The sequence below is a fragment of the Callorhinus ursinus genome, unplaced genomic scaffold (assembly GCF_003265705.2).
Source record: "Callorhinus ursinus isolate GAN/ISIS: 27379988/994484 unplaced genomic scaffold, GSC_fseal_2.0 scaffold20, whole genome shotgun sequence".
NCBI classification, from domain to species: Eukaryota; Metazoa; Chordata; class Mammalia; order Carnivora; family Otariidae; genus Callorhinus; species Callorhinus ursinus.
In genome coordinates, this window is record NW_027397082.1 from 23,194,991 (window position 1) to 23,339,169 (window position 144,179).

At 41.2% G+C, this 144,179-nt stretch overlaps 2 protein-coding genes and 1 pseudogene across 11 annotated transcripts; 1 reads left to right on the forward strand and 2 right to left on the reverse strand.

Annotated features, from left to right (window-relative positions):
- Positions 1 to 11,729: 11,729 nt before the first annotated feature.
- BLNK (B cell linker) lies at positions 11,730 to 90,537 on the forward strand. Of its 2 annotated transcripts, XM_025880798.2 has the most exons (18): positions 11,730 to 11,975; positions 37,888 to 37,953; positions 41,310 to 41,359; positions 43,474 to 43,557; positions 49,245 to 49,285; positions 53,550 to 53,706; positions 55,904 to 56,070; positions 60,854 to 60,935; positions 62,117 to 62,188; positions 69,477 to 69,546; positions 71,700 to 71,727; positions 72,549 to 72,591; positions 74,846 to 74,930; positions 75,469 to 75,500; positions 77,285 to 77,352; positions 78,221 to 78,304; positions 80,318 to 80,473; positions 85,212 to 90,537. In XM_025880798.2, the coding sequence occupies exons 1-18, from the start codon at positions 11,929 to 11,931 to the stop codon at positions 85,329 to 85,331; spliced, it is 1,452 nt and encodes a 483-aa protein (XP_025736583.1). In that variant the 5' UTR covers positions 11,730 to 11,928; the 3' UTR covers positions 85,332 to 90,537. The 2 variants fall into 2 exon arrangements, with proteins under 2 accessions (XP_025736583.1, XP_073760493.1); XM_073904392.1 differs by lacking the exons at positions 43,474 to 43,557; positions 62,117 to 62,188; positions 80,318 to 80,473 and having other exon boundaries at positions 11,733 to 11,975.
- A 13,143-nt stretch (positions 90,538 to 103,680) lies between these two features.
- ZNF518A (zinc finger protein 518A) lies at positions 103,681 to 131,786 on the reverse strand. 9 transcript variants are annotated; one of them, XM_073904395.1, is made up of 7 exons: positions 131,471 to 131,786; positions 128,775 to 128,860; positions 127,555 to 127,662; positions 113,825 to 113,975; positions 111,077 to 111,126; positions 110,404 to 110,527; positions 103,681 to 110,263 (listed from the first exon to the last, which is right to left on the reverse strand). In XM_073904395.1, the coding sequence occupies exon 7, from the start codon at positions 110,137 to 110,139 to the stop codon at positions 105,661 to 105,663; it is 4,479 nt and encodes a 1,492-aa protein (XP_073760496.1). In that variant the 5' UTR covers positions 110,140 to 110,263; positions 110,404 to 110,527; positions 111,077 to 111,126; positions 113,825 to 113,975; positions 127,555 to 127,662; positions 128,775 to 128,860; positions 131,471 to 131,786; the 3' UTR covers positions 103,681 to 105,660. The 9 variants fall into 9 exon arrangements, with proteins under 9 accessions (XP_073760496.1, XP_025736440.1, XP_073760497.1 ...); XM_025880655.2 differs by lacking the exon at positions 131,471 to 131,786 and adding an exon at positions 131,342 to 131,470; XM_073904396.1 differs by lacking the exon at positions 131,471 to 131,786 and adding an exon at positions 130,869 to 131,155.
- LOC112830998 (U6 spliceosomal RNA) lies at positions 111,996 to 112,096 on the reverse strand (annotated as a pseudogene).
- Positions 131,787 to 144,179: the final 12,393 nt, after the last annotated feature.

Consider the following 144,179-nt stretch of genomic DNA (forward strand, 5'->3'; position numbering starts at 1 on the left):
CGGTACGAACATAGTGATTCAAAGGGGCACATGCACCCCAATGTTTATAGCAACAATGTCCACAATAGCCAAAACATGGAAAAAGCCCAGATGACCATCAACAGATGAATGGATAAAGAAGATGTGGTGTGTTTATATACAAGGGAGTATTACTCAGCCATCTAAAAGAATGAAATCTTGCCATTTGCAATGATGTGGACGGAACAAGAGGGTATCGTGCTAAGCAAAATAAGTTGGTCAGAGAAAGATACCATATGATTTCACTCATATGTGGAATTTAAGAAACAAAGCAGATGAACGTAGGGGAAGGGAAGGAAGAATAAAATAAGACAAAAACAGAGAGGGAGGCAAATCATGAGACTCTTAACTCTAGGGCACAAACTGAGGGTTGCTGGAGGGGAGGGGAGTGGAGGGTGGGGGAACTGGGTGATGGGCATTAAGGAGGGCACTTGATGGAATGAGCACTGGGTGTTATACGCAACTGATGAATCACTAAATTCTACCTCTGAAACTAATAATACAGCATATGTTAATTTAAAACATGCCTACCATTCAAGGATGCAGAAATTTATGTGGGGATGTTTATAGGGGAAAAATTCTTCATCATGCCCCTGTATAGACAAAGGTATGAATCTTGAATAAACAGCAGTAAATAAATGGTTGTGAAAAACATAGTTGAAATAATGTCTTTGGTTCAGGAGCATTAATTCCAACCACGTCATCCCCTCTACCTAGAGGAAGTGAGAGAAAAATAAAGAGACTGAACAGAGAAGGTCAAGGGTGTAGCAAAGAGCGGAAGCGAGGGTGGGAGAGTGAAATGAATCAAGTGTTGAGACCAAGAGTCTTCTTTCGATGCAAAAAAGCAATTTGCATGGTCACCCCCTCTGACGCGTGCATTATCTGATTATACTGACTTCTCAGGGAGACAGATTGTGCTCTCTTCACTGTGTCGTTTAGAAATTTTGGTGAGTCTGGATTTGCTTTGCAGCGGACTAGCGACCTCATCTTGGTGATCTCTAGACTCAAAGTAAAACAGCTGTTCAGTGGCTTTGACACCTCACCCCCACCCCACCCCCCACTGTGCTTGCAGGTGCCTTACTGTTTTGCCTGAGCCTGTAATAATAAAGTTAAAAAATACATTAGCCTCTTTTCTTATACTCTGCAAATACATACCTCTCTCCCTAAATTCTCAGCATTGCTATATTATATTTTTGGTCCCAGCCATTTCTTTCACCAAGTTTTCCCTTAAACAGATATGTGTTCGCCCAAGAGATGATTCTGTTGCTTTAAGAGGGAAAAAATGTCACGGTTGGTCTGAAAATGTAACACCTGGCGCCCATATTTAGAAATGTTCAGACACACACACTTACCAGCCTTTCGCACCGAAGTGTGCAAAACATCACAGGAAACTCATTGAGTTCAATCATTTATTTGTAAGTTGGTTGTTTGGGAGTTGAAAGTACTTTTTCCCATAGAAGCAAAGCTATAGATTGGGCTTTGGTCCCCAGGCTTGAGAGACTGTTGCAGAAATGTCTGCTGTGGGGATAACAGTAATTGAGCCAAAGAGAAAAGCTAAAGAAGTAAAACTTGTTTCCTTTGAGTGCTTCCCTGGAAGAGGAACGGGTTTCCTGTAAGGAGGTGGTGGAAGCCGCTGGAGGCTTCCGAGGAGCCTGGGGGTCATGCCAGTGGCCCAGACCCTTTGTCGATCCACTTTAAAGCCCAGGTGCTCTTCCTCCCCCGCACAACAGTGTACCACACAGTGCTTTGGTGTCATTCCCATGTGTGAGTTCTATTTTTGGCTCAGAACGAAAGGAGAGCAAGAGAGGAGGGGAAATTTTCTTGAGGTATCTGGAGTTTGGGAAAAAGGGAGCAAATGAAGCTGGGTGACCTTGTGGTGCCAGAGCTCATGTCGTTCCCTTGGAAGAGAAAGTCCCTCTGTGTTCCTCTCCACAAGCTTCCTATTTGTATGGTAAGCTCCAGCCCACAGGTCCTTTTCTCTAGGGAGCTGTCCCCATTTTCCTAACTCCCCACTAGCTCTCAGTGCGACATATATATGTATATATATTTGTGAAAGCACACTTCACATCGTTCATAATTATTTGTCTGTATGCCTCCCCCACTTGATTAGGAACCTTTAGAGAAAAAATAATTTAAATTCATTTCTAAAAATCTCAGGAACCTACACAAGAATGTATGTCTCCTTTGTCTATGTTGGAAGCAAACCATGAACAGTAAAAAATGGGACGAGAGGAAGATAGTGGGGACATCATCCCACCACAGGGGAAGATTGGAGACTGTGGGGAAGAGGTCTCAGATCAGAACCTACCCATCTCTCCCCACGTACCAAGAGCTTCACTAGTCCAGAACCACTTGCCTCTTGTCCATGAAGAATGGAAGAAGGAGACCTTGAGGTGGGTTGGGGACGTAGATACTAAGTGTAAGCTACTGCTTTACAAGCCATGGGGGCTATATTTTGATCGTTCGCTGGTAGCCATTCTCCCTTCTTCCAATGACAGCCCCTGACTTTCAGGTGGGGATCATGGATGGGCCTCTGACCCAGCTCCAAGATGGAGGATGGGTATCACTTTCTCCCTGGCCTTGGTGTTGGCTCTAAGGATGGAGATGTGGCAAAAATATTCCACTCGGGGTGGATCGTGTACTTTTGAGGGTGCTGTCACCATCCCATTGTACTTGAACCTGAGGCTGACGCAGCCAGAGTGATGGTGTGTTGGTGAATGTTCAATAATTAGCTTTCAAACAAAAGCCCAAACAGCCCTGATTTGCAGTGTCTTCAGACTCCTGTGGTGTAAATACTTTGACCATGGCTGCTTTCAGGTTCCAACAGTGTCACTGAACATGGAGTTGGGAAGAGATGTACAGTGGCAAACTGCTATGTCATCATCCTACCTTAGAGATAGATACCATAGGGGTGAGTAATCTCGAGAGCATAGATATTAGCAAAATGTATTAAAATTACCAGAAAGAGATGAGTTTTAAATATCTATTACCTTTGTTTTAAATATAACTTATTTAATTATAGGCTTATTTAATTGATTTTTCAAGTAATGGCATATTAACAATAGCTTCACAACATTTCTGAAAATTTAATTGTCTTTCAAGAGCTGGTATGAGCTAGATCCTGCAACCCAGGGAGCCAGAGCCACCTGGCCACCTTGAATGTTACTACGTTATTGTTAGATGATTACATCTTTTCTAATTCTGCACTACTGTAAATAACTCTACACTCAGGAAAAAATTCTAAAATTCCATTTTATTCTTTGGAGCATATTAACATTTTAAGATCCAAATTGCCTTCTGGGATGTTTCTTTCAATTTGTAGCCCTGTCTGCCACAAGGGTACCCATTTAACAATGCCTTTGACAAACTTGAAGCTGATCACGTCTTAAAAGCTGAACCAATTTGATAGGTTAAAAAGATGGTCCTTATACTCGCTTTATTTTGTTTCTTTGCTTTAGTGAGATTGTGAGCTTCCTTATCAGCCATTTGCACCTCTTCTTTTGTGAGTTAACCTTTTGTGCTCTCTGCTCAATTTTCTGTTGGGCGATTAGCCATTTATTGATTGATTTGAAAGATCTCTTTAGATAGTAACGTTATAGAACATTCATAAGATTTCTTTATATAACGTAGCTTTCTATTAATAATTGTTTCATTTTACATGAGGGGTCCTCTGACTTACAGAAAATGTTGAAATCACAGGAGACAGGAAGTCACGCTCTGGGAGGATGATAGTGATGCGTTGAGTCTTCTCATTGTAACTCTAAGACTGGCACATGCGTGCTGGCACTCATTATAATGCCAGTCTGTCCGTCCTTCATAAACCATTTCTTAAAAGGGAATTTGAATTCTTCCATTCAGGTAACCTGAGGTTGGAGATGTGAAGATCCATTTAAGCCATTTCACTTTGGGAACAAAATTATTAGGTTAAATAATTGTAAATAGAATAAATAAAGAGAAAAGCATGTACATTTTTTTCATAAGCAATCTGATTCCTTGCTCTGATTCAACACGTCTTGACTACAGACATTGCTGTCTTTGCAGAACAGAACACTGTGCACCGCTTGGGAGTAAGGGGGGTCTTTGTTCTTTCTGCTATTGCTTTTTTTCTGGTTTGGGGTTTTTCTAAAACGGACTTCTGCAAGTCAGTTCACCCTCTGGGCCTTGATTTCCTCATCTTAGGGTTGCTAGATAAAATACAGGACGTGACATAGTATTCAGGACATGCTTTTACTAAAAAAGTATCTGTTGGTTATCTGCAATGATCTGGGCATCCTGCATTGTTGGTTTTTGTTTGTTTGTTTGTTTTTGTTTTTGTTTTTGTTTTTTGCTGAATCTGGTAACTCCTTCTTTCAGGCCTGTTCCAGACCTGACAAATTATGATTGAATGTAAGGCCATGAAATGTAACTCAATCTCAAGGCACTTTGCAGTCTCGGTAATCTGGGTCCTGCACTGCAGTGGGATACCGCTGTCTGGAGGAACCGTCCCAGGGCCAGCAGGAAAGGAATCGGTGAGGCACGAGGAGCCCAGGGCTCTGGGTGCAGTTAGGTAAGACATGCCACTGGGAGCAGAGCAATAATGTGCAAGAGACTGTAGGATTGGTGACCACTGATCTTTTTACTCTCTCCATCATTCTGCCTTTTCAAGAATGTCATCTGGTTGGAAGCATACAGGTTGTAGCCTTCTCAGACTGGCTTCTTTCCCTCAGGGATTTCAGGTGCACTTCAGGTCCCTCCATGTCTTTTCATAGCTTGACATCATTTCAAAAATCCTCATACATATGTTATTACTCAAAGTAAAAGGAGTGAGTGGAATTTCAGATTTCTTTGCAGTTATTTTCATTCTTAGAATATATTTTATTGAGGATGTACAGAGAACTGTGTGCAAGACTCAAGATAATCCTCTTCTCGGGAATATGTTACCACTTACATTCATTGTGTCCATTTATTTTCATAGGTAAGGTTTGCCTTTTTAAAATGTTTGCCGCGGGGCACCTGGGTGGCTCAGTCGTTAAGCGTCTGCCTTCGGCTCGGGTCATGATCCCAGGGTCCTGGGTTCAAGCCCCCGTATCGGGCTCCCTGCTCAGCGGGAAGCCTGCTTCTCCCTCTCCCACTCCCCCTGCTTGTGTTCCCTCTCCCGCTGTGTCTCTGTCTGTCAAATAGGTGGAATCTTTTAAAAAAATAAAAATAAAATGTTTGCCGTACTTTTGTTTTTAGGATATGTCAAACCTAGTTTAAATTTTGAAACTCCATAAAAAAATTCAGAGAATCTGTATCCATTCTTATCACTGCTGCTGTTTCCAGCTCCCCTTTGCCTCCTGTTGGTGACTATTTTCATTAGCCGCTGGTTTATCTTTCCCGTGTTTATGTTTATTTTTGCAGTGTGTGTCTATAAACTTCCTCTATCTTCTTGTTAAAAAAAAAAAAAAAAAGCAGCTGACACTGTCCAGACCTTGCGTATTCTACTACCAAATCTGGGAGCTCATACCTTTTGGTATGGCTACACTGAACTCTGCTACAAAGATGGACCAAAATTTATTCAACCAGACCGCACTGATAGCCGTTCAGGTTTCCCGATCTTTAGCTGGTGCAAGTAAAACTGTAATAACTGTGTGCAGATGTGGTGTGTGCGTGTGTGTGTGTGTGTGTGTGTGTGCGCGCGCGCATGTGTATCTGCAGGGGAAGGCCCTAAAGGTGAGATGGCTGAGTCAGAAGGTCAATTCATGCGGTTTTGTCAGGCACGGCCAGCGCCCCTCCATGAGGACTGTCACGTGCTGTCAGCAAAGGGTGCCTGTGTCCTCAGAGCACCCTGCCATCAGACTTTTAGATTTTTGCCAATCTAATACATGAGCCATCTCTTCATCATGGTGATCGCCTTTCTTTCCATAGAAGTGTGAGCGAGCATCTTTTCATCGGTTCAAAGACCTCTTGCTGTTCCTGGTCATGGTTTTTGGCTGCCTTTTGTCTTGGTTTTTCTTTTTTCCGTCTCAATATTTAGGAGCTTTTTATCTATTAGGGATACATAGCTCTATGATCTCTGTACATAGTATCAATATTAGAATTGTCTTTAGACATCTCTATATTCGTTATCTGTGACGCATAGTGCAGCACTTCACTCCCAATTTGTCCTTTGTCTTTTGATGCTGCTTATGATGTTTTCTATGCCATGAAAAATTCCTTTATGTTTCTCTGGTTAAATTTATCAGTCTTTTCTTTTATTGCCTCTGGATTTTAAGTCTGAGAGAAGGTTGTCAAATTTAACTGTTTTCTTCATTCTTACACTTAGCTGTCTGATCCATGGGAGTTGCTTTTGGCAAGTGGTTTGAGGTTTGAATCTAGTTTTATCTTTTGGCATCATATTGAATTTATATATTAATTGGAGATAATGGACACCTTCATGATATTGAGTCATTCCACCCAAGAACGTGAAATGTCTCCCCATCTGCTCAAGTCTGCTTTTGTTTTGTAGCCCTTTAAATCCAGGTGGACTGCCTGGGTTGGAAGATAGGAACTAGTCAAGGTTCACTCTATAAAAGATAACAGAAAATTATAATCAATCAGAGCATCTGTTACCAAGGACTTCTGGTCTCTGGGAGCTCAACCCCTGGAGGCTGTGAGCCTTACCTTGCTCTCCGCATCTTTGACACTCCCATTCCTTTGCACAGAGCACTCCGCATCCCCACCTTTGCCTGTTCTCTGGCTTCATCACAGTGCTGACTCATGGGAACAACCTGGCCTCCTAATTGCCTCAGACTCTTCCTATCTGCCTCCCACCCTGTTCCCGGCTGGTGGCTAGGCTGTGGGACTGATGAGGAGAAAAGAATGTTTGAAAACCCCCAAAGACGGGGCGGGGCGCCTGGGTGGCTCAGTCGGTTGAGCGTCTGCCTTCGGCTCAGGTCATGGTCCCAGGGTCCTGGGATCGAGCCCCGCATCGGGCTCCCTGCTCTGCGGGAAGCCTGCTTCTCCCTCTCCCGCTCCCCCTGCTTGTGTTCCCTCTCTCGCTGTGTCTCTCGCTATCAAATAAGTAAGTAAGTAAATAAATAAATAAATAAGAAAACCCCCAAAGGGATGCTTCCCTGCTGGGACGTAGTGAGGAATAAGATGGATCCTAAGGCGAGGCTCAGTCACAGAGAGACATGAATGACATTCGTACTTGGTTCTAGAAGAAAAGCCTCTGAAATCCTTAAGAAGAGTCATCAGCTGGGAATGTGAGCTGGGAATGAGAATGAGGGTTGGCTACCAAGAAGCAGTGGGAGGCTGAGCGGTGATCCTGGTGAGCACCCAGGCTGTCATGAGGGCAGGGTGACCGCACGCATACTACAAAGGAGAATCTGGTCAGCAGATTGGCTCTGAAGGCTGGAGGCAAGGGAGGGGGTGATGGCACGTGGCCCAGGAGTTGTCCATCCTGACAACAGGCTACTGCAATGTCCCTGCTAACCAGGGACTTAGGCTGATACAAGGGTAAAGGCTGTTATGGCCCAAGCTAGTCTGCTAGTGAAACAGATGTTGCCCTTCCAGGCCAATTTGACCTAAACCATCAAGTTTACTGAATGGGTAAAATAGGGAGCAGATTTGTCTCATAGAAAGTGGAGCCTTGAGCTGCAAATACCCTATGCCCATTTGCTCAAGTCACCGATGGGCTCTCTTCTTCCTTCTTTCTCCCTTCCTGATCCCCACTCCCCACAAAGGAGGAAAACAGACTGTCAGCATCTGCCACACTTCCTTTTCTCTCTCTGCCTTTTCTGGCTTCTTCTGCTATTTTTCCCCACTTGCTTTCTGTGCCAAGCTTCCTCCCTCCGCTTCCTCCCGAGCCTGCCTCCATCTGGGCCCATTTAACCAGGCATAAGCCTGCAGTGTCTCAAAGCTGCCAGGACCACTGCTCCTGTAGGACGCCCACCCCACTCCACCCCACGAAAGAGAGCCAGCACAAGAGACGAAGAAAGACTGAATGGTTTGGGCATTAGGGGGCCTGGCTTAAGGAGCAGCAAGATGAGGTGGTCTTGGGTAAGTTATGTCACCTTTCTGAGGCTCAGACTCCATGTCATGAATGGGAATGATAATAGTAGCCCCCCTCATAGATGCTGTGAGGCTAACTATCGTGGGAGTAGGTTTTGGTTAGAACCACAGAACTGGGGCACCTGGGTGGCTCAGCTGGTTCAGCCTCCAACTCTTGGTTTCGGCTCAGGTCATGATCTCAGGGTGGTGAGATCCAGCCCCGTGTCAGGCTCTGTGCTTAGTGGGGAGTCAGCTTGAGATTCTCTCTCTTTCTGCCTCGGCCCCTCCCCTTGCTTGCATGCATGTGCACTCTCTCTAAAATAAATTAAAAAAAAAAAAAAAAAGGAACCATACTACATAGCTCCAACATCACCACTTGCCCACTTTGGCAGTGTGTCTAAACCAGCCCTAGCAGGACAAAAGCAATCAGCAGGTGGGTGGCAGAGCAGAATGGCTGAACCACCCGTTCTGGTGAAGACTTGGACTACATCCAACCAAGGCTCTGTAAACTGCCACAACCACCTAGTCCCTCATTGGGAAGCAATCCAATAAAGACCATCACAGGATTCTCTTCTGGAAACCGTGAAGGTGTTTCCACTGGTGGAATCCGATTTCTGTGCACATGGGCCAGTGTCCAGATGCCAAGTCAAAAGGAGCCTGAGCTCTCCTTGAATCCATTTTCTGTTCTCTAAAGATGAGAGGTTGAGGTCAGGGAGACTAAGTGATTCACCCAAGGTCATGGATAAGTTGTTGCCTCTATGTCAGAGCAGGACCCTCTGTTGAATCACAGACCTCTCTTGTGATGGCAAAGCCCTGTGATTCTCAGCTTTGACTACAGAAACAGGCTTGGGTTTGAGTCCCAGCTCTTCCATGAATGAGTGGCGGAACTCAGAGCCAGTTACCTAACCTCCCTACGAATCAGTTTCTTCCCATGTGAAATGGGTGTCATCATATGGAAACATGGAAAGCATTCAGTGGCATGGTGTTGTTTGTTGTCATTCATAGATGCAAGGAAAGACCCAAGAGAAACCAGGGTTGGTGGGGTCTCATCCCCAAGCTCCAGTATATTGTCTTCTTGTTCTCAAGTCTCAAATCTCACAGAGCTAACTGAGACTTAGGCTGTCCTGGCTTTGCCCCATAATTCTAGACCATATCTTCTTTTATTTATTTTTGTTAAATATTTGATACTTACAGTAGGTACCTATATACCTGCCACTCAACGTAAGAAGCAGGACACCACCATTGCCTTTGAAGCCCTGTGTGCCCCTTCACTCCAACCCCCCCTCCCTGCTGACCATTCACCTGATTTTTACATTTATTATTCCTCCCTCTGTTTGACCATATAGGTGTGTGTGTCTTTTTTTTTTTTATGATCTTATTTATTTATTTGTCAGAGAGAGAGAAAGCACAAGCAGGGGGAGCGGCTGGCAGAAGGAGAAGCAGGCTCCCCGCGGAGCAGGGAGCCCGATGCGGAACTCGATCCCAGGACTCGGGGATCATGACCTGAGCCGAAGGCAGCTGCTTAACCAACCGAGCCACCCAGGCGCCCCAGGTGTGTGTCTTAAATAATATATTTATTAGTTTCACATGTCTTTAGCCTTAATATAACTGGAATCATGATGTGTAATCTTCTTTAACCTGCCTTTATTGCACAAATTATTTTTGTTATTTATCCATACTGATGCAATTGTGCTTCACTCATTGTCACTGTTGAATAGGACTCCATTACATTGATATGCCACAATTAATGTATTCTTTCTCCTATTGATGAGCAATTGGGTTATTTCCAGCGTTTTTAAATTTTCTATTAGAAATGGTGCTTCCAAAACAATTCTTGCACATGACCTTGGTGTATGTGCTATTTTCGTACTGCTTTGTCATGTCTATGGCCCAAATTACTTTGGTAATACCAAAGTGTTTCCAGAGTGATTGTACTTTCTTGAATTTTTATCAACAGTGTATAGAGTTCCAAATTTTCTCTAAGGTTGGGATTATCCATTTCTCATCTGTTCATCTAGAGATTAATTTTCATGTCCACTGTGCTGTGTAAATTGAGACTGTTTATTATGGTACGTTTTTCTCCATGTGTTGTGGAAACCGTCTCGTGTGGCCTCATTCTTTTTATGAGTCCTTAGCTAAGACCTGGTACCCTCAATCTCCAGGCTTGCCCCGATCTTCTTGGGAAGCTGGTTATAGCTACGGAGCAGGCATGGCAACCTGGAACATTATGGCAGTCACGCTACAAACCACATGGGGCAAAATGTCCAGTCTGGAAAAGCAGACTCTCATTTTTATTATGTCAGACTAAATACAGTAAAAAAGAAGAAAGAAGTGGCTGTAAAAAGAAAAAGCAGAAGTGTAACTCTTGCCCCTGCTTTTTTTTTCTCTGGGGAAATAAGAAGTTGCCAGTCCAGGTGTGAAGCAGATTTGCTGGTTGAGAGAAAAGTCAAGTGGCTTGATGGGGTGCACTTTATAGTAATTTAGAAGAAACAGGCTAGCTATCATCATCCCATTTAGTGAAGCTTGATTTTCTTGATCCTTGATGACATCGTAATAGCCTTCGCCCTTCCGGTTTACTAGTTTCTTCCAGTTAAGATCTATAGCGAGAGGGTGGGCAAGGCTCTAGAACTCTGTCGGGATGCACTGCAAGATATCCAGAGTAGAAAACTGAGCTTCTTGTTTGGGGAAAATAAACAATTGGAAGAGGCAAGTACTTGCATTTTTCTCATGGAAGATTGCTCCCTCGCTCGCCGGGCCAACTCAGTGGCTTGGCCAAGCAGAAGGGCCCCACCCTTTAATAGCTCTGAGGATTCTGCTCCTGAACATCTGGTCGAACTAGAAATTCAGAGGCAGTACATGAATGTGAATAACCCAGATTTACCTAGAGAAATACAGAACCTCTGTTTGTACAAAGAAGAGATACAGAGGGGAAGAAATCCATCTACCACTTCCACCTCTGCCAGAGCCACTGCTGCCTTCCCCCCACCTCCTTCCCTCTCCTCTTCAGTCCCCCCTCCCCCTCCTCCTCTTTCCCCTTCTCCTCTTCACCCCCCCACCCCACCTCCTTCAGGTCTCTCCTTTTGTCTCTGCCTCCCATTTCCCCCTCTATCTTCAGCCAGGCCTGGGGTAACAGGAGAAGTACTTGGAGTCTCTACTGTGTCCTTTCTCTGTATTCTTCAGACCCAGGAGAGGGCTGGTCACCTGAATAAATGTAGTAAGTGTGCACCTTCTTCACAAAGACGAGCAGGGCTTTCTCGCTGGCCACAGGGACGTGTGCCCAGACATAAAAGGACCTGTCCCTCTCATTTTCCTCCTCCCTGACCTTAAATTGCCTTCTGCTCTCTAAATGACAGTACAGAAATGCCATTTTCACATCACGGTTCTTTAAGTGGAAAAGTTTATCCATGGATTTATGCAAATGAGCAGAAAGTCCCAAAGAGACCTTCTGATGGAATTGATTATTCTGCTTTTCCTTGAGCCCAGGGAGCTACTGGGGACAGAATGACACCTGCTGGAAACAGGGACTCTATGTGTTTGAGACAACAGGAAGTAGTGACCAGCCAGAAGCCAGTCCTGGTCTGGTTACAAATCTGGTTATAAAAGAAAGCAGCTGCAAAGAAATTTGCATGTCCAATAGGTTTCACTATTAAAGTTTACACAACGTGGAGTAATCAGCCAAGCTGGCTGGCTACCCAGATCACATGATTATGTAGAAACATGAAACTTGACTATGTGCTCGAGCAAGTTTTACTTCTCCCTAGTGTAGGGTGTTTGCCAGAAGGCTGCACTCTCGGAAATCAGACTCAAGTGACTGGGACCCTTGAGATCAAAGGCTTACCATGCTTCTCCCTAGGAGGGCCAGGGACTGCTGACGTGACCACTGACTCTTATTCGTGGCTCTTATAATTAACAAAAAGAATGGACAAGCTTAATAAAATAACTGTCCCTGCCAGTCAGAAGTTGAGGTAAGATTTTCCCCAATCCAATACTTCTTCTGCTGCTGCTGCTTCTTCTCCTTTTTTTTTTAAATGCTCTTACTGCGTGTGAGAAATACTGAAATCCTGGAATACTTTGCTAGTTGTAAGGCAATGGGTGGCAATTGCTATAGGGAAGCAGACTGAGTTTTTAAAGAAATATGTAGGAACAAGTGGGCTTATTCTAGCTGCCTTTTACCTTTGAAAGATTAAGGTAGAAAATTCTGTAGAAACAGTAAAAAAAAAAAAAAGCCAACGGCTGAGATTCTACTAAAGGTCAGCTTTCAGAATCTGAATACAACAAACTAGCCTAAGAAAGGGTTTGTCTAATCTGAAACCTTAACCATTTCATTGTGGATTAATATTGAATGTTTAATGTTAAGGAATGTTGTAACCATGTATGTTCATTGTAGTTGCACTATCTCTTATTTATTTTGTGGGTGTATATCACAAGTGCTTGGGGACATGAGATCTGTTTTTCCAGTGTACTTACGTCAGTATAATAATGATCTATAAAAAGCCACTTAGAAAGAAAAACCCACAAGTGGCCCAAGGAGCAAGAATCAAAAAACTCCTCTGAGCTATGGAAAAGACAATGTCCCAAATTTTGATTTTGAAGATCTTTTTTTCTCATTGTAACAGTATCATAGTTTTTGAAGATTAGAACTTTTTTTAAAATGTTTTATTTATTTATTCATGAGAGTCAGAGAGAGAGAGAGAGAGAGAGAGAGAGAGAGAGGCAGAGGCAGAGGGAGAAGCAGGCTCCCCGCCTAGTAGGGACCCCGATGCGGGACTCAATCCCGGGACCCTGGGATCATGACCTGAGCCGAAGGCAGACGCTTAACCATCTGAGCCACCCAGGCGCCCCTTGAAGATTAGAACTTAAATGTTCAATGAGTGTTTTATATTCCAGCTACCATTTAAACTTGTTTTTCATGGGTGATGTGACACATGTAGCAAGTACGTTTTCGCAAACAATAAGGAGTCAGAGAATTAGAGATTTTGAGGCAAAATGTAAGAGAAATTAGTCTGGAACTGGCGGCGAGACTGCCCTTCACAGTGAGAATATGGATCTTACACCTGGTAGGTGCTTGGTAAATGGTGGTTTGAAATGAACTGCTGATCTGGCACGGGTAGGCTCTGTTGGCTTGGTCAGCCATTTCAAGGGCACGTTGGTGAGTGCTGTGGTATGACCTGCACTGACAGGGGACAAGAAGGTACCTCAGTCTTTCCCTTGGTCTGGAGTCACTACACCCTCATGGGAGGGGGGCAGGTGAATCAATGAAAGTAGTAAGTGACTGAATGAGTATAAGAAAAGAATTGGAGTAGCCAGGAAAGATTTCATGGAGAAGATACTTCAAGAGCTAGGTTTGAGAGGTGGGTGAGACAAAAGTAGTGTGAGAATTGGAGGAAAAGCAATGAGCCGGGAGGAAGGAAATAGAGAAACTGACACTTGGGGCTGGCCTTGAGCACAGTTCATTGGTGGGATGATGAAAGTGTTCTGTCCAGCAGGGACTATGGAGTAGAGTATATGGGACCAGAAGGTCCTGATAAGGTAGGATGTGTAGGGTGGGGCCAGCTCACAAAGGATGGTGAGGGCTCTACACATGGGGGGTTAGAGAATGGTTTACAGGGTTAGAGATGTCACGGGTGACAGGATGGACTAGAGGGGCAGGGAGCTGGGGGCAGGGATACTCTGTAATGGGGGCAGTCCAGGAACCCAAGCATCTGGCGTTATGGGCCTGGACTTGGGACACAACAGTGAGAAGGGAAAGGAAAGGAGCAGTAGGAAAGACATGCCAAAGCAACTAAGAAGGCATGGATATTACAGCTTCCCTCAAATGAGCAAGAGGGTTTCACAAAGTCCTTTCCAAACATTCCATAACCTGGAGCTATAGGAAGTCTTAGAACCCCTTTTAGGAAATCCATATGGGAATTTAAATAAAGAAAGGCAATAGAACCTGAATCACTTTATGATCCCCCCCACAACCCCCTCGGGATCAAGTCCAGCTTAATCACAGAGTGGTCAATAGGCAAGATGCAACCATAGATTATAGGGTAGGAAACCAAAATTATATTGTGGATAATCATACCCTACACTCATCTGCTTAGGCAGAAGTAACTTTTTTTTTTTCCACTTGGTTACTCAGTTGTCTTTACAGAATTGGCTTCTTTTGGTAAAATATGCACTGTTGATGTGGAACTTTTCAAAGAAATGAAATTGTAAACACAGGGACTTGAAGCACCATCTTAAATCTTTTCTGTAATTAGATGGGATGATGAGGAATAAGGAAATGAAGTCCTTGATCCCTGTGGTTTGCATCCTCTGTCCTGACTAGTTAGCACCAGTTCAGAAGGTTGCCTAACTGCAATTATTTGGCACCAGGTGACAGTAGAAGTGAAGAGCTGTGTTTATATTCTTAGGTTTATCAAAGTTTATATGAGGATTTGCATAAATTCTTAGCCACAAAAATAGAAAAATAGTGAGTGTCCATCAAGGGCACTTCATGATCTTGGCACATTAACAATTATTAGCTTAAAAATGGTAGTCATTAGGGCGCCTGGCTGGCTCAGTTGGTTAAGCGACTGCCTTCGGCTCAGGTCATGATCCTGGAGTCCCGGGATCGAGTCCCGCATCGGGCTCCCTGCTCAGCGGGGAGTCTGCTTCTCTCTCTGACCCTCTTCCCTCTTGTGCTCTCTCTCTCTCTCTCTCATTCTTGCTCTCTCAAATAAATAAATAAATAAAATCTTGAAAAAAAATCATTAAAAAAATGGTAGTCATTATTATCATTGTTATTCTTTCTTATAATTTCCATAGGTGCACAATTGATATCATAAACATTAATCCTTGATAAAGTTTATGTTCATTTCAGTTCTTCTTTTTAGTTCTTTTGGTTGTGTTTTTTGTGGATTGTGACACCTGTGGCATTTAGCTTTGCAAGGACTGTAGATATGATAAACACCCCTCCTCTGCCTTATTCTAAGTGGCTAATACAACTGTTGAGCAGAGCAGAGCCCTGTTTTGGGTGTCTGGGTCTCACCAATAGGACTCTCACTTGGAGATCTAATTTCACAGGTTCTGGGACATGACTTAACGTCTCAGGTCTTGGAATCCTCAATTGGAATTTCCAGTTACTTGATTTTTCAAGTTCAATTCTTCAGAGACAAATTCACTGGGGTGTCTGTCTGGCTCAAGTGGTAGAGCATGTGACTCTTGATCTCAGGGTACTGAGTTTGAGCCCCATGTTTGGGTGTAGAAATCACTTAAAAAAAAAAAAGAAACAAATTCACCTTCTTTTCACCTTCTGCCACTAGCTCCTTCTCTGATATTCCCTGTTTCCATCAGTGGTATCATCATCAGTCCTAACTTTGGTTCACCCCTGCCTGCACCTCCATTCACCTCCTATGCCCTGTAGTCTATCTTTTATGATGCTTCCATATATTCTATATATGGCTTTCCTATCACATCATCCTAGATAGGTCTTCCTCTCCCTTGTGTCCCCCATCCACAAAATGAGGAGTTTGGACCAGACAGTTTCCAAAGTCCTCTTAGCTCTGATGCTGTGTGATCCTTCAGGCATGGAGACCATTCTCTGACCCCACTGTTTAGAGATGGGCAGCTTTCAAAGATTTTTATCCCAAGGCCCTCAGGAAATATTTCCTGATTGAATCACCAGTCTTTGAAAGCTGTCCATGCCTGGACAGTGGGGTCAGAGAACACAGCTAGACAGCAGCCAAGGAGGTCACCTAGACGTCTGGTTGCTGTGATGTATTCAGAAGGACAATGCAGTTGGAGCCCAAAAGGGTTGAATTTTAATTTCCAGTTATTAGCTATGGGTCCTGAGGAAGTCACTCAACTTCTGTAAGCTTGTTTCCTCAACGGTCAAATAAAACTAGAGATGCCTTCCTCATAGGCTCATTATGAAGACCAAGTAAGACAACATGGGCTGAAGGGCCCAGAATGACATCTGCTTCATGGTCAGTGTAACAAGTAAATAAAAAGGAAACACAATAACCAGTAGTTCAACCCACACATCATGAATGACCATTTGGTGTCTCTCTTCCTACTCATGGTAATGGATCCAACCCCCTCTAACTGGAGGGGTAGGCAGAGCAGGAAGCTGCCCAGGGGCTCATGGTGGAGCAGCTCTTGAATATATATGTGTTTGGGAGCATTTCTCCTCTCATTCTTTATAAGCTTAGGGCAAAGGCCAGTGGTAAAGTGGGAGGGTGAAAAGAAAGCATAGCATCTACTGGTAGAGATAAGACAGACTTCCCAGGAAGTACTTCTCTTCACACTGCCCACCTGCATTATGTCAGCTGAGAATCTGCTCACCTGGGACATCCGTGTCACACCAATGGACGGAATCCTCAGACAAGACCTCTTTCTCCTTTGGGCAAGCTGACTGGAGCCACATTACTAGAATTTGCTTAGTGTTTGTAGCTTTCAGGACCATCAGCTAAGAAAACTCAAGGCACTTTTCCTCACCTACTCTGGGCATGGTTCTGCCAGGAAAACCCTAAACCAGAGTCCACATATCCAAGGCACCCTCTCTCCAGGATCCAGTGGTTGTTTGCATGCTATAGCTGAACAACCCCCTTCTTTTCATGCAACTGGCCTCCCAGTGGGCTGCGATACACTTAATTAGGTTTTCAAGAACCGAACCACAATTACATTGCAGCCAGGCCTCCTACATCAGTGGACTGGAGGAGTCTGGGCTGGTATCAGATGCTTCAGGGCACTCGTTTACAGATAGTCTCTTGATTTTCCCCCATAGGTGACTAACCTTGTCTGTTCAGTAGAGAATTTACTCTTTGGTTCATTTTCAAAGAGGATCTTACTATTGCCCTCATGCAGTAGCAACAAGGAATCTAGGCTTGTCAAAGAATATGAATAAGAAAACTTGAATGGGGGCACCTGGGTGGCTTAGTCGGTTAGTCGTCTGCCTTCAGCTCAGGTCATGATCCCAGGGTCCTGGGATCGAGTCCCGCATCGGGCTCCCTGCTCAGTGGGAAGCCTGCTTCTCCCTCTCCCTCTGTTTGCCGCTCCCCCTGCTTGTGTGCTCTCCCTCTCTCTGTCTGTCAAATCAATCAATAAATAATCTTTAAAAAAAGAAGAAAAATTGAATGACAGCTTGCTGCAGGGAAACTGAGAGCTCTCAGAGGCTTTTTAGTAACCCCTTAGAAGCATCCTTCTGCTGCCCTCCCCGAAGGCATGGCTGCATCATTTAGATCAGTGCTTCTCCACCAGGGGCACTTTTGCCCTCCAGGGGACAACTGATTGTCACCATTGGGGGGGTGCTACTGGCACTGAGGAGGTAGACTCCAGGGGTGCTGCTAAACATCCTGCATTTACAGAGCAGTGCTCACAGTGAAGAACTGCCTGCCCCAAAATGTCACTAGTGCAGCTGTTGAGAAACAGATTCAGACTAAGTAAATGCGTCCTGTCTGGCACTGGAAGTGCTTCCTCATTTCTCTGTTCTTACGGAGTTGGTATGCAGTCAACGTTTAGAATATGTCATAGATATCTTTGCAATTGATCGGCCTCTGCTCACTGGGCTGATTTTCCTCTGTCTAGGATGGTTTGGATGAGGGGTTGCCAAGGAGAAGGGCCAGAGGTGTTTGGGCCTATATTTCAATGAGTTGTTTTAAAAAAAGAAAAAATTAGTGTCAAACGAAACTTGATTCCACAACCTATGTGAACCATTGGGGTATATGTTGTTCTCTCCTAGGCAGAGAAATAAAAGCAGGAAAGATCTCCAGACATAAGGTCATCTTGGAATAGTCTCTGTTTCTACCTCTGTAAGCAAACTGGGTAAACCATGAGTGGAAATCCTTCGAGTTGGGATAAAAAGCAAATTAAGTGATAACATAGCTCTTAGGCAGTCCAAGGGCTTATGAAGCTGATCCTATAGCCAAACTCTGAACAGAGGTGGATATGCTGTGCTGGTCCTAGAGCAGAATGTGTTGTCCTGAGGTCCATGTGTAGAGCGTTATGGGATAAAATATCGAGGGGTGGAGGGGAGATGATCTGTACCTGTCTGCCCTTTAACCATCTTCTCAGTCGCATGTGAAGATCCTGCAGCAGAGTCTGTGTGGCTCGGATCGGAATAACTCTGCCATCCCCTGGGGTAGTTTGTGCTGTTGCTGCAGTAGTCACCCTTTCTTGCCTGGTCTCTCCCTGGGGCCATGGGTGTATATTTTGTGAAACTGATGGATGGGTGTTGAGGAGGAAACTTTTTCTTAAGAGTTTATGCCTGCTCTATTGTAAAGTAATCCTATATCCAGCTTCCCACGACTCTTTAAGTTCATGTCACTCTTATGCAGAGGTGAACAGTTTGCCTGATTCTCTTACGCTATTGGAAACGGTGAGAGGATATGTATTCGGAGGGCTGCTGTATGCGGTACTGTCAGATGCTCAAGCCTCCTGGGTGACCCTAGATCCTGCTTCCAAGCCAAAGGGGCGACAGTGCTCTTGCCCCCTGTAGATGTGACCTTGCCAAGGAAACCATCTGAGTCGGCTTACCCAGACTCTTTCTCTGTAGGATAGTGGTCAGAGGGGCTGCCACTGTTTCCCTGTCAGACACATTGTGTCGTTGGCTTTGTGATTCCCATCTGCCAGCCCCCTCTTAAATCTCACTGACCTAGGGTCATTCTGCTTCTTTCAGGTGATCTTGTGTCTATTAGCTCAGGGTTGTTGATGTCTAAGCCTCAGGGACATCTTTAGTTTTCTCATTGCACACACTTGCTGGACTTCCTGGGCCCCCAGGGACCAGCCCATGATCAGAGGTTCAGAGGATGGCACACCTGTTGCTCCAGAAATGGGCCCCACCTGCTGTGGGGTAGAATTCCAGCCCCCGTGTGAGTCTCGCCTCCAGATCAAGGAAGAGGTGAACCCTGAAGTGGGACCCTGGCTTGCAGGCTTCCGGGTCCTGGGGCCACAAGGCTCCCAGCACATTGTAGGGAAGTGGTTTTTGTGCCAAGCTCTGATGCTGGAGCATGCACAGCCAGTGCAAACCCTCTCTCGGGGAGTCATACCTCGGGTCCATCGCTTCTGCTGTGCGTGAACCTCCCAATTGGCTCGTGTGTTCTCATGCCCAGTTCTACACACATCCAGGAGCAGGTTAGTCTTCCTTCCCAACCTGTACCGTGTTCTCCAGCTGAGGACTGGCTGCTCCCATGGAGCTCCTCCTGTAAGTCCCTGCTCCTCTGGGGTGGACCCACATCCTCCTGCCGGTCCTGCCTCACCTCCCTTTTGAAAGGGCGTCCGCGGGCAGCTCCTCCTGCAGGCTTATTTTCGACTTGATGTGTTTACAATCCTTTAACAGCATTCTGGTCTCGACCCCCAAGCAGGCCATTTTCCCCAGTCCCGCATGGCTCTTTCGGTGCTCGCTTCAAAAGCCAGACAAGGAAGTGGCTTAAGGAGCATGTTGCTTCTCCTTGATGAGCCACACTTCTCTGGTGTGGCCACTTTCCTGAGAAAGGATCACATTACCCCAGGGGCGTCCTTATCTCCCAGCAAGCTAACTCCCGATTTTATCCCCGCCATGGAGGGAACGTGCAGCAGAGAGCCCTGAGCTCCTGAGATGGGTGGTCATGCAGCCACACAGGCCCCATGCTCCCAGAGCCCCCTGCCTGGTTTAACGCTTTGCTCTTGCAGTCCTACAAATCTTAATAATTTTGAACAAGGGGCCCTGCATTTTCAGTTTGCACTGGGCCCCAGAAATTATGTAGCTGGTGCTGGCCACAGGTTCCCTGAGCCTGCTCGCCCTGCTCTATGCAAGGACACAGACATCATCAGTGGGGAAGCTCCCACCAGGTCACAGAGGTTTCCTGGCAATGCTTTAGCTCCATTATTTTGGAGGCAAGAAAGCTGAGGCCCAGAGAGGGGAAGTTACTTAACCAAGCTCACACCAGCAGAGCCTGCTCCAGAACCACATCTCCCCATTTGCCTGTGAGGAGAAGGGAGAGCCGCCACCCACCCCCCTTTATTAACCCTGGCCAACAAAGTTTAGTCTAGCTTAGTTTGTATTCTGTATTTTCCCTGGGCATTTTTTTTTTAAACTAAAAGGCAACTAATTCGCTGGTGAGAGACCCCAGTGAAGCCCTGCAGAACCATGCCCGTCAGGATTTCAGGCTTTGACGTGTTTCCTGGTCCAGACTTGAATTCCATGCTGACCCAGGCACGTCTGGTATCTACAGATACATATTTTTCAAAGAACGCTCCCACAGTAGTTTATGTCAACTGAGAGCAAGCTGTAATTATAAAGAGAAGAGTTGGTTTTGCACATAGACTGAGCATAGAGGACCAGTGTGGCATAACTGAAGAAAGGTGTTTTTGCTGTACTGGAAAGAAGATGATCTTTGAAATCAGGCAGGCCTGGGTTTGAACGCTTCTCTGTACTTCCTAGCTCGTGGTCTTTGAGGTCACTTAATCCCTTTTTGCCTCAGCTTTTTCCATCTGGAAAGTAATATCCGTAATATCCTATATTATAATAATATACAACATAATAGGGGTGTATTGTAGCAGTGAATGTGTTAGAGAGGAAGAGCTCAATGGATACTTCCTTCCCCCAAATCCCCAGATTGTGTCATTGGAGAGGCAACCACGTGGGATAAGGCAGTGTGTCTCAGAGTCCTGGTTCAAAATTAAACCTCACAAAGGGGAATAGGTTAAGGCATAAAGGCACTATCCGTACCCAGTGCCCCTGCGGGCTGGAGGGCAGATGGCTGGGCTCTTGTCTCCCACACAGAAGTGGCTCAATCAACAGTTGTTGGGCTCAGAGAATGGAACACTGTCCAGGAAGAGCCTGGTGATAAGAAGGAGGGAAAGGTCAGAGGAGGGAAACCATACCTAAGCCAAGGGAGTTGGGGGTGGGGGGCTGTGGCTAAGGGTGCTCCCTGAAGGGTGGAGACCTGAGCTCAAAGGTGGAAAGAAGTGTCCTCCCCATCCAATTTGTTATTTTTGCAGTTGACTTTTTAACTTCACTGGGTTCAAAGTGTAAAAAGCCGCAGGTGGAAGAATAATCTCTTAAACAAGTGAAGCGTCGTAATGTCCACAGTTGATCCCCGGCAGGAAGGAAACAGTCATTTTATTCTAGTGCAAACCACTATGATAGAATAAAATACAAACATGAGAAATGTACCTTCACAAAGAAAATGTCAAATGTAATACCAAATCCTTGGAAAACTGGGGCCTCAATGTCTATGTGACTATTTTGCCTTTTAAACAGTCTTTACAGACTTTTCAGGGTCAAAGTTCTTTTTTTTTTTTTTTAAACAATAGAAGGTCTTTTCATTTCCTATCCTCTCCACATTCAAAAATGATCACATTTGCAAACCAGTTACAGATGACTGGGCCTAATATACCTGATGAATGCTGAAAACAACCTCTTGACACGATTAAAACAAAAGCAATTTCGGCAAATACCTCCAAATAAAATGGGGGGAAATCTGCTTTTTTTTTTAAGATTTTATTTATTTTTTCGACAGAGAGAGACACGGCGAGAGAGGGAACACAAGCAGGGGGAGTGGGAGAGGGAGAAGCGGGCTTCCGGCCAAGCAGGGAGCCTGATGTGGGGCTCGATCCCAGGACCCTGAGATCATGAGCTGAGCTGAAGGCAGACGCTTAACGACTGAGCCACCCAGGAGCCCTGGAAATCTGCTTTGAAACTGCTAATGAGGGGCGCCTGGGTGGCTCAGTCGGTTAAGCATCTGCCTTCAGCTCAGGTCATGATCCCGGGGTCCTGGGATCGAGTCCTGCTGAGAAAGGAACCCACTTCTCCCTCTGCCTGCCGCTCCCCCTGCTTGTGTGCTCTCTCTCTCTGACAAATAAATTAATAAAATCTTTAAAAAAATAAAAAAAGAAAGAAACTGCTAATGACCATTTTACGAGTACGAGGTTTCCTTTTGGGGTGATGCAAACCTTCTTCAACTAGACAGCGATGGTGGTTGCGAGCATTGTGAATTTCCTGAAGGCTGCGAATTTTACATTATGTGTATTTTACTGCAATAAAAAAATTGATAATGAAATTATTTTCCATGCTTACCATAAAATACTATATTTCGGGGACCCATGATCATATTTTTCTTTGACCAATTAGATATTGTTTCGAAGTGTTTTTTAATGTATTATTAATAAGCACTCTGGATGGTTTTTAAGAATGGCAATGCTTCTTTCCACTTCAATCCCTACACCTGATATTCCCCAATATCTCTTTTACTCAGATCTCAGTGAAATGAGCTTAATTGAGTCGAATTTCTTCAAGGTATTGGAAATACTGTCCCTCAAAATCATTCTTTATTCCCTGAAGATATCTTTGCTTTTAGCTATTGAAATGGATGCCCAGACAAGTGGATGACAATATATTATGCTACATAGACATAGGCAAGCCTCGTTTTTTTTTTCCCCCATCAAGGTTAATCTTTAAAGGAACAAGCTCCAATTCTTAAAAACACATTCCTTCTCTAGCATCATGTAGGCTTAGGTTTTCGGCCTTTTCCGAAACGTGATTAGAATTACGTGTCACATCGTCTTACAGATTTATTGTTTGGGAGTTACCACTCCCACATGGTAATTTTCATGCTGGTGGAGGAGAGACTGTGAACATAGCAAAATTTCTGCCGTGTGCACCATGTTAGAACCAAGAGCATACCAAAGCTGAGCACGGTGACAGGATTAAATAACATGACCTCTGGGGACTCTTCCAAATAGATAGTCTGTCATCTGTGGATACAGGAGCCTCCTGGAACTTTTTTTGAGTTTTGCAATCTTCTTGTGTATCATTTTGGGGAAGAGATTTCCCTTTACCCACGTGCCTCCCTGCTGCATGACTGGCTGAGTGCAGGAACCAGCAAGGCTGCCTCGGTGCTCCCTGAAAAGGGCTGCATCCCTGCAGGCCCCACAGACCAGGAGGAAGAGCTGTGACAGATTCTCCTGTCACACCAAGTGGCAAATCTTCTAAGAACTTTTTAGAACTAGTTTAGCATATTTTCCTTGCCATCTCATCAGGATGCCGTGTCCCACACCCAGCTGCCTCTGATAGGGTAAAGCGTGTCAGGATTTTTTTTTTTTAAAGGATTCAGGGTATTAGTAGGATCATCCCTACTCCTGCCTGTGCCAGGTCAGCCCAGTTTGTGTCTGCTTATAACCCAGATCAGCAGTTCAGACACGCCGAAGACGACCACAAAATATTTGCAGATCTCAGTGGGAAAAAGAAAGAAAGAAATGGTAGAGTGTTTGGAGAAACTTGCAAGTTACTTTCTCCGGTTAATGGCTGGTTAAGAACCCTGACAGTGAGATGCTTGCAGGTAGGGGCACGCGGTCCTCCACTCCAGGGCTCCTAGGTGGTTTTTCTGACTAGGGCGCTGAGAAGGGACTCATGGGGACATGGTGCTCTGGTGAGTCCAGCCACTCTGGCTCTCAACGTGGCCCAGACCCCAGAGGGCCCCCAACCACATTCCCGCCCTCCCCTCACCTGCCTGCACTACTCTCTCCCCCTTCTCCTACAATCTGTCCCTTCCTCTTTGTTCTCTGCCCCTCTCCAAAGACCGAAAAAGGCCCCTGGGAGCCCACACTCCCCTCTGGCTACAAGTCAGCTCTTGGGCACCAGCAGCGGGGCAGTAGTAGGGCACATGTGTCCCCAGTAAAAACTGCTTGGTTGGTAGAGGGATTGGTTGTGTTCTCTAGGGACAGAGAGACAGAAGTGCCCAAAGAGGCACGTGTTGAAGCCCGCCACATGCGTGCGTGAGGGGTCAGGCTGAAACAAGCCAGCACAGGTTATTCAGGGCTGGTTGGGAGCATGGGCTCTGGAGTCAAAAGCCCTGGTTTTGAATCCCAGCTGTCATTTACTAAGTGTAGGACCTGGGGCAAATTACTTTACTCCTCTGAGCAAATATTTTCTCATCTACAAAAACTGAGATCATCACAACCATGTGAATATACAATGTCTGTGTGAATACAGTACAGATCTAGACACTTAGAAGTAATTAAGATGATCCATCTTATGTCATGTGCTTATTTTTTCACCACAAGAAGCAATGAGGATAATAAAGGATCTACCTCACAGGGTTGTGAGGGCTAGCTGAGGTAATGCGTGCAAAGCACCAGGCCCATAATACATGCTCACTAAACGCTGGCTTCTCCTGCTGCTGCTGTTGATGATCCGAGTCTGACACCGGCCCTACTTCCTGGGCTTGCACTGTAACCAAGGCACAAAAATGTAGAACAGTCCCTGCCATGGAAAAGCTGAGCCTCTGGCAGGAGCCTCCAGCAGTGTGTGGAAAGGAAAAGAACAGGGTGTGATGGAAAGGACTGGGGGAATCTTTAGCTAATCAATCTTGGGGCAAAGGCAACATTTGTCTAGAACTTAGTTTCCTCACTTATAACAAGAGGGGATTGACCCAGGATATTCCTAAAGTCTCTCCCACTGCCAAATATCTGTGACTACCTTAATGACAGGCAAACCTAGGAGTCGGAGTTCCCAAGCCGTGTGGTCTGAGACAAGCATCATGATCTCTCTGGGCCTGGGGATCTGCATCTGGGACATGGGCGGGGGTGCTACCTCTGCCTTGGGAGGCTTCCTCCACCATGAAAGGGGCTGTCAAAACTTCCGTGCCATCTGCAGCGTGGACCCCTCGGCTGCTGCATTTGCAAATCTAAATATAGCAGCAATGATACCACAGGAAGGAGGGGCATGAGGACCCGGAGCCGGGACTAGAACCCGGAGCCGGGACTAGAAGAGGCTGTGGCGAGGCAGAGGAGGGGAGCCCCAATTTGACAGGCTCTGCCGCATGCAAATAGCAGAACAGTCACTAAAAAGAGGCATTCTGGTTCAAGATGATGGTTTGCAACCAGAGACTTCAGCTTTGAGACAGAAATTATCCAAAAGGAAGATATTTTGTGCGAATCAGAGAATCCCCCAGTCCTCTGAGTTCACATAAGTCAGGTTTTTGTCAAGTGATTTGGGAGCATAAGGGACCCCTTTCCTGCATTTCCAGAGGGAAGGATCTGTGTTCATTTTCATTAGCTCTGTCCTGCGCGTGCCTTTCTCAGTGTGTATTCACAGAGTACTTGTGGACTAAAGAAAACAAATACAGGTCCCCATCTGTAAATTAAGATAAATAGTATTTTAAGATAATATTTTAAAAATCAAATTGTAGGACCAAAAAAAAAAGTTCATGACGAACAAGATGTTGACATTTTACTTGAAGACAGGACCGGTACTGCCCATTTATTTTGCCTCGGGCCCCAGGACGGTCCACCTTGCAGTCACCAGTTCTTCCTTCTGCCCAGCTGAGGCCCTAAAGGGCATCTTGATGTCATCCCTCTGGTATCCCCCTACCTCAGGCTGGGCTTTCCTACTGGTCTCCCGGCCACCAGTGTCCCCACACTGAGGCCCTGCTCCGTTCTCCCCGCCTAATCAGGGTGGGTTTTCACGGGTTTCCTGCTGCCTGTAACCCGACCTAACAAGGCCCTTGACCCCCTGTGCCCAGCCTCTAGCCTCATCTTTGATCACACCCTTCTGCAACACCCCACATCCTGCTGCTCTCAGCGTCTCACCCCTACTCCTGCCTGTGCCAGGTCAGCCCAGTTTGTGTCTCACCAGTCCCCAAACATGGCAGAAGGTCTCGAGTCTCAGCCTTTGCCCTTGCAGTTCCTGCCCCCAGCTGCTCTTCCTCACTCTTCTGCTTGGTGGATTTCTATTTTCCCAGCAGGGTCCAGCTCCCAGGACACTGCAGCTTAAGACCTCAAGTCGGCCAGGTCCTCGGAGCCCTCTGACCCGCCTCGTGCCCAGCAAAGAATACTTTCTAGTTTTACATGTGTGTATCATATGCATTTCTAGACATCCACGTGGATTCCTTCCATAAACCGAAGCGACAAAACTATTTTGAGTTTAGGAAAGAAAGTTTAAGCTACAGCATAGGAAAGATGTCCCTTGAACCAAATCACAGTTCAAAAGTAGCTGTTAGCCCTGGAGATAAAACGACCAATCCGTAGTACTGTCGGAAGTACTAGAAATCCAGGGTAGACGGAAGTAAAATGCAGAGCTGCGGAAGACCTGAGCGTCCCTGGAATCCAGTCTTCTCAGTTTACCAGAGAAAATGAGGCACTGAGTGGCAACAAGAATTGCTCAGATGGGCACAGCCAGGAAGCAGCAGAGATTAGAGTAGAATCGACCTCTCTGGACTCCGGTCCTAAGTGGCCTCCTTCCCGTGCCCGAGAAATTATCTGGAAGGGGGAAGGAGCCACTTAAGCTGGGCCTTGGATGGAGGGGAGGGAATGAGAACAACTGTGGTTCATAGCAGTGGGTTAATTATGTCTAAAAATGTCTGTGGGGTCCAAATTGTGAAGGCCTTTGAATGCCAAGCAAATGAGTTTGCATTTCATCATGCGGGAAATGGGGAGACCTCGAAGACCCCTCATCCATGGGGTGGCACAATGACGAGGGGCAATGTAAGAAAATGCATTTGGCGGAGGGGAGAGATGGAAGGAGGGAGACCAGAGGGGCGGCCGCGGGCGTCGTCCATTGCCCGCAGGAGCACAGTGGCTGTGACCAGGAGCAGGCATGAGGAGACAGACAGGTAAGGTCATCTAGAGGTGAACTGACACAGCTGATGATGGGGCACAGAGAGTCAGACCGAAAGAAGGGGTCCAAGCAAAGCCCAGAGGTTTCAAGCCTAAGGATAAGGGTACCAGATTATAAATTCTATTGTCTTCTTAGTCTCTTCCTTTTCAGAAGTCTTCAACTTTCTGTAATATGCTTGTGTTGAAATTTCAACAGCAAAAATAAAATATACTACAGAAATGATGAGTAACATCTTAAAAAGAAATCCAGAGTCAATAATAGGAGATCATTTAAACACCTAAGAAAGGAGAAAGTCAGATAAAGGATCGGCAGACCTAGTGATGATCTTTATGTTTTTAAAAATCCCTTCATCGTGTAAAGTAGTTAAGACAATGGATGTCTTCTTCGCTTCTATATATGTGTCAAGGAAAATGTTAGAGAGATTGCTACTCCAGAATGATCTTAGGAACACATATGTTGGAGGTACCGGCCAGATGTGAGGGGAGCACAGATGTTCTAAGGTACGGAACCACGTAGATGTAGATAATTCACAGGAAAGAGCCGGCTGTCAGCAGGGTGCCAGGAGCTCTGAGTGAGTGAATAACTGTGAGCCAAAGGAAAAAGCAGGATTATTCGGGAGACACTGTGGAGCTGCTACAGGCTCTTGAGGAGGGTGTGGCCTGGTGCAAGCTGGGGTTTAGGAACAAGAGCTGAGAAGGGCCCTGACAAGCCCTCACACACAGAGGACCAGCCCCACGGATACTGAAAAGATAAAGCTCCAGCCCCAACCTTGGTTAAGATTTGGGGAGGAAGAAGAAGGAAGGATTTATCTGCTCTTTTTGTTTCCAAGAGTCTCTTTCGTCTAAGACCCTCTTTAATGCATTCCTAAATCCAGATTAAATAAGGATTTTCTCTGATTAACACTGCTTTGCATTCCACCTTTCCTGGAGAGATCTAAGTGCAAAAACCTTCTAAAACCTGCCTTTCAGGGTCCTCTATGAATGCATTAAGGAGCTAAAAGGAAAGCAAGATGTTTTCTGATCCTTTTACTTTTTTCTACTAAATTTCAAAAAAATATACTTCTTGCAGATAATACCATCTTTTATTTTATTTTTTTAAATAGGTTTCCTCATCTTTTTTTTTTAAGATTTTATTTATTTATTTGACAGAGAGAGAGCACAAGCAGGGGGAGTGGCAGGCAGAGGGAGAGGGAGAAGCAGGCTCCCCACAGAGCAGGGAGATCCCAATGTGGGGCTCAATCCCAGGACCCTAGGATCATGACCTGAGCCGAAGGCAGACTCTAAACCAATGGAGCCACCCAGGCGCCCTAATGCCATCTTTTAAATCACCTCCTGTATTTAATAAAAATTATTGGAAAGGTATTTTATAAAATAGGAATTTTCTGAGACTAGTTTTTGGTGATCTGGCCAAACTATCCATGTGCAGCCGCCTTCCCAGTGCTCCCTTGGTTCTGATGGAGCCCTGCGTCCACCAGTCTATCCTTCCTGCATCTGTTCTGTCCCTCTCCATCCCGGGGCTGCTCTCAACCTGCAGACACCTTTCTGGAGGGCAATCAGCATCTATGGATTCCTCTCCTCATGTTCTCTTAGCTGATGGGTCTTTGCTGGGGAATCTCCAAACGGTAATGCTGCCGGTGGTTCTCAGCCTTGGCCACACATCAGAATCACCTGAGAGCCAATGGTGTGGGGGGAGCCTTGGGCATGAGGACTATTAAAAGCACCCTAAGTGACTCTATTGTGTAGCCAAAATCAAGACCTCCTCTCCTCCAAGAAGAAGATGTATGGAGACTGCCCATTGATGTAATCTCTTACCTTCAATTCAAAAATACTCAGTGAACAAGTCTGGGCTGTTTGTGTTCAGCTCCTGGAGCTGGAGTCCCTGCTCTGGTGCCAGGTTGCCAGGGAACAGAGGCAGGCAGACGGAAAGTATCTCTGGGTCAGATTTGTATTGATCTGAGCATCCGTGAAGGTAAAAGCCTGGTCGTCGGCACCCACAGTTCATCCTTTCTGCTCGTTCTCCCTATTGAGAGCAGACATCACACCGTTGACTAAAACTCTTATTTGCCAGTATGTTAGTTTCCTGGCGCGAGAGAGTGTCTGTGTAAGCCTTCAGCATCCCATTTGGAGTAAAGACTTGCTGTTAAAGATATTTCAGCAATACAGGCAGGTGGGAAAATACTCTGGAGGTTGGGAGTGAGGGGGGCCTTCTCTTGTGCTCTTTGCGATTAAGGCTGGCCTAGAAGCAGATAAACCCACCTTGCTTCTTTTAATAAAGGTTCTCAGCCTCCTCTGTGCCTAAGAATCGCCAGTCCCAAGAAGGTTGTTAAAATGCAGGTTGCTGGGCCCCACCTGGGATTTTTATTCCATTGAGGTGGTTGAGGACCCAGCAATCTGAGTTCTTGTTTCTAATTTACTTTAATTTTTTGACAAGCACAGTATTTTTACTTGTACTAAACTTAGTGTTGATTAAAATGTTCTCTTCTTACACTTGAACATAGCTGACTATATGGAAGCATTTGTCAGTTAACTAAAGGCACCCTAAGAACTCAAAATAATTCATCTTTTGCAAAGGTATTTCTGTAGGTTAAAGATCAAAATGCCACTCATGTCAGGGCACATAAATACCCTGTTTTATGCAGAACTGTGGTTAGTGTGTGATTCCCACATGTTGGTAGCAATCAGCCACACCAGGCTGGGGGATGTTCTCAGCCAACCCTCCCTGCCACCACCCATCACCCTCCCCCCAAAAGACACTGACAAAACAACAATAACAGAGACACCCCATAACCAAACCCAATCCTGGAGCACCTTCTGGCCTGCAGGAGATCAACTCTGGTGGGAAGGCGTCCCCTTCCCGTCTCTAGCGCACGTCAAAGATAGGAGCTTTGTTCCTGGTCTAAACTGGTCTCCAAGGGTCTTCTGCAAGACAAGCCTCTACGATGAACTGAAAAGGCCTGCGTGGGCAGGCACTTTACATCCATTATTTATTCTCTTCACAGCAACACTGTGAGGTAGATATCTTCATTTTACAGTTGCTAGCATTAGGTAGTCTTCAGACCATCCTCTAGAAAGCACTGTTTCAGAGAGTGATCTGGGTTTGAAGGAACAGGAGGGAACCTGAGATGGACTCTCTCCTGCCCCTTGGGCCCAACCCTCCCCCCCACCCCCCGCCGCCACCCATCCAAGGCCCACAGAAACAAGACCTCCAGCAGATCTTCTCCATACCTCTTGATGCTGATCTGCTCGGGTTTGGTCTGGCCTTCTCTCTCCCCTCCCTCAAGTATAGGGGTCCTGACATTTCACTGCTCCCTGTCACACCCACCCAGATTGGAGTTTCAGCTCATTAAAAGCCCCTCTGTTTGCAGGGGGAGGAAAGATACAGGTAAAGCCTGGCTGGCTAAGCAGACAAAGCCTCAGGATCATGGTCACTTACGAAAATGTTTGAGATATAAGTGGAAAATGCAGGTTACGAAATGTCAAGTATGATCTTAATTATGTAAAATCTATACCTACTATATACATGCGTAGCAAAACATTAGAAGGCTGTTTAATTAAATGTTAATAGTGGAGGCTGGAATTAAGAGTGAAGTTTTAAGTATTATTTCCAAATTTTGATACATCTGTGACGTGTAGCCACCATGATAGTATCGTATAAAAATAGTTTCACTGCCCTAAAAATCCCCTGTTCCACCTATTCATCCTTCCCTTCCTCCTCCTGAACTCATGACAACCACTGATCTTTCTACTGTTTCCATAGTTTTGCCTTTTCCAGATTCCAGTTGGAATCATACTGTATGTAGCCCTTTTAGCCTTTCAGGATTATTCACTTGGCATATATTACTTTTTTTTTAAATCAGAAAGTCACAAAATTAAAAACTGTACAACCTATGTGACCAGCCATACTTATCTGGGACTCTGAAGAAAAAAAAGGTCACATTCCTTTTCGCCATTCGAAATACAGTACCCCTATAACCATTTTTACCAGATTTCCTGCCGTTGGCATTCTGGGAGTCCCAGGGCTGCTTACACAACCCACACTGCTCCATCCTGGCTCCTGCTTGTCTCCAGATCCATGAGCCCGTCTTCTTGGAGCCATTCCCCCCCTCCCAGATGGCATCCTGAGGCTCTTTCCACCTCTGGCCACAGGCCCTTTCCTCATTTCCACACAATCCAACAGACTTATTAACACATAGTAAGTCTCTGCTGAAATTTGGGGAATAACAGAAAGGAAGCACAACACAGAGAATGATTTATATTTACTACTAGACAAGGCTTCGCTCAGTGTCCTGGATCCTTCTTCAGGTCTTCCCAGCTTTGCTCCCAGCCATAGACCATTCTAAAGGCCAGCTCACTTCTGCACTGTAGAAATCCTTCTAGAGGTCAGCCTGTGAAGGGACCAACAACCAGGAGGCCCCAGGAAGACGGGAAACATCCAGGTAGCAAAGCCCAAGTCCTGTCCCCCACATGCTCATCTTCCTTGATTCCTGTTCTGGAGGAGAGTCTTTGCAGACTGAGTGACAGCCCGTTTCTCACAGACAGGGATATGGTCATGTCTTAGCCCCAAGGTCATCAAATGGTCCCTACCATGCGGCTCTGCGCCAAGCAGGTCCAGTCCCTTTTTCACTGTTGCAAATGGGAGGGGCACGTTCATCCTGCACGCCCCCCGCCCCCCGCACGCCCATCACCACTCTGCTGCTTCCGCAGACTATGGCTCGAGAAGAAAGCACATGACTCTCAAATAAATAAAAATATACAGGCAGAGGGTAGTTTAAATCCACACAGAGAAAAGCCCAGAGTCCCACAGAGGAGGGACAGCCCAGGAAAACCCACGCCCCAGTGAGGTTGTTGAACTGACCGCTCAGCTTCATTGTCTGAAACTTCGCACTGGGATTCAGGAGTTTTCCCCAAGCATCTATTTGCTTAACTTAGGCACAACTGAAAGGCCCACAGCACAAAAGGGTGTGGAGGGTGGTCTCCTAACCAGTAAAGTCAGCCCCAAGCAAAAGGTCAGAAATGCAAATTATCCGACCCACTCTGGACCTACCCAATCAGAAGCTCTGGGGGCGGGGCCCACCTTCCGCGTTTCAGTAGCCCTCCCGGGGATTCAGGTGCAGTTGAAGGTGGGAAGCTGCTTCTTTGAAGGCAAAAAACTGGGAATTTTCAAACAATGATTTGTCCAACTCAGAACTTGTGGGATCTAAATCTTTTGAGATCCAGGCTCAGCCTAGGGCACACGGCTTTAGGGTGTTGTTAAAAACTAAGTTTGTTGACATTAATTCAAAAGCTTGAAAAAAATTTTAGATCAGTGACAAAGGAGTGAATGTATAATTTGATTTGGTTTATATGAGTAATAATAATTATAATTATTTGTATAATCTGCTTACTATTTTAAAATGCTGAAATGCCATGCTGCTTAAAGATATGTATTAACATCTTTTATTTCTTTTTTTCCCCCAAGATTTTATTTAAATTCAAGTTAGTTCTAGTTTCAGGGGTAGAATTTAGTGATTCATCAGTTGCGTATAGCACCCAGTGCTCATTCCATCAAGTGCCCTCCTTAATGCCCATCACCCAGCTCTCCCATTCCCCCACCCACCTCCCCTCCAGCAACCCTCAGTTTGTTCCTTAGAGTTAAGAGTCTCTTATGATTTGCCTCCCTCTCTGTTTTTGTCTTATTTTATTCTTCCTTCCTTTCTCCTATGTTCATCTGCTTTGTTTCTTAAATTCCACATATGAGTGAAATCATATGGTGTCTTTCTCTGACCAACTTATTTCGCTTAGCATAATACTCTCTTGTTCCATCCACATCATTGCAAATGGCAAGATTTCATTCTTTTAGATGGCTAATATTCCATTGTATATATATACCACATCTTCTTTATCCATTTATCTGTTGATGGACATCTGGGCTCTTTCCATAGTTTGGCTATTGTGGACATTGCTGCTATAAACATTGGGGTGCATGTGTGTCCTTTTGAATCACTATGTTTATATCCTCTTTATAAATACCTAATAGTGTAATTGCTGGGTCATAGGGTCGTCCTATTTTTCACTTTTTGAGGAACCTCCATTCTGTCTTCCAGAGCGGCTGCACCAGCTTGCACTCCCACCAACAGTGTAGGAGGGTTTCCCCTTTCTCTGTATCCTCAACATCTGATGTTTCCTGACTTATTAATTTTAGCCATTCTGACTGGTGTGAGGTGATATCTCATTGTGGTTTTGATTTGTAGTTCCCTGATAATGAGTGATGCTGAGCATTTTTCATGTGTCTGTTGGCCATTTGGATGTCTTCTTTGGAAAAATGTCTGTTCATGTCTTCTGCCCATTTCTTGACTGGATTGTTTGTTTTGGGGGTGTTGAGTTTGATAAGTTCTTTATAGATTTTGGATACTAGTCCTTTATCTGATATGTCATTTGCAAATATCTTCTTCCATTCCGTGGGTTGCCTTTTTATCTTGATGAAGTCCCAATAGTTCATTTTTGCTTTTGTTTCTCTTGCCTTTGGAGACGTGTCTGGTAAGAAGTTGCTGCAGCCAAGGTCCAAGAGGTTGCTGCCTGTGTTCTCCTCTAGGATTTTGATGGATTCCTGTCTCACATTTAGGTCTTTCATCCATTTTTACTTTATCTTTGTGTATGGTGTATGAAAGTAGTCCAGTTTCATTCTTCTGCATGTGGCTGTCCAATTTTCCCAACACCATTTGTTGAAGACACAGTCTTTTCCCCACTGGATATTCTTTCCTGTTTCGTTAAAGATTAGTTGCCCGTATAGTTATGGGTCCATTTCTAGCTTCCCTGTTCTCTTCCATCGATCTATGTGTCTATTTTGTGCCAGTACCATACTATCTTGATGATTACAGCTTTGTCATACAAACTTGTCCAAAATTGTGATGCCTTCTGCTTTGCTTTTCTTTTTCAATTTTCCTTTGGCTATTCGGGGTCTTTTCTGGTTCCATACAAATTTTAGAATTGTTTGTTCTAGCTCTGTGAAAAATGCTGGTGTTATTTTGGTAGGGATTACCATATTAACATCTTTTTAAAACATATATTAGGTAAGTTCTGTTCTTAATTTTATTTTTGTTACGTGAACATGGCTGTGTCATCACAATTTTAAAAATTAAATTGTGATCCTATTATCCTCTGCCATCCACGGAAGGATATCTCTGAAAGGACTAATCAAAGAGAAGCTGTTTTATGCTTATTTTCACCTAACCATGACTTATCACAGTGAGACAGCTGGTATTTAAATCTGGGAACAGTCCAGCTGTACATTCCTTTTGCATATGCTTTAGCTGTAGTAGAGCAAAAAAGTGCTCCAAAGCGGATGCCAGAGAGGAGGAAAGGTGTGCATCACACAGAGTAGTTGATAAAATGAGCTGAGAGCATCATCACATCTTAGTTTGGGGGACACTGTGTTTTCCCAGGTAATAGAAGTTTGGTGACTGTAACTGACAGTCTGTGGGCATCAGGATTTGTGTGAATGAGTGGCAGAGGGAGAAGAAAAATTTTGCACACAAAATGTATAGCTTATGAAACAATTCGACAATGTGCCATAATTACATATTATAATTATAATTATTTTAATAATATATAGTGAAAAGAAATTAGGAAGGGCCAAAAAGCATCAGATACCAAGTTGAGCAAATGACAAAATCACATCAAACTTATGCAACAGTTTACATCTGTTTATCTACACCTGCAGCAAAGTTACTTATACAAATCAGCCCCTGGCTCCCCCTTACTCTGTGTCCCATTCTTGACAAACTTCAGAGAGCATCCTTTACACTGACTCATTTTGTCCTTGAACCTAGTTAAGGATTAATTCAGCCTGAAGGTGTTTTGTTCGATTACAGTCAGCTTACAGCCAGAGTTGCCTTCTGTTCTGCACTGGAAATTATTAAATTGCCTCCCGATCAAACCATGCCAACTTCTCTCTCCCTCAATCTCTCCTTCTCTCCAAGCCCAGACCTCTTATCTTTCATTTTCCCTCATTCCTCTGTCTCAGAGATTCCCTAGAGTTCTGCAGGAAAAGGAGATAGGGGTTTGGTGCAGGATATATGTGAACAAAACTCTAGAATCCTGTGGTGTTCTGAGGCAACTCAAGGGTCCAGCTCTAGGATCCCTCTGTGTGTCTCAGTTGGGCAGCCGTTCCCCCTTCTCCCTCATCCCTTCTTTCCTCTCTGCTGCTGAGCCTAGGGCTTTGCTGAGTTCTCATATGAGTGGAATTAGTGAGTGCAGCCTTCCTAACTGGGGATATAAAATATGGTCTCATTTCCTTTGTTATCCAAAATACCACTTGGCGCCGACCTCTCCCCACATCCCAACATGGGTCCCTCATTTGGTCCCCCAGTTTTGTAGACAATTTCCCAAGATGCAGCTTAAGGTTGTCCTGAAAGAAGTTTCTCTGCTCCTTCTACTCCACCCTCCAGCCTGTCTTTCCTCTGCGCTTCGCTCCTCCAAGCCCAGGGAACACGCCTTTCCCCACAGCCTGGCTGAGGCCAGGGTACAACAACCAACAGGATACCACTGAACATTCGGGGGCAATGGGGAGGAATTCTCTCATTGCAAATGGCTAGCGATGGTGCCAGGTAGGGCTCTTCTCAGAGATGGAGCCCAAACCCAGCCACTCTCATATCCCTCCCCACCTGCCCAGCAATGAATATCCTTCTGGTTGGTCTATGCTCTTCAGGATTAGCTCCTAACAGTCATTAGACCTGGAAGGGGAGAGAGCTCCCTAAAATCCCCAGTGCAAGTTCCCATTCCTTATTTGAGAGTCTTCCTTTTGCCAGAAGGGTTGAGGGGAGGAGGGTCTATCCCTACCCAGTAAATCTCACCCCACCCCTCAGTGCCCAACGGCTCTCAAGTCAACAACTACAGCAGAACATCAGCCTCGGTGGGTTAGTTAGCCTTAAATTAACACTCAGCAGCAGAGATGCCAACAGGCAGGCCAGGCAGCACTCCTCCAGCAAGCTGCCTCCCATGCTCTAACTGCACCACCCACGCTGAAGAGCTTTGCAACACGCCCGTCCTAAATCCATGCAGAGCCAGAGAATGTTCCTCCAGATTCCCCCTAGTCAACAGGGTTTCATAGACCTCTGCCAAACTTAATTGTGCACCACTATTCATATTACCCCATGCAAGGCCTATCTCCCAGAGTTAGAGAAATCTGCGATCAGGTTTATGGGAAATCACAATTTTCTCCGAGAACAATGGCTGTGTATGAGATTTACATTTTGTTAACTATAGGGCTCAAGCACATTGTTTCCTCAGAACAAAGGAAAGGCTTGCCTGAAAAGTGAATTCAACTATCTTACTCTTTGATGACAGAACCGTGTGAAATTGTAAATATATATATATATATATATAATTTATTATATATATAATTTAGTTGTATATAAATATAAATAAGAAATATATTTTATATATTTATATACATCATTATATACAACATAAAATTATGTATATTTCATACATAACACATGAATATATACTTACATGTAAATATATATAAATATAAGTACATTTTTTAAGTCAGAAAGTTATTATGAAGAGAAAAACCATGGCCCTGTACTCTGACCCTATTAACATTTTTCTCTATATATCTATATAAAACATAATAGAAATGATATATGCACAAGCTATGAACATTCAAATCATACAGAAAAATCTTCATTGTAAAGAGGAAGTCTCCTTTTTATAAAACGGAAGGCCCCATTCCCCCTGGAGCCGCCAGCTTTCACTCCACAGTCTATATACAAGGGCGCTCGGCTATGAGGACAAGTAGAGGCTGAGATTTATTCCTTCCTTGACTGTTTGCCAGGCTGTGTGCCCTGCTGCCATGAAGGTGCCCACCCAGAAGAAAGGGGTACCCTTTTCTAATTTGTATGAGGATACTCCATTGCCTTGGAAAACAATCTTTGAATAACTGCTTGCATATCCTTCTAAAAAGCTATGCATGTGCTGGCTCATAGGAATGTACGTGTCCTTTCGCATCCCACAGAAAAAAATATGTGATACACATTATTCTGAACTTCCTTTCCTTTCTTCCTTTTTTGCTTTTTTCTCCTTCACAGTTTTGTTTAACTTAATATGTGCTGGGGAATTTTTTTATGTGTCAGCAATACGGGTATGTGTTTCTTTTTTTTCTTTTTTTTAAGGTTCTGTGGTAGTCCACTGTATGGCTTTATCAAAGTCTACATAACTAGTTCCCTTTTAATGATTGATGGGCATTTAGGTTGTTTCCAGGTTTTTTTAGTGGGGAGTCAGGAAGGATTATGGTTATTATGCAAAATGTTTATATGTACATAATGGTATGGTTTTATGACCATGTTTATAATGGCAAATTACTAGCAGTAGAATTTCTGGGTCAAAAGGCATGCAGGTTTTAAAATTTAACAGGTATTGATTATAACAATGTGCATTCCCAAGAATATCTGTATTCTTGTACCCCCATCTACCCAGGGTATTATCACATGAAGTTCTGCTTCCAACTGCTACCAATCTGATAAGTAGAACATGTCTCATTGTTGCTTTGATCTAGATTTCTTTAAATGTAAGTAATGTTAAATATCTTTTCATTAGTCTGTTGGCCACTTGTCCTTTTCTGTTTGCTATGTGTTCACATCTTTTGCCTGTTTCCTATTGAATTATTAATAATTACTTTGCTGAGTCATAAGATTTCTCTGCCAATCAAAAGATGGAGTCCTTATTATTATTGTGTCACAAATATTTTTTCCAGCACATCATTTATCTTTTGGTCTTATGCATATTACTTTTTGTTCTACAGAGTTTCCAAATGTGTATGCAGTCAGATTCATTAATTATTTTCTTTATGGCTTCTATGTATGTACAACTTTTTGGTGACAGTTTTTCCAGATTCTACCTCGTAAAGTTCACCAAAAAAAAATCTTGGACCTGATTTCAGCTCATGTGTCCTTCAAGGTAGCTCCATCTTGCAATGTGAATGCTCTAAGGACAATCAGGGGTGAACAGTGAGGTTTATCAGAGGGCTTTTGCCACACGTGTGTCCTCAGAATGGACAGATCTAGAAACCACAGTTTGTCTTCAGGGCCTGAGCCTGGCCCAGATATCCAATGGGCAGGGACAGGGACATGGCCCAATGACCACGTTCCTTACAGAATCAGTCACACTTTCCCTTTACTCAAGTAGCAGATGGTCAACCTAATTAAATATAATACGATTCACACTGTTCGAGGGGTTTATTGTAGGTCTTTTCTCTTTTTGTATTCAAGGACAGAAGACTTTTTTTTTTAAATCAACCTTGTTATTAATATTTTATGTTTAATTTGTTTCTTGCAGGCAGCTTCAAAAGATGGTCCACGATATCAAGAACAATGAAGGTGGAATAATGAACAAAATCAAAAAGTAAGTTAAACTCCATAGCACTATATATGCACTCATTTATATAAATAACACATTATTCTAGCCTGTGCTAGGTGGAAGAGAACAAGGTTCTCTGTTACCCAAGTGAGGAGTTGCAGCCTCTTTAGCATGTAACCCTTTCTTACTCATCGCTAGAGTCCATGGTGGTAAGACCCATATTCAGGAAACATGGAAAATGAATGGGGTGACACTCGGGACATTTTGCTTTTCCCTCTCACTGCAGTAAAAGTGAGCCATACCACTCAAGGTGCCAGCAAATGTCAGCAAAGACGTTTATAGAAACAGGACAATCGGCTTCTATAACTATTTAGTTAAAGTCCACTAGGACACACTTCGAGAAATCCAAAAGAGAAGTTATAAGAATACAGTCTTAGCATTTTTAGGATGCCATACCTGTTTTCCATATTTCAATTTTTGCTTTTTCAATTATAGCCTTAAAATAGTGTTTTCAATGTGCTTGGAGAGGAAAAGCTAGAATTTCAAATCTTCCTGCACATCAAAAACTCTTAAGCTTTTTTAAAAAAAAAAGATAAAAATTGTACATACCTGCATTTGCCACTCAAAATCTAAGAGGAAAGAGGAAATGGTATTCCATTAAGTTTTTGTGTAAGTTCTTTTATTCAGAAAGTGAAAGTAGTAGAGATTCACCAGGAAAAAAAATCAGAGAGTTCAGAACTGCATGAAGTCAAAATCTCCCACTTCTCCATATTCACACCTCAACCAACTCCGGGGAAATAGACATTGTCATCAGTGAGTCTGGTATATATATGTGTATGTATGTGATATAGTACACAGCTATGCACACATACATTTTCATCATGAATGGCGTCATACTTCATAAACCATTCTACCAACTTGCTTTGCTTAGTGGTTTTACTTAATGCTATATCATGGACGTCTTTGTTTGATGGTATGTAAAAATAGGGCATATTCTTTTTTGAACAGCTTATTAATAGTCTGCTATAAATGTATTATCCTTCATTTAGCCAGCTATGGGAAAGAGATGTGGGGGTTTAAACTGACATATTCTTGGAGGTGAATTTGATAAGATCACTAAAAATTTTGTGGCCATTTCTTATAATGGCCATAATAAATAATTTTTACAGATTTTTACAGATTTTGAGTATACCAGAAAGCTAAATTCCTAAAATGAAATTTCTAGATGGAAGAATTTATGCCATTGAAATTTTTATTGATGTTATCAAATTGCTTTCCAAAAATTTTGTACCATTAATAGTGTATAGAAGTTCACTTCCCTACGCCTTCAGAACAAAATGTCTGCATTCTTTTTGGTCTTTGTTAAACTTGTAAGTAGGAAATCATGTTTTATGGTGTTTTTAGACTATAAAATGCAAATGAGTCTCAATGTGTATAAGTGATTAACATAAAATAGTTAAAATGGTCTTCTGCTTGTGGGGCATCTCCTAGAGGAAGAGAATTTGTCCTCGTGCTCTGTCCTGTGGTGGAGAGATTATTCTCATTTAGTATTTCTGACACACGCAGAATCACATTGAAATGAGATAACCTGCTAGTCATTGTTTTAATCGCTAGCAATTCTAGATTAATTATCCCACAGTTGTCAGTCTTACAATACACCAGTTTTCTCCATAATATGATGCCTTTGTGTAAAACGTCTCTCTATTCCATGGTCAGGCATACTTAGAGTAGCCACGGAGCTCAGAGTTTTTCAGACAGTTTCTATTTTATTATGCCCATTGTTCCCAAAATACACTTTTACTTGACAAGCCATGTTTCCTCTCAGCTTGGAAAATATGGCTGCCATAATCGTTACCCTAGGTGAAGACAGTGGCCCTTTGCTTCTGAATGACCTGCTGTTACCCTCTTACTCGTTGCCAGGCAACAGGTGCTACCTTGAAAGGAGGAAGCACGGTTGAACACACTGGTTTCCTAACACAAGACTGTGACAGAATTGTCACTGGTCCATGGCCAAATGAGAAAATAAGGACCTTGAAGCGTTGGGGGTTGGCATGCAGCTGCTGGCTGCTAAGTGAGGCCCAAACCACAGCTTTTATTCCTGGTCGGTGTTCAGTGACCACCAGTCCCTTCCTGAGTCTGTCCTTTATCCCAAGATGATAACCTTCAGACATTTTGGGTATTAAAATACCGTTTATTTTCTCTTATGAAATGATGGCAATAACGGGTAATGGTTGGTTTGTGTTTCTCGAAATTTTACTGGTTCAGGAACAGACCCGGCACCATTCCTTGTTTGTGTTTGTGCTTTCCCCCCCCATAACACCGTGGCTAATCTTTCTCTCTGGACCTCATCAGAAATCTAATGATAATATCTCCCCAGCCCACGCTGGCTTGCTATGAGAATTGAATGAAATAATCGATCTGAGAACCTTTGGGGAAACAAAAAGCAGAATTTCTATGCAAATACAAATATTGTTATTTTTGCAACATTAAAATTCTGGTTTATCAGGCTAATTTTTTTGTAATCAGACATGAATTTCTGAACTGCTTTCTTCCCACAAGAAATGAAATATGTTTTGCATGTAATGGTTAACCTATACCCTGTTTCTTAAAAAAGGATGTGATGTTTTAGTAAATAAAGGCTACTGGATGTAGGTTTTATTTATATATACTGTAAATTTCATTAAGCAAATCATTCTTAAATGAAATGAGCAACTATTATTAAGAATAATAATTTACTAGAAATCTTACCCATTTCAAATAATAGAATGGGAGGTGTTGGGAAATATTTTTAAAATGTAATTTTAACTTTCTTCTTTTAGTGAGGGGGAAGGATTGTGAATATTCAAACATTTTATACATGCGTAAAGATACTAAAGTAGTTTTGAGAGTGCTTGAAACAGTTCAACTTCTAAATAAGCTAAGTATCACAATCCCCAACTTGGAGACGCTCACTGCTCACTTATTTGGCACTTTTTTAATAGTGCCTACAACTAAGTGCTCTGTTATGTCTAATATTTTTCTTGATATTTAAAGCATTTATTATTTATTAAAATAGAGTTCATCTTCTCTTACCGTCCTATCAACCAATCAACATTTCTCTTCCTTGAACCTCTGAACTCTGTGCTTTCTAGTATTCTGACCTCTCAGAACCCTCCACCACTGAACTTGACCTTTGCCAAGTGACAGCCCCATTGCACACTGAGGAGATGAGGGAGGTGGGAGACCTCTGGTTAATGGCTTCACTCCATTTACGATACATTTAGCCTTTCAATGTGATGGGTCCAAAAGAAGCCATCATTCTATTAGTTATCTGTCTGTTATCTATATATCTGCTTCTGTTATGGGCCTTGACAACAGTCGTCCTACTCACTGACCATTTGTCTAATGGTTGTTCTCTATAGGCTGAAAGTCAAAGCACCTCCGAGTGTTCCTCAAAGGGATTATGCCTCAGGTAAGAGTATTTCTAAAATACTTGGACTCTTGACTAATTTCATGTTCATAGTTACTTCTAGAAAAGGGAACTATGTTCTACTCATTTGAAAATAAGAGTGCCCATCCCAATTTTAAGAATGCCAAAATCCATTAGGCATTTGACTACAGTGGAGATGTAGTATTCCATCCATCCATCCATCCATCCATCCATCCATCCATCCATCCACTCATCTATTAATCAGACATTTATTAAGTATCTTCCATGTACCAGGCACATACACGGTTTTAGGTAGAGATACAGGGCTAAACAAGACAGATATAGTCTCCATACTCACGGTGTTTATAGTGGAGAAAAGAAGATACAAGGATATAAAAGCAATTAGAGTTAGGGTGATGGGGAAGCACAAAGTTCTATGAAAGTCCATACAGCAGTGTCTAATCTAATCTGAAGTGGAGGGTGTGTAGGAATCAGGGAAGGGAAGGCTTCCTGGATAGAGAATTGTTAAAATGGATACTTGAGGGTCAGTGAGGGTGGGGAAGAGGGGGAAGATAAATTATTGTTGGTGCATGGTTACTCAGTCCTCTCTGACCTTAGCCCTGCTACCCATTCCAACTAGGATCAATTTTGTCAGCAGAGGGTAGTCTTGAGATTGACATTGTTTATGGTAGTGGTGAGCAAAATAAATTATCCAACATACTTCCCTTTTCTAGAAGAAAGGCCTTGGGAAGATAAGTCCAAAATCTCTTTCTACTGGCCGAAATATAAAGATTTCCTGGACACGGACAGACCTATATAGCCCTTAGTGAAAACCACAGGGCTACAGACATCAATGAAGTATCTTCCTCTACAGCACAACAACCCAAATCACAACCTTAAAGGATGCTTACTATTTTTTTTCTGTCGCTGATCAAGACAGCAATAAATCAGACAGTTGAGTTCCTCTTAGGCACTAATTAAATCTTATCACACTAAGAAAAGCTGACCAACATGTCAAGTCTGGTGACTGACCTGTTGGACCACTTTCCAGAACTCCCTAGGTTACACAGTACTTATTGACTTCACCTTGCCAATCAGTCAGCAAGTCTCAACAGTTGACCAGGAGATTCCTTTGCAGTGAAAAGATAAAAATAAATAAAAAAAACAAATAAAGACCCTGTCCTGACCTTTAAAATCTACCTGATCAAAAGCCAAGGGGGAAAAAAAAAACAAAACCCAAGCAAGCTGCTTAGTTAACAAATGAGAACAAATTCATCCTTCTCCCCCAAGTTCTAAAAAAGAAAAGAAAACAAAGCAAATGATATCTGCTAAGTACCCTGAGTTTTGATGGAAAATTATGGAATCATAAAGTCCCAGGTCTAGAAGGAGCCCCAAAGATCCGACAGCTTAACATCCAACCCAATGCTTAACCCTCCACCCCCACCACCACCATGCACCACAAATGAGGCCCACCTTCTGTTTGGACATTTCCTGTGATGACTTCCCAAGCCTCTTTGGTCCTGTCAAGGACAGACAGCCCTGGCAGGACAGAGATGCAGTCAGTCCATTTCCTGCTGTCCTCATGGCCACACAGCACAAGTCTTTAAACATTCAGGAAAACAGAGATAGAGGTGTTCTGTGCAACTTCAAGGATAAAATTAAGAAATTAGGTCATTGGAATAATTTATTCTCTGAAATCAATATCTCCACGTGCTTCTGCTGTTTCACACATTCTTTGACTCATTTGACAAATATGACACAGTACATCTTGTGTGACACTGAATCTACTAAATATGGAGTGGGGAACAAAAAATAGCCCTGACCTTCAGGTGCTTCATGACTAGTGGGGTGTCTGATAATAAATGAGAATGCAAACAGGTCAATATTTGCCTAAGGTCACACTGTTGTAGAGAGAAGCTCCCCTGGCCATTCCACACACCCCTGAGTGGTCAGAACTGGACGAGGCCTCTCTCCTTGGACCCTTGGGCCCTAATACCCAGGGGCTGCTGTAAGAAGCACAGGGAATGCATAGCAACCCTCCGTCCGCTGGAGAAGCGAACTGTCACACTGCCTCGCCCTTGCCCTGGTGTCCTTACCGAAGCCAGTATTCACTTGATTTTTTGTCTCCCTGTCTCCACTCTGACTGGTGGTACCAGCAAGGCTGACTCGGGGAGAGCTGCATTCACCATCAGCCCCGCCTCATGGAACTAAGAATAGAGGAATGAAACTTGGACTCAAAGGTATTTGAAAGCCTGGAAAGTCCTGAAAGACCGCTCACCCCTAGTTTCTCGTGTTAGGGCTAACTGGAGACCAGACGGGCCCCGGGGCTGCCCGAGGTCATACAGGCAGGTGATGGCCAAGCCAGGACTCAGTCACACACACCCCCCCCCCCTCCGCCAATAGGGCTCTGAGAAAGGAGGAAGGGACAGGGTAAGGGACTTTTTCAGATGTGAAGTATTTAGATGCAAATCACCTCTCCTACGTGGCTCAGATCTGCTCCCCACACTGTCACAGTACATCTTGTGTACACTGTCCCTTTCTCCTCTTGGGACAGACCCAGGGGGACTGTCCACGGGCTGCCTCCCCCACAGCCTCTGTAGTTCTTCTTTCTGTTCCCTCTTTGCATCTGCCTCCACCACCACATCGAACCGAGCCTCCTTCCTTCTTTCCCTCCCGCATCCCACTCCTTCCCCACATTCCGCCCCCAGCTCTGTAAGAGGAGGAGCTGGCAGGCCCAGTGGCCCAGAGCAGGGCCTCCAGAGCTGAATCAGGGCCACAACTGAGCGTGTGTCAGACCTGCAGCATGGAGGGCCCCCCGCAGTGCCCAGGGTCTCTGGTGCTGCTCGTGACCCAGAACAGGGAGGCTCCATTCACACCCTTCCCTTCACCGCTTCACTCAAGCTCTCACCACAGAATCTTTTACTGTCTCTCCAGCCATCCCATCCCATTCCCGAGCCCCCCAGTCTGGTTCGGCCTTTGTCCTTTCATGCCTGAACCGCTCAAACACCATCCTCACCAGGCTTCCTGCCTCAAGTTTGTCACTGGGACCTACAGTGGCCTCTGTGGCTGGATCACCCCCTTGGTTGGCAACAAATCTGGCTTTGTTTTCTCCCCTGACTCTCCGGAACAGCTTGTTCATTCCAACCACATCTATGGAGCCTTATGGATGCCCCTTCCAGCCATCAGCTAGGCCCTGCTTCTGGGGCTGACACACAGGTCCCAGCCTTAGGGGGTGGAAGGAGGGTGCCCTCCTTCATCTTCGTTCTCTGACTTGAGTCCTGGCCATCCTTCAAGGCCCCGTTCAATCCCACCCTCACCACACAGCCTCATGTAACCCTTCAGCCCTTGCTGAGCATACCCTTCACAGAACTTTCCCAGCACCTGGCCATGATTCCAGGTGTTGAGACATTTGTCAGGAAAGCCTACACTGCCCTGGATTGTCCTCAGTGTGATACGTGGCTGTTCTTCCAGACCTAGGTCTATTACCTTCATGGCTGGGTGAGAAGATCTTGGACTTTGGGGTCCTCTAGCCTGGGTTAGAATCCCGGCTTTGGCCCCTAAACACTGTGAACCTAGAAAAGTTATAACTTCCCTGAGCCTCAGCTTCCTGCTTGGAGATGAGAGTGCTGATCTATCCTTCAGGTCGTTATGAAAGTAGATTAATGGTAACCAGCAGCATCCATTGAGCTCTTACTCAATAGATGGGTGTCAGGCGCCCTTCTACTCACTTTCCCTGGGCTATTTCATTTCATTCTCGCAAAGCCCCATGACACAGGCTCTACTTATCATATCCATTTCAGTGGTGAGAAAACGGGTGCCCTGAGGTTAAGCAATTTGCCTGTTCATGCTGCAAGCTAGTGGATTTTGAATCAGGATTTTGATCAAGGCAGCCTGACCCCAGAGCCCAAGCTCCAAACCCTGGAGCAGACAGGGAGGTGGGACCATCATGGCATTGGCACGTGCCTCACAGTGCCAGGAGCCGTGTGAATCACAGAGCCTGGGCCAGGCAAGGGGAGGAGCTCCTCTATTATGTGGCATGCGATTGTGACACCGTAAATGGAACATAAGCCCCAAACCAGGTACATGACACAATTGGAAAGGCTCTCCCTAATAAGGAGGCCCAACCCGCATCTCAGCTTCCTGCCAGGGGCATGCAAACTTACATCCCTAGTGAAACCACCTGGCCCACACTAAACTTGAACTTACCCTCCTGAAAGTATCACCCTCTACACTAGAGGCTCTCTTGGGTCCATTTCTTTATGGTAGCCATATTGTGTGGTTGTCACTGGAGTGAAATAGAATTGGTATTTTTTTTTTAATATTTTATTTATTTATTCATGAGAGACAGAGGGAGAGAGAGAGGGAGAGAGAGAGAGAAGCAGAGGGAGAAGCAGGCTCCCAAGGAGCAGGGAGCCCGATGAGGGACTCAATCCCAGGACCCTGGGATCATGACCTGAGCCGAAGGCATACGCTTAACCATCTGAGCCACCCAGGCGCCCAGAATTGGTATTGTTTTGAGGGTTTATTAAGACATTGTCAATATCCAAGGCAACAATAAGTAACATTAATACAGCATTTACTGTGTGCCAGGCTTTGGGAAGCACTTCACATGTATTGTATTACTTGAATCTCATAAACACATGAGGCAAGCACTACTCTTACCCTTGTTTCACAGGTGAGAAAGTGAGCTTTAAACAATTAAACTCCTGGTCCACTGCCAAGCAGGTAGAAAGGAGCAGAGCCAGGATTTGAACCCGGGGAGCCTGATTCTAAAATCACAACCCACCCACTTTAGGAAGCTCCCTGAGATGCTGGACAACCAGTACTTTGGATCTAGTACTTTGGACCGTCCTGCTTTTTAGTTTGGGAAATGACCTGCAGGCTGTGACTTTATTAAGAGCAGGTTGTTGTGAGTTGCTTGTAGGACCAGCAGATGGGTGTAGCTGGGTTTAAAATAGAAAGGTTTCTATTTTAAAGGTGCCATCAGGCAACCTCTCCCAAATGGTGATGCTTTTCTCTCTTTTCTGCCTCAGCACTCTATGACGCCTGAATTGGGCCATTCTTGTTTCTCCTAGGTTTTATCCGAAGGCTCAGTAGAGGGCCAGGCAGTTTACATGAGATTTCAGCTACAGGGGCCAAGACAGGGAGCCTGGCCTCCAACCCCCCCCCCCAACACTCACCAGCCATGTGGCCTCACACAGGTTTTGAAACGTCTCTTAGCACCGGTTTCCTCGACTATAAAATTGAGATCATAACGGCACCTTGACTATAAAACTGAGATCATAATGGCATACGACAAAGCACCCTTTTGAGGAAAATTGAGAAAATATACTTATCCTAGCCCAGAGCACATAGGAAGTGTTTAATAAATGGAATCTATTATTAGTATCCTAATTTTCGTTCCTTCAACTCATTTGTTGGTTCATACTTTTATTACTGCACAGATTACAAATGCCAAACGTCATCCAGATGCAAAGATAAATTAAATGGGCCTTGGTTTTCAGTACCGAGAGGCCCAAACAAATGATCATAGCACAGGGCAGCATGGACCTCACGTGTCATCAAGGTGCCAGCAGCGCCTGTGAGGGTCCGAGGAAGGAGTCATGGGTCAGAACCCGAGGCACTGGGGAAGACCGAACGACAGAGCTGTAACAGGGACTTCCACGCAAAGAAGGAAGATGGGCTGGGGAGTAGCCCGGGCAGAGCAGAGAGCGATCACAAGTGCAGGCTGGGAGGAACGCAACGCCCAGTATCACTGTGAGTGAACATGGACGACGGCAAGAGAGGTCCAGGGAGGGACAGGAGGGGCAGGCGTCCGAATGTGTGGACACAGAGCCTCGGCTTGACTCCATAGGGAGCCACTGATGATTCTTTTTTTTTTTTTTTAAAGATTTTATTTATTTATTTGAGAGAGAGAGAATGAGAGATAGCACGAGAGGGAAGAGGGTCAGAGGGAGAAGCAGACTCCCCGCTGAGCAGGGAGCCCGACGCGGGACTCGATCCCAGGACTCCAGGATCATGACCCGAGCTGAAGGCAGTCGCTCAACCAACTGAGCCACCCAGGCACCCGCCACTGATGATTCTTGAGGAAAGGAGCAGCATGCTCCAAACTTTATTCTAAGGAAATCACTAGAAACAGTCCACAGTGTGTGTTGGAGAGGAAAGAAAACGGGACAGGAAAAGTAGTTAGACAGCTTCTGCAAGTGCTTTCAGCAGTGACTGACTAGAGAGTGGGCCCCCGGCTCCCTGAGGAAAGGCTCAGCAGATACAGCTCAGCAAGGCAGGGAAGTGTGTTTTATAAAGGCATTTTATAAAGGTTTCTACTTGAAAGGTTGAAACAAAAACATCTTGCCACCTTAAGTGCTGATCTTCAATTATCCCCAAACTTAAGGTATTAGAAACGTATCCCCCTCAGTGCCAGGTATTGGTATATTGAGAAGGGGACTTATTCACCTAGTCTTCTCGAGTTTCTTGCCAAACCCCAGTGACTGCAGTACACTCTAATGCGGTATAAGTTAGCCCAGATCATAACTTAATAAGAATTATCTTCTGTGAATGTCAAAGTTAGGCCCATTATTTGGCTCATAAAATAAAGCTCCTTCTTCGTGCCCTATCATGTTTTTCCCAAGAGAGGGCGCTGTTGCTGCCATAGCTTAAAATCTGGCCACTCTGAGCTAAAACCCCTCTTTCAGGCCCCCACTTTTTCTCTGTAATTCCTTTCCCTGTGCCTCTTTGGAGTCCTCCTAGAGCTGGAGTCAGTGGTCTGCCATGGCAAGGGCTAGAAATGGCAAGAAAAGGTTCTACTGAGGCTCCGGAGGATTCGGGGACCATCCACTGGGCCTCCTTACCCTGGCTGCTCAGTGGGATGGGAGAAGAGCTGGGAGCCTCCCTGGTACAGTCGCTGGAACCACTCTGCCATGTGAACCTGTGCCTGGTTGATGTCCTACCTAGCTGAGCGAATTGTATTTAACCTCTAATGTCAGTTTATGTGATGGACGCTAAGCTTCTCATACTCTAAATGTGTTTTGGAGAAAAGAGGGTCAGATATTCTCCTTGGCTGTCCATAATTCAGATCTATTTTATTCTTCAAGATCCTAAGCTCCTTGAGACCTGTTATATCCATTTTTATCCTGCCTGCGGAGCCAAGAACAGTGCCTACACCCTGGCATTCAAAGGCAGTGAGGTAGCATGGAATTGGAGTCCAGAGCATACCCTTGGAAGTCAGCCTGCAGGGTTCAACTCCTGGCTCTATTATTTGCTATCTGACGTTGGGCAAATGACTTATTTTCACTAGGCCTCAGCTTCCTCATAAGGTTTTTGAGAGAAGCTGCATGAGGGCAAAACTCTGAAAATATTGCCTGGCATGTAGTAAAGCACCAGGTAAATGCTTTTCAACAAGAAAGTCAAAGTTAGAGCCACAGATAATCCCAGACATGATCTGTTATCTTACAGATCTTGAGACTGAGGCCCAGAGATGTTAGCTGTCCTGCCCACTCTCCGACTTGTTAGGAGCAGAGCCTGCATAGGAATTTTGGTCTGTGTGACTCCTAGTCCAGTGCTCTTCCTCCTACACCATCCACATGTTGATTCACAGAAATCCTGAGAAGCAACATGGTATGAATTGCAGGTGCCTCCTGGGTTATTCTAAAGTCCTAAAAATGCTCCTTACCAAAGACAGACATGGTTCAGATGTACCATGGCTCTGCCTCAGTGGGACTTCCCTTTATGCTTTGAAAATGGATTTTTTTAAAAAAGAGGAGTTGAAAGTGGATGGACACGAGATAAGTGTAGTAACTGTTCAAGGCCAAGTAAACAGGACCGGGGAGCCCAAGGGCAAGGAAGGCAGGCACGGGATAGTGGTGGACAGGGTGGGGCTGGCCGGCTGAGATTTAAGCTTGTGCCTTCTGCTTCCCACTTGCCATTGCAGAGAACCCTGCTGACGAAGAGGAGCAGTGGTCCGATGACTTCGTAAGTATTTGCTCCTGGGACCAGCAGGGTGTTGTTTCCACCAGGGTCTACGGGAGGCCTTTGCAAGGGCTTGTTTCTGAAGGACGTGCTGCTGGTCAGCTGCACATCACAGCGGGGAGATGGCTGGGCTGGAGGGGCCACCTACAGACAGACAAGGCAGCAAGAACCCCACAGTGGCTGACTTGACCTGGCCCCAGTATGTACCAGGCTAAGTGCTTCATCCACATCACCCCACTGCACCTCTGTGTAGGCATTCCTATCCCCATCTTCAGTGCTGTTGTTCAGAGTATTCACCAGCACAGCCCAAACAAATGTGAAATGTTTTTAAATACTTCCGTATCAGTTGACAAAGGCCTCTTGCCCTGAATTCCCCAGTGCCCCATTACTGCCTGGGCCTTATCTAGGAGCCCTAAACAAACCAACCCCAAAGAGTGAATGCCTGGCACATCAGGGGGCCTCTGGGCCACTCTTAGGTCAGCACCCAAGCCACGCTAGTTGTCAAACATTTTGAGTATCAGCCCTGCTCATTTTACTGGTAAAGAAACCAAGGCATGGAGAGTTTAAGTGACTTGCAGTTTCAAAATTCAAACCCAAGCCCTCAGATCTCAAAACCAGGCTTTTAAACTCCACCGTGCTTGCTGTGACCAAGAGGACCGTAGCAGATGCTGGGGACCACAGAGTGAGCGAGGGACCCAGCCATGAGGACATGGAGGGTGATGTGTCAGAGTCGACCGTCACCCCCTTCAAGGTGGCTCTGCAGCCCACAGAGCCCCCGTGGACACTTCTCTCTTGGGTGAAGTCTTGTAGGGACAAGACATCCTAAAAACTTTGTACACAACAATTATTCCTCATTTATAGCAAATTCATCCAGAATGTTAGCCTGCTCCGTTCTATGTGTGTTTTATCTGGACAGGATCCAAGAAGGCCATTTTACAGATAAGGAAACCACGGCTAAGAGAATGAAAAGGACTTGCCCATGGCCACTCAGTTACTCAGTGGCCCAGTCGAACGAGAGCCCAGGACTCCCGTCCCCTGAGCCGGAGCCCAGCTCCACACTGGGTACACCACCTGGAGTTTATTCAGAGTATTATGAGCCAGAAGTACCTCCCTTCTCAACTGCAGAGAAAAGATTTGTAGAAAGAGGGGATGAGAAGGCCTCTGTGCAGGTCACTCGGGTGTGGAGTTCCTCCCAGGGCCTGGCAGCAGCGGATCCCTCAGAAACACTGCAGCGGCGCCCCCTGCTGGCTGCTCGCGACCAGGCACAGCTGAAACAAAGTTGAGAGCTGGTCTGCATCCACAGGGAGGCCACGAAAATTGAGCTCGCTGGCTGAATAAAAAGAGCACATGGTGGGGACTTAGAAAACACAAATAAAATCAGCCTGGAGAGGAGGGGATGGTTTGTGTGCCAAAGCCAAACAACCAAAGTTAAGGTTCCAGCTGTAATAAGGATTGAGTAAACCTTCATTCACAATTATTTTGACCTTCTTGGATTCCCATTGTACACAGAAGGAAATCCAGGCTGTGGCCCTCAGGCCAGATGAGATCCGGCCCCTGTGGACCTGTCCAGCCTTCCTTGCAACTCCTTGCCAGGGCCTTGTCTACCACGGCCCAGGTGCGCAGGTCTGCCCTCAGTCCTACAACAACAGGTCAAGGTCATGCCTGCTCAGTGATTTCAGACTCATGGACCTTGGGCAGGAGAAGGAAGAAGGGAAGAGAGGAGAAACCAAAGAGCGTCCCCATCCTTCCTCACTTGCTCTGCTCCTTCTTGTCCTTCAGGCTTTGGCTTCACTCTCTCCTTCTCGGAAAAGCCTTTTTTGCACCCGAGGTAGAATCCCTCCTCCCATTGCTCTCTGTCTCAGGACCCTGAATATTTCCTCAAGTGCATCTATCATGAGTGATAACTATTTTATGGTTGATTATCTACTTATTATCTGTTATTTACTATTTGGTTACTGTTGGTTTCCCCTGCTAAAATAGAAGTTCTATGCTCAGAGTCAAGCACGATGGCAGGTACATAGTAGGTGCTCAATAAATATTGACTGAATGAATGGACAATTTGAGAAGATTTTTTGCCTGATCACACATTCCCTTCTTCAAAGTTTCCATCCCACTGTCCAACATACTGTGCTTGCTCAAGGATTAAATGAATGAATGAAAGAATTTTTTTTGCCAGAATATAGAATAATTTGAGGGGAGGTTTTTTTTAAACTGTTCCTTCAGAAGTTTGAATAGACTCCTTTCTAATTAAAAGACACTCGATCATTTATTTCACTGCGCTGGAAATAGGAGGGGCTCATAGTACACGTCCCGCAGAAAAGATCTTCCAAATGAAGGGGTAGCTCAGCACTTCTGAGCACCCCTTTCCTCCTCCTCAGTCCCTTCAGAGCTCAGGGCAGCAGCTCAGCTCATTCATTCATTCCAGGCCGGGGCCTGGGCACACTGTCTCAGCCCAGGCCTCATGGGGGTTACAGTCCGGTAGGCAGCCCAGTGTCAGCATCGGGCTGCCAAGAGCAGATGACAGGGAGTCGCTCTTCCTCTACCTTCTCTGCCTCCTCGGCCGGCCTGGTCCTCTCAGTCAGGCTGCTCTGCCCAAGGGGCAGTGAGGACCCCCGTGTCCTCCCCAGGATGCACACTGCTCCCCAGCCTCCAGGTGATCAGGTCTAGGAAGCCCCCTGCGTGCTCCGGCCCGGGCACTTGCGTCTGAGTGCCTATGGCTTCTTTCACTTTCCAGATGGTTATTAAAGGTCACTGATGTCTCCCTGGGATGCCCAACAACAGGGATCAGGTCCTCTCCTTGGCCAGGATGAGGAGGGTCCCAACAGCCTCAGGCTGGGCGGTAGGAAACTTGCCAAGCCTGCTCTCGCCCCCCACTGCCCTTTGGCTCCCACCCCACCTCCCAGGCCGGCTGTTGGAGAACAACAGCTCTGGCTTCTCCAGAACACAGATCACAGGCTGGAATTACTCCACTCCTCGTGCCTCAGTTTCTCTGAGGGCTAAAAAAACTCTCATAGCATTGTGGTATGGGACACATGAGGGAGGCAGGGCGTAGAAATGTCAGTTGTGATAATAATTATCATTGCCACTATTCTGTTCAGCCAAATTCCGTGTTCACAGGCAGGAAGGATTGCTGAGCCTCCCTATCTGCTGTTATCGAAATGGGAGTGTGGGGAAATCCCCCTACAAGGTTTTCCTCACCTCGCCCCTCCTTGTTCCTTCCTGACTCTTTGGGTTTAGGACAAGGACAAGGACCTCCTTTTCTTCTCTCCCAGGGCTCCTCCGCCACCCCGGGAAAGCTCTCTTTTCAGCTGCCTGTCTCTGTCCGTCTCCTGCTATACACCCCACCCCTCCCCTCTCCCTCATCCCCCACAGACTGAGCAAGGGAGCAGCCCTCACTCCCTCCCGCATCATTCACTGCAAACACACCGCACTCCCGTCCTGTGCTGGCCCTGCTATGGTCCCTGAGGAGACAGCAGCGAAGCCAACACTGGGCTCACGCCTCACCACCCCCATGGCGGTGCGGGACTGCAGGGGAAGGAGGCCCGCCGAAAGGCAGGTGCACCGCGCACTCATTGGCAAGTCCTGTACGGATCATGCAGTGTGTCAGGCAGTGTGGGCAGAGGACCTCTTAAGTCTGGATCAAATATTTCCTGCACGTGAATATATGCACATGTGGAGTACAGCTAAGTGATCTCTGAACAAAATGCATGAGAAGCCAGGAATGGTGCCCCCCCGGAAGGAGACTGTGTTTACATCCTTTTGAACTGTTACTGTGCCAATGAATTTTCAATATACATTGAATATTCAGTATTCGATAATTTCACTAAAGACTTAAATAAAATTTATATTCTGTACATCCCCTCACCCTCTCCTTATTAATCTTTTCCCATAACCCTCAGCATCCATGATAAATGACACCTATTGGTTATTCTATTGTATTGGGTCCTTTTTCTGCCTTCTAAAAAAAAAATGTATTTTATCTCCAACTGCTCTTCTTTGCAGACACGCAGAGTTTCAGCCACCCTTCCTGTTAAATGGCCCACATGCTCCCCCAGGATAGTGGTTCAGGTGATAAATTCTGGAGGCAGAAAGGCCTGGCCTCAACCCCAGCTTTGCCTCTCATGGCCGCCCAGCCTTGCTTAGCCACCCCTTCCAAGCCTCGCTCTCTGGTGCCTATGCTGGGGGAGCAGCTCCCGCCTCCTAAAGCCCGAGCTGTTCTGATGACCGAGCCCAGATGGGGCACTGAGCCTGGGGTCTGCACTTGCAGGACAGCGACTACGAACACCCAGACGAGCACTCGGACTCAGAGATGTACGTGCTACCTGCCGAGGAGCCCGGGGACGACAGTTATGAGCCGCCACCTGTGGAGCAGGAGACAAGAACAGTTCACCCAGCCCTGCCCTTCGCCAGGGGCGAGTATATAGGTGAGGCAGCCCCCCGGGACCCTGGGTGCTCAGCCTGCCAGGCAGGGGAAGGGGGACAAGCCGGGCTGGCAGGATGGTGGGCACCTCCCACTCTCACCACCTCCCCACGGGTCATCTGGTCACGCAGAAGCCATGGGGCCCCAAATGGAAAACTTGCCCATTCGAGAGGGAAAGGTACTCTTCCTAAATTGCCAATGCTGAAAACAGATGAAAGGAGCAAACCCTGATGGTGGCTCCCACCCCAACTCCAGATAGTCCCATGAGAAATCAACCCCGAGGATAGTCCCTGCTTCTTTTTGGTCTTCCTGCACACCAGGCTCTGGAATTTCTCTTGAGATGTCTGTTCAGAACAAGGATGATCTTCAACCCTCCCTGTATCTGCTAATGCCCCTCCCTCCTTCTTGCCCACCCCTTCGCAGGCAGGTCACACTCTGAGTCTAGACTGTGGATTTTCAGCTTGGGGAGCCCATGGGTTACCCCTTGGTGGGGACTGTGTTGGTGAGGATGAGGGTGAGGAGCCTTTGTCTGCTCTAAGTCTGGAATTAGCTGTACGTTAAATGGGCACAGCTCAGATGTAGCCTCCAGGCCCGATGTGGTTTTTAATGTCTCCCGAAAATAAGGCTGTGTTCCAGGTAACTAAGTTCAGCAGAGGTGGGGTGGGGGGAGCGTGTTGGTGATGATCACGGTGATGCTAACATTTGTACAGTGTCCCTGCGTGTAAAGGGCTCCGTGTCCATTGTCATTGCCGTTACCTGCCTCCTCACAGGGCGCTGGGCATAGCCCCTTGCTTCATGCCACAATTAACCTATTGGGCACCTACTATGTGCCAGAGCTACGCTGAGCCCTGAGCATTCAGCAGCAAGCAAGACAGACATACTCCCAGAGTTTTTGTAGTTAACAGTGTAGTGCTTTTCAGTCGTGGCCTGCTTCACCCTCTCAAGAATCTTATGGAAGAGGGGCACCTGGGTGTCTCAGTCGTTAAGCGTCTGCTTTCGGCTCAGCTCATGATCTCAGGGTCCTGGGATCAAGCCCAGCAAGGGGCTCCCTGCTCGGCGGGAAGCCTGCTTCTCCCTCCCACTCCCCCTACTTGTGTTCCCTCTCTCGCTGTCTCTCTGTCAAATAAATAAATAAAATCTTAAAAAAATAAAAAAATAAAAAATAAATAAAAATGAGGAATGTGAGTCCTGGAGAGGTTGAATCATGAATAACAAGTGCAGCCAATGAGAGGCAGAGCAGGGGACCCAACTCAGGGCCATTTGACTTTGGAGCCTGCACTCATTCCCTGACACATGCTGAGGACACAGTCGCCAACAAGGGGTAACCCACGGGCTCTCCATGATTTTGAGGGAAATCATCGAGGGGAAGAACATGTAGGTTCACTCAGATCAGTAGCTGCAACTCTGAAGACACCTTAGAATAACCTGGGAAACTTTTGGGAAACCTATTATGCCGGGACAGTCCCCACAAGTTCAAGCTAGTATGTCTAGGGTGGGGCCTGGGCCTTGGCATTTTCTTGAAGTTCCTCAGGGGGTTGGGGCGCCTGGGTGGGTCAGTCATTAAGCGTCTGCCTTCGGCTCAGGTCATGATCTCAGGGTCCTGGGATCGAGCCCCGCATCGGGCTCGCTGCTCCGCGGGAAGCCTGCCTCTCCCTCTTCCACTCCCCCTGCTTGTGTTCCCTGCCTCTCCCTCTCCCACTCCCCCTGCTTGTGTTCCCTCTCTCGCTGTGTCTCTCTCTGTCAAATAAATAAATAAAATCTTTAAAAGAAAAATTTTAAAATTAAAAAAAAATTTCCCCAGGGGGTTCTTATGTGAAAGCAGGATTGAGAATCACTGCCCTTAAGTGTTCATAGCGCAAAGTGAACCTTCCAGGAGCACACCCCTTTTAGGCCTCTCTGCTGCCAAGGGCATCCATCCACTCTGTTGGGCAGAGCGCTGGGCTGATTTCCCTATCCTTATACACTTCTTTGCTTGTCTGCTCCATCTGCCTTGCTCTCCAGAGTCCCTGGATCTCCATCACTCCCCTGGGAGGATGTTTTTGATGACATTCTTTTGGTTTTTATAATGTAAGTCAATGGGCAGTTGATTTTTTGCCCAAATGTCATTTTACACTTTATGCCCGGATTAATCATTTGGGATACTTGGGCTCAGGGAATGATCCAGAGCCCCTTTCATCTTACACTTTGTTGTTCCTTTCAAGACAATCGGTCAAGCCAGAGGCAGTCTCCGCCCTTCAGCAAGACACTTCCCAGTAAGCCTGACTGGCCTTCGGCAAAAGCAAAAGCCAGGCTGACCTCCACTCTGCCGACCCTGACTTCTCTTCAGAAACCTCAAGTCCCACCCAAACCCAAAGAACTGGAGGATGAGGTAACGTAAATCTGTCCCAAAGGCTTCCCAGTCCAAGTGGAAAGCAGGATGCACGGAGGAGGGGGAAGGAGGGAAGGAGAAAGGGGGAGGGGAGAAGGGGGCGGGGGCCGGGACGGTCTGGCGTCCTCCTCCGTGCCCCCCTCTCTCCCAGCCAGCACTAACCACCCACCCCTCTAACTCCCCACTGGTAAACCAAAGGGAGGTTTTTCTCTCAAAAAATGGTATATGTGGCCTTCTTTTCAGCATTTTCATTTCCAGAGCGCATGGGTAATACCAGCACTGGATCTGTGGCCCCTCTTACTAGCCTACAGACCTCTCTTCTTGGTTTCCTGTGAAACTTCTCCTTCCTCCGTAAGAGATTTCCCTATCCGTATACTGCTTTGCTTGTCTGCTCCATCTGCCTTGCTTTCTTTCCTCCACCTTTTCTCTCCACTTCTCCCCATTTCTCCTGTGAGACGCAGAGGTGTGCGGTGGGACACATATGGAGACCCCTGGTGGTAGGGAGGCCTCTGCACAGCCTGTGGAGGAGGCGGCACCTCGCTTCCCTTTGGCACCTCTTGCTTCTCACTCCCTTTTCCCTCAGCCCCTGCTATCCAGCCTTGACCCACCTTGACAGACTGTCCAGGGCTCTACTCTGGGTTTATCTCAGCATCTCCCGTCTGTCAGCACCCAGGTTTTATGAGTCTCATTCCCTATGGAATAGCTCCTGTTTGAAAAGGTGCTGATAAACTCATTCAGACTGTTGTAGGAATGACTGATAAGGCCTAATACCTAATACCTCCCAGAGGTACTTGTATTTTAAATAAGGACAAAGGCAAGCCCTCAAACTTAGCCATTAGAACAACCTTACAAGTATAACAGTCTTAGAAGCAAAATAACAATAGAGCGCCTGGGTGGCTCAGATGGTTAAGCGTCTGCCTTCGGCTCAGGTCATGATCCTGGGGTCCTGGGATCGAGTCCCGCATCGGGCTCCCTGCTCCTTGGGAGCCTGCTTCTCCCTCTGCTTCTCTCTCTCTCTCTCCTCTGTCTCTCATGAATAAATAAAATCTTTAAAAATAAAACCTGTCCAAATTAAAATTAAAAAAAAAAAAGAAGCAAAATAACAATAAAGGCAACTCTTAACCATCCCTGGACATAATCTTACAGCAGCTTTTGAAGAAATAACTTGTGTTTTTTGTTTTTTTTTTTTTAAGATTTTGTTTATCTGTGTGAGAGAGAGAGAGCACGAGCAGGGGAGAGAGGGGCAGAGGGAGAGGGAGAAGCAGACTCTCCGCTGAGCAGGGAGCCTGACGTGGGGCTCTATCCCAGGACCCCGAGATCATGACCTAAGCTGAAGGCAGATTCTTAACCCACTGAACCACCCAGGCACCCCAGAAATAACTGTTTCTAAATGCCAAAGGTGATAAAACCTAAAGCGTACAAACATGTTGTAAGACGACCTACATTTCCACCTTAATGTAATTTGTAGCCCAGCAGGAGATGGAAAAGAGAAACTTTTTAATAAGATAGAAGCAGCATTTAGGCCCAAAGTCCTGCTTTGACCCTTACTAGCTGTGTGACTTTGGGCAAGCCAGATAACCTCTCTGAGCCTCAGTTTTTAATCTCTTCAGGTTATTTTTAAGGATTTAGTAAGAGAACACATATACAGCACTAAATACAGTGCTTCGCACATGGAAGGATTCCATGTGTCATATGTTCCTTTCTAGCATATTCTAGAGTCTTTACAAAACCCATTTTGTAGTTTCTCTTGAAAACAGGAAGCCTGGCAACCCAGGACCAGTCACAGCCTCAGAGCAGCCACGCCTCACGGCAACCCTCCAGCTCAGCTGTGAGTCCCTGACCCTTGTCTGAGCTGGTCATAGGCCCCACCACTCCTATGAGGTGTGCACACAGCCTTCTTCTGTACTCATCCCCATGGCTGTTCCTTGCCTGCCTCTGTAAGCTTTTCTGTTTATGACCTCTACTGTAGCGCTAGTTTAAGTCAGAAAGTCCGCTGACAGAGAAAAGATGGTTGGCCAGTCGTCTGTCTGTCTGTCTGTCTGAGAGGCGATGCTGACCTTTTGGGGTGAGAAGGGGCTGGCAGGAAGAAGCTGAGCAGGAGACAGGATGCGGAGACTGGCTGTTAGGAGCTCACTGTGAATTCTCTCAGCATTTGGCAAATCTATATGAAGATACAAATTCAGACCCAGAATACAAATGAATATGGTGCGTTATATAAGGCTCTCCATTTCTGTGAATAGCTGAGAGTGGACCCCCGTGGGGAGAGGCAGAGTTTTGCTAATAGCAGCCTTGTGGAGGTGGCTCAGGCAAGTCTGAACCAGTAGGAAAAGGAGAAGTATGGAGGAGGCTGCATTCTGGAATGGGCAGATGGACAGTCAAGATAAAGAAAGAGGTTAAAAAAGAAAAAAATAGGCCAACATTAAGATCTGGCTGAACCATTAGATAGGAAAAGAAGAAGTCAAGCGCAAGCATAAATAACTAAAAATATTTAGCTCTGCTGTACAGGTTCCAGGAAAAGTATAGGGGTATAGACTAACTATAGTTGGGGAGGGAGCAAAACCTGGGAGGAAGGAGCATCTGTGCTACAGTGACAAGAGTGGCAGGCACTTGATGAGTGCTCGGAATCAAATGGTGTTCTGAGGATTTTGTATTTATCCCAGTAAGCCCTCCCAAGAACCCTATGAGATGGGTACTATCGTCCCCATTTTACAGATAAGGAAATGGCACAGATGAGGTGCAAAGGGGTTGAAAAACGTATCCAAGGTCACAGAGGCCAGGTTTGGAGGTGAAGAAAGAGATGAGAAATAGCAATTAAGTGAAGAGAGGGTAGAAATAAAATAGAAAGAGACGGGGAAGGCAGGAAGGTCCTAGAATGTAGTGGCTAAGAGTATGGATCCTTGAAATGGTTCTTGAATCCCAGACTCTACTACTTTTTAACTATGAGGACATGAGCAAGCTACTCCGCTTCTTTGTGCCTCGGGTTCTTCAAGTTTCTTCATCTTCATATGGAGCTGAGAGCAGCACCTACCTTACTGGATTGTCATAAGGATGGAGTGAAATAACACATGGAGAGTACTCAGATGAGCACTTGCCAATAAGTGCTCAATAAATGGTTTTTGTTTCTCTAGAATCCATCAGGGCTACCCACCAAGATGGGTTGCAAAAACCACATTTGGGATCTGATTATCTCCTTTGTTTCCTAGCAATATAAAATCACTTCCTCCCCCAATTTATGGTCAATTGATTATTGACAAAGTTACCAAGACCATTCAGTGGGGAAAGAATGGTTTTTAGACCAATTGTGCCAGGATAACTGTATAACCACATGCAAAAACATGAGGACCTCTCTCCCACCAAAGACAAAAACTAGCCAAAAATAGATCCTAGACCTAAATGTAAGAGCTAAAACTATAACATTCTTAGAAGAGAACAAAGGTATAAATCTCTATGACCTTGTGTGTCTTGGATAGGGCACCAAGCATCAACAGAAAAAAGAGTTAAAATGGGCTTCACAATGTCAAACTTTTGTGCTGCAAGTGACACCACCAAGGATTTAAGAAGACAACCTACAGAATGGGAGAAAAAAATTTGCAAACTATATCTGATAAGAGGCTTCTATCTAGAGCATTTAAAGAACTCTTCCAACCTAATGATAAAAAAGACAACCCAAGTAAAAATAGGCAAAGGAGTCAAATAGACTTTTATCTAAAGAAGATATAAAAAGAGCCAAGAAGCACACAGAAAGATGCTCAACATCATCAACCATCAGGAAATGCAAACCAAAACCATAGTTAGACACCACTTCCCATCTCAGGATAGTGACATTCAAAAAGACAGACCATAGCAAGTGTCAGTGAGGACGTGGAGAAATTGGAGCCCTCCTACGCTGCTGGTGGGAATGGAAGAGGGGCCAGGCACTTGGGAACAGCAGTTTGGCCGTTCCTCAAACTTAAACAGAAGCTCCCGTGTGACCCAGCAATTCCACCACGAGGTATATTCCCAAGAGAAATGTACATCTACACAAAAACATGTACCTGAATGTCCCTGGCACCATTATTCATAAAAGCCCCAAAGAGAGAACAACCCAAATGTCCGCCAGCTGATGAACAGACCAACAAAATGTGGTACATTCATAAACCTGGAATATTATTTGGCCATACAAGTGAATGAAGTACCGACCTGCTCCATGGTTGAACTTGAAAATATTATGCTGGAGGAAAGAAGTAACCACATACTATGTGATTCTATTTCTATGCAATGCCCAGAATAGGCAAATCCTAGAGACGGAGAGTAGATTAGTGGTTGACCAGGTCGGGGAAGGGGTAGATGAGAAGTGACTCACAGGTACTGGGCTCCTTTTTGGGGGTGATGAAAATGTTCTACACTTAGATTGCAATGATGCTTGCACACTCTGGGAGTATACCAAACCCACGAAGTTATACACTTCACATAGGGGAATTTAATGGTGTCTTAATTCGATCTCAATAGAAGTATTTTAAAAACCACTCCTTGTGGGGCGCCTGGGTGGCTCAGTCGTTAAGCGTCTGCCTTCAGCTCAGGTCATGGTCCCAGGGCCCTGGGATCGAGCCCCGCATCGGGCTCCCTGCTCTGCGGGAAGCCTGCTTCTCCCTCTGCCTGCCCGCTCTCCCTGCTTGTGCGCTCTCTCTCTGTCTAATAAATAAATAAAATCTTTAAAAAACAACGGCAACAACAACCACTCCTTCCCGGACAGCAAGCCCGGAGTGGACAGCTTTCTTCTCATTCACGTCTGTATTTCTTTCAGGTTGATTACGTGGTCCCTGTGGACGATGAAGATGAGAACTACATTCACCCCACAGAAGACAGTTCATTCCCAGCTGAAAAAGGCAAGAGTTTGTAGTTTTGAGCATCTGAAAATTGTAGCAGTTGGGGGAGGGGCGCAGGAGACTATTGGGTAGCAAGCAGCAGGGGGCACACAAAGTCCGGGCCCCCCCCCCTTCTCCCATCTGCCTCCCTGGCGAGGGGTGGGGGGCGCGGAGCATCCGTGGAGACCCATCTCAGTCATACCTTTCACGCCCTTCTTCCTCCAGCCCCTCCCGTGCTTTAATACTCCCATCACAAGTTCGGAAAGCATCTAGGTTCTTATTGAACTGTCCTCACTTAGGATGGATTTCTCATAAAACTTAATCCTCACAAAGCCATAGGCCAACGTGTTGGCCTCAAAACTATTGCATTGGAACAATGTCCACAGAGGACGGAAGACAGGAGAGAGCGAAAGCCGCTCTGTGTCCTGACTCTTTAAATGTAGTGCTCTCTCAGGTGAAGGGGGACCCTCTGTTGGTAAAGCCCTTCGAGGAATAACAAATGCCATGGTGAGTGATCTCTAAAAGCCATGTACCCTCAGGCCGGGAGCGGAGCAGGGCGTGTTCGCTCTGGATCGAGTTGCTCTGGAGACTAGGATCCTGTGGAAAGGATGCTTCTTCAAGTAACGTTCCTCATCTCACAAACTCGACTCTGAAGTCGTCATACTCCATTTTTACTTGGCCGTTCTGTAGCCGCCCTCTCCCGGCCTCCCCAGATAGCACCAGCAGCCTCAAGACCCACCTGAATTCCTCAGCCACCCGTCACCATGAAACCATAAATAGGCATTAAATTGCTCCCCACTCCAAAACCCCAGAAAATCCAAGAGAAATGCTGTGTGTTGCATGTGGCAGGAGAGGTGGGAATTTGGTCCCTCCACTATTGGTTCAATATACTTCTCCTGATGAAGAAAACAAAAACTCTTTCATCTCCTGGACCACCAGTTAGGCTGGTGAAATTACAAGCCTGCGTTCACTTTAACAAAATCCCTATCATAAAATAATCTGATTATCCCTTTAACCAAAGACGTTTCTTCTGAGAAGACTTCTTTCGTGGCTTATGTATTTAACAAGTGTCTTTCCCATTCTTTACAAATTCCCTGCTCTGACCCCATCATTCCCACGATGCGTTTTTCCGCAAGTGTGAATCTCCCACAATGAACTATATCTATGATTGTTATATGTATGTATATGTTTGTGTGTTTAAGCTCCCATGGTGAATAGATCCACCAAGCCAAATAACTCCTCAAAGCCAGCCCCTCCTCCAGGGACAGCTTCAGGTAAAGTACATGCATGATTTGGTGTTTGGGTTTTGTGTGTGTGAAATGATTATGTTTGACGGCTTGGCTTTTCAATCTTTTCCAAATAAGATAAACAACTCAGACCAAATGTTAAGAAATAATCACTTGTCTTTCCAAATTTCTTAATAAATTGTGACAGAAGGTCTTGTCCTCCTCCATTGTCTGGTGGCCACTATGTTAAGGGACCCTGCCCCCCACCCCCGCCCCCAGACCCCTGGGCCTCTGTTGGCCAAGTCCTGGTTTCCCTCCTACCTCACTTGGCACTTTGCTGGCTCCTCCTCCTTCGCCCCTGCGCTGACTGAGGGTGTCTGCACCGTTTGGCCCTCAGCCCTCCACTCTTCTTTCAGAATAGCGTGGTGGTTAAGAGCTTGAGTTTTGGACCAGACAGAGCTGGGTTGGAGTCCCAGTGCTCCCGGTTGCCAGCTGTACCACTCTGGGCCTGTTCTTTGCCTCTCTACTCTCCAGATTTTCTCTTCTGTACATGGAAATAAGAGTCCCTGCCCTGTGACAGGAGAATTCTGGAATTGTGCATGGGAAAGCTTTCATGCGCGCCTGGCACAGCAAATGCTCAGGAAAGAATATTATCTTTCACGTCTTTGGGCTTCATCCATTTTTCTGGTTTCACTTCTCTTGTCTAAGCCAGTAACTTCCTGGTGGCCAGCTTTTGACCTGATTTCTCTTCTGAACCACTTGACATTCCCATGGCCTCACGCTCAATGCATTCATGGCCTCCCTCCGTGTAGGGTGGACCTAGTCCTCTGTGCCTGTTAGCCTGCAGGCCACATGTCTGAGGGCCTGTGTTCTTTCCAAAGCCTCTGCTATGTCTTTTTCCTAAATCCACAGTTCCGTTTTAGTTGTGACCACCCTAGTCCATTACATTGTCACTTCACACCTCCTATCTCCTGTCTTTGAGAGTCCCCTAGCCATACCCTTGCCTCCAGGCTTTCTCCTCTGTCACGAAGATGAGCTTCTGAAAGCCTCCAAGTGTTGCTAGTTCTATTCCACGTCAAAGTTAGTTTTTACCATGTCACCCGTACCCAAACCATGCACACCCCATGGTTCCTAGTTGTCTGCTGTACAGATTGGCAGCCCCAAGGCCAAGGCCTGTGATGCTGGGTGGTGCCCACACCCCACCCTATTCCAGCACAGAGAGGGGCAGGGGCCTCCCCTCCAGCCTTCCCCCCTTCTTCCCCCAACTAGGCCCATATCTATCACACACACACACACACACACACACACACACACACACACACACACTCCCTTCCCTCCCAGCACTGAAGGCTGAACACAGATATTGGGAGACTGAGCTCTGCTTCGAGGGACATGATCCTTGAGAGAAAATGAAAGAAAATTATTTTCTTTACAGGGCACAGACTCATTTGGTGAGCATTGTTCACCTTCCTCACAAGTTCTTGTCTTATTTATTCTCTCCCCCAAAGCCCACCGGCTCCTTATGTGTGGGGGGAAGGGGTCAGAGCCACCTCTTCCAGCTCATTTTAACTTCTGGGAACACATGTCAACACAACAACCTAAAAGGTCATGGCAAGGTGGCTTTGGTCCCAGCTGGAGTGATGACGCCTGACTCCTGATAACTTGGGAGAAGGGTTGTTATGACCAGAACAGAAAACCTTTCCCCGAAACACACATGAAGGCCTAAGCCCTCCTTTAGAATGATAGCTTAATAATCTCTGGTGTTTGCCTTTTAAAGTGTTCTTCTTACTTTATAAGGACCTCTTCTTCGTAAAACACCCCCGCTATTCCAATCAGCCTGTTCATCACGGGTTGTGCCTTGTGGTCTTTGTTTATATTCTCACTTTTATGACACCAAACCCTGACCATCCTCGGGGCCCAGCTTGAAGTCTCCCCTCTAAGAAACCTCCTATGTTTTCTGTAGCCCTCAGAGAGCTCTCCTTTGCTCTAAGTCTCATTCCACACCTATTCTCTGATTATGCTGGGTCTCAGTCTAATCTCCTTACGTACATTGCAAGCTCCTTGAAGATGTTGCCTTAAATCTCACGTGTTCAGTAGGCCTTTCCTGACCTCACATAGGGGCAGATCCCTTTGGTGCCCCTGTAGTACCCCTGCACTGCCCCTTCAATCTCCCCTGAGATCTCTGCCTGTCGTTCCTATAAGACCTCAGCTCCACGTCTTGCTCATAGCTGTGTTTCCAGGGCCTAGACAGGACTTGGATCAGAGTAGGTGCTGAAATGGTGATTTAGTCAGTTGGTTGAGAGTGAATGAGTCCCCCAGTACCGGCTGTATTAAGGAATCACGTGGCACCATCATGAGGGCTAATGGTCCAATGACCATTGGATTTATTATTCGTTGATTTTCTATTAATCTAGCAAAGCTATATTTTAATACTGGAGGCATCAGAAGAAACCAGACCTGAACAAGAAAATAATTTCCTGGTTATGTGATTGTTGGGTACAGATGGGAGGAAGTACAGGAGGAGGGAGGAAGTGAGATAATTTGGAAGGGACGAACCTGAACAGTTAGAACGATTTTCTGAATGTGCAGTTTTCAGAGATGATTTTGATAAAAGGAATTGTCAGACTACTTGCCTGTGTCTTTGTATAACCATAGCCTTTAAAGACTCAGATAGTGCCTGGATAGGCATCATGAAAGTGCTAAGGCTTCCGATCCGTGTTTCTGTCAGAGCAGTGCACCCTGGCACTGGCCGCTGGTTAATGGATGTTGCTTTTGGCTCTTTGATGGCTCATAAGGTGCTTGCCGAGTACTACACAGTGGATTAGGTGCAGGGGCGGCCTCCACCTGTGCTCCGTGCTCCGTGCTCCACATGGAGAAGCGCAGTTTCAGGACCGCACAGACTCCAAAGCCATAGGGCTTGGCTCTGACCTGCGCTAGGTGCCAGGCTCCAAACAGGCTGAGCAATCTCTACGTTTCTTAGTCTCCTCCTCTGAAAACATGGAGAAAAAAGTGGCACCTGCTCCTTGGAAGGGAGGGGATTAAGTTGAGTAAACATATAGGAATCCCACTCCTAAAGTGATAGCTCTTGTGCCGTTATTCCAAATCCTTTGTTTTGCGTGACTTGATTCATGACCAGTCTGGCGGAGGGCCCTAGACACATCTCAAGGGACAGTTGTGTCTTCCTTTCTGCCTAGAGTTTTACCCTAACTCAGGGTGTCTCGACCTCCGCACAACTGGCATTTGGGGCTCGATAATTCTTTGTTGTCCCCTCTGTCCTGTGCACTGTGCGATGTTTAGCAGCATCCTTGGGTGCTTCTGCCCACTAGGTGCCAATACCAACCCCTCTCCAGTAGCGATAAGCAGAGATGGCTCCAGACATCACCAAATGACCCCCAGGGTGGCAGGGGGGAGGGTGGTACAAAATACTCCCAGTTAAGAACCACTGGTCTAAACAAACTGAAAGACTGAAGTGTTTTGGTGATTTATCTCTAAATGTGATTTGGAAGTAAGCTGTGCAGCCCCTGGCTGATTTATTTGTAGCTTTTGTCAGAAGAGGTAGACAGGGCATGCATTTCTGAACTTCCTCTAAGTAGGTAGCCCTTAGAAAGTGTTCTCTCTCCTTATTTCCTAAAACAGGGGAAGAGTTTGGGAATTTACAATTCCCTGCCAACATGCAAGTTGAATTTTACCTATAAGCCAAATTGTTCTGAAGCTGTTAAATTAAATCTCTTTATTTGGTAAGAGCTCACACGGTGCCTGAGATCAGGTAAGGGACGCCCCAGCTGGTGCACAAGCCCCAATAATAATAGAGTTTCTAGAACAGCTAGAAGAGAGTGAAATCCCAAGGGCTTACTACGCCAACATTGAGATTGTTAAGGATAAGGAAACTTAACCAACATTGTATGTAAAACTGAAGAGAGGGTGATGCATAAAATCCATGTGGTAGAAGGAAAAATGAGTAGGTCGTTTTCCTAGTTGAGAAACTTTGGTAAGCACCATTTGTGCGAACATTAACATCATTTTTTGCTCGATACAATTAAAACAAAGCTGATTTTTCTTTTATTATTCTTTTGGACACATCTCTCTTTATCACATTTCCAATTTCTCCTTTGGAGAATTCCAGCCAAGAATTTGGCTTTGCCAGAAAGCAAGGATCCTGGTCACGAAGAAGGGACCAGGTTGTCCTACCTCAGCCGTGCCCCTGGGTCTGACTTCAGGCCCAGAGCAGCGGAGAGGGTCACCCCGGCCTATGAGATAAGAGAGTCATTCCCCGTCTTCCCATGGGCATCCACAAAAGCCCGCCTCTCTTTCACTAATCTTTCCCCATATAAGGGAGAAACAGCAAGTGAATCTGACCTGCCAAATCACACCCCAGAGTAACATTAGGAGGCATTGGCTGGAGAGGAAAATGTCCACCTGGCTTTAAACTCAGCTAGCCTTGCTGTTCAACCCCAGCCCTGCCACTTAACCTCTCTGAGCCTCCGTTTGCTCCACATGATGTGATGTGAGGCTTGGTGATGGCACATTTAAAGTACCCGGCATAGAAGCCCGGCACCTGGAGACACTGTGATGGTTGATAACAAGATGCTAAAACAAAAATAGCGATAATCACATTTACCGAGATCCTTTATGAGTTATAATTTACATATCATAAAGCTCACTCGTTTTACATGTATAATGCAGTATTTTTTATAAATCATTACATTTACAGAGTTTTTTTTCACCATCACTGCAATCCAGTTTTAGAAAATTTCCAAATCCAAAAGATCCTTTATGCCTGTTTTTGGTGAATGTTCTTCCCACCCCCAGCCCTAGGCAACCGCTGATCTGCTTCCTGTTGTTATAGATCTGCCTTTTCTGGACAGCTCACATAGACGGAGGCATACAGTATAAAGCCTTCTCCGTCTGGCTTTTTTCATTTAGCGTAATATTTTTAACCTCAAATACTTTCAGTCCCTTTCCAGCAATATTAGTTTATATTTGGCTAATTCTTTACATTTTCAAAGTTCTCCTATTGTCTTGCAACAATAACTCTGAGTTAGGTAAGGTAGGTGGTTGTGTCCCCATTTCACAGAGGGGAACACTGAAGCACAGTGGCTTATAAGACCACCAGCCAGTTTGGTAGCAAAGAAGTAACTAGAACCCCATCTTCCTGATGAGAGAGACCATGGGTTTTCCACCAGTGCTTGGATTACCACCACAGAGGGAGCAGCATGCCCCTCCCTCTGATCGCAGAAGTGATTTATGAGCAAGGAAGGGGGAAGGAACATGTTGGCAGACTAAAGATATGAAGGGAAGGGAAGCTTAGTAGAGAAGCCAGGCAGTAAATATGACAACAGCAATGTACCCAGGCCAAATGAGCTGTGGCATTGAAAAAGAGGGAAAACCCCTGGGAGGAAATTCTGACTTAGGCCTTTCTACTTCCTTATTTTTCAGACAAGGGTGGTTTTTTTTGCCCCCTTCCCTGAGATCTTCCATCAAAATTTACGAATAGCCAGAGGCATTTTAATAGGGTCAATCAGGTATTAAGAATTCGAAGAACAGCAATAATTTGGTCTACTAGCTGATGAAACACAGTTGGATGCATACTCCAGATGACATTTCAGTTTATCATCATGTGAAATATTAAAAATTCCAAATGTGGTCTCTTTTTCAAAATGTTTCCAAAATATTTTCCAAAGTCACATCAAGGTCAGATAACATCTAAGTGGGAGTCACATGGAGGGGCCATTCCCTCACGGGGCGCTGGGGAGGCGACACCATGCACTCTTGGCTGTTCTTTTGTGAGCGTTCATGGAAATTGGCCCCGTGTAAGAACTGAATGTAGAAGACGGGTGGATGGATGGGCTCTGAGTGAAGGCCTGAAGGCCTCTCTCTAGTAAAGTACATGAGAATGAGCTTTATGAGCTCTATTTTCTTTCTTTTTTTTTTTTTAAAGATTTTATTTATTTATTTGACACACACAGAGGGAGAGAGAGAGATAGGGAGAGCAGGAACACAAGCAGGGGGAGTGGGAGAGGGAGAGGGAGAAGCAGGCTTCCCACCCAGCAGGGAGCCCGATGCGGGGCTCGATCCCAGGACCCTGGGATCATGACCCGAGCCGAAGGCAGACACTTAACGACTGAGCCACCCAGGTGCCCCATGAGCTCTATTTTCAATAGTTCTTGAGGCCCCTTTCTTGTGTTTGGGATAGGTGGTCCTGTCAGCTGAGGGGGCACGGTGTGTGCGTGCCCTCGGGTTATAAATCCCGAGGGGCCAGAGGCGTATCCCTGCTTCTCCAGCTCTTCCACAACCCCCAACACAGTGTTCTTCACGTACCAGCTTCTCAGTAATTCCTCCTATGTGATTATGTCTCCGTGCTCACCTATTTGTGCTTTATCTTGCAAACTAAAATAAGACATACCGAGGGCAGGTCCAACCTCTATTTACAGAGTACCCCATAGGTCCAACAGGAATTGTGGACTTAGAAATGTAGTAGGTTCTTAATAAAATAGATCTTCGGTTCGCTCTAAGGCAATAAGGAGCTTTGTCTTACGGAGCCGTAATGTCCAGGCAGGTGAGCATCAGCCTGAGCGGAGGCAGGCAGGAGACGCTTGGGGAGCTGGCCGGGGGTCTGGCGCTTCCCTCCAGGCCTGCCCTGTCCCAGCGGTGAAGCTCTGCCTGTCTCTCAGTTCCTCCCTCATGATTGTCTGCTTTCTGTCTTGGGGGGAAATGAGGTACAGTGGACAAGGCCCTCTGGGTCCCTTCTGTAACTTTGGAAGATGAGATTTGGGCAGTAGCTTGTCATTTGTCTCAATCTGCCTATCCGGCAATGGGCAGAGGTCCTGAGAATTCAGAGGTGAGTGAACAGCCTCTGGATGGGATAGAGTATAAGTCAGTGTGATTATGCAAAAGCAATGCCTAGAGGCATGTCGCAGGAGTGGTGGGTCTGTGTCTTTCCGTCTCTAGGCACCGCTGGTGTGCCCATCTGTGCAGCGTATATAGATGCAAGTGGGTGCTCTTGGCTGTGGCCCTGGGGCCCTTCACTGAGCCCATAAAATCAAGGGGCTCTGCCCTTGTCCCATTGGGAAAAAGAGAAAGTCATTTAGAAATGTTAAGATGGAGTCCCTAATTCACATCCTGGTTCTGAGCTTATAAATTGACATTATATAAATATGCCATCACCTTTGCCTACAGATTTTCCCCAATGGCATCAATGTAACCACCTATACATGCTTAACTGAAAGAAGCCAAAAATGTGCCTGTATTTCTGAGCTTCTCGGGGAGGCCAGCCTCACTGTGACCATCGGCCCCAGGTTCAGGAGTTGGGGACTGACCTGTGTGTATGTTTGTGCAGGTCGTAACAGTGGGGCCTGGGACGCTAAGTCACCTTCTCCTGCTGCACCATCCCCGCTGCCCAGGGCCGGGTGAGTACCTGCTGTGCAGGATGAGCTCTGTGAGATGTGAGTGGATGGTCTCCACCACTGCCGTGGGCAGGGCCTGCCTGGAATCCACAAAGGGGTCCTGGCTGAGAACCTGGGGGGAAGCCGGTTCTTTTCTATTTCCATCCAGAAGAGCACCCCAGCTCAAGCTCAGATATAGGTGCACCTCATATCACAACAGGTGTGTTCCTAAAGAGTGTGGAAATGAAGCCCCACTGCTCTGTTCTCCTCCTCCACGCCCATGGCATGCTTCAAGTTGGACGAGGGGGTCCCCTGCTGAAATTAAGACTAGCAGCCTTTCCTCCCCTAAATTTTTAGTTAAATCTTGAGTTCAATGATTTGTGTTCATTCAGACAGAAGCTCCAGCACCTGAATAATTTTGAGACCCACAAGCAGGTTTCATCTTTGCTTTCTCCTCCTCCGCTTCTCTTTCAAGTAGGTAATGATCCGTAAACAAACACATGTACACCCAACCGCTTACACTGGATGGTTTGATCCAAGCCACACTGCCGAGGTTCCTTTCAAAGGTGAAATAAGCAAGTCATTCTTCTTCTTTTTTTTTAAAGATTTGATTTATTTGACAGAAAGGGACACAGAGAGAGAGGGAACGCAAGCAGGAGGAGTGGGAGAGGGAGAAGCAGGCTTCCCGCTGAGCAGGGAGCCCGATGTGGGGCTCGACCCCAGGACCCCGGGATCATGACCCGAGCCGAAGGCAGACACTTAACGACTGAGCCACCCAGGTGCCCCAAGAGAGTCATTCTTCTTTATTGAATTTAAAAGAGCTTTGTAAACTGTTAGGAGATGTAATAGGTTAATATCACAGTGACCCCATAATTTTATACCGATTCAATAGGATATTTTAAAAGCACGCTTAAATATGTGCAAAGCTGGCCTGCCTGATTATAATCGTAATTCTGCTTCTGTGTAAAGCAAAGACATTTTTTAAAGATTTATTGATTTATTTTGGAGGGAGAAAGAGAGAGAGTGGGTGAGAGAGCACGTCAGGGAGAGGGGCAGAGAGAAAAACTTAAGCAGACTCCGCGCTGAGCTTGGAGCCTGAGGCAGGGCTTGATCTCACGACCCTGAGATCACTGCCTGAGCTAAAACCAAAAGTCGGACACTTAACTGACAGAGCCACCCAGACACCCCAAAGCAAAGACATTCTTAAGTTCAAGGGTCTATTAACCAAAAGTTCTCCCTTGGCTCAGCTTTATCACTTTGGGCAAATCACTTAATATCTCTGAGCCTCAGTTTCCTAATCTCTAAAGTGTAACAATAGTATCCATTTTTAGAGGTCACTGTGAGGTTTAAATAACAGATGAAAAGCCTAACCCAGTGCACTTGGGAATTTAGTGTTCTTCCCCCAGTCTTCCAGCTGTCAGCCAAAACCAAAGCAAGAGAGAGGGAGAGAGAAGGTGGGGGAGAGTCTTTAAAATAAATACAGAAGAGAAGCATATACCCTTAAAATATTAGATTACATTCTCTACCGGAACCAAGGCAAATCAGAGCATTAGCTCAGAAAACCCCTTCAGGACCACAGATCACGGTGGTTTTCACACGTGTTTTGGTCTTGGATTTCTCTGTTCAGGATGAAATCCTAGTAGAGAGTAAGTCACTTGAGCAGGGGCAGCAGTTGGCCAGGGAGGTGCTGGGGGCTGCCTCCCCTGCTGGGCCATCCTCCTGTCTCCACCCGCGGCCCCAGGCAGTAGCCCAAGGGTGCCCTTGGAGGCTGGGAGGGCTCTGCATACACGCTTTGGAAATACTGATGGTAGTACTCATTTTACAGACAAGGAAACTTAAAGCTCCAACGGGCCTCGCAGGCGAGAGAAAGAGGCCTGAGGTCACAGAGTAATCAGCCGCAGAACTGGAAGAAGAATTCAGTTTCCCGACTCCCTGGCAACTGGCGCTTCTGTTTATCCCCAGTTAACTCTTTGCCATCTGTCAGTGGACCCTATCTGAAGCTAGGAGGATCACGGCTAAATCCTGTTTCCATCCCCCTCTGCCCTTCAAGGACAGTCGTCCAACACACTCATATCACGTTTATTATTCTAGTTTAAATTCGAGAGTAAAATGATAAGTAGTCAGCTCCACTTTATCTTTATTATGCTTTAACAAAACCCCATCTCTTTATCCCCCAGGAAAAAACCAGCTACACCCCTGAAGACAGTAAGTTAATTTTGCATTTAAATGTGTTTCATATTTCCTGCAATGCTTATGCTTATTCCCTTATTTAAAGCTGACAATGCTTCCGGCTAAGGTGAAGGCCGCAATTTTAGCAACTGAAGTTGCTGCCCAGACAGTCCAAGAGAAATTCTGCATTCCTGGTTAGCCAAGGAAGATGCTGCAGGGGAGGAGCTCATCCTCACTTGACTCAGCGTGGCTTCACTGAGGGCAAGCGGCAGATCCAAGGTGGAAGCCAGGCTCCCTGCCTCCGCTGACATCTGCCTTCCCCACGGGGAGCCCCTGAGCCTATTTTCCATCCACTGGCCTGGGAGCTAATGGTGTATCAGGCGCATATAGGTCTGACTAAACTCAGATTCTGGCCAGAATGCGGGGAACCTGGGCCAGCCCACTATTTGAGGAAGCCCACCTTGACCTAGTACCTACTCCCTAGCCTGACATTTATGGTCACTTAGCAAACACTGAGGTGGGGCCCTAAAACCAAAGCCAGATGCCATTTTCCCACTGTGCAAGCTGGTCAGCAGCTACTGGGGGTCACAGTATCCATCAGCCCTGTTGACTGAGCAGAGAGAGAAGTCCCTACACCAGGATGACACTGATCTTTCCCTGACCCACTCCTAATCCATTGTCGTGGAATGCAAAGGTTGGGCTGGGAACTGTGTGTTTGTTATTGTTGTTCTTGTGATTGAAAGAATAGCTATGCATCAAAGAAATGTCCTCCCCAAATATTTATTTTAATAATATTGCTTTAACATTTATTTCTACACTCCATTGTATTGAATATCCTTGCTTTTTTTTTTTAATAGACTCCAGTTGCCTCTTCACAGAATGCCGCAAGTGTTTGTGAAGGTAAATCTATATTATTCTGAAGGACGAGTGTGTCCTCTTTAAGTTATTTGACTTAAGGATTTGTACATAAGTGTGTTTCTAAATTGCTCTCACTATTTATAAGGCAATTGTATATTTGAAACGCAGTTTTCAACAAAATAGCCTTCACTTTGCAAAGAGTAGTAAGGACCTGAGCTTTCGTGTCAGTGTCTCTGGGGCAAGGCTATGGTCTACATGCCCCAAACCTGCCTGTTTGTAGACATATGACTTGCCAGAAACAGTGCCATGGCCTTACAAAGACATGAAGCCTTATTCAGAGCCATTCACGTATCTTAGAACTAATAGCTTTGTTAAGGTAATGAAATTTTTAAAAATCTGTTTATTTGAACAAGTTATTTTACTAAGTTTTCAAAAATAATGTTCTCTGAATTCAAATGTCTGTTTTAATATGTCTCCAAATGTTTTCCTTTGTCTTATCATAGCCTAAAAATCTTACATATACTTTTAATTAGAATTTTCCCATTTAAAAAAATATTCGTATTTGAAAAATCCTGGAGGGGAAAAAAAAAACCTAGAAAGAAGTAAGAATTACCCATAATCTCAACACTTAAAACACTATAAAGAAGTTAGAGTCCCGAACCCATCTAAGTCACTAACTGAAGCTCCCCAGTGAGTGTTCTCCCCATGTCCTGAGTTCACGTGGGCACATCTCCATAAAATGTCCTGGTTTCTCTGATGATGGATGGTGGACATTTTCTGAATGTGTCCTCCAACTTGCCTGTCTGCTTTAACTGCTCCACTGGGGGTTATTTATATCTGTTTCCCACATCTTTTTTTCTCCAGGCTATTTCTGAGGTATCCCTCCCTTTCTGCTGCTGTCTTGCTTTCTTTCATCTATCTGCCTGTCCTTTGAGGCTTTTGCCTTGCTGTCCTTCCATTCCTTACAGTCTTCCATGCCTGCTGAGCAGGGAGCTCAAGTAATAGTGGAGTATTAGGGTGAGCTTCTGCAGGAAGTAGGCTCGACCCTGTGCAGATTCCACTGGCTTCAGGGGACTTTGAAAACCAGCAGAGAAGGAGCTCATGGCATGCAGCTTGGGTGTCCTTGTTGCCAAAGGGCTCCTAGGGCAAGAGCTTGGCATGCCATCAGTTTTGTGACTTGTTTCAAGAACAAAGGCAACCATCATCCAAACCCAGTGCAGGTAAGCAGCCTCTTCTCACCTAGGAAGGAAGGAAGGAAGGAAGGAAGCCTCCGGGACTGCAGAGGCGAAGCGGGGTGGTCAAAGCTCAGCAGGCTGTGGGAACCAAGTGTGTTTACTGTTTCTCCTTCTGAAATTACCAAGCTGTAATGTCATGAACAAAATATCTCACATGGTCGCTCAAAGTAACTTGACCTAGACTTAAAACATCCTTCAGGGATTCAAGGCTTCCAAATTTCGCTGCATTACAAGAAACTCCGAGGTCTGTCTTACCATTTATTTGGATCTTTGAGTTGATATGACTTTTATTCTTTTTGGGTTCCTGTAATGGAAGACCAAGAGTTCACCTTTCTTCCATGTGGGACACACACCCATAGACACACCCAGATTTTAACACACCCCGGACCAAATTTGAGGAAGAATAAAGCATTAGGATAATTTATAATCACATTCATCAATGGTTCAGCAGTAAGGTTCACTGTGTTCAACATAAATTTCTTACATTTCAGGTTACACCCATTTCCCTGCGTACCAGTTATAACTCCACCCCTTCCTCTCCCACTCAGGAAAACACAGTGAAATGCAAGTGAGATGAACATTATTATAGGGCTGACCTTGAATTTGCTCGGGTAATTTTTCAAAAAGAGTCGATTATTTGCAAACTCTGATATTTTACCTCTTACCAGTAAAAATTACTTATACCACCTCTTGTGACTAATGAAGATACGCCAGGGTATTGGAATACCTGTGTGGGGGACACCAGCGTGGTTCAAACTGGTTTGTCTCTGGCTGCCGCCTATACTCACACACTTAAAGGGCCACCCCATAGGCTGAGTCCCCATGGGTATTGCTAAAGAATGGAAAGGTGTGCCTGTAACATTGCTTGGTAGGAGTCCTACTCCTAATCGTGCAGACACATCACCAGACAGAGAGGTGCATAAACAGATGGCATCCTGGTGAAAGCCATGTTCATGGGAAGACATCGGACCGAATCCGGTTCTTCTCAGTTGATGTTGCTGGGTTTGGACATGGAGACAGACATTTCATTCTAGCCTAATATGAGCATTTTCTTAATGCAGAAAAACCTATACCTGCTGAGCGCCACCGAACAGCTAGCCACAGACAAGAAAATATGCAGTCATCAGTGTTTCCTCCTGCCCAGAAGTAAGAATCCTTTCCTTTAAAAATGTTTCCCTAACACCTGTTTTGTCACACTGCATAGTGACACTGGCTTGGTAAAGATCTGACATTTCATTGCACTGCAATTAAATTTTTAAAATTTTAATTTAATTTCCATTCAATTAATTAACATATAGTGTATTATTAGTATCAGAGGTAGAGTTCAGTGATTCATCAGTTGCATATAACACCTAGTGCTCATTAAATTTTAAAAGGTGTTGAATAGGAAGAAAACTTTCGAAGAACTGCTTAGAATCACAAAGATGTAATATTTGGGTTAATTATCAGTCTTAACTAAAATCTAACACTTTAGCCAAGTCTCTTCCTTTTTAAAAACTAAAGGGGACAGTTTTACTTACCTTGAAGGTTTTAATGCCTTTCCTATTTTTAGATATGTTTTATTGGCCGTTTGTGTTGACTCCTTTGGGATGCCCCTGCTCAGAGCATCTTTGGTGCAAGCAAAATGTCAAACTTATTCATCCTGTGCTTTGCCCTTTAATTAATCTGACCTTCTTCCTTTCAGACAAATCCATCACAAACCCATACCTCTGCCAAGTAAGTACAATGAAGTCATGGAAGGTAATATCAGGTTGTGGGTAAGGCTGGATCCTTGTGTCTGAGCAACATGTCCATCTGGAGGAGGTTAGCTCCTCTCTGGCTTGTTTCCTTTTCTGTTAAATGGAGCCAAGAATATTTATTTCATAGAGTTATTTTCAAAAGTAGATAAGTTTGGGATAATTTTTACTTCTTTTTTAATATTGATTGAATATTTCGCTGGTCATACTGGTCATATTTTACATTTAATTTTTTAATAAAAACAGTACAACTATTTTCAAAATAAGAAGATTACATACCTGGTATAGTGCTTTGAATACAGAAGGTCTGCAGTAAATGATAGCTATTTAAGTTAAGGCTCAAGTCATGCTAAGGGGTCCACCAGATCCTACACACCTGGTCCCTTCCTTACCTGCTGGCTGACTCCATCCCTTGTTCTCCCCTTTTCCCTCCACACTCCAGGCACAGTGGCCTGCTATCCCTCAAATATGCTAGGCGTGTTGCTATTACTCGTAGCTGGAACATTTTTTCCTGAGATAGCCACATGCCTCCTCCCTCTCTATCTGCAGATCTTACCCAAGTGTCACCTCAGTGAGGCCTTCCTGATCAGCCTATTTAAACATACTGTTTATCCAAGACTAGTCCCCAACCCCTTCCCTGCTTATTTTTCTCCATGTATATGGCTCTTAATATTGTACATATATTTACTTATGTCTTTATTGTCTATCTCACTCACTCCATTAAAATTTAAGCTCCAGAAGGGCAGGGCATTTTGCTGTTTTGTTTGACTGCTGTATATCTATCCCCAGTGTTTTGATCCATGGCAGGCACACAGTGATGAACAAACAAACGAATGAATGAATGAATGAATGAATGCAGTGAAGTATTTTCTCTATTTCATGTGTCTCCACATATAGACTATAAACTCCTTGAAGAAGTTTATGCCATAAGGCAGGAATTATCAAATGTTTTGGTCTCAGGGCCATGTTAACACTCTTAAAATCATTGCAGACCCAAAGAACTTTGGTTCACATGTTTCTTTCTATTGATATTTAATGTAGTAATTAAAAACAGACAATTACAACATTTATTAATCCATTTTAAATTAAAACTTTTATTTTTTCATTTAAAATATTAAACTTGGGGCGCCTGGGTGGCTCAGTCGTTAGGCGTCTGCCTTCGGCTCGGGTCATGGTCCCAGGATCCTGGGATCGAGCCCCGCATCGGGCTCCCTGCTCAGCGGGAAGCCTGCTTCTCCCTCTCCCACTCCCCCTGCGTGTGTTCCCTCTCTCGCTGTGTCTCTGTCAAATAAATAAATAAAATCTTTTAAAAAATAGATAAATAAAATATTAAACTCATTACATGTTAACATAAATAACATTTTTTAATGAAAAATTACTGTATTTTCCAAACAAAAACATGTTAGGGAGAAGAGTGGCCTTGTTTTACATTTTTAAAATCTCTTTAATACCTAGAGTAATAGAGACAGCTGATTCTCATATCTGCTTCTATATTCAAGCTGTTCCAATGTTTTTCTGGCTGAAGTATATGAAGAAAATGGGGCTTCACAGAGACAGGGATTTGGAAAAGACCTCACAACCTCCCTGAAAGAATCCTCGGGATTCCTGGGGCCCCCAGACCATGCTTTGAGACTTTTTGGCGTGTGTGTGATTTCTCAGTGCCGTGTGACCCCTGCCGCCCCTAGCACAGTGTTGGAGTGGAGTATAGGCACACTAACTGCTCAAGATACACTGAAGACCATTGATTTTTCAAATCCCTTTCAGGATTTCCAGAAGGGGGAGGCTCAACTGTGGATGGCCTATTTTCATCTAACCCCCATTTGTCAGAACAGGTATGAATGAACTCTTATTGTTACCATTAAACTGCAGGAAAGGGAACATCTTCTAATGTCTTCTTATAAGGAGTTTGGGGTGAAGCTTGAGGACAGACGATATTTTAGGTCAGCTTGCGAGTTGTTATTTGCTGATGGGTACAGAATGCATTTTGTTTTCAGGGATTAAGACCCTGCTCCATGTATTCCAATTTGTATTCTAGATGCCCTAAGTAACAATTTGTGTTTCTTCAAAACTAGCAAAGAAGTGTGTTGTTTTTATTGTTCTTTCTCTCACATAGATCCTATTTAAACTGTGTAATTTTCTCAGAATAGATCTGTGGAGGCATATGATATTAAAACACGTACAGCAGCACAGTTTTTAAAAAGACAGAGAAAGAGCTCTGTGTGCCCTTGGGCAAGTCTCTCTAAGCTTTCTCAAATGTAAAGAGGGATGAGAGCATTGTATCCTTCTTGCCTTTGGGAGTAGTTAAAAGAATCCAGTAAAATAATATTTGGTAAAAACCCTTCGGAAATCGGAAGCACTCCACAAAGCAACAACCATAAGCTCATGATAGACAGGGAACTTATAACTTATTTAGGAGAAAGGAGTAAATGACTCAGGAATCTAGCAGGATTGTTTGATTGATTGATTGATTGATAATAATGCTCAAGTACTAAAGTTAGCAGCTAAGGCCAAATGAGAAAAAAGTCATTTATATAATCCTGTGACTGATCAAAGGAAGCAGAAAACTCATTTTTAAATCGCTGGTCCAAATATAGTTAGGTCTGTCTTGGTAATGCAAAATGGGACTTTGTTTTCAGTGCACAGAAGGTGCCGTGTTATTGAAGGACCATCTCATGCTTAGCAATGCCCTCCATTTCACAGGAAGCGGACCTTCACTGCAAGCCATGGTACGCTGGTGCCTGCGATCGGAAGTCTGCTGAAGAGGCTTTATACAGATCAAACAAGGTTTGACCATTTTTAAGTCCCATATTCTCCTCTCAGCCTATAATAGGCACAGCTGTCCTCCAGCAATTGGCTGACTAAGGAATTGCAACGATTATGGATGTAGGCATGTTTTTAATTTACTTATTCAAGAGCAATTGCTATCCTCTCCTCTCTCTAGCATCTCCCTCTTTGTTCTTCCATCTCATTTCTGCTTGTCCTTTCTCTGCAAGGATCCATAGGCCCCACTGTTCTCCAATCAGTGGGAGAGAAGAAGGCTCCAGGGGGAGATCTCTGTAAGGTTTGGTGCTACATGAGATCCACTCAGGAGTGAGAAGTAACAGGCTATTTTGGATCAATCATGGGTTAAAAGATTGAGGTCAAGATGGCAAAAAATACCTGGAAGTAAATTTTTGGAGAATCTAAGCCCAATCATGTAGGAACACTAGGATCAGTTTGGAAAATCCGAAGTTAAAATGCACTTCTCCCTTTCTTTCTCTTTCCTCCTTCCATTTTTCTTCACTTGCACCCTACTTGGCTGGAATATATAACATTAATATACTAATTTTTGCTACCTTTGCTTTAGTCCTAGCTCTATAACTAACTATGTTAAATGCTTTCCCATCAATCCCTTTGCTGGCTTCCCCAGTTATCTCTTTTTGTTTGACAAAGCTCACCTTGTAAGAGGTTCTCAGGAAGGACTATATTTACATTATTCCCCGAGTTCTTGCACATTCAATCTGATAACCTGGAGGATATCTTGGCTGCTTATAAAATCCTTGTCTTGAGTTTTTAAGTGCTGCTCCACTGGATTGCCTTGTTTTATAGTATGCTTTTGAAAAGTCTGATGCTAATGTTATTTTCTTGCCCTTATATATAATTTCATATTTTAGTCGGAAGACTCTGTAGACCGTTTGTTCTTAAAGTCTAATAGTTTTCCAGAATATGTCTCTGAGTTGACTTTCAGGTCAATTTTTTCAGATAGATGGAACCCCTCTCAATATATATAGATTTAAGTTTCCTCTTATTTCTAACACATTTTCTTAAATTCCAGTCTTAAAAAGTAGTTCTGTTCTATTAATTTATTTTTCTTCTTTAAGAACTCAAATTACATGCATTTTGGACCTTTTTTGTCTTTCTTTCATTCCAACCACTCTGACTCTATTTGATTTCTTTTTTTTTTTTTTTTAATCTCCTTTTTTTCCCCTGTCTGGGTTGCTTCCTTGCCTTCCTTCAGTCATTTATCATATCTTCATTTAAAGGTATTGTCCCTTGGGCAACTTATAATGTCTTCATTTCTGAAATAGGTTTGCCTTTCTCTTCAATTTCCTTCCTGAGTTTGATCAACTCTTGTTGCATTTCTTCTTTCTGCTTTTCGTCCATTTTTTGTTCATAATTTTTGGATTTATGATTCTAGAATATTTAATCTATTTTTTAAGTTTTTAAGTTCATTTATTCATTTTAAGTAATCTCTACCGTTCATTTTAAGTAATGAGGCTCAAACTCAGGACCCCAAGATCAAGAGTCACATGCTTTTCTGACTGAGCCAGCCAGGCACCCCTAGAATATTTTATAAAATATTTATTTAAATTGTTGTGTTGTTTTACAGTTTTTTTCTGCTTCAAGAGAGTTTTCATCAACTGAAATGTTTTGATTCCCAATTTCAGCTTTCTTCTCATAGTACTTTTGAATGAATTTGTTTCATATTTCTTTATTCATAGGTAACTTGTACACATGGTTCCTAGTTCAAGAGTGCTCTCTACATTTAATCTTACTGTGTCCCTTCATACATTTCTAAATATATAAACATAGCATCTTATTTCATGCATCAAAAAGCTAGCATTGACTTCACTCAGGATTTTCTATAAGTATATATTTTACTGAAGTATTTTCTTGGAAAATAATAAACTGTAATCAATAATAAAAATCATATAGCTCAATAATTACCTTTTGAATATAACATAGGTATAACCTGATTTATAACCTGTGAAAACCTAAGTAATACTCACCATAATGTGTTTTTCTTTTAATAAACAGGATGGATCATTTCTTATTCGGAAAAGCTCTGGCCATGATTCCAAACAGCCATATACACTAGTTGTATTCTTTAATAAGCGAGTATATAATATCCCTGTGCGATTTATTGAGGCAACAAAGCAGTATGCCTTGGGCAGAAAGAAAAATGGTGAAGAGGTCAGTAACTTCTCTTTTAATCCAACTCTATAACTATGTATTCAGCACAATGGTATCACATATTACGTGCTAGAGAAGAGGAGAAAGGATACAAGAGTACTTGGTGCAAGGCTTGCATACATGTCATGAAAAGAAAAGAGTACAAGATAAAATACTGTGTTCAGGCAGCATATTCGATGAGAAAACAGAAAGGAGGAAAGACTTATATGACATAAAGGCTGCATCTTAGTCCCTTTATCCTGTTACTTAGTGTACTCTGATTCAGTATTTTGGTTCAGTGAAACATAGAAATCAAAGTTGAAGTGTCAAGTAGAATCAAGGTCAGTGTCCAGAGTTCCTAAGTCAAGAACTAGGATCTCAACTCAAGTACCAAAGTAGATGACCAGGGAAGGATCAGAGGAGGTACAGAAACTTGTGTTGAAATATTAGACTATAGCCGTTGGACCAGAATGAGCTTTGGGGCCTGTAGCAAGAGAAAAGCATTAGAGTAGGTCTTGAATACTAAGTATGTCTTGAATACTAACCAAATATGAAGTCCAACTCCTCTTTAATCTGGACCAAACTCAGTGCTTACCATATCTCTGTTTAGCCAGCTTGTTTTGATAAGAAAACCCTGAAATATGGGCTGGAATAATCCATAAATGGTCAGAAAGGGAATGAAACTTGTTCTGGTCTTGAATGATAGATTGAGTTTGAGTAGGTAGAATGAAAGTTAAAGATGAGAAGGAGGAAAGTGGAAGGAACAATCTAAGCAGAGGAGATAGCATTTAAAAAATTCTAGTTAATAAATATTTATTTTCAATACTCTTTCAGAAAGAACTATACTCATTCCAAACCCAGCACTTGTTAGAAAGTGTTTGAATTGTTAAAAAGCATCATAACTGCTGAAGTGTTTGTCCTCTCCACTAGGTGATACCAGGGACTAGACTAGGTCTTGCTCATCTCTGTATTTCCAGAACCATAGCTGAATGGCTGCCTTCTGTGGATACTTGATTAGTACTTATTAAATGAGTGAATTTATTTGTTGATTGAGTGATTACAGGCAGGAGAGTTGCATTTGTAAAACAAACTGGTAAGGTCTATGTCAATGAGTGTATTCTTTATTTTGCTTTTTTCTAATTGTGGTTAAAAAAAACTCGTATCTTAAAATTTACCGTATTAACCATTTTTAAGTGTATAGTTTAGTAGTATTAAGTATATTTACAACGCTGTAAAACAGATCTCCAGAACTTTTCATCTTGCATATCTGAAATTCTATGCGCATTGGAAACAGCTCCCCTTTTCCACTCTCTCCCAGTCCCTGGCAATCACCATTCTACTTTCTATTTCTATGAATTTGACTACTTCAGATACCTCATATAAGTGGGATCATACCATGCTTGTTCTTTTGTGACTGGCTTATTCCATGCAGCATTATATCCTCAAGGTTCATCCATATTGTGTAGTATGTGACGGGATTTCTTTCCTTTGTGAGGCTTCGTAGCATTCCATTGTACTGTACACCACATTCTGTTTATGCATTCTTCTGTCGATAGATTTTTGGTTATTGTTGATGACTACTGTAAATAGTGCTGCTATGAACATGGGTGTGCAGATATCTCTTTGAGACCCTTGCTTTCAGTTTTTCTGGATATATATCCAGAAGTGGGATTGCTGGATCATACGGTAGTTCTATCTTAAAATTTTGAGGAACTGCCATATTGCCTTCCATAATGATTGCTTCATTTTACAATCCTACCAACAGTGCACAAGGGTTCCAACTTTTCCACATGCCCACCAACACTTGTTACTTTCTGGGATTTTTAAATAGTAGCTATCCTAATGGGTAAGAGGTGATATCTCGTTGCAGTTTTGATTTGCATTTCTGTGATGATTAGTGATTTTGAGCATCTTTTCATATGTTTGTTGGCCATTTGTATATCATCTCTGGAGAAATGTCTATTTGAGTACTTTGTCCATTTTTAAATTGGGTTATTTGATCTTTTGGTTTTGTGTTGTAGGAGTTCTTTATATATTCTAGATATTAACCCATTATCAGATAGATGATTTGCAAATATTTTCCCCCATTCCATGAACTGCTTTTTCATTCTATTGATTGTAACCTTTGATGAACAGAAGTTTTTAAATTTAATGTAGTCTTATTGGTCTATTTTTGTTTTTGTTACCTGTGCTTTTGGTGTCATACCCAAGAAATCATTGCTAAATACAATCTCATGAAGATTTCCCCCTGTTTTCTTCTAGGAGTTTTATAGCTTAGGGTTTTATTTTGCTTTTAATAAAGTCTAAGATAATTAGAATATGCAAAACTCTTGAATCTGAAGTCACAAAAACTCAGATCAAGACCAAACTTGGGTTTTAAAATATAGATTGCATTATCATTTAATACCAGTTAAACTTTAAAGAACTGTCTGCTTTTTTTCCCTACTCACAAAAACCTTCATTCTCACTGAAACCTTTATCTGACAGATCTTTTAAAATAAATGCTCTTCAGTAGTAATCAGTGTAATAGATAGTGGCGATCCTCTTAGGACAGAGTGACTTTGGATGGATGGTTTCATTCTAAGCTTCCTCAGGCAGGAGTCCAGTACTTCTAGAAGAAGCTTAAGGGTGGGAGAAGGAGCTGTCCTGTTTAGAGGTCCTGAAATTCTCTTAAATTTTGAGCTCCCATAGAGGCTCTGGACTCTTGTCCTGCTAAGGAAACTCTGGTAAACAGGGATTCCTCTGGCCTAAAGAGTCTTTGTCCCTACCACAGGATGAATAGAACTTCAGCCCACTCCCCACATATCCAGCCTATAGATACCAAAACAAATAGTATATTATTATAATGGTATCTGGAAGTGCTGACAGGGTCCATTAAAACTCTTATTTATATCCATAATAAAGAGGTTATTTCTCCCATATACTGAACATTTGAATGGAAAATGAAAACTCTGGTTACATGATATCAACAATGTGGATATCATGAAAAGTCTCTTTGCTTGTATTTGTGTTTGGGTGTATATGGTTAGAAAAAGAAACCAATTGATTAATTGTTTAACTACTTTATGCAGTTGTTTTGGCATTATGTAAATATGGTATTAAGTAATTTTATAGCTTTGATATATGTTTGCTTTATTTTATGGACCATGAGATTTTGAGTTACCAAACAAGTTGTTTTTCTGTCTATGTATGAATATCTCAAATACAATGAATTACTGTAGACTTTTTTTAAAAAAAGCACTGAGGGGAAACTGCAACTAAGTTATGCTCAATTCTGCATTCAGTATGCCTCAACTCTGCTCCCTACTTCACACATTTCAACTCCACTCAACTCCCTATTCAAACATTTCAATCTGCAAGCACTCCAACAAAGAAATACTCAAAAATATTCAGGGACTGGAATGACAGAATGAGATGTTTGTGTAAGTATAGCAACTCTCTACTGTGTTTCCTGGGTTCAGAAAACACTTTTTCACTTGGAATCCACTTCAAAGAGGCCATGCCATTTAATTTCCTAGTTCTTTAGTCCGTCAACTTAACTTCCAACTGCATTCAAGTTAACAACATGCTATCCTAAGCAAACAGGATGAATGTCTTTATAAATATCATAAAAGAATTTCATTGGCAATTGCAAAAGGGCTGAATGATTGAAGAGCAAGTTCAGAAGTAAAGAGTAAAGATACTCGAAGGTCCCTGTCTCTCATCTCTCCTCCCTAACCTAATATTCAGATAGCCAGTTATCTAAAAGACAACTGGTATTTCATTTGAAAAATTTGACCAGTATCCTGAATATTTGATTCAGCATATAGATATGTGGAAGTTATCCAAATAATTAATTAAAGGATTAAAAAACTTTTATTCTAGAAATTTGTCTTTGTATGAAAAATTAAAAGACCATACACAATTGGTGATAATTGCTAAATTTATGGCAGTGTTGCAGAACAATTACTGCTTTTTTGAAAATGACTCTAGATGCATTTATGTATGATTATGAGCTTGTAGCACTTTTATATAATCAATGCATTTCATTTCTTGTTCTGTGTTATATTTATTTTCTCTTTCATTTAAAATTTTGATAATTTTTCAAGAGAATATTTGTGATAACCTTAAATTAAAATCCATAGACAATAGGAATTAGCACACAGGAAAATAAATATGTATGGTAAAAGCCTAGCATGGATTCCATTATTAATTAAATCTAAACTAATTATTAATTAGCTCTGGGAGCTAGAGCAAAAATGGAAATAGAATTTATTTTTTTTGAAATATGAGAATTTATAAAGCTTTCTTTATTTATTAAAAAAGAAAACAAAAACAAAACAAGCATGAATTAATCTGGGAAATAACTCTTTTCTGATACTAAATTCTAGGGCTAATTTATTACATCAGTTCTTGTATCTAAGACTTGTGCAACATAACAGATAATCTGTTTTGTGAGGAATGTAGAGAAATTCAGTGTGTGACAGTTTTACACTTGTTACTAAATAAAGTCATTAAAATATTACATCATAACTCAATGAAGTAATTTCTCTAAGTGGTTACACTAATTGAGGCTGCCAGTGTTTTTAGTGTAACTGAATATAGGCGAGGCCAGAGTCAGCCACCTCGAAGATTCCAGCCTTTGTTAAATTAGACTTTTTTGGGTAGAATGTCAGCTGTAACGTTGACTAACTTGAGAAAGTGGGAGAAGACTGGAGGAGCAGAGCTTAAAGTTAACATAAATTCCAATGTTTAATTCATCTACGTTTTCTTGCTCTAGTACTTTGGAAGTGTTGCTGAAATTATCAAGAATCATCAACATAGCCCTCTGGTTCTTATCGACAGTCAGAATAATACAAAAGATTCGACAAGACTGAAATATGCAGTTAAAGTTTCATAGATTTTTTTGAAAAAGGTCAACATCATTGCTTCAGACATTTTCCTTATTTCTACTTTTGAGAAAAAGTCCCCAAACTTCGTATTTTGGATTCTGAATCATCCAGTAATAGGATAGAAGATGGAGGCAGCTACTGAGGTGGTCATCCATTGCTTTATAAGAAGCTCACACGGACTTGTTCTATTGCCTGACCTGATGAACTGTGAATATTTGGTGAGGTTGAGTTATCATGCTACTAATATTCTCCAAATAAACATCTTTATTTAAAAGAAATAGGTGTAAAGTCTTTTTAGTCATGTAAGAAAATAACACTCTATTTTCAAAATAAGAAAATAATACTCTTGGATTAAAACAAAGCTGCTGGAAATTTGGGTCACCACAATGGTCACTGGTACACTAATGTAATGTCTACTGCCAATACTTGACAATTACGTCTTGGTTGAAATTGTAATGTGTAGAAAATAAAGTATAGATAATGTGCAATATTTGTAAGTACAGATTAAGGGGGATGTCCATTTTGTGAGTGGGAAACTGCAACTAAGCCATAGGAGATGTATATAGATAGGAACTTTCTAGAAGTTCTTGTCCACAATTATGTTGTCAGCTTTGCTTATTAAAAATAATTATACCCTCTTTGATCTGCATGTCTATTAAATGGGCCCTAAGCTTGATATGAGGTTCAAAGGGAGATGAGAGAAAAACTAGGGAAACATCCCACAGAATGAGAGCAGAAAAGCAGACATTGATGAACACTAAGGAATGAAAGAGATACCATTATGAACAGTCATATCCAAGGTCTTAGATCACCCCAGAAATGTAATATAGTTTGTCATATCAAAGCTTTTCATTCTACTATGTACTTTAAACAGGCACTTAAATGATAAAGCAACTAATTAAGAAAAATCTAATAATTAAGTGAAGAATACACTTGATCACTGAATAAGATAGCAAAATCTGAAAAGATTTTGAATAACCAGAAGGCAGTATTTCAGAGTAACACACAGGCCCACTTGTAAAGATAATTGTATTTCTAGCCTCTAGAACTGGGAGATGATGAATTTCTGTGTTTTTTTTTTTTAAGTCATTCAATGTATAATACTTTGTTGTGGTAGCCCTAGGAAACTAGTACAATCTGTATACATTTTTGACAGTGAAATCAAATATAAATGGGTTTTGGAAATCTTGTATGGAAAGGTTCTTTTTTCCTTTTAGGAAAACAATGGAATCATTTAAAATGTTAGGTAATTCACAATTTAAAGAAAACTGGGTTTATCTTTTGTAAAGCAAAGCATCTATTTGTAAAGTATGAGGTTTCTGTTTCAGTTTTCCTCAGTGTTATATGGAATTATTTTCTACTTGAGTAAATTCTCACTAATTCCTTCTGCTACCGCAGTGATCGTGGCTCCATAGCAACCTCTTTGGATCCATCCCTGTTCTCCTCCCCCAGGTAGCCTATTCCAGCTAGGTGGAGGAGAACAGCCAGGAGATAATACTAATCTAGTTGACTGATGTTCAGCACTGCTAGGGTATGTTTCTTGGAGCAGAGGCTGGGAGAATTGCTGGGAGATAAGCCAGTTCTCTGCTGAGGAATCCACTTCTCCCCAAAGCTGGAGAAACACCCTATCCAAGATAGCAGTCTTTTCCCCCTACCTGTTACAAGAGGATGGCCCTACCTACTTCTCTAAAACCTTCCTAAGCTATTCTGTGAAACTAGAAAAGCTTTCAAGAGATCTCAAAGGCCCTGTCTCTGACTTGCAGTACCTGACAAACAAGTGGTTTTGCAGAAGGAGATTTTCAGGCAAGCTAGGTGGTAGAATAAAAGTTGCTAGTCAAGGAGAAGTACGTTGCGTAGCAGCTCAAGGAAACAAACCACTACACTTCCTGTTTTGTGCATCAAGGATGTTGCAAACTCCATTGCAGCGGCAGTAGGAGGAGGACGGTTCCTTTGTTCAAATGTACATGAGAGATGGGAAGAGGAGCCCTGGGGCCACCAGAAGCCTGAAGTGTGCCATAATGAGTCAGCCAGAGCAATGGTTCAGAAAAACCTGCAGTCTTGGAGCTAAACCAGTCCCACTGCAGCCATGACAGACTTGCCTACAAGGGAGTCCCAGGGAACAGAGTGTAGAGATGTGAATGAGACATCATCTTAAGCCAGGCTGAATTCCTGTCCAAAATGGCCCTGAGATGCCCTATAACTCAGCCTCTATTTCTAGGCAATGTTGCAAGGAAGCCACTGAAAGACTTGCCTCCCAGCATGGTTAGTTGCACTGAATGCCCTTGGCATTTAGCAGCTGTGTCTAACCACAAGGTGAGGTGGTACCAGCTGCAGAGTTAGGTCCGGGTACCCTAGTCCTACCATTTATGGGTATGTTATCAGGCATGTTCTTACCAGTGTAAGCCTCAGTTTATACATTGGTAAAATGATATCTTTCTGGTAATGATACAAGATTAAAGATAAGCTAGTATATGTTAAATACCTGACAATTAGTTGTGCTTAATAAATATTAATTTCTAGTCCACTAACCAAAATCTCCTTTGCAGAGATAAAATGTAGTCAGTGGACAATCCTTCAAATAAACCAACCTATGAGTATTTCTGAACATTTAATAATTTTGATTTTTTCTCAGGAAAATCCCAAATATCTCTCTATGTCCATGGTTATTTATCTTTTAGTTATTGCAAAATTCTTTGAGAATTTGATGAGCGCTATGGGTCTTTGCCCCAAGGGAAAAATGTGGTTATGCATACACACAAACTCTAATCAAATTTCATGAGATACATGGTCCCCTAGGGCCTGTCCATGGACCACAGGTCCAACGATCCAAGGCTAAGGACCATTGCCACATCTTAAAATGTGAAGCATTAAAATGCATATATTATTCTACTAAGGACATGAATGACCCTCAAAGTAACTCTTCCATGAACCAAGAAGCAGGATGATACTGTGGTTTAGGGCAAGGGCTTGAGAGTGAGTTGCCTCAGTCTCTGCTTGTAATCCATGCTCCACCAATAATAGATTGTGTGACCTTGGCCAAGTTATGTGTCTTGGTTTCCTCATTTGTAAAATGGAGATGATAATGCAACCAACTTTATGGGGTTGTTAAATGAGTGTATTAAATATTGTAAAACTTGAAAATGTTAATTATTATTCTTTCATTCAACCAGCCAACATTTACTGAGCCTGCTGTATGTCAGGCACATGAAATGCACAAATAATCTCAAGTCCTCAAAGATAACCAAACAGCCACCCAAATATCCTTTTTTAAATATTTTATTTATTTATTTGAGAGAGAGAGAGAGAGCAAGTGAGCACAAGCAGGGGAGAAGAGGGAAAAGCAGGCTCCCCACTGAGCAGGGAGTCCGATGTGGGGCTTGATTCCAGGACCCTGAGATCGTGACCCGAGCCGAAGGCAGACGCTCAACCAACTGAGCCACCCAGGCGCCCCCACCCAAATATCTTTTAAAATCAGTCATCACTTTATAAAAATATCAAACAGAACTTTTATCCAGGATGGCAACTATACTTAAAATAATGGCAGACAATTAAAATAACCCTTGAAGAAAATAATGTAAGTGGAATAAAAGTCCCTACTTAAAAGCACTTGCCTGTTATCTTAAGTGCAATGTCTCTCCCTGTTTTTTTTTCCCTAGACAAATGTAGAACTTTTAAATTTTATCTATTATATCTTTTTCTTACTTCTAAATGGGCCACTTAGACCTAGGTTTTAATCCTGCTGGCTCTGTCCTTTACTAGGTGTATCATCTTGAACAAAGTACTCAGTGAACTTGTTTTTCTTATTTCCCTTGCAGGGTTTTTGTGAGAATAATATATACAAATACCTAGGGCATAGTAAGTCTCCACAAATGCTATCTCCATAGCTGAAGTCTCAAATACCTACTTGCAAGTCTAGAGGCAAAAGACGCAATTTGAAGATTATTGCAGGAAAGCCGTTGTGAGAATACACGGGCCTAAACTCTAGTAGTGACCAGGGCCCCATAAAGAAACAGATATAAGGGAAATGTCTAAGGACTAACAGGGAATGTTAACTGACCACATATGGGGAATAGGGTGAAATATGAGTCCACACTGACTCCATTGATTCAAGCCTGGGTAACTGGAAGACCAGAACTGCCTCTGAGAGAAAAAAGTCTGAAGGGAGAGCTGACCTGTATTACATCCTTGACCATGTAGTTCTAAGAGTCTCAAAGACATTGAATAGGATATCAGAACAAGTCAGAAGACTTACATTCATTGTTTCTTTTTGTTGCTGAGTAGTATGCTGGTATATGGATATACATCAGTTTGTTTTTCTATTCACTCATTGATGGAATTTGATTGTTTCTGGTTTTTAAATGATGGAAGTTGCTATGAACATTTGTGTGGAAGTCTTTATGTGAACATCTGTTTTCATTCCTCTTACGTAAATACCTAGGAGTGCTAATCCTGGGTCACATGGGAAGTGTATATTTAACTTTGTAAGAAACTGCCAAAATGTTTCCAAAGTAGATGTCCCATTTTACAGTGACATCAGCAGTACATGAGATTTCTGTTGATCCACACTCTAATCAGTACTTAATATTATCAGTATTTTAATTTTAATCATTCCAGTAGGTATGTAGAAGTATTTCACTGTGGCTTTGTGTTTTGTCGATGACTAATGATATGAACATCTTGTCATGTGTATATATCTTACTCTTTTGAAATGTCTGTTCAAATCTTTTGCCCACTTAAAAAATTGGGTTGTTTGTCTTCTTTTTATTAAATTATAAGAATACATTATATATTCTGGATATAAGTCCCTTGACAAATACATGTATTGTAAATATATTATTTTCCTTCCCTGGAGTAAACTCTATTTGATCATGATGTATCAGCCTTTTTATATATTGCTGATTGGATTTCCTAATACAGTGTTAAGGATTTTTACATACATTCATAAGGGATGTTGGTAGGTAGTATTCTTTTCTTATAATGTCTGTCAGGTTTTAGTATCAGGGGAATGATGGACTCATAAAATGACATGAAAAATGTTCTCTTTTCTACTTTCTGAAAGAATTTGTATAGCACTGGTATTATTGCTTCCTAATATGTTTGATAGAATTCACCAATAAGGCCGTCTGGGCTGGTGTGTGAAGGTTTTTAATTATGAATTCAATTTGTTTAATAGATAAAGGCTATTGAGACTTTCTATTTTTTCTATGTGTTTTGTTAATTAATGCCTTCCAAATAATTTGTCTAATTCAGATAGAATGTTAAATTTACATAAAAGTTGATACTAATATTCTCATATAATCCTTTTAAGGTCGGTGGGGTCTGGAATAATATCCCCTCTTTCAGTCCTGATGTTGGTAATATATATCTTCTTATTTTCTTCAGGCCAGCTAAAGATCATTTTTATGATCTTTCCAAAGAACCAAATTTTGCTTTCATTGATTCTATTCTTTGTCTGTCTTCTATTCATTAATTTCTATAGGTGCCTTTATTATTTCCTTCTTTCTACTTATTTTGGGTTTAATTTGCTCTTCTTTACATGCTTTCTGAAGATGGAAACTTACATAAATGAGTTTAAAACATTGTTTTCTAATATAACTATTTAAAGCTGAAAGTTTCCCTCCAAGCACAGCTTTAGAACACCCCACAAATTTTAATATAGTTTTCTCAGTTTCATTCACTTCAAACATTTTCAGATTTTGTGATTTCTTTTCTTTAAACCATTGGTTGACCAGAAAATTGCTATTCAATTTCTGAACATCTGGCAATTTTCCAAATCTTTTTCTGAGATTGATTTCTGACTGAATTCTGTTGTAGACAGAAAATACGGTCTGTATGAATTCAATTCTTTTAAATTTACTGAAAATTGGAATGATCCAGTGGATGTCCCATATATACTTGTAAAGAAGGTACAGGGTGGAGTGTTAGAAAATTTCATTTAGCTTGGGGCGCCTCGGTGGCTCAGTCGGTTAAGCAACTGCCTTCGGCTCAGGTCATGATCTCAGGGTCCTGGGATCGAGCCCCGCATCGGGCTCCCTGCTCAGCAGAGAGCCTGCTTCTCCCTTTCCCTATGCCTGCCCCTCTGCCTACCTGTGCTCTCTGTCTCTCTGTCAAATAAATAAATAAAAAATACCTTTGGGTGCCTGGGTGGCTCAGTTGGTTAAGCGACTGCCTTTGGCTCAGGTCATGATCCTGGAGTCCCGGGATCAAGTCCCACGTCGGGCTTCCTGCTCAGCAGGGAGTCTGCTTCTCCCTCTGACCCTCTTCCCTCTCGTGCTTTCTGTCTCTCATTCTCTCTCTCTCTCAAATAAATAAATAAAATCTTAAAAAATAACTTTAAAAAATAAATAAATAAAATTTCATTTAGCTCAAGTTGATTAGTAATGTTGCTCAAGTCTTTCATGTCCTTTACTGATCTGAATTTTTTTTTTTTGCCTACCTTTTATATCAATTACTGAGAGTGTGGAAATATCTAACTATGCTTGTGTATTTGTGGATTTCTCTTTGTAATTCTGTCAGTTTTGCTTCATATATTTTGAAGCTTTGGTATTATGTGCATAGGCCTTTAGAATTGTTATATCTTCGGAATGAACAGATCTCTTTATCATAAGTGTTTCTTTTTATCCCTAGCATTATTTTTTGCTCTCAAGTCTACATATTTTTATCCTCTCTCACAATTTTTTTTCTTTTTAAAGATTTTATTTATTTATTTGACAGAGAGAGACACAGTGAGAGAGGAAACACAAGCAGGGGGAGTGGGAGAGGGAGAAGCAGGTTTCCCACGGAGTAGGGAGCCTGATACGGGGCTCGATCCCAGGACCCTGGGATCATGACCTGAGCCGAAGGCAGATGCTTAACGACTGAGCCACCCAGGTACCCCCACAATTTCTGACTTTTAATGGGAGTGTTTATACTATTTACATTTAATGCAGTCATTGATGATTGGGTTTAAATCTACTATCTCTGTTTTCTATATAATCCCACCAGTTTTTCCACCCTTTTTCCCTGCCTTCTGGTGGGTTGAAGTTTTTAAAATCAACTCTATCTTCACTATTGACTTATTAGCTATATCTCTTTGTTCTTTTTAATATTTGTTCTAGGGTTTACAATATACATCTTTTACTTATCACAATTTATCTTCAAGTACAATAGTGTATCTCCATTTCTCTTTCCCTGCCTTTGTACTACTGCTATACATTTTACTTCTACACATTATAAATACCATGATGTTATTTTTTGCCTTAAATGTTGAATTCTCCTTAAAAGAACCTAAACAAAGCAGGTAGAGTCTTTTAATATTTATTCATTTACTCACATTTCCAGTGGTCTTAATTCCTTTGGATAGATCAAATATCCATCTGGCATCATTTTCCTGTCACCTGAAGCATTTCTCTTGACATTTAAGAGAGTGCAATTTTGCTGGTGATGACTTTTCTTAGATTTTTCTTATGTGAAATTGTCTTTATCTTCATTTTTGAAGAATAATTTTGCTAAAGAATTCAAGAATGACTTTTTTCCCTTCAGTACCTTATAGATATCATTCCACTGTCTTCTGGCCTGTGTAGCTTCTGATGACAAGTATACAGTAATTCTCTTTGATTCTGAGTTCATATGTGTGCTTTTTCTTCTCTGGTCACTCTTAACATTTTCTATCACTTGTGATTATGAGAATGTGATTATGGTATGTCTTAGTGTGGTTTTCTTTGTTCTTTTCCTGCCTGAGCTTCATGTTGCTTCTTGGATCTTGGGATTTATAGTTTTCATCAAATTTAGGAAAAAATTCAATCATTACTCCTTCAAATATTTTGCCCGTCCTCCTTCTCCTCCCCTTCTGGGACTCCAGGGACACAAATGTCATCCTACTTGACATTACCCCACAGTGTGGCAGCCATGGAGGTGTACTGCTTGGATTTCCCATCCAGAAAAAAACTGGCATTCAACTGTGAGGAATGCAATTAGCTGACCACCTTCAGTTGTTAGTGCCTTTATAATCTACCTTGGGTTTTGAGCCAAGTCCATGCTCTTCCTTGACAGTCTTCACTCTGGCTATTTCTGCCTAACAGGGAACTCTAATGGGAAGTCTTTGACCTAACGCATTCATTGAGTTGGCTAATTTTATCAGCAATGCATGGCAGACTGAGGCTTTCTATACCCAATCTTGCTTCCACTCACAAACACTTTTTTTCCACCAGTGCCTGTACTATGGTTTCAAGGTTTTTCTTATTCAATCTTGTTCCCTCCCCTTTATTTTTTCCCAGGCATTACTGCTCAATAAACCACTTGCTTTCCAAACTCAGCATCTTCTCCTCAGAAAACCCAATTGACAAGGTTAGTACCACGAGTAGTCCAAGAAAATAGGCAGTAAGATAGATCTTTGGACCAGATTATTAACCACCCAGCTGGTAGTGAGGACCTCATCCTGGGGGTATTTGAGGCATAGATGATCCCTGGTATAAAATGGCAACCCAATTGTTAATCTCCTGCCAGGACCTAAGAAAAAGCTGAAGACCAAACTCAGGATTTAATAGAGTTGCTGAATTGCAAAGATAATTTAATTCTAAACCAAGACAGGTCTGTTTTGCCAGTGTCAGAGTCCTAGTTCAGAAAAACTGAGACCCTGACAGTTGGGTTGAGTACATCTGGTGATGAATGGTAGTGACTTCATTGCTGGTGGTGAATGCCACCAATTATTTGGTTTCCCAGATTCCTCTAAACCCTCAGAGTCTACAGAGGTGTCCCTCTCATTAAGAATTATGACCCTGTCTGTGTAGGAAGACATTGCAAAGGCCTCTCCCCTGTAAGACAACAGAAATTTCCTTTAGGATATGCCCCATCTCCTGGCTGCTAGACCAATAAATAAAGTTAAATTACAGCACAAACCAGCTCTGGATGTGCCAGGCCTGCTGAGGTAAGAAAAGAATAAATTCTGAAAGAGATTAAAGAATTAGGCACAATGTACTGGCAGGAGCTGAGGAAGTACCATAGGACTAGATTTTGAAAATGCCTAAGCAAAGGAGCCAGAATATAAGACTGGATAAGAAATAATTTATTAACTTCAGGATACAGAATTTAACAGGATACAGAATTTAACACCCTGGCAAGACCCCTAGGAGATGGTATAAATTCACTAGGTGGCTCCTGCAGGACTAGAGAAAGTGATTTTCACTAATTGAGGATGGAATGTCTGAGTTGCTATGGAAGATAGTGGAGGAAAAAATTTAAGACACAGGGAAGTAAGCATGCTAGTGTGGATGTATTGTGTGAGGGCAGAAGACCCACCTGAAAATTATGTTCCAGGGAATACATGTATTCACCAACGCCATCAGAAATGCACTGGTAAGAGGGTAAGAAGCATCACCAAGAAGTTCACTGGTAGTCCCTTCCTGGTTCCAGTGTGATTTTTCCCATCAGTGGATTAGGGATGCCCAGAGACAATCACACGTCAGTGAGTTTCTCAGCCACCTAGCAGGTCCAATTCTAGCCTGTGACATCATCCACTGAGCTTTTCTGCTTCCCTACAGGCCAATTTCTGCTAACTGGCTCTAGCCCATCAGTGCTCATAGCAAATTTCTCTCAGCCACTTAGTAGGGTCCAGCTTGGCCACACCCTCTAGTGAGTTTCTCTGCCACTCAGTGGGGCAACTACCTATGGACCAGCCTAAGGCTACCATTGCCTTCCAGTGAGTTTCTGTAACACTCGGCAGGCTTTTTACTACAGAAGAACTCTAGCTGACCAGCATCCTCCAATGAGTTTCACGGCTACTGAATTGACTACCCCTACAAACCAGCTAAGGTCTGCACCATCTGACAAATTTCTTTACTGTTAGCCAGCTGAATGTACCTGTGGCAGCTACAACCTCTTCAATAAGGTCTGAATCTCAGATTAGGGATTGGGAGCCCTATTCTAAGTGCTTAGTTTCTTCCTTGTTTATTCTTTTTCACTCCTAGAAATAATAGCGATTCCTACATTTGCCATTGCTGTGTTCCTTAGCATCTGATTTTCCCCTTCTAATGGTTAACCAGCTTTTACTGGGTGCTAATTCTAATGGCATTATCGATATATGATTCACATACTATAAAATTTACCCACTTAAAACTATATGATTCAGTGGGTTTTACTATATTGAGAGTTGTGCAACCATTACCACAATCTGTTTAGAACAGTCTTACTTCAAAAAGAAACTCCATACCCATAAGCAGACACTCTCTAGTCTCCATCAACTCCCATCACAGTTAACTTCTAATCTACTTGGTCTAATCCACTGTGTCTCTATAAACTTGCATATTCTTGACATTTCATATGAATATGAAAGGATGGAGTTGAAAATGGCTAAGGGCTGATCCAAGATGGGGAGGAGGTTGGTTTGACTGTAACAATTTGTATTTTGGGGGAATGAGAGGTACAATACAATATGTGGTCCTTTGTGACTGGATTCTTTCATGTAGCACATTTTCAAGGTTCATCCACATTACAGCATGTACCAATATTCCATTTCTCTTTATCTCTAGTAATATATAATACAGATATACCATATTTTTTTCATTCATTGGTTGATGGACATTTGAGTTGTTTCCACTTTTGGCTATTATGGATAATACTGCTCTAAACACTTGTGTACAAGTTTTTAGGTGAATATATGTTTTCTTTCTTTTGTGTATATATCTAAAAATGGAATTGCTGTGTCATTTGGTAACCACGTTTAACAGTTTCAGGAATGCCCAACTATTACATTCTGCACCACTTTACATTCTGACCTGTAACAAGGTATGAGTTTCAGTTTTGCCACCTACTCACCAGCACTTGTTATTGTCTTTTGTATTATATCCATTTTAAAGGGTGTGAATTACTATCTCATTGTGGTTTTGATTTGCATTTCCCTAATGAATGAAGATGTTAAGCATATTCTCATGTGATTATTAGTTATTTGTATATCTTCTTTGAAGAAGTATCTATCTATTCAAACCCTTTGACCACTTTCTAATGTAACTGTCTTTTTATTATTGAGTTATAATCATTTTAATATATTTTGGGTACAATTCCCATATTATATATATGACTTGAAAATATTTCTTCCATTCTGTGGGTTGTCTTTTCACTTTCTTGAGTTCCTTGAAACCCAATTTTTTCATTTTAATGAATTTTTATTTTCTAAAAAACTACCTTTTGATTTCTGTGCTCTTGGTGTCTTATTTAAGAAACTGTTTTCTAACCCAAGATCATAGAGATTTACACCTATGTGCCTTTTATAGTTTTATCTCTAACATATAAGTCTTTGATCTATTTTGAATTAACTTTTGCGTACAATGTAAGGTAGCATACAAATGCATTCTTTTGCACATGGATATCCAGTTGTCCCAGCAACATTTGTTAAAAGACTATTCTTTCCATATTGAAATGTCTTGGCATTCTTTTCAAAAATTAATTGACCATAAATGTATGGGTTTATTTTTGGACTATCAACTCTATTCTATTGATCTACATGTCTATTATGTCAGTACTCAACTGTCTTAATTATAGTAGCTTTGTAGAACTTTATTCTTCTCTTCAAAATTGTTTTAGCTATTTGTTATTCTGAACCCCCTGCATTTCCATATGAATTTTTAGAATCAGTTTGTCAATTTTTGCAAACAAAGGCAGCTGAAATTCTGAGAGGGATTGTGTTGAACCTGTGGTCTATTTGGGAAGTCTTTCCATCTTAACAATATTAAGTCTTCTGATCCATGAACATGGTATGTGTCTACATTTACTTAGGTCTTCTTTAATTTTTTTCAACAATGATTTGTAGTTTCAATGTAAAAGTCTTGCATTTTTTTTTTGTCAAATTTATTTTTAGTCCTTTAGATGACACTTTAGATCTTTTTTCCTCAATTTAGGACTGTTCATTGCTAAAATCTAAAATCAAGTAGAACTGCTTTTTCTACTGATCTTGTATTCTGCTCCCTTACTGATCTCATGTATTAAGGGGAAGGTTTTCAGTTTTTCACCTTTAAATTTGACGTTAGCAGTAGCCCTGAAGATAAAAGTCCCATTCCTGGCAATAGAACAGACCTCAATCACAAAGAATTGCAATCATTTGTTTTGACTAGTCTGGTGGCTTCCTGGAAGACTGGTTTTTGTATGACTTGAAGCTTGCCTGGAGCTAAAGCTGCTACCTGGGGGCAATGTTGAAACATTAACAGGCAAATGCTTTGGTTACTGCTGCCTGAGGTAAGAGATAACATTTGAGGCAAGCAACAGACTGACCAAAAACTAGGGAGGACAGGCTGGGGAATGAATGATGTCCATAAGAGCTTTGTAAAATTACAACATATTCCTGGGAATCTAGAAGACCACATAGAGTCAGGGCTGTGTGTGTGCTAAGGAAAGCCCTGAGAAGGCCTCACACTGTCATCTCTGACTGACCTGGAGGTTCTGCCAAAGTAGAGAGTGGAGGCTAAGGCACAGTGGTAAATTGCCTGGCTGAGTGTTGGAGGTGCACCACAAAAACACACAGAGTCCCTAGCAAACACTGGGAGATTTTTTCATTCTGGGGTGTTTAAGGAAATCTCTGTCCAATCATTAGCTGGCCATTGAGCTAACATAACAGATACTTCAGTGGCTACACATGACAAAGAATACAGACTTTACAAAATTAGTTCAGAAAAGTTACTAGACAAACAACCACAACAAGCAGCAACAACAAACCCTGGGATGGAAGAGGGGGTGGAGAATCTGATTTTCAGAGTTGCCACATTACAACATTTTAAATGTTCTGTTTTCAACAAAAGATTACAAGGCATGCAAAGAAAGAGAAAAGTATGGCTCATACATGGGGAAAAGCAATCAATGGAAATCCTGAGAATGCCCAGGCACTGGATTTTCTAAGCAAAGACTTTAATGAAACCATGTTTAAAGAATGAAAGGAAAGTATGTCTTAACCAAATAAATATAAATAGATAGAAGTAGTGAATAGAACTTTTAATTCTAGAACTTTCAATTACAGAATTGAAAAGTATAATAACAAATGAAAATTTCACTTGAGGGGCTCAGCAACAGATTGAGCAAGCAGAAGAGAAAATCTATAAACCTAAAGATGGATCAACTGACACTGTCCAGTTTAAGGAGCAGGAAAAAAAAATGGAGAAAAACGAACAGAGCCTATGAGAATAGAGCCAACATGCATTAACAGCATATATATAATGGGAGTCCCGGGGAAGAGAAGAAAAAGAAAGCATTAAAAAGAAAATTTGAAGAAAACTTCCCAAATCTGATGAAAAATATTAACCTACAAATCCATGAAACTCCAGGAACTCCAAGCTCTCAAAGATATGTATACCAGACATCTTATAATCACACTATTTAAACAACAACAAGGGAGAATCTTGAATGCAGCGAGAGAAGTGACTCATCACATACAAGGGGTCCTCAGTAAGATTAACAGCTGAATTCTCTACAGAAACCATGGAGGCCGGAAGCAGTGAGGAAATAGGCAAGGTGCTGAATGGAAAAAAACTGTCAACCAATTTTATAGTCAGCAAAACTACCCTTCAAAAAGGAAGAAAACATTGATAAACATTACTAGCAGACCTGTCCTACAAAGACATGCAAAAGGGAGTCCTTTAGGCTGAAAGGACATTAGATAGTAACTCAAAGACAGACACACACAAAGACAGACAGAACTGATAATGGTAATTATAAAAGAGGGTAAATGTATTATTTATAGCTTTTCCCCCCTCAATTTAAAAGTCAAATGCGTAAAGCAATAATTGATGGGCACCTAACTTCTAATGATATAATTTGCGATGATAACAGCATGAGGGAAGTAAGTTGTGTAAAGCAAAGTTTTTATTATTGATATTGAACTAGATAAAATAGATCAGCTCAATCTTTTCTAATAAAAATTCTATGTTTTAAATTGTCTATTTCTTATTTTTTCATTTGTAATTTTGGTGTCATATCTAAGAAGACTATATAAACAAAGGTCACAATATTTACTTCCATCAGTTTTATAGTTTTGCTTACATTTTGGTTCATGATCCATTTTGAGTTAACTTTTGTGCATGTAGTATGAGGAAGACTTTTTTTTTTTCATTCTTTTTTTTTCCATCTGTGCTTCAGATTTTGTAATCTCTCTCCAACTATCTTCAGGTTTGCTGATTCTTCTGCCAGCTCAAATATACTGTTGAGCCTCCTTAGCAAAAGTTCCACTTTGGTTATTAAAATTTTCAACTCCAGAATTTTCATTCAGTTCTTTTATTTCCCCTTTTTATTTTCATTTGATGAGTCACTGTAAGCATACTTTCTTTTAATTCTTTAAACTTGGTTTCCTTTAGGTCTTTGAACATATTTACAATTGCAGCATAACACTTATCCTGTATCTGGTATCCCTCAAAGGAAGTTTCTATTGCCTGCTTCTGCCCATGTCACACTTTCCTGTTTCTTTGAACATCTCATAATGTTATGTTGAAAACAGAACATTCCAGGTAATATAGAATCTCTCCATGGTGGTTCCCCTGTCCACTCTGGGCTTATTTTTATTTAGTGACTTGGCTTGACTAATTCATGAAGTCTGTGCCTCTGTTACTACTCAACTTGTTTCTCCCTCATTTTTATCTTTAAGCCTGATTTCCTTCCTTTCATCAGATTTGGGAAGTTTTCTTCAAATATTCTTTTTAATGCTTTTTCTTCTTTCCCCCCCCCCCCCCCGAGACTCCCATTATGTATATGCTGTTATGCTTGTTGGGTCAGCAAGGGGTAGCTTCTGAGTCAGCATTTAATGACTAGCCACTAATTAAAAAGAGGTTGTGCTTAAGCCCCCTGAATTAGGGAGATTAACACCCTTCACCACTGTGTGGGGCTTGGCGTTTTTTCACTATTTAGGGAGTTTCCAAGTTTTGCCCTACATTCTGTCAGAGACTTGTAACTAACAGTCCCCCTCTGGTTGCTCCTATGCTGCTATAGCCTTGAACCTACACACATTATTTCTGATCACAAAGGATGTCTGTAGTTTTGCCCACTCTCTTGGTCTCTCTCCCTGATCTTGTCTTTAAGCTTTCTGGCTGGTATCTATTGGTATCACCAGTAACTGTTAACCTCTATTTATTGGTAGATGATTGCCCTATAGTTTTCAACATTCAGGGGTACAAACTGCTCCAGTCTGTCCCAGGTAAAGTTAGGCCCCTAGTAATGTGAAGTGTGCTGTCAAGTCTTTCAAGCTCACTTAAACCTTCCCCTGGACAGAACCCCTTTGCCTGTGCTATGGAGCATGTTGGGAGGGCGGGGTTGAGTATGGGAAACCGGCTCTTATTGAATGTCTCCCAGATCCTCCCTGCAGAGCAGCTGTGTCAGGGGTTAGAGGGGGGCATGGGGGAGAATTTTCTATCCCTTCCCAGTATGGATCTTCCATAGCCCAGAATCAGGGAGGATGGAATCTGCTAATGTTCACCAGCAGCAGAATGTACACAGAATAGCTCTTCTGGCCCCAGAGAGCTGGGACAGATATAAGCTGCCAGTTTGATGCCAAGCCCACCAGAGCTGGTCTCTTGCAACACGGTTGTGTGGGAAAGGGGACTTACACTATTAAGAGGAGCTGTCCTGCCCCGATTCTCCTTATATTGCATAATTTGGAGTCATACGATGACTAATCAGCAGCCATCTCCCATTTGTTACAAGCCTTCTGTGCAACACCGGTGTGGAAAATGGGATCTACCAAACAGGGATATATTTAATCTTACACCCAAGCTGTGTATCTCCCAGTTAGGTTTTGTGGTGTCTCCTTTGGCAGCTTCACATAACTTTCAAATTTATTGTTTTGTGGCTCTTACTATAAATGGATCTTCTTTTACTGTTTGCCAATTGATTACTATTAAGTGTTCAGGAAAGCTAATTTTCAGTGTACTTCTTTGGATTTTCAAAATACTGAAATCAAGTCATTTGCGAATCATATTTTGATCTCTATCCAAGTTTTTCATTTTGTTTTCTTATCTTTTTACATTAGCAGAAACTTATGAAGTAATTGAGAGCAGGGACCTTAATTGAAAGAAGCAATTTCAGTCACAACCCCAAACATTAGCTTCACTTTTGGTTAAAGGACTCTGAAATATTAAGGAAGAATTCTTCTAACATATTAAAAATGACTTTACTAGGAATGAGTATTTTTTTAGTAAGTACATTCTTTACATTAACTAAAATCACAATTTTTGAAATTGATGTACTTAATATTAACATTCTTCCTACACTATTTACTCAAATATTTGCACTATCACAATAATGGTATGTACTTTTCCAAGAAAGATTTTTAAATTTGGGGCACTTATTAACAGAAGCTCAAAAGACAGAACTAAAAAAAATAATAATTCAAAGAAGACTTTGTCAAACACCTCTTCCAAGATACTACTTCTCAATTATCCAATTAAGAGCATACTTAAATCAGTGAACACCAAAATCAACCAAATAGATCCTATTTCAACTCTGCATCATAGGAAAATTTCTCTGCTACTGCTACATTCTCAACTAGCAACAAATAATGTCCTGAAAATTCCTCCAGCAAGTTTCACTAGATAAGATCCTCAATGGAGTCAAGGCACTTTGTTGAAAACAAGAATCCTAACAAATTGCTATGCAATGAAAAGGGGACATATCCCAAGTTAAATAAACAGATGTCAATAGTGGGGGGAAAAATCAGTAAATTAGCATATGTATGGAATTAATATTGTTTTCACCTCACCTCCATTCTCCCCCATCCCAAGACCTCTTACTACTTTTCCTAACACCTATTTCAAATCACTTAAAGAACTAGTATCTATTTCTCATCTAACCTGGACAGAAATTCCCACAGCACCTGTTTCACTTTTAATCCCTCCATAAGATGAATTATCCTTTGCACACAAATGACCCATCTACTTGACCCACTAATCCTTTTCATTACATTTACATTCTCTTCACTTTTAAACACATCTACATTGGTAACTTACACGCCTATTTTAGTTTTTATACTTTGTTTTATACAGCTGTTATACATCACAAAAAAAACTGTATCAAACTTGTTTTTAATTTAAAAAATCCCATTCTAAGAGGAGACCTTTGAGAGAACTAAACCAAGGGTTAGTAAACAATGTGTTGGGCCAAATTCAGCCCATGGCTCATTTCTTTAAATGAAGTTTTATTAGAACATATGCATACTCATTGATTTATGTACTGTCTAGGGCTGCTTCTGCATTATGACAAAATTAAGATGTTATGACAGAGATTAAATGGCCTAGAAAGCCTAAGTTATTTACTAACTTAACTTACTCTTTACTGATAAACTTTACTGACCCCTTAACAAAATCACAATTTTTCATTAAAAAATATATGTATTACATTTCAATCTACTGAGTGCTTAGTAAGACAGAAAGGTTTTTTTAAAAATTATTTAACTGAAAGCCAAATAGAGGCCCATTTCCAATGGAGATGGACAAATATGAAAAAATGAAAACACATTCCTGACCAAAAGTTGGATTGCAAAAATAAAACTCTTCCAGTTGTAGTAACAACCTCAAACTACTGCATACTCATATTTTATTTTATTTTTTTAGATTTTTATTTATTTGAGAGAGAGAATGAGAGATAGACAGCACAAGAGGGAAGAGGGTCAGAGGGAGAAGCAGACTCCCTGCTGAGCAGGGAGCCCGATGCGGGACTCGATCCTGGGACTCCAGGATCATGACCTGAGCCGAAGGCAGTCGCTTAACCAACTGAGCCACTCAGGCGCCCTGCATACTCTTATTTTAGAGAACCATCTTTAAACCAGTTTCAGCCAGGAGGAAAAAAAAGGATGGAGGGTTTTGGTTCTGGATTTTTCACTATGGCAATAAAGAGGCTCCAAAGCAAATTTGCCTTCTTTAGAATAACCTAACAAATCAGAAAAGGTATTAACCAGAGTACCTGGGGCATGAAACTTTTTAAAATGGCTTTTAAAACTTTAAGGCAAAAGGTATGTATCACAACATTAAGTATATTTTTACTGGTATGGCTATTCTGAAATGTATTTTTATAATGCTGCAAACATTGGCAAGATTGCTGCTTCTCTCTCTCCTCTATTCGTGGAAGGCAAGGGATTATAATAAATCTACCCATCAAAGCAGAGCATTTCAATTTTATTGCTGTTAGGGTACTAAAGAGCATTAACCTATGACTTTCCTTATCAGCATAACTACAATAACTTCATGATAAATGTTACCCTTCTCAAAATTTCAAAATTTTACCTATGATTTTGGGGGGAAAAAACCCACACTTTACATAGTTCCCTAGCATTTAAAGAAAAAACATCTTTGAAATATAAATATTTCCCATTAGAATAAAATTCCCATTTGATTTTAGTACAGTAAAAAAATTACTGTGTAAACACAAACTTAAGATAAATTTAATTGAAGAAAAGGTTCATTACAGAAATTAACATTGCTTACCATTCTTTAAACACCTTATACATTATTAATATATACTGTATATTTCCAATCAACTCCATTCTCTTAGGCTCAATTTAAGAAACACAATTGTAACAGGTTTTATACAAAAAATACTTCACTAGGAAAGTAGACAAACTGCACAAAAAAGTACATGTATAATGTGCATAGCAAGATAGCTTGAAGCATCTATGTATGGCTTTCTTTAAAATAAAACTTTTGGGGGAATGGGCCCATTTGGGACCTACTGTTACAGTTGACATATGTAAACTGTTTCACATCTTTTAGGCACTTGCTAACAATAGTGTTCAATCCCTGAAAAATGAATTTACCCAAAAAAAAAAAAAAATTCTACATCTAAAATAAAAACCAAGAAAATACATGGGTAAAGTCTTACATATTCCTTTTAAATTAAACAACCAGTTTTATTAGTGCATGCACAGAACTAAATTGAAAGAAAATAAACTTTTTGTCAAAAATCTTCTGTGCAAAATTTACATAACAAACTGAAAGGTACAAAAATATGTACAGGTTTAAATTCTTTCTTATATACAGAAAAGAAGCCCTGAAGTTTTCAATGAAAATGTTTTAACACTTGTAGTAACAATGTAACAAAAATTATACAGTAATTTGTAATACAAGAACTCCATTATCCAATAATCCAACAAAATTTGATCCAAACTTACATGGTGAAGTTTCAGTCGATTCTGTTGTCATTATGAAAATACCCATTTTAAAACTCTACCTGCTGGGTATATCCCCTAGGAATCGGTCCTGAAAGTTTTATGCCCTGCCACTGAGTCCACTACTAATGCTTCTTCATTTCAACTGCCAACAATCAGTAAAATAATCTGCTTTGGGTTGTCAGTGAAACTGAAAAGGTGCTAACAAAAATAGTTTGTTCCAATGTGTACATGGTCAGACACCTAATAGTAATTAAACAGCAAAAATCTGATTTGCTTTGCTAATCTTACTTCAAAATATTGTTCCTATAGAGTGATTCTTAATTTTCAAAGAAAAGACATTCCCATGGAAGTGCTTCTATGTTCCACTTTTCAAATGGATGGAAACCAAGATAAATATTGGCCATTTGATTTATGGGGTACTAACAATTTAATGAGCATAGTTCTGTGCAAGAGAATCACTGGAGATTATCATCAAATTCAGAAAAATGTTCAAGTTCTTTAATCAGACTTTAAACTGGACCAAGAGAGTTTAATTCTTCTTTTGAGGCTGCCCATCTACTGCAATGCTTGACATAGCCATCTAGTAAAAGAAAATCACCTCGGGAAGGTATTCCAATTCCTGATATGGGACACAGCATAAGAGAAAAAAAATTTACTTGTGAAAAACTTTTTCAAGCATCATGAGGTGCAACTGTAGTTAAATGTACTCTCAGAGGAGCCTAACATCCTTCAAATAACTATATTTAGCAGATGTAAAGTTAAGTTCTTTACTCAAGCTCTTAGTGTATCTTCACAAATGAGAAACTCCTTCAGCTCCATGGTGAAAGAGCTCTCCATCTTCAGAGGAGCTACACTTACCAGATTCATAAGGCTGGTGGAAGAAGAGAGGGAATGGAGCTGTCAGCCGTTACCCTCTACTAAGAGTCACTATATAACTAAATTGGGAAAACTTTTATCAAAATTTTCTTTAGCCCTAACTTCCCAAGAACACATTTTAAAAAATTAAATGATACATCTGTGCTGCAATTAGTTTCTTGCAAAACTTATGTGTGCAGTGATAGCATTTTCAAGTATCACACATAAAACTTTGTCTCCCATGGAAATATAGCCAACTTTCAGATGTTCAATTTTAGGTACTATACTGAAGTAGAAAACGTCTGCCTTAAGGTAATCCAACCCATGTTTTCTTCTAAGATAATTTTACATTTCTTTTCCTTGGTAACTACAGTAAATTATTCTAACATATTCCAATCACGAGTTGCCTCCATCAAATGTCTCTGCCCATGACCAGCCCAAGCATCCTGATTGTCAAATACTCTACCACAAAACCAACAGTTAAATTTAGCTTTCAGGACATTTTCAGAGGTAGTTTTCACAATCTGGTAATTGTTTTTGCTTGTCTTTTTGAGCGTTAATTTTAGCACAAATCTTTCTTTCACAGAACTAACAGGTTTCAATGTTTTATGTCTTTTGGAAAAATCACCATAAATTGTTTTTGGGGCATTATCACAAACTGGCTTCAGTAAAGCACTGATAGTTCTTTTTGACAATGAAACCTTAAGTACACGTCCATTAAATTTAGCAATAGTTTTCATTACACTTACTACTTCTGGTGCATCTGCATCAGGATGATTCAAAACTACAACTGGTTGGTTTCTCCTAGGACATTTCACAAGCTGTTTGGAACTAAAGGGGAAAAGCCGCAAAGTTCTGACTGAATCTTTTGAAAGCCTTGGTCTGCTAAAATCAAACGATTCACGGGCATCTTCAGGTTTAGACTTTTCTTTACACTTTCTATGTAATGTTGCTTTTTTTCTTGGAGGTTCTTCATAACTATCCCTACACTTTCGTTTACAGTTTCTGTTTCTAGATACAAAGGCAGTTTCAGAATCTTTACTTCTTACATGAGTTTTAATTCTTGAAAAATTTTTTTTCGAAGTCTTTTTTCTATTGAAGCTTCTCTCAATTGTACAATTTGTTTTACACCTTAATACCCTGGTGTCTGAACGGTCAGTGAAACACACTGGTTCCTCAGAAGATTCTGGGCATGTTGCAGTAGAAGTTATCACAATTTCATTTGCTGGCATCATATCATCTAGTAAGAAGGGTAAGGCATCTCTAGAAGATTCTGGCTCTCTCTGCTCTCCTCCTGTAGTCTGATTAGATGGTACCTTGTCTTTCTGCAATGAGGATGCAGAGGTGCTTACAGACAGATTGTTAGCAGCAGTCACATTTAAAACAGGGTTAAAAATTTTCAGCAGTATTTTTTGTGGTGTTCCTTCAGGTTTCTTTGGCTGTATGTTTTGATAATACGTACTGTTTTGGACTAATTTAGGCTTAAGCAGCTCAGTCTTATTTGGCATCACACACTTTAAAAAAACAGCTTGTTTGCCATCAGGCAAGAGGGTATAAAGAGGTGGTTTTGGAAAAATCTCATTCTGCTGTTTTACTGAGTCCAAGTTATTCAACTTGGTGCCCTGATGCTCAGATACTGTATTAGGAGTAGGAACAGCTTTCACTGAAGAATTTGCTGATGTTTTGATAATGTAAGGGCCTTTTAACGGCAAAGTATTTTCTGAGCTACTTTTCATGCTCAAACAACTGCCAATGCTGGAACAAAGTGCAGGTGTCAGACAATTACTGTTTGGTTCTACCTTTAAAAAAGGTGTTCTGCAGGGCTCCTTAGCTGTAGTTCCACAAGCCTGAGCACTCTCAATTTTGACAGTGGAAATACCTTCAAGTTTCCCATTATTAAATGTTAAAATCATCCCAGGTTTCTTGTTTAAAAGAAGAGAAGCAGGTACACCTTGTGTATTAACCAATGGAAGTGGTCTTCCTGAAACAACATGTAATCCAGGCTTGTTAGCAATGTGCAATGGTACAAAAAAGCCTTTTGGAGTCTGAACAAATATAGCCTTTTTTGGTTCTGAATTCAGAAGTGGACTCTGTCTATATAAAGAACCTAAATTTTGTGTAGTGGCTCGTAGTTTATCTTTGACGAGCTGCTGTGTTATTATTGCATCTGACTGAGTCTTAAGTAATGTGCCAATACCTGAAATTCTAGGTGTCTTTTCTGAATCTCTCACATCTTGTGATATTGACAGATTTTGTTTTTCTTTTCCACTAAATTTTAAATTCTGATCATTTGTAGGCACATTAATCCCTATACCACCAGATGGGATTGGGAAGATGCCTTGTACTTTGAAGTCTTTTGAAGATTCAATTATTTTGCCTTCTCCCTCAAGTTTTTGAAATGACTGGTCACAATGAAGTGGCAGGCCTTTATCAGGAGTGTTACTATTACTAGAGTCTTGTTTTACCTCAGATTTTGTTTTTAATCCATCCTGAAGTAACTGGTTTACTTCAGGTGGCAAAAATTCTGATGCCTGTTTACTCTGGAGAGAGAAAACAGATGTGATTCTAGGCATCATAGGTGACTCAACATTAGAAATGTAATCCCACTTAGATTTCTCAGTCATGCTCTCTAAATTCTGATTTTCATTAGTGTATAAGTTCTGTCCATCAATGTTTTCTCCTTTTTCTAAAACACACTGTTCTTCAATTTCGGTTTGCATTTTTAAAGTTCCATCTTTAGTATTTAAAAGGCTAATAGATGCTAACATGCTATCTGGATTTGAGCTCTCCTTCCTCACCAGTGATAAAACTGATTCACTTATTGGTTGTTGAACAACTGTCTTGCTTGATGAAGGTTCTTTTTGAGGGTTTTCACACATTCCTGTTCCTGAAAACCTACGACGTTTACTAGAATTATTTACTTTTGAGTAATTATGAAAGGGCAATGATCCTTGGTTGGAAGATTCAACAGGTAACTCAGAGTTGACATAATTAATGCAATAGTTATGCATATCTCCACTGTTGTATGCATTTTGTTTGGTAGTAGAGTTGACTTTATCTGGACTTTTAATGGTAGCACCTGATATCTCAGGGTGACTCTGAGTAATATAACTTCCCCATAGGTCAATATTATCTTTTGTTTCAACTTTTGTGGTCAAATTCACTGATGCTGAAACCAACTGTGATGCTGACAAAGAAGACACATTTTTTTCATCATCCACTGTCTGAAGCATATTACTCGTTTGAGATAGCAAAGCCATTTCTTTTTCTGATGTTACTTTCCCTGAAAGTATAGGAGATGAACATGAAAATGGAGTAGTTGCTTTCATGTAAACTGTGTCACTTAATTCAGCTGTTACTCCTGCTAAAAATCCAGGAGTGTCCAAAGTCTGGGGCTGCAAATTGGCAGTACTGTCCTTTGCAGCATCTGACTGTGAGCCTGGTAAATATAAATTCTGCTTATTGGTAGGTAACAATTTTATTACAATATGTTGTTTTCCATCCACCATCTTAAATCCCATAAAATCAGCACTGTAGTTAGCAGGAATTGTTATTCTATTATTTTTCACCATTAACACTGTAGGTCCTTGTACAGCAGTCTTCAAGAAACCTAGAGTAGAATTTGATCCCTCTTCAGCTCTATTACATTCCCCAGTGGACAGAAGAGTTGGCTTTTCTGACTCTGACTCAGCAGGTTTATCATTATTCTCACCATGTGGTCTTTCATCCTTTTCTTCATTTAAATGCTCTTGAACAAGATGGCTCTGGTCTTCAGATTTAGCCTGTGTTTTGTTCACTTTTTTAAGCACTTGAGTGTTTTTTTCTATACTCCTGTCACTTCCATTGTTGATCTTCTTGCGTTTCCAGAACGTCTTCCTTGATGCATCTATTCTGTATCTTTTCAGTATCAGCTTAAGTCCTGCTGAAGTCTTTGCCATCCTCTTTTCATATTTGTCTTTTTCCAGTTTTTCTTTCGCATATAAGTGTTCTTTGTGCAAAGTTATAACATGTCTTACCAGGTGCTCTCTCCTAGTGGCACCATAGCTACAATATTGACAAGTGAAGGGAAATGTACCAGAATGAACATGAAGGTGCTTCTGAAGCTCTCCTTTGGTAAAACATACATGATGGCACTTACCACATTTATAATGGATTTCATTATGTCTATGAATGTGCTGAACAAATGTGCCAACATCCTGGGTGGAGAATTTGCACTTTTCACATTGAAAACTACCATTTACACAATGTGTGGATGCAAAATGTTTTGTCAAGTCTAATAAAGTATATACACTCTCATTGTTACAAATGTCACATTTTACTAAAGTGCTTCTATGTGTCCGTCTGTGTTGTTTAAATATCTGGAAGTCATTTGCTGAAAAACTGCACATTTCACAAGGATATGAAGGTAATTCACCATGGTGCCACATTTGAAAATGTTTCTGCAAATCATTTGGACTATATCGAGTGCTATCTCGGCATTTTAAACAGTTGAAATTCAGTATTTTTGCAGACATTTTTAAACCCTCTTCTTCAACTCTCTCAGACTTATGGAGCAACATACACTCCTCTACACAGCTTACAGTCTTTACATGGATAGATTTTCTTGCAGTCTGTGGTTGACGCTGAAATAATTTTCTGTATTTGTCAACTTCATGTTTCAAAGAGACTTCATTTGGAATATTTATCTTCGGCAAATCAATTTTCACATTTTTTAGTTCATAATGAAAACTACTTTCTGAAATTTTTGGTCTAGGTACTGATCTGATAGTATCTACTATCTCATTTTTCACATTATAATCTTTTCTTAAAGTAGTTTGTTTTTCATCAAAAAATAACGGTTTCTGTTCAGATGGCATGATTTTACAAAAAAATCCCAACTTCTTTTTTCTCTAAAAACTGAAGTTACTTGTAATTTAAACAGGAAACAATACTGTGCCGAGACATCTTCAAAATACCAGAATTTTTCCAACATTAACTCACCTAAAATCAAACAAAGAATTGAATTTTCGTATCAGTAAATTTCATATTTTAAAGTTCATTTTGATACAAAATAGGAATGTTGATCAAACACATCCATAAAAGATATAAAAGATCGGTTAAGTATTTTAAGAACAGCTTACCAAGAAGTAATAGCTTGATGCAGAAATAATACTAATCTGGAAGTCAGGAAATACAAGTTTTACTTCCAGCTCTGCTCTGTGACACTGGACAAGCTTCAACTTCTCTGAACCTTAGTTTTGTCATCTAAAGAAAACCACAATTGGGTAAGCACCCTTAAGCTCTAAGATTTTTATACTAAGTTGATATTACAATATTTAAGCAGGATTTACAAAATCTCAATGAGAACCATAAAAATTTAAGTTCCAATTACACACGTCTCCAATTACACACATGAACTATTAACTTCCTCATCTCCTTAGCTGACCCTCTGGCTATTACCTTGTAAGAAATTCAACAGGCTTCTCTCCAGTTTTTCTATTTCCTTAGTGCTTCAGAGATAATTTATATTTAAAATATAAGTTTAATTTATCTAACAACAACAATAACAGAAAACATTATCTGCTCTTTCAAGTTATCATTACTAAGTAAAAAGAAAAAAAAGAAAAAAGAAATGAAAAGGAATAGCACATTTTGCTGGGGTACTGTTAAAGTCTACCTACTACCTTTTTGGTCCCCAACCTTTTGGCTATTTGGCTTTTTGTCCCTAGAACTCAGGCAGAAGGCAGTAAGGAAAGCTCCTGGCATATGAGAATGCACCCATTACTATCTGCCGCCATCAATTCCAACACTTACTGGTTTGTGTTACTCTAGACAAGTCTCAATCTCTGTCTTCGTTTCTTCATCTATAAAGTGAAAAAGAAAAATTAGTACTTTCCCTACCTTTCACAGGGTTATTGTAAAGATTATATGAGAAAACATATGAACAGTATCCTGTACAGTGCTATATAAATTGTAGCTATCATTACTGTATGTGATTACCATGAAATGACACATTATGAGTTAAACTGCAAAGGAACAAAAAATAGTGAAGTAATAAGATGTGATAAAATATTACTAAGATTGGAATCTGAGTACTGAAGGTTCAGTAAAATATCAAAATGTATATTAGAGGAATTATGTTTTCTTACTTTTGTGATTTTAAATATGTATGTATGAATAATAAACAAAATTAGATAAGCTAAAGAAAATAAAGTATAAATCACATTGAACTTCATCTATAATGTCCAGTCAAAGGTCTCAGCTTTAAATTTCAATTAATCTAGGGACACCCGGCTAGCTCAGCTGGTAGAGCATGTGACTCCTGATCTTGGGTTTTCAGTTCTAGCCCCACGTTGGGCAGAGGAGATTATCTAAATAAATAAAAACTTGAAAAAAATAAATTTCAATGAATCTAAGTAAATAGATACTTTACTATTTCAGAAATCCTTTATTAAGGGAATACAATTAAAAGTTAAATTACGTATTAAGAGACTTTTAATCTCTCACACTCAGTAATTTCGGTTGGGTCTAAAAAACACATTCCTTTAGTAGTCTTTAAGTACATATATGCTAAACTGATAATGAATTCATTAGCAGGGTACCAGTTTACTGAAAATTTTTTTTAGTAGTGAAAAATCACAATTTCATTATTCAGTGCCACACACTGTGCTCTGACTCATATCATTTCTTCAGAGTTCATCTGCAAAGGGTGGTAGGATGCTCAGGAACTGCACAAAATATGGAATGCGTCACAAATTTGCGTGTAATCCTTTGCACAGGGGCCATGTTAATCTCTATATTGTTCCAATTTTAGTATATGTGCTGCCGAAGCACGCACTGGTTTTACATACTATGTTTAATTCAGTAAAATATTAAAATTTTTACTTAAAATGTTTTACTATATTATGTAAAGCAAAATGTAAATACTTTTTCTTCAAAAGTAAGAAAAACTAAATAAATGGCTAGAATAAAGTTCAATGACACCTGGTGGATATTCCACACCAACTAAGAAGATTCCCTACAGAGTGTCACATTCTGTATTATAATCACCGATGGAGATTTCACCATACCAGAATCTGAGGGTGAGGTTCAAAGAGGTGAAACTTTTAAGCACAGCTATAAAGGTTCTCTATTTGCCTGAATACCATATTGTGGTCATTCTGGATTAACCATACTCAAGCCTTTCTATTATACACATAATCAAGAAACTATATCATGGGTTTTATTACAAAAGGGAAATTGCTTCTTGTAGTAATATTACATGTGTTCAAAAATATATGTGTAATGCTAAAAATAGATTGATACTATTTTTAAATATCAATTCCATTTCAAAATATCTACACAATTTAAAATTTTTCTTATAAGATAACACATACCCCAGAGTCTGACGACCAGTATAAAAATATAATTTTAAATAACTCAATCAACTAACACTAATAAATGCCTACTATGAATTTGAGGCATTTTGATGGGTGCTGTGGAAAGATTCAAAACCACAGCTTACAATCTGAAGGAGAGAGGTAGGACATATACATTAATACACTGCTTATTCAGAGTTGACCATTCAGCAACCTCACCCTTCCAGGACATGAAGAATAGAAAATAATTAAGCAGGGTGCATGGCAGCCAAAACAGATGTCACAAAGGTCACCCATTAAAGTGCATGTCCTTTCAACACAGGCAAAACAATGTTAATAAAAGGGACCTTACTAAGAAATCCACTTAGCTTTTACTTAAGTTTGGTAACTGCTAAATAATTAATATTGAACATCAGTATTTTTTACATTTAATGAATGGCATGTACAATACAGTATTAGGGGAGTTTGTATTGGTAGTTTGGGGTTTGTTATTCACCCTCAAATTTTAAATTTGGAGAATCTATTTTGTCTTCAACTATGTTGAACCTGTAGCATGTGGAAGCAATCAATGATGACATCTGGTAGCAAATTATACTAGGGTTGCCACCTATGGGCAAAAAATGCGTTGTGAATTTCTCAGATAACAAAAAAAGGAAAAAGGAATTTTACTCTAATTTTAGTCTTCCAACCTACTAGCTAATGCTCTTTTCACTACAGTTCAATCTTTACCCCACCAACAAGGATTACTGATTTTAAATCTCCTATTTAAACTACTGCCCTTTCTCTACATATTATTACCTCATAAGACTTAACCAATATCTCCTCAAGCCTTGAAAAGAATACTATTTGCATAAAGTATGCCCAGCCCTTTCAAGTAATCTGGAGAACTGCCTGCATCAAGGTGGCAACTTAAGCCATCTGATTTCCTTCTTCCAACTGCCCAATGAAACACAAACCAAAAAATAAAGTCCTACAAAATAACTAGAAACTAGAAAAACATCCCATACAAGTACTGCAAGGTGTTTGGTAAGAAACAGTCCAGAGAGAGAAGAGTGAAAACAAATGCTAACCCACTGCCAAGCACCACTTTTAAAGAGGAATTTGACTAGGGGACATTCATTTAAAAAGCATTTAATAAGCATCTCTTATGCCCTAAGTAAGAAAGTAAAGGACATAAATCTGCCCAATCCCTCCCTGAACATACCTTGAGATTCTAGAAAGTGAGGACTTGAGAGGAAGATCATGTGGTACCTTCTGGGGAGATAGAAAGCTTGAGCTGAGGTATGGGAAGGAAGAGAGTGAATCCAGAGTTTTGAGCTGGGTCCAGAGGCCAAGTTGAGACTTGTTAGCACCAGCTGTTGGGAAAAATATAAAGAGGAAATTATTTCTGAGCAAAGATAAATCTTCCTATATCCATGCCTATCTTCTGTTTAACAGTTCTGTCCTTTATCACATAAATAAATTATCACTAAGTTGTCAGGAAAAAGTTACATTAACTTCCCCCCTCCTTTTAACTAAAACACTGAAAAAAATTTGGTTCATTCTTTAAGAATTCATCTCAACTACCAAGGCCATCAAAAGTTAAGTAGGCAGAAACATCACTAGCTGCAGCAGCTCAACAAAGAGAAAATAACCTGAACACTCAGAGAAACCCCTTCCCATTCCCCCATCCAGCAATGAAAAATAGTAACTACACAAAAGTTACTACTACTGGAAAAAGGAGAAAGCTCAGGGGGGAAAAAAATAAATCAAGTAGTAACTGGCAATTTCAGTAAGACCTGAGATAATATACAAAAAAAAAAGAAAACTAAGAACATACTGCCATGAAAGAGAGAACAAAGTAGATAAGTAGATGGGAGAGAAATAATGATTTTGAAAGCAAGAAAAAAATAACATTTGAGTTTTGGGGTTTTTTTTAAAGACCTGAATTTTCAAAATCAAAGGCTCCTCAAATGCCAGGCAAGATTATTAGTGAGAAGAGAATATAAGACTCAATGTTTACAACTTATCCTAGTCAAATTTTTGGGTTTAAAAAATAAAAATGAAATGCTACAGGGGCACCTGGGTGGCTCAGTCGTTAAGCGTCTGCCTTCGGCTCAGGTCATGATCTCAGGGTCCTGGGATCGAGCCCGGCATCAGGCTCCCTGCTCAGCAGGGAGCCTCTTCTCCCTCTCCCACTCCCCCTGCTTGTGTTCCCTCTCTCGCTGTCTCTCTGTGTCAAATAAAAAAATGAAATCCTTAAAAAAAAATTAAATGCTACAAAAAAAAAATAGGTAGAGAGGGAGAGTTACCTAAAAAGGTATTTGATTTTTCATCAGCAATGCCAACTTTAATCAGAAATCAATATTAATCAAGCATTTTACTCACAATTCTAAATGCTAGAAGACAATGGAATGACACAGAGTTCTGAGGAAAACAGATTAACCCAAGAATTAATTCTATACACAGGAAAATTCATATGTAAAGGAGAAACACAATTTTAGATGTACAAAGATTTAGAGACTATACTACATAGGTACTCTTTCTGGAATAAAGTTTCAAGTAAATACTTTAGCAAAATCAAATTTCAATCAGAAAAAAAGAACTTAAAAAGGAAATAATGTGTTATAGAAGAAATATCTGTCAACAATAAAATCCATGAAATAGAAATAAAAGCAAATATTTTGTTAATAAAAGCAGAAGACTGGAGAAGGAGAACACTTAATAACACAACAAATATATTTGTAAGAGGTCCTTAAAAAAAATTAACAATAGGAAACAGGAGACATGACAATAGCAACAAATTTCTAGATGCTGGAAAGCAGATAAATTAGTAAATGACCCTGCAGACCCAAGAAAACTTAATTCCAGACAGAGTGGGGAAAGCTAAGAACTAACCTACTTTACACTCTGAATCTTTGAAAGGCTTAGGAACTGGCAGTACCAAGTAACAAAAAAGAAGGGAGGAGAAAACTAAAACAAAGAGAAATTTGGAGAAAATTGCTTGAGCTCTGGTTAGATGCTAAGATTCCCTTCCCCATTCCATACGCTAGGTTACTGCTATTTCCCCACCACAGCAGATGCCTGCAGGTTTATTCTCTGCAGAAAGTACACAGACTCTCTTAATCGGGGATATGAGACACAGCTGAGAGTGGGTACCATACCAAAAGCAAGAGGATTAAATGACCATATATGGATGAGACACAAACCCCACCCCAGTCTCCCCTATCCCCCCTTCTACACTGGCTCCTAGGCTAAAATAGTGCTACTAAAAATATGGTCTGCTGATGGTCCATGAAACATTTGTCACCAGTCCATGACCACGTATGTACAGAAACTGAGAGTTAAGCATTTAGAAACTACTATAGCAACTTTATCGAGTTAAGTTTCTATCTGTTGAATCGAACAATAAAAATGTGGATTTGTATTTTGAATGCCTTCATTTTTTAAAATTTTATTTTCTAGTAATAGAGGCACTATGATATACTAATGATACAATCTTTATAAAGAACAGTTTGCTATATATATTTACATTTAATATAACATAATTCATATTGTTATAATTACATATATAATTATATATAATACAGTATATATTTTATAATACATAAAATATAAATCTACACACGACCAGGAAGAAAGTATGTAACTTCTGATTTACTTCTAGAAATGTATCCTAAAGGTAATAATCAGGTTCACTGAAAGACACTGCCTACAAAAAATCACAAAATCAAAAATAACAAAATGTCCACCAATAAATAAATTATGGTATTTTCATTCAATGGAATATTATTCAATTTTAAAAACAATACTGTAAAACTACATTTATTAATAGGAAGATATCCAAGATGTATTCAATGAAAAAAAAAACCCAGAAAATAAATAGTACACATATTAGGAGTTAATCTGTTCAAAAATTGACAGGTGTATAGAGAATAGATGGATAAGTAAACAAACACATGGGCCCATACAAACTCATAGTAAAAAGTCAAGAGTACATATATAAAAATGTTTACAGTAATTACTGATTATCCTTAGGTCAGTGCTTCTTAAAATGTTGTCCTTGGATCACTACGGCCTCCACACTGGCAAACTTCCTTATCACAGCACAAGCAAACAGCTAACATTTGGATGTAATGAAAATCACCTCTTTGCCTCTAGACCATATTGTTATGAAACTTTATCAAAAAATGGCATGAAACCATGAAAATTTTGAAATTCTCAAGCAAAGCAAGTGAATTCTGTGGTAAACCGAGTTTTCTCTGAACAAACTTAAAATAGTAAAACTGATGCCAGCAAAAAGTTCAAGAATGTTGACACTAAAGGTAAAAATCAAAATAGGTATCCATTTACATTACACTCCTTGCGTCAGTACACAGGTACTCAATCACACCCATACAGAGAGGACTGTACAACAGCCATAAAGTTACTGGCAAACATTATACTCAGAGAATAAAATTATGCTATGTTACTCATGGTATATAAATTCATGCTACTGAGAGGTAATTTTTTTTTGCTTATTTAATAGTTAATTTGTGAGCCATGAGGTTACCTTAAAAAGTAAGTAAAGGAAGTTGGCACTATCAAAGTTATGAATAACAGTGTTGTTATACAAATACAAAACTGTATTTTATATAGAAAACAAATGGTATTCAACTAGTATGTTTTTTTTTTAAAGATTTTATTTATTTGACAGAGAGAGCGAGCGAGCACAAGCAGTGGGAACAGTAGAGGGAGAGGGAGAAGCAGGCTCCCCGCCAAGCAGGGAGCCCGATGCAGGGCTCAATCCCAGGACCCTGGGATCATGACCTGAGCCGAAGGCAGACGCTCAACCATCTGAGCCACCCAGGCGCCCCTCAACTAATATGCTTCTTGATCTTAGTACATCATTAAAAGAAAAAAAATTTTAAATAAAAAAGAAATTAAAATTTTTTAAAAGGATAAAGAAATAGGAAAAACTGCAACATTGATCTAAATTTGACTATTATTTTTCTATACAGGTATCCCCTGCTTTATGAAAGTTTGCTTTTCAAAATCTCTCATTATAACCACTTCACTTACAAACCTACATTAGTTGTTTTTTGCTAACCAAAAGAAATCCAAAGAGGGTTTCTGTTTTTACAAAAAAAGTGAAGAACTAAATTAGTGTTCAGCCTTTGTTTTGCAGAGATCTGTTACAGAGCCCAAGCAGTGAGAATGGTACAGCCAAGCTCCTTCCCCAGGAACTACAATTCAGTATGTCAGCATCAAGAGGCCATAGCTTCGAACTGTGTCTGTGGGCATCTGTGCTTTATCTCAATTATTTTATGCCTCCACCAGCAAGATGTGCCCCCTAAGATATCAGAAAAGCCTAAGACTAAGGTTATTTTGGGGGTCTGAGAACACTCAAAAAATTTCCACATGAATTAGTGGTAACTGCTTCTTTGCTTTATACCATTTCAACTTACAAAAGGTTTCGTAAGAATGCTCTATTTTCACATTGGTGGGGGAAACCTTTATACCATACAAAGAAACGAACAGCAAGAATAATGCTGAACTATTTTTACATCAGTTAAGCATGTTATTCTTTAATAAAGTAATGGTTTTCATCTGACAAAATTTTATTTTTTGATGCTATCTTTAATAGTTTTAATACTGGCATTATGGAGAATACATAAAATGAACTGGAGTAATTTCCACCATTTCATCTCCTCTGGAATAGTTCACTAAACACGAGAATTGCCCACTCCTTAAAATTACATAACTGTACCAAAAATACCATATAGGCTTGATACCTCTTTGGATTTAAACCTTACAAACCTTTGAAAGCTCTTCTATGGTTTCTGGGCTCTTATAGGTTTCTACTGCTTGAGTTATTTTTTGCAATTTATATTTTCCTTGAAAATAACCAACTTCCTTCACATTGTCTAAGTATACTCCTATAAATAAACCTCACTTTTAACAACCTATCCTACAGAAATAAAAGTACAACATATGTAACAGTATCACTTAAACGTTGGTGAGTTGGAGAATGATTAAGTAAATTATATAAACAAAAAGGTTTATGTATTAAATTGACTTAGATTTCATTGTGAACTTTTTTTTTCGTTTTTAAAAAAGGAAGTTACAGATGAAAGCATGTAATACATTTTTAAATTAGGGAAAGGATCCTCATTTTCATGTCAGGAGCAAAGATACTATAGGGCTATGTTTGCAGAACATAGACAAATCTATAAAAAGATACCTCCTGAACTACTGACAAGTTAATTTTCTTAGGGAATGACAGCACTGCAGAGCAAAGGACAAACGTATGCAAACAGCCGGGAGAGAATCAACTCTCCTAAGTACTCTGAGTGAAACCAAGAGGACAATGTTACTACCACAAGTCTTTACTGAGGCTTGCGTCTATTCCTTCCCTTGAATTCTAGGAAATCTTATATCCTTAAAATAATTCCTCCTTTTCAGCTCACCCTGACTTAAACTACTTTAAGCTAGTTTTATTACTTGTAACCAGATTCTTAAGACATTAAGTTGATAGATCAATGCTGACTGCATTTAATTCACAAAAAGGTAGGTTTTGTGATGATCCTTTAAAGAGCAGTAGACTTAAACTTGCAAAAAAGGAGCAAAGGCTATCTAGACCAGAAAAAGAGTAACATTGGAAGAAAAGCATTTTTCTCCCATGGCACTGTGGGATCTAGATCACAGAGAAAATGTATAATAGTGAGGTTAAGTGAGAACAGACTACAGAGAACAGATCTGAACTTGAAATGAAAGGTAACCAGGAGCCATGGTGAATTCATGAGCAGAGAGAAGTTATAAAAGCAGTATTGTAGAAGTATTATTAGAATGGTACTAGAAAGCAAGATATATTGGAAACAGTAAAAATAGAGATCAGAAAATTAGAGGACTGACAATCCAAATAAAAAGTGAGGAACCTGAGAACTGGCAATGTTAGCATAGGTTAGGAATCAATCGCACAGACAAGTTTTAAAAAGATGATTCCCAAAGTAAAATGCCAAGGATAAGAAACACCTGAATAGAGTAAATCAAAATGCACCATTCCTAGAGTCTTGTTTGCTTTCTACAACAGATTAAAAAGCAAAGACATTCTACAGTTTTTATTTTTACTGAAATGATATAAAAAGAATCTATATGCCCTTTATTTTATTTTAGTTGCTTAAGCATTAAAGAACTAAAAAAACTGATTTTAGCTTCCCCTCATTTGTAACTCAGCATGTAGCTCTGTAACCTAACTTGTCACATCACATAAATAGAAAGACTAATATAATTAGTAATTATTTTGTATAACAATTTCATTCCTTGAGTCATCGAATTTTTTCCTAGAGAAAGCTGATTTCAAAACTCGTATGAATATATAACTAGAAAGAAAACAAAAGAAGCACGCAGCAAGAACTTACTGAAAAAAAACCTAAGATTCTACCTAAACGGGATCTAGAAGAAAATTACAAAAAAACCCTAGAACTTATTTTAAAAGCAGAACCTTATAGTGCCTTCAAAATAATAATCTTTTCATGACTTGAAACACACATTCTGGGCTTACTTTTTTTGTAGCTGCTTTAAGTTTTTAAAAAGTTTACCTATAGGGCTAATACCTATCGTATTTTAAATAAGTGAAAGAATAAATTTTGTAGAATTAATATATATAATAAAAGGCAGCTCCGTCCAAATCATGGCCTAATCAGCTTAAATGCAGAAAAGAGAAATGAAGAGTTAAATATGCTAATGTAATTAAGTACAGATATAGAAAGATTCAAAATGCTAGTATACATGTGAGCCACGTACCACTCAGGTAGGTTGGTGACACTGGTTGGTATACAATTATGAAGGAGTCCAAAATCAAAAATTAAAATATAGAACCAGTTCCTGGTTCAGGTTAATCTTCTTTCTTATTACTGACATGATGACTACATATATAATGTACAGTGCCCATTATCTAAGATGCTTTCCACGCCCCTACACATACACCTTTATTTATTTGTTCATCCTATTTCCTTTCAAGAGGCTTGTCATCCCCTTCTATCTTCTCAATATTGGTCAAACTTCCTTTCTAATTCTATCTCCTATAGGGACATGAAACCTGCAATACACACTAATCTCTCCCTCTCTGAATATCCATTTAAAGTACAGCCATTGCTCACCACTCCATTACACTTCTTTATAGTTACATCATTTCATTTTTAAGTTTTACCTCCCAAGGTCATTCATAATCTTCTTAAAGACAAGTTCTAGGGCGCCTGGGTGGCTCAGTTGGTTAGGCGACTGCCTTCGGCTCAGGTCATGATCCTGGAGTCCCGGGATCGAGTCCCGCATCAGGCTCCCTGCTCGGCAGGGAGTCTGCTTCTCCCTCTGACCCTCTTCCCTCTCGTGTTCTCTATCTCTCATTCTCTCTCTCTCAAATAAATAAATAAAATCTTTAAAAAAAAAAAGAGAAGTTCTATTTTATATTTTTCACTTATCCCACACAAAAACCAAGACAATTGGTACACAGGGTCCTAACACACTCTTCACTCATTTATTCTTTTATTTGCAACCCAAATATCTGACCTCCTGTGATTTTAGATTAAATTATTTTATAGCAAATGCTATAGATCATGTAAACTTTTTTGCTGCAATGGAATTTGATTTAAAACCCTCTCTCTCTCTATCACACGGTCAGAAATCACATTTTCAATATGTGGAAATTGGGAGAAAAATCATAAGTATTCCACCCAAAGGGAAGTAGAAACCACTAAATTTAGTATGGGAAGGAGGAAGAGTATTTCATCTCTTGTGCTTTTCTTCTTTTGTCATTTTGCTGTGGCAGTGATGTAGATTTTACTTAAGATTTTGGAACACATGCTGGGGGGGGGGAATCAAAAGATTTATGGCTACCTGATTGGGACAACATGCATCAACATGCAACCCATTTACCCTCAGCTTCCCAAAATAATATAAACTATTCAATTTTTCTCTGGCTCTGTAAAGCACCTGTCTTTATGACAGAAGCAAATTCTATTTCCCAGGCTTCCCCACCTTAGTAATATAGCACCACAATCCATCCAGTTACTCATCCCAGAAATCAAGGAATCATCCCGTATGCTCTTTCCCCTACTCCCACGCTAATCCATAAGCAAGACCGGTCAATTCTATCTCCAAAATACATCTTGAATTCTTCTCTCCATCTCCACTGTCATCATCTCAGTCCACGGTCATCTATAACTTGGATTTAAATAACCTTCTAACTGGCATACACGCTTCTCTCTTGCCCACCACCTTCCTCTGAATCCATTCTCCACACAGGAGCAAACATGATCTTAATATAAAATAGATCACAATGCTCCCTGCTTTAAAATCTGCAGTGGCTTCCCAAAGCACTTAAAATAACATTTAATCTCTGCCAAGGCTTACAAGGAGCAGTGACATCTGGTACTGTACCTCTTTCTTAAACTTCACCTCACACCACTCTCATCTGTAAATATACTCCAGCAAGCTACCATAGATAGTCTCTCAGTTCCTCAAATACTCCTTTCCTATCTCAGGCCTTTGCACCTGCTGTTCCCTGTTTGAATTGTTCCTTCTCCTATTCTTCAAATGGCTAGATCTTTCTCATCTTTTAGGTCTCAGCTCAAATATCATCACCTCGGGGGTACCTGGGTGGCTCAGTCGTTAAGCATCTGCCTTCGGCTCAGGTCATGATCCCGGGGTCCTGGGATCCAGCCCCGCACTGGGCTCCCTGCTCTGTGGAAAGCCTGCTTCTCCCTCTCCCACTCCCCCTGCTTGTGTTCCCTGTCTCGCTGTGTCTCTCTGTCAAATAAATAAAATCTTAAAAAAAATATATCATCACCTCAGAAAGGCTTTCTCCAACCTATAAAGCATCACTTCTCAAACAAAAAATTACTCTCTATCTAAACCCCTTATATTTCTTTTTTGTAACACTTTGGCAATATTTTATATATTTGCCAATTTATTTTCTATCTGGCTCTACCACTGTAATAAAAGGTGCATTAAGCATAAGAACACATCTGTCATGTTTTTTGCTATATCACCAGCATCTGGCATAGTTCTGGGCATGTAGCTAGCACCAAATCTGTGCCAGTCTTTGTTCTAAACACTGAGAATACAGCAGTGAATAAAACAGACAAAAATCCCTCCCTCGTGGACATAACACTCTGCTAGTTATTTAGATGATAAACAAAGTAAATTATTTAATATATTCAAACATCGCAAGTGCTGCAGAGAAAAACAGGCAGAACTAGAGAGTTGCAATTTTAAATGTGAAGTCAGGTAGCCCTCATTTGAAAAAGTCTTATTTGAGCCAAGATCCTAAGAGGTGGAGGCAGAAAGCGTTCCAAGAAAAGAAGTGTAGAGTGTGCCTAACATGTTCAGAGACTAGAAAGAACGTCAGTATGACTGAAACACAAAACACCAGAGGGAAAGCAGTAGGAGATGAAGTCAAAGAAGTAATGGACTGAAACAAGGCCTGAGAGACACCAAAAGGACTTTGGTTTTAGTATAAATGAGATGGAAAGCTACTGGAGCATTTGGGGTAGAGAAATAACATAAGCTGAATGATTTTTTAGAGATCACTTCGGGGGCAATGTTTAGAACAGATTATCTGGGAAGGAGATAAGAGTGAGAGCCAGAAGACCAGTTTGGAGATAAGTATACTACAACTGCCGGGAAAGAGACAATGGCGACATGAGACATTGGTGGAGACAATGAGGCATGGTTAGACCGTGGACATGTGGCGACAAGAGAGCCAAAGGATATGCTGACAGACTACGTTTGGTCTGTGAAGAGAAAGAGTATGTCAAGGATTAACTCTGCAAGTCCTAACCTCAGCAACTGGAAGAAATGAGTTGCTATTTATTAATACAGAAAGATTGCGTGCGAACAGTAAGTATAGAAAGCATACCGAGAGTTCAGTTTTAGCCGTATAGAATTTGAGATATCTAGTTGATATCCGAGTGGAAATGTGGATGTGTAGCTGAATACAGAATACAGAGATCTGGGGTAAAATTCTGGGAGTCATTGGTGTGCGTATATATATATCTATGTATACAGAACTGAACGAAATCACCAAGGAGTAAGTACACAAAGAGAAGTCCAAGGCCTAAGCCTCGAGATACTACAACATTTAGAGTAAAAAGAGGAGAAAAAACCAGCTAGTAAGAATGAAAGGAATGACCAGTGAGGTAAGTTAGGAGAGTGGTGTCCTGAAAGCAAACTGAAGAAAGAGTTTCCAGGATCAGAGATTGATCAGCTCTGTCAAGCAAGATTAGGACTGAGAAATGACCACTGGACTTAATGTCAAGACCGCTGGTGACTTTGATTAGCCCCGTAAAAGGGCTGACTAGCATGGATTTAAGAGGAAATGGAAGAAGAGAAGTGGAGATGTAGTACAGACAACTCTTTTAAGGAGTTTTAGTATAAAAGACCAAAAGAAGAACTGAAGTAGAATTATTCTGTTTTGTTTTTTAAAACTGGGAGAACAATTGCAGTATGATTGCATGCTTATGAAAATCATCCAACAAAAATGGAAAAATTGATGATGAGGGAGAAAAAAAGAGATGCAGTAGCAATGTCCTTCACTGGGTGAGAAGGGGTGGAATCTAGTGAACAAGTGGAAGAGGTGAACTTAGAAAATAATAAAGATAACTGATCTTTAGTTACTAGAGAAGAGGATAATGGGAAGATACGAGTATGAGAAGCTGTGGAACGAAATGCCTCATTAAGTCTATGATAGGTGGTCCACAGCCAACAGCCTGTGGGCCAAATGTAGTCTGCTGCCTTTTTTTATAAATTAAGTTTCATTAGAACATGGCCACATTCGTTGATTTCCATATTGTCTGTGGCTGCTATCATGTTACAACAGTAGCAGATAGGTGCAAAGAAACCATATTGCCCACAAAGCCTAAAATATATACTATCTGGCCATTTACAGTAAGAGTTTGCCAACCCTGGTATAGAGAAATGTTCCTATATACTCTCTTTTTTTTTTTAAAGATTTCATTTATTTATTTGACAGAGAGAGACACAGCGCGAAAGGAAACACAAGCAGAGGGAGTGTGAGAGGGAGAAGCAGACTTCCCGCAGAGCAAGGAGCCCGATGCGGGGCTCGATCCCAGGACTCCGGGATCATGACCTGAGCCGAAGGCAGACGCTTAACGACTGAGCCACCCAGGCGCCCCCCTATAATACTCTCTTGAGTTGAGGATCAGCTAACTGGTTATTGAAGAGAGAAGGTTAAGTAAACAGCAGCATTTAATGAAAGAATTAACCTATACATCATTCCTAGTATCTGGAGCTCAAAACAAATACTATATGAGTCATCAAACATTAATTTCATTCCTTCTCTCTCTCAGAATGTTTTTATATCTATTGCAACATTAGTTCTGAACTGGCTGTATCTCTAGAGGAAGGGTATGGTTTTGACAGTGTTACTATGAGATCTCTCAAAAAAGGGGGAAAGAAGAAGAAAGAAACAAATTATATATATATTATACCTATATAACATGTATAAAACAGAACAGCATTGCAGATGCTGTTAATGACTGTTTTTTAAAAATTTTCAAAGCAGAGGAATATATAACAAGATCTTTTCCACAAATAAATTTCCATCACTTGATTACACTTATTTTGTATCTTAGCATCACCAAAGTGGCATCACACTAAAAGAAATATAAACATTTTATTCAAAGAAATCCCCACCTTAGCAGAAAATAAAATGTGTTTGGCTTTCCAAATGCCTCATACATGGATTTACCTAAAATATTCAACCTCATATCTCACTACCTCTCATTCCCCCAAAATACAAATTGTTACAGTCAAACCAACCTCCTCCCCATCTTGGATCAGCCCTTAGCCATTTTCAACTCCATCCTTTCCTCAATTATTCTGTGCCTAACAAAACTCAACTCATAAGTTAAAACACATTTGCAGTGATACCTCCTTCAAGAAACCTGCCAGCCCTCACTAATTTCCTTTCTATCAGAACTCAGACTTAATATCCATACCATACAATCACGCATTCATTTATCTGCTGTTTGTACTGTTTCATATATGTTAATCTGGGTTCCTTAACTAAACTATAAGGACTTTGAAGGCAAAGAATTCCTTTTATTCTTTCATATCACTAAAATGCTGAGCACAGGGTGCCTGGGTGGCTCAGTCGGTTAAGCGTCTGCCTTTGCCTCAGGTCATGATCCCAGGGCCCTGGGATGGAGCCCCACATCAGGCTCCTTGCTCAGTGGGAAGCCTGCTCCTCCCTCTACCCCTCCCCTCCCCGCTCGTGATCTCTCTCTTGCTGTGTCTCTGTCAAATAAATAAATAAAATCTTTCAAAAAAAAATGCTGAGCACAGCACTGATTATTCTCAACACATTCTTATTGATCAGTATAACCTAAATATATAAAAACGTGCCACAATAAAGGAAGTCCATCATGCACTTAGCTAGTAGGTATAATCCTTGACTATCCAGACAGTTGCACATAGTTGTACATAGTAGACACTCAACAAATGTTTGTAGGTTGAATGAAGGACTGAATGTATACATGAATGACGAACAATGAGCATCTTTCATAAGGTGGAAGAAAAGGGCAAATTGTAGATGGATGTGATCAACTTGAAGCTATAGATCTTAAATTCATAAGGGCCAAATATCCATCGGATCATTTTTTTTAAAGATTTTATTTATTTATTTGACAGAGAGACAGCTAGAGAGGGAACACAAGCAGAGGGAGTGGGATAGGGAGAAGCAGGCTTCCCGCTGAGCAGAGAGCCCAATGTGAGGCTCGATCCCAGGATCCTGGGATCATGACTTGAGCTGAAGGCAGACGCTTAACAAGTGAGCCACCCAGGCGCCCCCATCAGATCATTTTCTGCTACAATCCAATTCAAACTAACTTATATACAAAATTTTGGGACATGGGACTGGGAAGGACACCAGGGTAACTGACAGGATCAAAAGAGAACCATAGATACCTCTTACCATGGTCCCTAGAACTGAAACTGGCATGCTATCTCCACCCATCTCCCATTTCCATATGGCTTCACTTTCTCCTACTACAGATGGGGTTCTCATACTTGTGGGAAAGAATGTCACTAACACCCTACCAGATTAATCACTTTAGAGAAAAGGGAGCATCTTTCTCCTAGCATTCATACATCAATTTCAAAGAAGTGTTCTTGATTAATGAGATTCTGCTTGATTAACAGGCAATCTCTGTTGCAACAGGGATGACTAGGCTTGGGTTATAAGACTCTATGACTGGCCACTAACCACTCATAATAGGGGAGAGATGGCTCCCCAAATGAAGAGATACTGAGTTGACAAATTAATATACAGCTGACGAGTTGACAAAATTAATATACAGCTGACCCTTGAACAAAACAGCTTTGAACCATGGAGGTCCACTTATACATGGATTTTTTTGACACAGTACAGTACTGTAAATGTATTTTTCTCTTCCTTATGATTTTAATAACATTTTCTCTTCTCTTGCCTACTTTATTATCATGTTATTAAGAATATAGTATCTAATACATGTAACACAGAACATATGTTAATCAATTATTCATGCCATCAGTAAGGCTTCCAGTCAACAGAAGGCTTATAGATGTTAAATTTTAGGGGAGTCAAAAGAATACATGCAGATTTTCAATTGTGTGGTGGGTCAGTTTCCCTAACCCCTGCGTTGTTCAAGGTCAACAAATACATTTTTTTTCCTACCAGCTATAACCTTTAACAACCCAATTTTAATTAGGAATTAGTGATGATTTTACCACATTGTGAAATTATTTGACCTTCCATGAAGCCAGTATTTTTCAGCTATTACCATTTCTAGAAATGAGACCCATGTGAAACCTACTTATCATAAGCTTCAAGTCATGCAACTTCATTCTGATATTCTGATATCTCTTTCATGCAGTCATACCAATCATGATTTTAAAATTTAGTCAGACTTTGCTCACAATTTTTCAAGATGGAATAATCCAAATCATTTTGGTCAGTCATCATATAGCAGCCTCTTGTTCACTTCATTACATTTGAAGTTTTCATTCTTCATCATATTACTTTTTCTGAGAATTTTGGATCAAACAGAGTAAAGAAAATTCTTAGCACCCAGCATTTACTTTATTCAGGAATAACACAGTACCCATGTGAACCTAATTCAGTAAGAGGGCAAACAAATGTTATGTAGGAAACAATTAGACATATAAATGAACACATAATTACCGAGAATCTAAGCTTTGTTGCTCCCTACTTACTGTAGTTGTTAGACATTAACTTCTAATAAAACAAAACATTTCTGCCTTTGTGAAAAATGGCCCCGAAAACAAAGCCATCTACTAGTAAAACTCATGGCAAAACATGGTTATGATTAATGAAGTAATAATTTAAGTTGGTACAGTCTACTTCAGCTATTTTAGTAGTTATGTACACAATCTTATTTCTAATTTAGGGTTATATTTATGGGTATACTTATTGTATTTGGTGAGAGGAATTAAATGATACTGTGGTATCCCAGTACCTATTCAAAACAAACAGTAAGAGGCACTCGTGTTTCAAGGGTAGATAAACCATGTTTTTGTACAAGGGTACAATATTTTCCACTAAGTTTGCAAAGCTTCCCTTATAATACCATGGATTTGATGGCAGATTTTTTTTTCCTTCATTTTGTTCACACCAAGATATTCCAAAGACTGTCTTCAGGAAACCAGTCATAACTCCACAGTGATTCTCAAATACCTTTTCTGACTCATAATGTTGATGCCATTTATCATGATATAAATATATTTCAGTTTTTCTTTAGGTGCATTACTTTGCACTTATTAGAGCAAAACAGAAACACTCTTCTGGTCATTTATACAACGTCAAAACATCTTCCAACCATATATAACTCCATCGTTCATTACCCAGAAGCCCTTAATGCTGTCTTTATGTTTAGAAGAATATAGTTAAAATGGTCTTTAGCTAGCTAATGAAGTATTAAATAATCAACTATGAAACCAAAATGACCTTTTTTGCTTACATTAAAAGAAAACCTATAAGTATTTAGGCCAAAAATAAAACTATAATTTATGAAAACTTATGTACACATAACTAGTTTACTTTATTTTGTCCAATATCAAAATGTATTAACTTACTGCTTAATAGACTACATGCTGTAATACTTCAATCTTTACCATACCTCCTTCTTCAAGGAACAAAAGGCACGCAATTTAATGCCTGGACAAAGCCACAATCAGGAACAGTGATCAAAAGAAGAGACGATATCTGGAAATGAAGACCAAGATTTTAAAACTGACCAAAACCTGTTAGTAAAATGTTTTTATACTCTTGAGTCAATTATGCTTCAAATTCAACTTATGTGTTTAACTTTAAGAGGAAAAAAAAAACACCTCTCTGCACTTTTGGCCAATAACCCTCCATTGTTACTCCATGATAACATGTCATAAATTTATAAAAATCACAAAACTCAAAGCTTAGAAGGGAGCTTAAGCTCAATCTAATTCACTTTCTTTGTTTATTTCAAGATCAGGAAAATGAATCTTGTCAAAATCACAAACCCAGAACAATCTAGATCTGATTCTAAGCCAGATATCCTACCACCACAATACTACCTCTTTATACTCACTTGTGCTAACATCCCATGAAAACTGCTTACCATGTGAAGCCAATACCCCCATACAGTACTGAAACACTCATAGCCTACACACACCTGGAATCAGATAATTAATAAAAATTTGAACTTCATCACAATTCTTTTCTTCTGCTTATAGTGTTTTATCACAAAACTTGTAGTAGAGTCCCTGAATGAAACTGAACAAGACTCAAGTCTTTTACCATCAAAAAAAAAGTTGTATTAAGTGATCTAAAGCAAACAATGCTTCCATAAGAACAATTGCAAACAGAAAAATAAACAATAAAAGTACATTAAAGGACATGTTTAAAATACATTCTAAAGTCAAATTGTATATTTATGCTAAAACATAACCTCTGGAATGCTTCAAGATACAAAAACTTGGGACCACATATACTATTAAGAAAGGATAGGATTTAAAATGTGATGATAAAAAAAAATACTCAACCATTTAAAAGCTCATACATTATCAATGCACATAGTAGGTATTCATTGTGGTTGTTATCCTTTTACCCTTCCATAAAACCAGATATAACGTTTTGAATTGATAGCTGTCCTTATTTTCACTGCAACAATAAGGAATAATTTGGATGTGCAAAACAAGTCAGATACCTGCATTATATCCCTCCCCCCCCTTTTGGTAACAATTTTCTAACAAACCCAAGGCTCATCTTATTTATAAGAATTTTAAGAAAAATGAACGTGGTCTACTATGCTTACCATCCTCATGAAATGCTAACGCCCTGAAAAATGTTAACAAAATGCAATGTCTTTATGAATATCAGAAACACATAGTTTTGCTAAAAGATAATGAATCCATTTCTATGGATTTGCAGTTAAAATTCTGAAAGATGTCAGGGTATTTCATGCCCTCAATTTAAATGGTTTCTATCTGTTCAACCTGAGAATACTAACTTTAAGGTACACTCAAATCAGATCCCTGGCTGCATAAAAAAACAAAAAAACAGTAAACTAGGCCTAACATAGAGTCACTCAAGTTAATGAAATTCCTACCCTGATGTACAGTTTGGTGTCTTGTTTCACCATTGCTACAACCACACAAAGTTCAGCATTCTTACGAATTCCTTAAATATTGACTTATTTTATTTTTCTGGTGCTTACAGACTTTTGATATCCAAACATACTCTATGAATGTTTTGACTAAAATAGCTCACAAATACTAAACGCCCCCAAATTTAAGCCTAAAAAGAAAACTAAACCTAAACTTTTTTATTCTGAACCTTAAAGCTACTATATCTGTTTTGTTGGTCTACTTAAAAGAGTTACAACATTTTACCTTATATACATTCACCCTATATATTTTCCATTACCATATCCATCTAGGAAGAGATTGTCTACTTGACAATGAGGACACCATGTTAAGAACAGACTCAAAATGGACCCTACAAGTGAGAAAGCCAGTTACAAAGAAATCCATCTGCCACTGGGTGTGGTTGGGGTCTGCAAGAAGGGCGCCTTTGGCCAACTCTGTGGAGGAGGGAGCGCGCGCCAGAGAGCTGAGCGTATCTGCAAGAAAACACCTCCAATGACCAGAGACTGGACCCACAATGGGGAAGCCGTCGAGTCGGACTGCCGTGGGCCTGCGAATCTACAGCTCGAGGGGTGCGGTCGCAACAGTACCCATGCTGTCTCCACCAGCCCCGGAATGCGCCGAGTGGGTGCTTCGAGCGCCGCGCGCCCCGCTCCGTCCCAAACACCGCGCCCGATCCGCCCCTTCCTCCGGGGTTCGGCTCCCCTCGGGCGCGCGGAGGCACACTGTCTCCGCGCTCCAGCTCCTAGGCTGTGGGAGAATGTTGAGTTCAAAAAGCCCGAACGTAGTGCAAACCCAGCTAAGAAGCGGGAAGTTAGCGATAGCAGCCTGCAGGAGCGCCGAGTAAAACAGCCGACTTCTCTAGAAAAACTTTGCGGCAAGTTAGGCGGAAGCGCTGAATAGCCGGGACTATTTAGCAGGCGCTTCCTATCACAAGAGGCGGATCCCTGAGCCGGTTCAGGGGACCCTGACACCCCCACAAACTCGCATTTTGCCCCCTGGCTGGCCATCTAGAAGTCCCGGCATCCTAACAAGTCTGGGCGGCCCCGCTCATAGGGAATACCTGTCGTGGTCCCCATTGCCTGCGAGTCCCTGATGGCGGCCATTACGCTTCCATCCGGGTATTGCCGAAAAGCCGATCGCGGCGCTACCGGGAGCGCACGCTGCGGCGGAGGGATCCGCCGGGCTGTACCTGAGGCGAGCGGAAGAGGACGGAGGCCGGCAGGGTCCGCGCCTCAGCCTGGCGAGACTAGGCCATTGAGCTGGACTCGCCGCTGACCTCTCAAATTAGCGCGCTTCCTCGATGCCTGCCACGCCAGTGACTCACTCTTCCCCTGTGCTCTCCAGTAGCTGGAGAGATCTTACTGCCAATGTTATGGTAGACAAACCTCTACTCTATGCAGAGTAGACACCAGAAGCAGGAACTGTGGTCTTGGCAAGCCCTTACTGACTGGAAATGGTCTCAACCCTGTGATTTTAATCATTTCCGGCTTTGCAAATGGCGTCTCCCCCCCCCCCCCCGTTGCTTTTGACTCCCAGGTTTTAGAAGCCATTGCAACCCACATCAATGAAGGAAGCTGTCCCAAGTCCCTCAGGAAGACCTACTGAACTCCAGACGTGTACATATTTAATAATTGATCAGAAAACTGTCGTTACAACAAGGGAGGCTTTCATCCCCATCAAAGGAATCCTTCCACAACATCGCAGAACTGGGCTGGACAAAGAGGTCATTTAGTACTATGGGTTTCTCCCAAAGGCCAGTATGGCTCCCCTTCTCTCTTGTAGAGCGTTTCTGGAAGCCAACCTATTAATCTCACTTTTTATGTATTTTACAGATTATATACTTTCATATGTATATATATATGGCGAAAAGTTTGTAAAAAAAAAACCGGCGGGAGGGAGGGATACATCAAATTATTAAAAATGGAACTAAATCGAATTGTTGTCTTCAGTTTTTTCGTGTTTCTTGTCTTATGTAGTATATATGGTGTTTATAATTGAAAAAAATTAATGCTTATCATAAAGATTTTTTATTGTCTTAAGAGTATGCTTTTGAAAATATCAATCTGTAGCCAGACACAAGATTTTCTGCATCCTTTAATAAAAGCACACTGAGAAATCCCCACTATCCTTAGGGAGCTTTCTTATCACTGTGTCTATTGGTCTACAGGATGCCTCCGGGAAAAGGCAAATGAGCAATAATCCACATTAGATGTACTCCTATATCTTGTACTCATATGCCTGTATAAAAAATACACAAGGAGAAATCTTCTGTAAATACCAAAAGGGAGGCTATTATAAAATAAAAAACATGTTTACAAAATGGATTTTATTTTGCATTAAACATCATCCCCCTGTCTCTGGTCTTCCTTTGCATGCAAGTCACACACACACAACACAGAGTAAAGAGAGGATAAGAGCTTTTTTTGTATTTTTTTTTAATTGCAAAAAAGAAGATCATTGGGAATGTGCACAGAGTTGTTTGGTTTGTGTTTTGATGTAATTTTTGTTTTTTGTTTTTTGTTTTTCAGATTAAGAAATTGCACCCCTCTCCTCTACAGTATTTGCATCATAACTTCATTTTTACTTATACATATATGTTCACCTAAAAGCATTACAAACCTGTATATATGATGGAAGAATTGGAGTGTGTGGGGGTGGTTTTTAAATTTTTTTTTAAGATTTTATTTATTTATTTGACAGGGAGAGACATAGTGAGAGAGGGAACACAAGCAGGGGGAGTAGGAGAAGGAGAAGCAGGCTTCCCACTGAGCAGGGAGCCTGATGAGCCAAAGGCAAATGCTTAACGACTGAGCCACCCAGGCACCCCAGGGTGTTTTGTTTTGTTTTTTAAGTAAATAAGGTATTATTCAGCCACAAATTTCTCTCTTCCCTCTTTTCTTCCTCCATCTATATCACACAACCTCCACCCACTTTCTTGCCCTCTTTTTGGATTTTGAACATTAAGTTAGCACAGGAAAAGGGAGTGAAATGGAAAGGAAGAAAAGAAGATATTAGAAGAGAGAGAAAGAAAAAATACAAAGGAGAGAGAGTGGAATCATAGCTTAGAGGATATTTTGTACTTGAGAAGGATAGTTAGTGGGGATAGGGCACCTAATTTAATACTTTAAACAGTTGATTCTTCTGAACACCTGAATCTACTATTTAGTAACTGAGAGCATTTAACCTCTGAGCTTCACAGAATTATGCAATATATAACTAACAGTTGATAGACTGTAGAGAGTAATCAACCCCATTGCATCCACTGTGTAAATAAATGGTAAAAGTGATGATAGTGGTGATAGTCACACAGTTTCCATCTTGATTACAAACCCCTTTCTCTTTTTCAAGATACAAGTCATGGTCATTGAATCGTGAAGTAGACCACTTCAAGACAGTGAAATTTTCTCCTAAAAATAACATATAAGTGGGAATTACATTTCACTCTAGGCATTCACACCTCTGAATCATAGGTAACACCATATCATAATAAAGTTACAACAAACCTATATATACATATATGGTATTTGAAATATTTATTATATATTTATGTAAGTATATATATTTACAAAAACAGCATACTTTTAGTCATAGATAGCTTGGTATATCATAAGTATTATATGATATATAGATGATAACTGTTACAATTCTAATTAAAGAATTAAATAGTTTAATTTGAAGAGTAAGATTCTCTGAAAAATGTCTCTCTCCTTTTTGCTGATCTCTCAACTCAAGTCCCAAGTTCCTAGTTCCAATAATATAATCAAGTACAACCAGAATTGGAAAAATAAAGATACCAAGAGCCTGGTAATGTAGCTTCAAATGGTCCCACTTCTTGGTCAAGAATACTATAGGTTGATTACTCTCTTCAAGCTATCAAACAATTGTTAGTTGAACAGGAGCTTCAAAAACTATCCTTCCCAATGTCCTCTGCATGGATGTTATTTAATATTCATTCAGCAGACATGTTCTTGAACACTTATTATGTGCCAGAAACTGCTAGTAATAAATAAGATGTGATCCCTCAAGGAGTAACTAGTTCAATAGGAGATTCCTAATATCTAAAAGATTTCATGATTCAACAGAGCAATTCCAAAAATGGGATTTCAGACACTGTAACAGGTGATGAGAAAGATCTTTTTAGGATAGATATCCCTGCCAGTTTCCTCTCAACTCAAACTTCCTAGATGATTTAGACTTTAGATATGCTGCTATTTTTATTCAGTTGTTATTAAAGATATAGTCACTTTCTCTTAGTGCTCTCAGTGGATACTATATTCAACTATGAAGAACATTAAACTATATAAACTATATTGGCCTTCCCTAAATATTTTAGGGTATCTCTCCCTCTCCCCAGTCACATCAAATTCTTTAAAAGAATCCCTGTATCCTGAGGGCAAGAGAACCATGTGGCACAGATAATGCAAGTCCTTAGAAGAATAAAAAGAGGGGGGTGTCTGGGTGGCTTAATTGGTTAAGCATCTACCTTCGGTTAAGGTGATGATCTTGGGGTCCTGGGATTGAGCCCTGTGTAAGGCTCCCAGCTCTGCTCAGCGGGGAGTCGGCTTCTCCTTCTCCCTCTGCCCCTCCCCCTTCTCCCTTTGCCCCTCCTCCCTCACCCCTCATGTTTGCTCTCTCTCCCTCTCAAATAAATCAATATAATCTTTGAAGAAAATGAGGAAATGTAATCCTTGTTAATTATATTTCTTTTAAGAACATATCTGGTACACATATATGTTATATATACTTTTTTGTATACTCTTTCATATGTATAGTACATTTCATTATTTGACGTTTTAAAAGAATACAAAAGTATAAGGCTTTTGTGTGTGCATGTGTGTGTGTGTGTGTGTGTGTGTGCTATTTGATAGAGATTAAATGCTACCTAAATTTATATGATTCTTTTGGAAAGTTTTTTTTTAAAGGGTAACTCTAATTTCTGTGAGACCAGTGACATTGAACCATGTTAATATCAATAAATTACACTTAGGAACTTGTAAGAGTAGATCATTATGGCTCATTAAAGTTTCCAAGTTGCATCCACCTGCAAATTTTTCTAACTTCTTCCTTCAAACAAAAACAAAAACCTAGATTTTCTTGTTTTAAATATCATATTCCTTAATACTGCTATATATAGTATCTCAGAGTTCCTGAAGTTATATTAATACTGATGTTCGTGTTTTGTTAATGTTGTTTGTTGGGGGAGTGGGAGGTAAGGGGATATACAGGTCCCTGCAGTATATCCTAGAATGCCTGATGGAGTAATGAGAAACAGTTATGAAATAGAAAAGAACCAACAATTCATTTCATTTAGTTTCACGTGCCTTGTTCCTGCTGACGTTAGGATACTTCAAGGCAGTGAGGCAATCCTGGATGGCCAGGATAGACTGGGATTTAAGAGTATACTATAGCACTAGGAAGAGCATAACTTGTTCAAGAGGAAAGTATTAAATGCAAGGAAGAAAGGAAAGCTCTATTCTAAAACTTTATAGATATATAGATAAAGGTTTTGACTGGAAGCTGAACACACAGAGGAGAGCATGTGGATGAATATAAAGGTATACAAAAACACAGCCAGGACTGATAAGAGAATAGATTCAGAATGCCTCAGAGAGATGGAGGAGACAAGTGATACTATCACAATATAAACCACAAGAGTGGCCCAGAGTTCAATAAACATTTTGGAATGTCTTCTAAGTGCTATAACGTACAAATACTTGCCTCTGTCCTCAGACACGAGTTTTATCAACGTTGAATAGAGGGACCATGCAACTCAGTTTGCCAAAAAAAGCCCTGATTTATACCTGTTTTCCCTAGCTCTTACTTCTTCAGTCAAAAGTATCTCAATTTGGATGATAATTGCATGATCACTGTAATGATAAAGGAAAACTGATAGAAATCTTATCTGTTAAGAGCAAATAATTTCAGAAATGTTTGACCTGCCTTGCTCTTGCTCAGAAAAACCAAAGAATTCTTTATTAGTAAGAAAGAAAGGCAGTAACAAGAATTATTGTGGTGAACTTAAGGCTAATCAGCAAAGAGGAAATAGTTGTTCATGATGTAATGGGCTTAATGGGTTGGCAACAGTGCTCAGCAGTGGCTTTGGGCACCTGATTCTCAGCTCTGGGTTCTTCCATTCCTCTCACTTTAAAACACACAACAAGCGACACTCAGTAGTGGGAACACATTAACTAGGGCCTGGTTTTCAATCTGACCCAAATACACATCACCTGAAAGAGGAACATAAGCTCCCAAGACCTGTGAGAAGAAAAATTAACAGAAAGAAATGTATCAAAGCAAATAACATATACCATCTGAAAAAGAATAAAACAGACTAGACTTTAAAATAAACATGCTAACTATATTTAAAGATATGAGGGAAGTTAGTATACAAAGCAAGAACAAGAAATCATTGAAAAAAATGTAGAAATATTAAAAGACAGAAGCAAAAAATGTCTGTCTTCTCTTATCAGGGAGGAGAATCATCTCTAATAAACTTCTTACATTTCATTGGCCAAGACTGAGTCATATACTCGCCTTTAGAACAAAGGGAATGACAAAGGAAAACAGGATTGTTGTGATTGATTTAAACCAATCATGATTTATACTCTGGGATTGGGTAAATTGCCATCTGAGAAAAAAACAGTAGAATTCTGTAAGTTTAATACATACAATAAAAGTACTTATAGCATTATATTTCTACATTTTCCAGAGTAAAGTATTTCTTAAAGTTGGCATAAAGTGAAGAGAGGGAAACTGAAGGTGACCCCATAACCAGCCATTTTTTATTTAATAGAGTTCCTAACAGGTGAGGAAACCTGGAGGGACAACTGGACCACAACAGAAAAGGGAAATGGTATCTTGACAAACAGTTCTGCATTTACCACATAGGTCAACTGAGAGTAAGAGATGTGTCCATGGAACACAGGTCTTCACTTTAACTAATCCTATCACCAAGATGGCCAATGTTCCTCAAACCCAAGAAACCAAAGATATGCAAATTGATTCTTAGGACAAAAGGCAAAGACCATAAGACTTAAATGAAAAAGATGCCCATATGAAATCATACCACTGCCCTTTTCCTCTCAGGTTAAATGAAAGAATTCAAGAAAAATACTCACAGAGATTGATATTTAGGGATCTGCCAATAAAACTCTAGGACTCCACAATAAAGCCTATTAGTTAATAACCAATCCAATCAATGTTTAACTAACTGCCTCACTTTTAAATATAAACTGTAGGGAGCCAAGGATAACCAGGAATTCAAGAAAAGGCTCTAAAAAATATAGACTTTTTTTGTAATAAATAAACAAGAAAGTAACTCTGAAGAAAGTTGGTGCAGCGAACAGAAGAAAGCAAAACAAAACAAAAGCGAGTATAATATCCCCAGATAGAAAAGATATTGCATCTATGAAAGAAGGACAGAAATACTGTGAGAAGGGGATATCCTGAGGCTAAGAAGGAACTCTTGAAAAAAAATTTTTTAAAGATTTTGATTTATTGGGGCACCTGGGTGGCTCAGTTGTTAAGTGTCTGCCTTCGGCTCAGGTCACGATCCCAGGGTGGTGGGATCGAGCCCCGCGTCGGGCTCCCTGCTCCGCGGGAAGCCTGCTTCTCCCTCCCCAACTTCCCGTGGAGCAGGAAGCCCGACGCGGGGCTCGATGAGGGGCTCGATCCCAGGATCCTGGGATCATGACTTGAGCCAAAGGCAGATACTTAACGACTGAGCCACCCAGGTGCCCCAGCTCTTGAAAATTTAAAGTGTGCTGTAAAATAGTCAATAAGCAGTTTTGAAAATAAAATTGTAAAAAAGTCTTTCCCAAATAGAAAAAAATTAAGAATTAAAAAGTAGATGGTGGCACCTGAGTGGCTCAGTTATTAAGAGGATGCCTTCGGCTCAGGTCATGATCCGAGGGTCGTGGGTTCAAGCCCCACATGGGGCTCTCTGCTCAGTGGGAAGCCTGCTTCTCCCTCACCCACTCCGCCTGCTTGTGTTCCCTCTCTTGCTGTGTCTCTCTCTGTCAAATAAATAAATAAAATCTTAAAAAAAGAATTAAAAAGTAGAAAACATAAAAAATTAAAATCTAACATTCAATTAATAGAAGTTCTAGAAAATGAAAAAAGAGAAATAAGAAAGAATTATTAAATAAACAATACAAGAAAATGTCTCAGAACTGAAGGACATGAATTTCCATCCTGAATTTACTCACTGAATGCCCACCACAATGACATACCAAGATACATCACTGTAAAATTCAGGATATAAAAAGCCTAAAATCTTTCTGAAAGAAAAAGCAGTTCACATGCAAAAGACTATGAATAAAAATAGAATCAGTCTTCTCAACAATAACACAAATAGCTAGTCCATAAAGGAGTAATACCTTTGAATTCTAAATACCTTTAACATTTTTTTTTCCAACACAGGGTTCTATAATCAAACTATCAATTAAACATAAGAGTGGAATCAAGGCAAATTCTCCAAAACTTACCTCGCTTGTACTCTTTACCAAGAAAGTGATGCTTCACTAAAATAATGCTTCCTCACAATAAAGAGGAAGACATAGAAACTAGGAAATAGGAAATGTAAGTCCTAAATGTAAGAAAGAACAAGAAAATCCAGAAAGTTCCAAGAACAAAACAAAATCATCCTTTGGCTCTATGGGGAACTCTGATAGCCTCAACTTTGGAACAGAAGACCCACAACCTGTAATATAAACTCTTGTTCTCCCCATGGGCTGGGGTAGGCTCAGAAAGACAGATTCAAAATAACTAGACAGAGAAGAGAGAGAGAGGAGAGGGGAGGGGAATAACAAAAGATAAACCTCCCACTGCTTTAAATTAAATTCTAAATTCCATAAAGTAATCTAATGCTATGACATTAACATACAAAATCAAATTTTAGAATGTCAATTCACTCTGAAAGGAAATGAACTGCCTCACAAAAGTAAACGAAGAAATGATGTTATTAAAAAGAACAGGCAGGGGCACCTGGGTGTTTCAGTCAGTTAAGCATCCAACTTCAGCTCAGGTCCTGATCTCAGGGTCCTGGGATCAAGCCCCGCATCAGGCCAACCAGAGTGGGGATCTGCACTCAGTGGGGAGTCTGCTTGAGGTTCTCTTACCCTCTCCCTCTGCCCCTCCCACTCATGCTCTCTATCTCTCTCAAATAAATTAATAAATCTTTTTTAAAAATACAATGAGAAAATCCTGGAACAGCCACTGAAATAATATGTTACAGCCTGGATAGTCTACAGTGGCTACAACAGAAAAGAGAATAAATGTGAAGATAGCCCTGAGGAATTTTCCCAAAATGCAGCAAAGGGAGATAAATACATTAAAATACATGAAAGAGCAGTTAACACACTGGAGATAGATTGTCCCCAACAGGGATACCTGGGTGGCTCAGTGGGGTAAGTGTCTGCCTTCAGCTTAGGTCATGATCCCAGGGTCCCTGGATCGAGTCCCACATGGGGCTTGTTGCTCAGCAGACAGCTTCCCTCTGCCTGCAGCTCCCCCTGCTTGTCCTCTCTCTCTCTCTGTCAAATAAATAAATAAAATCTCCAACATACATCTATTAGAAAAGTACCAGAAGTATGCAAATGTGTTAATGATGGAAAAGCAGCATTTGAACAGACAAAAGCTAAGCTTTTTTCTTAATTGAAGATATCTAAGAGTCCTTCATTTTAAAATATGCTACAAGCAGTCAGTAGGATAAATAAAAACATACCTAGGCACACCATAGTGAAATTTAAGAATGTCAAAAGTACAGAGAAAATTGTTTAAAATTTTCAGCTGGAAAAGACAGATTAAATATAAATGACATACTAAAAACAAACTTTTCAATTCTGTAGTAAATGCCATAAGACAATAGCTTAATCCTTTGAAGTATTAAGAGACATTGACTATCAACCTAGGGCTTCAAAACTAGGTAAACTATTATAATGAGAGCAAAATAAAGATAATTGCCATCATATGAAGATTAAGTTAATTTACTCCTTAAAAGTACTATTCAAAGAATGAACTTTAGCCAGAAGGTAAGTAGAGGAGGTATGAGATTTAACAAAATGGTGAGTTCTGAAACTTACAAAATATGTCTGTTAATTAATGAACTCTTCAAAAAAACAGTTTTTTATCTTTGAAAAAAGTTGAAGCTGAAAATTTATACAACAGTTACAGAGTTTGGGGTTGGATTTGGTGTTCAATGAATAAGGTCATGTTGTATTCAGAAGATGGAAATATTGAGTAATTCTAGACATTGTCAGAAAATTTTATACATAGGTATGTACTTTAAAAATGAAGGCTACTTGCTTCTCCCTCTCCCGCTCCCCCTGCTTGTGTTCCTTCTCTCGCTATCTCTGTCAAAAAATAAATAAAATCTTAAAAAAAAACAAAAATAAAAATAAAGGCTACTATTAAAAGAATAGACAAATATGCTATAGTTTCCAAATCCAGAAAAGAATAAAAAGACAGTAAATTTTTTTTCGATCCAACATAAAAAAAAGAGAGAGAGATACAATGGTAAAAGTTGATAAATCGAAAATGCAAGTGGGGCGCCTGGGTGGCTCAGTCATTGGGCTTCTGCCTTCGGCTCAGGTCCTGGTCCCGGGGTCCTGGGATCGAGCCCCGTATCGGGCTCCCTGCTCACGGGAAGCCTGCTTCTCCTTCTCCCACTCCCCCTGCTTGTGTTCCGCTCTTGCTCTGTATCTCTCTGTCAAATAAATAAAATCTTTAAAAAAAAAGAAAGAAAGAAAATGCAAGTACTAGGGTAAACAAAAATAAGTCCAAATATATCAATAATCATTTCAGTAGATTAAGCTTAGATATTGGAAGACAGATTTTCAGAATACATAACAAAAATAAATTCCATCTCTATGCTGCTTACAAGAGAAAACTTAAAATCATAAAGTTTGAAAGTAAAGAATAGGAAGATACACCAAGAAAATACTAAAGGAAGATAGGTTTAAAATATTGAGCCCAAAATAGAATTTAAAGACAGAAGCTATAATAGAAATTTAAAAGAGTCACTACATATTAATAGTAAAAGGAAGAACAAACTGAGAAGGTATCACAATCCTGAACTTACTTATACCTAACAACGTAAGGTTAGAATTTATAAAGCAAAAGCTAACAATTAAAAGAAGAACACTGAGGGGCGCCTGGGTGGCTCAGTCGTTAAGCGGCTGCCTTCGGCTCAGGTCATTATCCCGGGGTCCTGGGATCGAGCCCCGCATCGGGCTCCCTGCTCGGCAGGGAGTCTGCTTCTCCCTCTCCCGCTCCCCCTGCTTGTGTTCCCTCTCTCGCTGTGTCTCTCTCTGTCAAATAAATAAATAAAATCTTTAAAAAAAAATAAAAATAAAAATAAAAGAAGAACACTGAGTCAGAGAAAGACAAATACCATATGATTTCACTCATATGTGGAATTAAAGAAACAAAACAGATGAACATAGAGGAAGGGAAGGAAAAATAAAATAAAATGAAAATTGAGAGGGAGGCAAACCGTAAGAGACGCTGAATTCTAGGAAACAAACTGAGGGTTGCTGGAGAGGAGGTGGGTGGGGGGATGGGGTAACTGGGTGATGGGCATTAAGGGGGGCACTTGATGTAATGAGCACTGGGTATTATATGTAACTGATGAATCACTAAATTCTACCCCTGAAACTTACTAATAAAAAAAAAAACAAGAACAAAAAAATAAAATCAAGGGACAGAACAAATAAAAAAAGAAAAAGAAAAACATTGAGAAATCCACAATCATAAAAGGAGGTTTTAATACATCTATATCAGAAACTGATAGGGCAAGCAGGGCCTGGGTGGCTCAGTGGGTTAAGGGTCTGCCTTCAGCACAGGTCATGATCTCAGGATGCTGGGATCAAGTCCCACACAGTGTTCCTTGTTCAGCAGGGAGCCTGTTTCTCCCTCTGCCTGCTTCTCCCCTTGCTTGTGTGTGCCCTCTCTCTCTCTCCCTGACAAATAAATACAAATCTTTAAGAAACTGATAGGACAAGCAGAAAAAAATTAGTAAGGATATCAGCAGGCTTGATCTAATTTATACATTCCTGCACTTAAGAGCTAAGAATAAACAAATGGAGTGTTTACAAAACTTGAACACAACTTAAGACATAAAGAAAGTCTTAACACATTTCCTAGAATCAATACCATACAATCTAATGATTCCAAAACCAGGACAAAATGACCCTATAAATAGGATTGCATTTCACTTCACATAGTATTGAAATATGGGTATTAGGATGAGTATTTTCTTTAAAACTTTCAAGATCAATGGAATTTTCAAAACAGGGACATTAGATATTAAACATTTATCATATGTCACAAAACAGCCTGCAAAACACAATTTAAAAAATATATAAACATTTAACCTGCCTACCATGTGGATATAAATCTTTTAGCAGTAAGTGATAATAAGTTATTGAAAAATACCTAAACACTACCCCAAAATGGATAAAATTTGATTTAAAATAAAAAACAGAAAATGAAGTAATGTTTAATGATTTCTAGAAAGTGAAATCTTAAAAACCATGTGTCATTAAGTTGTATGTTTATTCTGTGTACATTTTTTCCGGCTGTTTAAATATCTCTGATTTTATATGAGGATGGGGAAATAGTGAGAAAGGTAAGTTATAAGTCATGTCAAATCTTTTCTTCTATCCTCCTACATTGCCAAATAATTCCATCTCTTTTTGATGACTCAGACTGTATTTTTCATTAGTAGTTAACTGTTACAGTCTTGCTTCAAAGAAAACACTTCCAGTAAGTTTTAATATTCTTTAATTCATCTCCAGTAAATAAGATTCCACAGAAAGTTAACTATGTCCATTTTAATGCTGCCCTGTTCATATTCCAGTTGTTAGAAAAGTCTTTGACCTGGAATAATAAATAATCTTAAAATAGAAACTTTGCTTTGTTAATTGTCTTTTTCTTTCTCTTTGGGAGGGATATGGCGACTACAAAAACATTAATTCAATATCTTAATGCAACGTATTTATCTGGAAAGAGAGGATTTTTGCAGAGCCAGTGTTTTCATGGTCATCCTCATAGTCACATTTGTAGGAAAAGTTGTATTTTGATAGATTCATGCTTCAATGGCCAGCTTTTCTAGAAGAAACACCAATGTTTTCATAAAAGTATTGAATCTGACTTCAGAGAAAATAGATTGTTGAATTCAAATAATTTAAGATCTTCTGAAAAAAATTTTTATAGATTATATGTGTAGAGAAATATCTCCCAGTACCAAGTCCTGAAAAATGCTACTTAGATTTAAAAATGTTTTTAAAATATTGCTGATCTGGTGAAAAAGTAAGAAACTCAACTGGAGACCAGGGAAAACATGATTCCTCAGGGACAAGCAAGTAGCAGAACCAGCAACTATTATCAGGGTATCTGCCATGACATAGCTGCCAAGAATTGCTGTTTTTATGTAGTTGTTGTCCTAGGAAGAGTGAGTTCATTTAAAACATTTTAATGAGGGGCGCCTGGGTGGCTCAGGCTTTTAAGTGTCCGCCTTCGGCTCCGGGCTCGGGTCATGATCCCAGGGTCCTGGGATTGAGCCTCACATTGGGCTCCCTGCTCAGCGGGAAGCCTGCTTCTCCCTCTCCCACTCCCCCTGCTTGCGTTCCTGCTCTTGCTATCTCTCTCTGTCAAATAAATAAATAAAATCTTTAAAAAAACATTTTAATGAAATGTTTTTTCTAATGTAGAGAAGTGGAAAAATCTCATATGTATAGTGCAACGAATTTTATCAAAGCAAAAACACCCATGTAATCACCACAGAAGTAAAAAAAATTGTCAGCATCCAAGAAACTCCCTCATGCCCTCTCCCAATCTCTACACACTTTCCCCTCCCGAGAGGGAATCATTTTCCTGACTTATAGTCCCCCTAAGTT

Bases quoted from the DNA above. Each gene is read 5' to 3' on its own strand.
- BLNK (XM_025880798.2), top strand. From the start codon at position 11,929: ATGGACAAGCTTAATAAAATAACTGTCCCTGCCAGTCAGAAGTTGAG. The intron at 11,976-37,887 runs GTAAGATTTTCC...TGTTTCTTGCAG, and splicing joins CCTGCCAGTCAGAAGTTGAG to GCAGCTTCAAAAGATGGTCC. The intron at 80,474-85,211 runs GTCAGTAACTTC...TTCTTGCTCTAG, and splicing joins GAAAGAAAAATGGTGAAGAG to TACTTTGGAAGTGTTGCTGA.
- ZNF518A (XM_073904395.1), bottom strand. From the start codon at position 110,139: ATGCCATCTGAACAGAAACCGTTATTTTTTGATGAAAAACAAACTACT.